At 42.0% G+C, this 109,677-nt stretch overlaps 2 protein-coding genes and 1 long non-coding RNA gene across 7 annotated transcripts; 1 reads left to right on the top strand and 2 right to left on the bottom strand.

Moving 5' to 3' along the window:
* Positions 1-2,259: 2,259 nt before the first annotated feature.
* Positions 2,260-77,504, bottom strand: ARHGAP18 (Rho GTPase activating protein 18). 5 transcript variants are annotated; one of them, XM_082216124.1, is made up of 15 exons: positions 77,028-77,504; positions 30,801-31,000; positions 28,425-28,660; positions 24,951-25,014; positions 22,403-22,563; positions 21,200-21,365; positions 16,796-16,887; positions 16,497-16,574; positions 14,792-14,951; positions 13,362-13,444; positions 11,964-12,170; positions 10,489-10,653; positions 6,306-6,430; positions 5,713-5,774; positions 2,260-4,750 (listed from the first exon to the last, which is right to left on the bottom strand). In XM_082216124.1, exons 1-15 carry the CDS (start codon positions 77,069-77,071, stop codon positions 4,659-4,661), a joined length of 1,935 nt encoding a protein of 644 aa, XP_082072250.1. In that variant the 5' UTR covers positions 77,072-77,504; the 3' UTR covers positions 2,260-4,658. The 5 variants fall into 5 exon arrangements, with proteins under 5 accessions (XP_082072250.1, XP_082072251.1, XP_082072247.1 ...); XM_082216125.1 differs by having other exon boundaries at positions 30,801-30,997; XM_082216121.1 differs by lacking the exon at positions 77,028-77,504 and adding an exon at positions 59,527-59,719.
* A 7,705-nt stretch (positions 77,505-85,209) lies between these two features.
* Positions 85,210-107,938, bottom strand: TMEM244 (transmembrane protein 244). Its single transcript, XM_082216194.1, has 6 exons — positions 106,938-107,938; positions 94,648-94,733; positions 94,196-94,269; positions 87,411-87,536; positions 86,387-86,431; positions 85,210-85,413 (listed from the first exon to the last, which is right to left on the bottom strand). The coding sequence occupies exons 1-6, from the start codon at positions 106,962-106,964 to the stop codon at positions 85,319-85,321; spliced, it is 453 nt and encodes a 150-aa protein (XP_082072320.1). The 5' UTR covers positions 106,965-107,938; the 3' UTR covers positions 85,210-85,318.
* LOC309528615 lies at positions 94,890-97,522 on the top strand. The gene is made up of 2 exons (XR_014217845.1): positions 94,890-94,999; positions 97,437-97,522. It is a non-coding gene; the product is annotated as an uncharacterized lncRNA (long non-coding RNA).
* Positions 107,939-109,677: the final 1,739 nt, after the last annotated feature.

Raw genomic sequence — 109,677 nt, 5'->3', positions numbered from 1 at the left:
CTATTGCATGTACACAGCAACACATCTGGATAACCTACAAGCTCCTAAGGTACCTTCCTTGTTTCTGTAAACTAAATGTGGGTTAAAAAAAAGAAATTGTAAGCACAAAACTCTTTTAAGATAGTTCAGGAGTGTGACATGAGGCACTGGGTAAGATACAAACTAGTGCAAGTGGGTGTCTGCTTATGCAGTGGGGATACACCCATAGCACTTTTTGAGGGCATGTGGAAGGTTCTGGGAGGCAGAGAGAAGAGAAACGGGAATTGTTGCAGGATCAAATTTCCATTGTGCAATCAGGCAGATATCACTGGATGTCGCCCACTGCTATGCTGTTAACATTTTGACACCACTAACGTCTCTGGTGTATAGGTTTTTCAGTGTGTTTCAGAAACACTGAGTAAGTGATATTTGTAGTAATGCTTAATCATCAACCCTCTAAGGAAGAGGGAAAAGACCCTTGTTATTTTTTCCCACTCAAACCCCTTTCTGTTGAATAACATAACTGTACCCTGCTTTTCTGTACACTGCTTAGGAATTCTTTAACCAATTTATACACATATAAAATTCTAAATAAAATACAATATGTAGTTTGTAGAAGGCAGGTACTAAATTCCATTACACCTTTTTTGGGTCTATATTTGAGAACAAGGCAATAATGTTCTTCTTTAAAATGGTACCACCAAATTGTTAGGTCTCCCAATGAGTGTGCAATATTAAATTACTACTGCTCTCCAAGGCTACTTTTTAAAAAATACTTACATTGTCAGATAAAGCAGACTAATGGCTAACTGAACAGCACAAACAGATGCTGCAGGTAACTGGAATAAATAAACCGTATGAAATGAATGATGCTTCTCACTGTTACTGACAGGTTTAAAAGGCGAAGTCTGCCACAGTTAGGTGGACCTTGCAAAAATGAGATGCAAGTGTCAGCAATGCTGAAGCAAGATTACAATTTCCATCACCGATTCAAGCCATGCCAATTTGTATTTTGATGCATACCTCTTACATTTTCTACTTAAGGGATATCAAGCAACCACATGTTAAGATGTTGTATCTTTAATACATTTGCCTCCTGCGTCCAGGCATTATTGAAGGAGAGCCACTTTATCAATAAATGCCAGGGTTTCCATACAAACTTTAAGAATATTTCAACCATTTCACATTTCTGGGTGTTTGCTTTTTCACCTTTGAGTTCAGTTGTGGAGCAATACTGCCACCTATGGAGGCTGTAAAGAAAAGCCCACAAATAAAAATGGAGAAAGTTCAAGACAATTGTTCGGACCAGAAACAAATGAGAAGATGGAGTATACCAAAAACAAATCAGAAACTGAGCATTTTGGTAGCTGGATTTAAAAACAATCAAACAGACGTGTCATCATTTAGACCTGAGCATAGACTTCTGCTATTCACTGTGACTATTTTCCCAAATGTACCAAGGAAGGGGAAGGAACGTGTCAATGTGAGACTCAAATACTAAAGGCATAGCAAAAACATGGAAACCAAGTGCTGTAAATTAATAGCTTGCATATAGTGTGTGTGAAATCTTTTTTGCCTGAGGGACAGTTCTCCTCCCCTTCCCCCATCTCATAGGGCCACCCACCTTTCAATCATCTGGGGCAATGATTGAACTTTTTGCTCAGCAACTGATGAATGTGCAGTCCAATTCTGCTCTCTGCAGGGGTCTGTTTTGCCAGCAGGATTGAACCCCAGTGACCTCAGCTGACTGACAGGTGGATGTGGCTCGGAGTAAATGCCCTCGTGGGCCAAATTAGATCTACTGGTGAGCAAAGACCAGTCTACAAACCAGAAGTTCCTCACTCCTGTTGAATTCACTAGGCAAAACACTCCCACACAGCCCCAAAACGAATAAAATACAGCCAAAAAAACACACACAAAACACCCCTCATGCAAACAAAAAAGAAGCAATTTCAATTTAAATTGTAACATTGGGAGGGGCAAGCAGCTCTGACTGGCTCCAAGGGAGCTGTCTGAGGATGCAATAGTGACCACTGGGGCCCAGGTTTAAATATATATCATTAACTGTAAATACAGATCTAGGTAAATGTTACATTGTATTACATTAAATGGCATACAAGGACCTGACTGCATATGTGTGTCATTAGATTCAGTGCAGAGACAAGTCTTTGGACTGCTCCCCCCCCCCAAAAAAAAAAAACAACTTCTGCTTTCAAAGAGCTGGTGATGTGCCCTATGCAAGAACACACATACACAGAAAAGGAAAACACAGACTCACCATTTTTCATCTGAAACATTTTATGTACAAATCTACACAAGTGTGGTAACTCCCCACCCTTCCCCATTAACTAGTCAGTGTATCTGTTGTGTATACTCCACGTATACATCTCATAAATCAAATTAGATTATGAAAATTCATTTACATATATAAAAGAGCTGTTCAAATAGTAATAAAAATGGCACTAACCCTGCAACAAAAGTTATTTTTTTAAAAATCAAATCTACAGGCCATTTGTAGTTTAATGACCGCTACAGCTGTTCCCAGCAGCAGTAATTGTTTCTGATTCAAATACCTAAAATTTCCCTTGCAATTGAGTCTGATTTGCAGCAACTACAGACTGTAAAGTATTACAAAGGTTGCATTATGCATCTCGTATTACCTGTTAAACTAGGTTCTAGATTCATAAACTATTAGCCATCCTGGTAGCCATGTGGACTGTGGCAGGAGAGATAAGAGTTCCAGGAGTTTCCACCTTAAGGATGCAGGATTCACAGCCCTCCAGATGCTGTCAGACTACAACTCCCATCAGCCCCTGCCAGCATGACAAATGGCCAGGGATGATGGGAGTCCAAAAACACCAGGAGGGCCAGAGATTCCCTGTGCTAGCTAGTTCCTGCTTGGACAAGCTTTCTTCTCCCTACTTTACTGACCTGAAACAGTCAAATCCCACCAAAGTACCAGATCACGAAGGGTGAGGCTTCGAAAACCAATACAGTCATTTTATGGCAGGAGATTAGGTTGCAGTTCCCTGGGAATGTTGCAAGTGCAGATACCACTGAGGTTTGTGCCTCTGAACATCTGACTCTTCTGATAGCCTATTAATTGTGGAGCAAGAGAAGCTAGAATAATTTCAGTGACACGGGAGCACATGGTTTGTCGTGGTGCAAGAGCTCATAGCTACCGCCAAAAATGAATGTCAGTAATACTCCCTTGTTGAAAATAGGAAGGCATCTTAAGACTTGCATCCTAGCAGTAATACATTTCATCCTCTTTTTGTCATTATTTATACAAGCTTAATTTCTGTTGATTTTGTTTCTGAAGAACAAAATGCAAAGGTCAACATGTCCTTGCAGACATCTGCTGTGAGCCCCACCTACATAAGGTAAATGCTCATCTACATACAATTAGCCTCACCCCTTCCACTGTAGGGAGAAAAACACATCTTAATGTTCAACCACAAGTGAATCGCCTTTGATGACAACTTTGTTGTTAAGAGAATGCTTAAGCAAAGCCCAAAGCCATACCTTTCATTGTGAGACTTTCAGCCATGTTAATCTGCACAGAATGCACAACAGTGTGCTCAACGACTACACTGTAAGCTTCAACGTGAGTATGCTGGAATTAAAAGGTCATGAATATTATCTTTGGACTTCACTGACTTTAGACAATACTGAATTGAAAACATTATCTGTGCATATGTCTAAGACATTGGGGGGATATTTGACCCTTGAATGATAATTGATATGACTAGTCACATTAATACCATACATGGAGACACTATACATATTATGCTTTTCCCAACCTGCATAGATTTCCCAGTGTGAGTATTGCACTCATCACACAGAAGCATCTATATTCAAATTTTCACACTATTGTCAACATGGAATTATGAAGGAAATGCCTAATATGTTATGGAACTTAAGTTCCATATATATTTCCTTTCCCTAGAATGCTTATATTTGTAGCATCTCATTAAGAATTGAGAAGACGGTGGAATCTAGGGTGGTAATACAGAGATTTTCTTTGGTATACTGGCTTCATAGCAATACATTTTTCTTCACAATGATCACAGGAATTGTTTCCGGGTAAAGAATTGTTTCCGGGTAAAGCTTTCCCATATAAATGTGTTTCTGGGGACAGAAAGGGTAGGTACATGGTTTTGTGTGACTTAAACAAATGCATGTAGTAAGTTTGTGTGGCACTCTTTGTGCCACTATTGTCCTGATTACATAAGGAATACAAGCACCATTTATAATTTGGATGGCCCAATGAAGGAACATCTAATTTTTACAGATGTCTTCATTATAAAAAATTGACCCTTCATTGGAAAAATGAAGCCATAACAAGCAATCTGAAAGTAATGGGAATTAGATGGGACCATACCAAAGGCACAATGGTTCCCATAAGAAAAAAGTTCTGTACATACTGTTCCCGTGCAACAAAATCAGTTAAGATCACACAGCTACCCGCCCTGCCAGTTTTGCTACAGTAGTTTGCATTGACTTGGGAGAAAGGGAGAAGGCTTTCTGTAAGCCAACTGCAGCACTGACAATGCCCCTTAACAGTGCAATATTTGTGATGTATCCAATGAATACATCACGCTTTTATTTTGGTGCACGTGAACATTAGTTTTACAAAAATCTGTCACAGTTATCTCTTTGTAAATTAAAAAAAAAAGTCAGCAGTTTTTAGATTTTATAACCCACTCAGCATTTGGGTTTAGCTGATGCAAATCCTTCATGTAGGTATCATCATCCAGGCAGCGTTCACCTGTTAGGAAAACACATATATTATGTAAAACTACAGATTATTTTGAAAACGATTAAGACTGTATGCAAATAGGAATAAGTCCTATTGAGCTTAGCGGAAGTTGTTTCTGTGTCAACATGCATCGGATTATGGAAACAGAGGAAATGAGGACCAACCAAGGGATAAAACAAAACCACAACTTTATTAACTCTGATTGAGTTAATAAATGAAGCAAACCATAACACCTAATCACACGGTGATCTCAGCGGATCAGATGCTGAATTCTAAGTGAGTTCCACACTGGTTCAGAGACAGAAGCAGTAAAAACCACTGAGCGGTCAACTGCCACGCTTTGCGATACACTTAGGGAATCCATGCTAAATTCACCCTCCAAGCCAGTTACTTTTAGATGGGCAAGTCCAGCATGCCCCCAGCTTCCTCACCCCAACTGTCTTGAAAGGATGGTCACTTTATGCTTCACCTTAAGGAGCACACCAATCTTTACTGCTCTCTCTTTTACTTGTACTATTCCAGCAGTATAATGATAATCTAATTAATTAGGCCCTGTGCAATACATCTCCCCTGCTGAGAATCCTACTCACCTCTGAAGCTGGCCAGTTAATACCATACCATGGCTAAAGGGAGAGTGGGTGGGTACTGAGCTCCCTACAAACCTATTGCCTGTTTTTTGAGGCAGTGCTGATTAATACAGCCCTCAATCCCCATTGGCTGCCACTGCATGAGGACACACATTGCCAATAAATCCTCACCTCGCTCCTCCCCCTCCTGTACATTCAAACCTGCACATCAGGGGAAAGCTTCTAGCCTAATTCTTGACATACATCACTTCCAAAACAATAGGTATTGGGGGCATTTCCATACAAGAAATTACTCATACACCTGTATGAGGTCATTCCAGCTGCAACATGTGCTTTAAGCAAAGTTTGAAACCAGCACCAAGTCTACAGTGTAAAGAGCCTTACCAATGTTCCCTCCAACTTCGTATAAAAACACTTCTTCTTTCTTCAGAGACTGGACGGTCCCACTACAAAGGAATGCAATAAAATTATTCAGCAGAGTACCAAATAACTTGCAACCAAAAGCTACTAGATGTGCTTAGGAAAATGCTCTACAGCTCAGGAGATTTGCCAGTGCGCTAAAATTATCTTGCTATCTTTCTCCATCTGTTAACTTACTGAATAAACATCTCATATTGGGATGATTAGAAAAAGGAGCTACACGCTACAATGAATTGCATGGAAACAAAATTACTTGTAGAAACTCATATACTCAAAGGTCCACAAAGGTGATTTGCGGAATCCTATAGTCCCCAAGATGCCCTCACAGAGACCCACAGCACCGTGCCCTAAATATACACTGGTCCCTTGAGCTTAATTATGTCAGGGTGCATTTGTTTTTTTTCTTGCTGTAGAATCAAGTCAACACGAAGAAGAAGAAGAAGAAGAAGAAGAAGAAGAAGAAGAAGAAGAAGAAGGGGAGGAAGAGGTGGTGGAGGTGGAGGAGGAGGAGGAGGAGGAGGAGTTTGGGAGAAAATGAGAGACAGAAATGCTTGTACCTTTTTTGGCTGAGGAACCTGGCCACTACATCACAAGCTTTTAGTTCTTCCGTCAGCTGGATTGCCATGGAAACTTTGGAAAGATGAGGCGCTTGCACCCGTATTACTCCCTGAGGAACATCAGCCTGCAAAGCAATAATGGAATTGGAATGGAGCAGCTTGCAGCTGGCTTTGAGGAGTTTCTCCAACCATAGTGCAGAATAAATAGTTGGGACAGCTCACGTACTGAATACTCAAGTTAGGGATATTGTATGGCGAGCATGATGGCAGGGTGGGTGGGAATTACCAGTTATACAATTTTGCAAAATGCTTACAGATGCCTATATTTTACATTGTTACCACCACATTTGCACAGTCAGGGCACATTATGAAGCATGCTTTTGTGATATTACATTTGCACATTAATCGGATCCTGTTGTGCACCGGAAACTAACAAAATATTATTCTTAATTGTACCTTAGGTTATTATAAGAACATTTCTGAACCAATTAGATATTTTTTAACCAAATGTGAATTCTCTTTTTAGTTATACTACAGACCTAAAGAAAAGCTTTTATGCAACTCTTAATTGCACAATGTGAAGAAATGAGTTTAATTTCAAATTCTGAATGAACTATCTCATATCAAATTATAAAATGAAATTGCTTTTAAAATCTTAGGGTTCTTTCCTTCTTTAAAATCCAACACATCCTACATAAAATTTTATTAAAACCTATCTTATTAGTTGTAATCCTTGGATAACCTCTGGAAGGTTTTTGCTACTATAGCCTGGCTTCTCATATACTAGATTTAATAATGGGAAAGAAAGCATTAGGAGTGCCAGCAGAGCAGGTGGTATCCACTTCTCATCTTGCAAAAGAAAATAAAATAAAATACAAACTCTTTTTTTATTACAGAACAGAGGCCCAGATAATAAGGGATAGGTGAGTTGGGAAGCTATATGTAGAGGGTTACAAAGTCTTCCTATTAATGTGTAGGGCAAGAAACCAATAGCTTCCAACGCCTTCCGGAAACTGTAATAATAATAATAATTTATGCTGCCTGCAGTGCCTGCAGGCCTGATATGGGTCCCAATTTGGCCTACAAGGCCATTTTCCCCAAACTACGGCCACTTGCCCAACGACTGATGTTATATGTTGGTGCCAATTGTTGGTGGTTGCAAAGTGTTGTGCTTATCCAACAGCGAGATCCACAGAGTTCCCTTCATTGGAACTTCCCCAGTGTAGCTGAGGGGGACTTGCTGTCAGTGCCTATTAGCTGACTGGTGCTGGCAGCTGGGATCAGCTACACTGGGATCAGCTACACTGCAGAGCTACTGATCAGGAAGCTGAGGACGAACAGTCCTTTGCAAGCCCCCCCCCCATCAGATGATTCCCTTTCAAAGCACTGCCTTTACCCACAACAGTTTGATTTCAAGCCACATGGACAAGGAAAACAGGTCCAATGACACCACTATGATTGGTCCCAGGGGACTGACAGGTTGGTTGACACAGGGTGGAAGAGATAAGGATCCACCCCTACTTTACTGCAGCACTCTATATTCCTAATGACCAAGCTGACTTTTGCCATTTCTAGATAGGCCTAGACCAGCGTTGGCCAAAGTTGGGTCTCCAGCTCTTTTGGGACTACAATTCCCATCATCCCTGACTACAGGTCCTGTTAGCTAGGGATGATGGGGGTTGTAGTGCAAAAACAGCTGGAGACCCAAGTTTGGCCAACACTGGCCTTGAGAAATAATTTGTTCAGTATCAAGATGACCTGAAATGACTGACGCCAGCTATATCCAGTAGATGTTTACACTACACACTGAAGGCATGCTGTGTAATGAGCTCCACTTGCCTTCCTGTTACACCGTCAGGTGACAGCCTGAGTCACCTTGACTTGTACTGCGGTGATCAGGGACAAAGAGTGCAGGGCTCACACTCATTAAAAGACAATGGAAAAAGGGAATCGGAGAAGGTGCTAGATCTTCTTACTCTCCTGAGGTTCCCTCTTGTCTATACAGCTGCATACAAAGCGCATGGCATGCTGCACTATCCAAGCCCATAAACAATAACAACTTTGTATTTTCCAAGAGAGATCAGTTTTAAATTTTAGTTTTGAAATTGCTGCAATTAAGAGAGCTGACCAAATTTTGAAGATTCTGCATGCTGTGCCCTAGATACATATGAAGCAGTGAGCTATAGGGCCCAATTTTAACATCAAGAGGCCACAGTGGGGATAAGGGTAGGGGAACCCTTTGCTGCTTTATTGTCAGATGCTTTGTCCCCCAAACTCCCTCCCCCAGCCAGGTCAGAAACTGGAATGATGGAGCACAAGGAATTAAACTGGGGAAAGGTTTACCTCCTGCTCTTATTTTATATTTAAAAGTTAAATACAAAACACCCCAAAAATTTGTAACAAAAATGCCTATCATCACCACATCAAGTTTGGCCCTCAATATGCCAATAGATTATAATGAATAATCATTATTATAACGTGATGAGCCAGTGCAATTTTGCATTCTTCCACAAGATGTCTCTAATTCACTAAATTGTGAATATGACTTTAGTTAATGATGGGCTACACACATCCAAAGAGAATCTGCATTCAGAATACAGATCATGTATGTATTCTGATATTTGATCTTAACACAGGCTGGATATAATTAATTAGAGACAAAGTTATGTTTAACCAATCGAGAACAACAGAACAGCAAGTGTTTACCCCAAAACGCTAGTGACTGTGAATTGATTTGTACCTTTTTTAAACTATATATATATATATATATATATATATATATATATATATGCAGGTTTTGGTGTCTTCGGGTGTCTTCCCGTGTAAGAGTCGGGGTGTCTGTGCGACGTTTCGACGAGGTCTCACTCGTCATCTTCAGGCTGGTGCTTTCGGCTTCTAGTTACTGGAACAGAGCAGAATCTGGTGTTTGAGTTCCTATAAATACTGTTGAGGGGTGTGGTGTATAGCCTCCAACGTTCTGGGCAGAGAGGAAGTTCCTAGATTAGTGTGCCTTTTCTTCTTTTGTTCCTTAATTACTTAATTACCCTCAAGTAATTAAGGAACAAAAGAAGAAAAGGCACACTAATCTAGGAACTTCCTCTCTGCCCAGAACGTTGGAGGCTATACACCACACCCCTCAACAGTATTTATAGGAACTCAAACACCAGATTCTGCTCTGTTCCAGTAACAAGAAGCCGAAAGCACCAGCCTGAAGATGACGAGTGAGACCTCGTCGAAACGTCGCACAGACACCCCGACTCTTACACGGGAAGACACCCGAAGACACCAAAACCTGCATTCCTGTACCCATGAAAATCTACGAAAGCATATATATATATATATATATATATATATATATATATATATATATCTTCCATACTTTAAAAAGAGAATGGATTTGGTTTCTTCTGCTGCTGTTCTTACAGATACTTCCATGACTGTTTTTAGAGACTGTGTTCTAAAATCACTTTATTGTTTATTGGCATTTATTATGTGGTGCACTAATCTGGATGCCAAACTGAAAGAAGAAATAAACTTCAATCATTTCAGTTTACACCCTTGCTCAGGGCCATGAATCTTTACCTTTCACTTTGAAAGTGAAGCAAGAAAGCTAGGTACGACTGAACCATGACAGTTTCACAACAGTAAGCAAGCGCTTTGGGACGTTCAAGTGTTGCAAAATATAGGCCTTCCGAACTGGAACATCTAGCCATTTTGATTATCTTAGTAACTAAATACATGTTATAAACCTTTCTTTACTAATAGGCAAGGCAATGTTTAAATAAGATAATGTTTTTCAGATATTTACATTTATTCATCAAGAAAAGGCAAATTGTAAATATGGCAGCGCTGCTATTTTATCACTACTACTAGCTCTGGTAGTTCCAATTGGAGAACAGCCTTTACCAAAGGTGTCATGGGCTTTGAAGACACTCCAAATCAGGACGCAAGGGAGAAACATGCTAAGAGGAAGGCACCCTTGACAAATCCACACTGTGATAAACTCTGGCCCGGAAACCTATGTCCCCACTGTGGAAGGACGTGTGGATCCAAAATTGGCCTCCACAGTCACTTACGGACTCATTGTTAAAACTGTGTTTATGGAAGACAATCTTACTCGGCTACAAGCGATCGCCAAAGAAGACGATGACCTACTCTAATTTACTGAAAGTTACTTGCTTACCTCATTGACACTTTTTACATCATTGACATTTTTATCTTGCTTCTCGTGTTTTTCACGGTCATAAGCCATTTTCTTCAGCAATTTTTTCACAGCTTTGTCCTTTTTCTCCTTTTTCTGACTTTCAGTATTTTGCTTTCTTACTTGGTTCACAAGGAATGTAGGAATCTAAGCAGACATAAAATCTATTATTAACACCATTGATACAGTCGGCTCCTATAAACAAATGATTATATTCTTCTAATGACAAGACATATCAAATATGGAATATCAAACACCAATATTTACGTCAAGCGTTAAAAATGAGACTCAAATGATAGATGCAAAGAAACAGTATGAAATATAATTGCACAGAACCTCTTCATAGCAAAACCATATAAGGTTTTCATCTCAGGTCAGTTTTTGTACAAGTAACAGGTCTATATTGGTGTCGTGAAATCAGACTGCCCCGCAAGCAGTTTCTCATGAATGGTGCTCTGCCTTCCATACTGTTGTTTGCATGTGTGAATAAACCCACAGAAGGGCAAAACTAAGCTTTCAACACATATGGAAATAACCAAGATATAACAAAATATGGCACTAATGGTATAATTCATTCTTAGAATTTATTTTCTGTCTTTCTGTGTAATGCATACTCAAGGCAGCCTACAACCACTTAAACATGATTAATAATATAACAATTACATTTCTAGAAGAGAAAATCTATTTTCCTTCAGTGAAGCTTTAAAAAAAAAAAATCTGTTGGGTGTTTTTATTTGGTTTATTGTATTTTTATATTTTTAGCTTGTATATAGTTCCAAAACCAAATCTAGTGAAGGACAGCATATAAATACTTAAATATAATAAATAAGTTATTGTTTGTTCTGAAATACAAAATAACATTTACAAAGTAGGGGCTATTTACTCTCGTCATGAGTAAAATATGCAAACAATTTTCTAAAACACACGAGGATTCATTCTGTAAATATTCCTATGGGGAATTATGTACGCCATCCATATTTTGAACTACATTAAACAGGCATGTTTTATAGCTTACGCTGACCTTTTTTTTTTTTACACAAAACAGCTCAATATTATGATTATTATTATTTATTAAATTTGTATATCTATGTAGCTCTTACATCCAGCTGCTCAGAATGAATCGAGTCATCTGCATTGTGTGTGTTTTTGTGTGTATGTTCAGTAAAATTTGTAAAATGGTGGCCCTTCTATTTGAGACAATTCTCTAATGCAGAGCTTTCCAAACTGTGTGTCACGACACGTTAGTGTGTTGGCCGCAGTGTGTAGGTATGTTGCACGAACGCTTCCCCACACTCCTCCAGGGGCTGGAAAGGGGTTGCTGTAGTTTAACCTCCAGTTTGCTAGTAAAACTGAATTACTATGTTGTGAAATGATGCATGTCTAAAAATTGTGTCACCAACATGAAAAATTTGGAAAGCTCTTCTCTAATGACAATAAGCACTTTTAAACAAACTTACAGTCCATAAAAGGTTTTGGTTTCTAATCATAAAACGCATGACATTTGCTGTCCCAGCCGCCATAACGAACTCGCTTTGCTCTGTGTTCTTTGAGCCCAAACCATGAAACATGAAGATGTTTGGTGCCATAACCATGGCAACATTCTTTAGGGTCATTTTATTTTTATCTCGGTGATCAATTACCCTTTGAAGAAATTCAAGCAGTGCCTGAAAATGAGAACAGCATTGGCAAAGTAGGCATGTGCAAACAAACAAGAAACATGCTCAAATAGTGCGCTTTTAAAAAAGTTTATTCTAGTATGTACACAGCGTTAAATCAACTAGTAACTTCAGTGGTTAAACTAAACAAGTGATTTCTCCAAAAATCAGTCAACTTCCTTTTACCTTCAGTAAAAAGAAAGGTAGGCATCTGAAATCTTTATTCTGGATCAGAGATAGCCAACATGGTGTCCTATAATAATAATAATAATAATAATAATAATAATAATAATAATACCTTTATTGTCATTGTACAACCTGTGTACAATGAAATTAAATGAGCCTTGTTTAACTACAACTTCCATGAGCCCAAGCCAGCATGGCCAATGGTTAGGGTGATAGGAGTTGGATTCCACCAACATCTGTAGGAAACCACACTGGCTATCCTTCTTCTAATGAATATATGTTTGACTAGGTCAAGCATATATCACATATTCAAGGTTGCCCTAGATTTTGTTTAGCTGTACTCTGGTTCTTTGCAAGACCAGCAGTGACCCTATCTCTGGGCTGCCTCACTCCTTAAAGGTAAATTTGTGTTAGTGGTTGTGAGATTTATTATGGGCCTGGGAAGGGACCTTGTAGGCCATCTAGTCTAGCAGCAAATCCAGAGGTAGAGTATCCATCAGTGGCTGTCCAGACCCTAGCTGAAAACCTCCCGTCTGGAACAGTCCATCATCCCTCTAGTTAATTAGTTTTATTGCTAAATTGCTCTTATGGTCAAGTGATTTCTCTTAATGTTGAACTGATAGCTATCTTCTAAGCCCATTAGATCTGAGGCAGCAGAGAACAAGTGAGAGCTTTTCTGATATTTGAGGAGTGCTACCATATCAGTCCACTTATTCAGGGTAAACATACCCCATTCCCTTAACCTCTCCTCAAACGAAAGGTTTCCATACTCCCAACCATCCTTTCTGAAACCATTCTAATTTGTCCACATTCTCCTTTGAAGTGTTGTGCCAAGAATTAGGCCCCACACTTACACCTTTCCCGCAATCAAGATTCCAGGCCTATCCTTGTGGTAGAAGCATGGCTCTGGAACCCCAACTGGGGAGGAAGAGAAGTGGGGAGTAGCCCTAGTTGCTGTGGGTAGAAGAGTAATTGCAGAATTGTTTTTTTTAATGGTGAAGTCTCAAGTCTAACCTTAAGAGTATCTCTATTTCCGTCTGGGAGAAGGAGGACCAAAAGATTCAGTGCTTGCAGCTGATGCTTCTTCGTTGGAAGTTCTGTCAGTGAAACATGCAAATCTCAGTTTGTGAATAGGTTTTTGAATCATTTTGCATTTTCCTCAAAAATATTAATGTTTATGGATTTCTCTTGGTTATCTTCACAGGTAAAAAGCAACCAAGACATTTTGGCACCTCAGGCAAACCACAAAATGGCACCCCACTCCCCGTCAGGTAAGAAGGGGAGGTGAACATCAACATCAGGAACAAAGGAAGTATAAACATCTACAGTGGGATTGATAGCCCTGTGGATCCTGCCGCATGAGGCAGTCGCCTCACCTAGCATCTTGTTTTCAGATTCTGCTTCATGACTCAACTGCCACAAGATCCATTATTACCAATTTTGGGATTCAGGATTTCCCTGGTAATGCCTTACTTTTGCTACTTTGTTTCATAATGTAATGCTTATTAATACAATATTTAGTAGACCAAGAAAAATCCTTCACAGATGAAACATCCATTTATGCCCACGACTATGAAAGGAATTTATGACAGTCAGTAAAAAGAATGGCTTAGTGTCACATGCTAAAAAGCTCACTGAAGCACAATGCTCTTTGTTGACCATGCTTCTGGTATTGCTGCATTGCAAGTCATTTGTGGTGCTAAATGTAGTATGGGAGTCCCATATCTCTGGAGGATTTCTAAGGCAGCAATTACAACCAATAACAACATCATTAGGTGTTTTCAGCAAGCTTGAAAATCTCTATGTAGACATTTTCTTTAAAATGTTTACTGATAACCCAGCCATCATGGCAGACAGGGTTGCCAACTGGAATAAAATATTGGAGGAAGGTAAGCCCCGCCCTACATAATTATGATTTTTTTTCCACTATGAAAGACCATTTTATGAATTCATCTACTGTTTGCTGAATTGTTTGCTGAACAGTATGAGGCACTTGTGTATAGAAAACCATTCTGTGTATTTGTTTTCAGATGCAAGCAAGCTAATGGACTATTTGCAGAAAATTTCATGGACTCGCTTGCCAATGAAGAATAGCCATGCCCAGAAAAGATTAATGATGCAAGTGGTTGTTTGACTGTTCCACATCAAAGACTATGAGGGAGAACATTTTCCAGAACTGTAGGAACATAATTCTTGTATGTGCAACATGCGATTCTACAACATGGGTTATGAACCTGTAGCCTGTAAGGCCATACAGGTTTTTTCTCCCTGTGGCTCTCCAGAACTCCACAAAGTTTGTTATTTCTAGAAATGTTGGGGGGGGGGGTTAATTACTGAGTCCTCTCATAGGTTCCCTATAGGGATGTAAAAAGGCTGACCTGGGAAAAAAGGCCTGCTCTGCATAATGACTCCCCTAATTCTGAACCAGAAGGAGTTATGCTTACTTTGCACATCCTGGAAGGCCTTGAGATACTCCACAGTGAGCAGCGGTTGAGGCAGTTCTCGAATAAAGAGTTTCAGAAGACTTGCTGCATCGTGCTGTTTTACACTTTCCCAGTGGAAAGTCCCTTCATAAAACTTTGCTTCAAGCTCCTGGCAAAGATTCTAGAAGACAAGAGGCTGAAAAGTCTTTATGCACTTCACACATGCTTTTAAAAAAGGGGGATATGAAATCATCTTATTTATCCAAAACATCAACGGTAAAACTAGGCACACATTTTAATATAAAAAACTGAGCTAGGTTTTTGGGTGTATGTCAATTATATGTCAGGGCGTAGTGCTAAAAATGATGTTTTGTATTTCTTGTGTTTATATAATGCTACGTATGCAGTCAAAACAGATACTCCATTTGACAATGGATCTCCTTTGTGCTCCCTGGCCCATTAACAGCATTCAATAGAAAAGAGGATGTGCAAAGGTGCATTCAGTGTCATGTATCAAAATGCTCTCTATTTATACAACATCTATGGAAATATGATCAAGTGTTGCAGATGCTTGAATTCAAGTGTTTTGAATTCATTTATGGCTCTTCAGATGATTAACACATGATGCCAATCTTCCTAAGCCAGGCATGTCCAAAGTCCATTTTGGGGGCCTAATCCGGCCCGCCGTTCAATTCAATCCAGCCCCTGTGGTAGTTTATTTCCCAGGGTAAAATCCTAAAAAAATCTCAACAACTTCAACCCCCCCAAAAGGCTAACAACATTGGTTGACCCTATAGTCGGCCCTTACGGCCCTTCACTTCATCAAATCTGGCCCTCTTTTTAAAAAGTTTGGACACCACTGTCCTAAGTTAACAAGACACCTATCTGCAATTCAACATTCAGAGCAGGTTAAATGAATAGCTCCTGTGGTCTCCACACATTTCTCTCCAAAAAGAGCTTGCATGCATGCTTATTTGGTCATCTAAACAGAGGCTTGCAATCACTCTGCATGTTTGGACAACAGGGATTTGTATTGTATTTACCCTCCCCACTCCATTATTGCCTATTTCATCTCAATGGAGCTATGCTTTAATTCAGCCACTTTGCCAGGTCAAGAAGATTTCTACGCAAGCGTAATCCACAATTAGCAGGCCCAGAGTATGCACATGATGCTAAATATGAAAACTATCTGCTCTAGATTTAAAATTTGACATGCACAGTGGTAAAAATCAGGTATGAAGTAGAAGGAAAAAAGAGGATAAGTTTTTCTTAAAAAAAACAGTCCATACACAAATGCTCTCAGAGGGACTAAGAGCAAAGGCTTGTTTACCCAGGTGACTAACCACAATCCAGGATAACATCAGAGTAATGAAGGGTTAATCTGTAGGAAGAATAGAGTTAATTGTCCTTTCACCCTGTCCTTAATTCAATATAAGAATACCTACAAAAAGCCTACAAACCAGAACTCACAATGTAATAAAATAAGTTTTGGAAAGGAGGTTTCTATCACACACATTCCTGTTCAGTCACTCAGCTTTGGCAAAACCACAGTCAGTTGTCCAAGGATTAATATAAAATTGTTTTTAAGATACGATTCTTATAATTATAAAATGTCATAAGGATCTCATGATCTTGCCACTGAACACGTTACCAAATTATTATTAATAAAATACTGTATATGTAATTAATCTAACACACTCTTTCCAAAATTGAAAGATTAGTTTACCTTTACCCTTGCTGCCACACCCGGTATTCGAAGAAGCCCTTCTGTATCGAGCTTTCCTTCTTCTATATGGGAAATGAGCTGCAAATTAAAATAGAAAGTATCTCAACTCAAGTTGCTGGCAACTAAAATGCTAGTTGAAAAATAGAAAAATTGTTCTACTGAAAACCGGAATGCAGCTGTGGCTAAACAGTTACAAGCTTTTCTGTGCACTGATGTAACTATAGGTGTCATATATGTTTGCATTCTGCTGAAACCTAACTGGTATAGAAGAAACTGACTGGTCAGCCTACAGTACTCACTTTTTGAAAAATTAGTGGTATCCGGATGCCTGGCACCCTCTTCTGATCTTGTTCTAGCAAAACTGACAGTGGAACACCAAAAAGACCAGATTCTGTATGAAACAACAAAAGACAAACAATTGGCTTATGACGACATGAAAAATGGTTTCATAGACTCTTCTCCACTATGTTCAGATCAACACAGTTTATAATTAATAAATCCAGACAAACAATTTACAGTCCAATCCTATGTACACTTAGGAAGGAGTAAATCCCACCGAACAGAGTGGGATTGAATCATATGCATATTCACCCAGAAGTAAGTCCCACTGCATTCAATGGGAATTTACTGCCTGTAAACATGCACAGGGTTGAAGCATCAGCCAGCTCTGCATATTTGAATAATGCATGCTAGTTAAAAGCAAAAAGTTGCAGACGAACCCTACAAAGCTGACCCACTTCAGAATTCATTGTGAATTGAAGTGTCAATAGTATTTTCAAACAGACATTATTTCTTGCTGCATACATCCCTCTACTATGAATTAGGTACACTTCATCTTCTCAAATAGCAGGATTGAAATATTCTTCTGTTTTTACATTTCTGCAATCTGTCTTGGCATTAATTGGCTATTATCGTACCTACTTTTTAAGATTTTTCAAACATTTAAAGCAAGAAAGGGGCTCCAGCAAAAATAAATATACCACAAGTAAAGAAAAGGAGGCATACTTCCAAACATTTAACCTTCGGAATAGCTCACTGACACGTACAATATTGTAACCTCAGTCATTTCTGTTTCCTGCTGTATGAGTGGCCTGTGAACAGGGCCCATTCTCACTAGAGGGCATTTGTTGTTGTTGTTTAGTCATTTAGTCGTGTCCGACTCTTCGTGACTCCATGGACCAGAGCACGCCAGGCACTTCTGTCCTCCACTGCCTCCCGCAGTTTGATCAAACTCATGCTAGTAGCTTCAAGAACACCATCCAACCATCTCATTCTCTGTCGTCCCCTTCTCCTTGTGCCCTCCATCTTTCCCAACATCAGGGTCTTTTCCAGGGAGTCCTCTCTTCTCATGAGGTGGCCAAAGTATTGGAGCCTCAGCTTCACGATCTGTCCTTCCAGTGAGCACTCAGGGCTGATTTCCTTCAGAATGGAGAGGTTTGATCTTCTTGCAGTCCATGGGACTCTCAAGAGTCTCCTCCAGCACCATAATTCAAAAGCATCAATTCTTCGGCGATCAGCCTTCTTTATGGTCCAGCTCTCACTTCCATACATCACTACTGGGAAAACCATGGCTTTTACTATACGGACCTTTGTTGGCAAGGTGATGTCTCTGCTTTTTAAGATGTTGTCTAGGTTTGCCATCGCCTTTCTCCCAAGGAGCAGGCGTCTTTTAATTTCGTGACTGCTGTCACCATCTGCACTGATCATGGAGCCCAAGATCATTAGGCATTAGGCAAACTATTATTGCCTTTGCCTTAGCTGCTCATCTGCAATATAGGAACAAAAATGCTGGCCTTTCTTTAATAGGGCTGTTGTGAAGGTTGTCGAGATAAAAGATATGCAAGCCTTTGAGCATGTGAAGTACCCTCCATCAAGTCTAAGGATTGGGTTGTATCCAATGGTTGTGCAAGTGGAAGGCAGCTTGCACAACTGATGTTTCTCTTCCCTCCTCCTAATCTCCACAGCCCTGGTAGCACCACACCTCCCCACCGAAAAACCTCTCTAGAAGTGAACAGTGTGGACTGTGTTCTATGGGGAGAAACGGATTTGCTGAAAACTAAGCAAAGGGGACTTCATGCATGTGGAGCTCCCTTCGAGTCATGAAGCAAGTGGATACAGCCCTTATTATTCACAGTGATGCAGTCACCAACCATAGCTGGTGCTGAGGTAGGGATGGTAGAATAAACCATTTGATGGAACATCTATAGGAGGCTGCTGAGTCAGACCATTGGTCCATTTAGCTCAGTACTGTCCACACAGACCACCAGCAGAATTCTCCAGAATTTCAGACAGCCATCTCTATCAGATCTAACACAAGAAGCTGAGGATTGAACCTGGGAGCTTCCTGCATGCAAGGAAAATACTCTACCCTGAGCAATAGCCCCTTTTCCTATGGAAAGACAATGGGGTTTTCCCAAATCAGAATACCCTCAGGAAAAATCACATGGGGAAAAAAGTTGGACTGAATCAAGAGGGTCCCTCTGTAGCCCCTAAAAATGCAGGAGACCCTCTATTTCCCAGGGATGAAAGGAAAAAATGGCTATCCTAAAGCAATATTCCATATTCAAGAAGTATTTGGCATAGCTTTAGTATGTTTAACTGGACACAGCTTTTTTAAGAATATAAAAATGGAAGGTTGTGGAGGAGGGAAGGTTCCTTTACCCTGATGTGGCTGGAAGAAGTTATTTTCTGAGCTGTGAAATGAAGATTGTATTCAGAGAACTCAACTCTACCCAGCTGTATCTCCCTCATCACTCACAGTTGCTTTCAATTATTTAGCTACTGCACTGTCGTCTCTGCTGAACCCTGACTGCAAGTTTTTTGCCCAAGAAGATATTTGATTAACTGGTAACATGTTTCAGGTCCTTGTAAAACATTAAAGAGAAGGTCAGAAATACAGGCAGTTAACAAAATGGAAACGTTTCCTGTATTTCATAGGTGACTTTTAAATCTGTGCAGTGCTGCTGTTTCAAATTTAGCTCTGCATTATGTTTTATTATTTCTACACATTTTTAATTCGTATAAGCTGCACTGAACTTCAGACTGAAGGGAAAGCAAAGGGGGAATCCTCTTAATCAACCAATAAATAAATAAAATATTCCCAGTCCAGTGTGTTTAACCAGAGCTGTACTCACTAGAAGCTAATCTAGAAATATACAAAACTTTGGTTTAAAAATAAAACTTTTTAACTGTAAAAGTCGCATCTAAAACATACAATTGAAACTAAATAAAAACAATGAAAATGTTAATGGAGAATTTTCAAATATATACAGTCAAATACACATAAATTTGCAAGTCAACAATTTCAAAATCAGTCTTAGTGGTCAACTTGCCCCAATAAAAATTCTGTTCTTTTGTGAGTTTCCCCACACTAAACCAAGCCTATTTTACATGATGTTGACTTTACAGATATATGCATGCATTACCTATATACACGTTTGTATTTTCAATCAGAGGAGCAACGTTGCTTTTCCTCTTTTTTAATAGGAAAAGGACTTGATATTATGCCATATAACTTGGTGACCTCAAAATGTTCCCATTTGCCCATATCTATATTAAAGGTAAAAATATATATAAAAAACCAATATGGACTGTTGGTTGGGAAGTCCAAAAAGAATCCTTGTATAAGGAGTGGAGAATGATATGAGTGTATAACTGAAGACTTATAAACAAATAAAGAAAAAAAAGTTACTCATTTGGATTAAATTACATGCTTTGAAAATCTGACAGGCCGCCTTTGCTCTGATGAAGGATGCCATCACTCACTCACTCTCTCTCTCTCTCACACACACACACACACCCCAGAACTGGAACGAAATCTCATGCCAAAGTAGAAACCACAGGAAAAGGTCATAAAGCTGTAATTTTCATAAAGCGTTTGCCTAGAATAGGAACACTGCAATTATATTGTTATGTAACATAAATTACAATTTTGTTGAGAGCCTCCAAGTGCAGTCATGTTAAGTTATTTCATGCCGCCCTATAGATCATAATCAATATGGATGGTTCTCCACAAACAAAAATAAATCATGGTTGAGAGCACTTTTAGAGTTAAGCTTCTAAAGATAGGCAAAGGAAAGAAATGAAACGTTCAAGCAGTGAAACAAGCATGACAGCATTAAGGACTAGCTTAGTGAAACACTCCATCAGGTTTAAAGTAGGAAGAAGTGATATATTCCTAGAAGTAAGGGTGGTTGGAAACTACTACCTTTCTTTTCATGCTGCAGCCTCGTCAACCATTTGGCATGATTCATCCAGAGTTTGAATCTCTCTCTCTCATTACAGTCAATGCAACTTGAATCTAATTACGTTGCATTGACAGTAATTAGAGAGCTAAGATCATGCTTAACAGGTCGCCACTAACCCTGATGGAATGCAAAACTGCTTCATATGGCATGGATTGTACCCATCCTTCCCACCTGACTACATACGCCAAGCCACAACCCTTTAAAACAAATGCATTTGGTTTGCAGGTTCTGTTGACCCCCAGTGGATACCTGAGGCCCACTGCTTCATTTAGAATACAAGAATACACAATGCGATGCACGTATAGCACACGCCACCAAAGCAAATGGGAAATCACAACGACCTTACTTCATTTTTGCCCCTACAGTTTTCATGGGGAAACCAAAAAAGTGACCTCAAAGATTACACATATAGAAATGTACATCAACATAGTAGCACTGCAAATGGAAGAAACCGACCTTTGATTTTGATTTTTATTGCTTTTTGTGGCTTCAGTTCTGTTCCAAGTATATCAAAGAGAGCCGTCAGCTCAATTAGTGCCAGAGCATGGACCTTCTTCATATCCTGAGGGGCAAGGTCTCCAATCTTTGTTGTACCCGTTTTGTCTTTTGGCAGTCTGAAATTCTAATAGTTTAAAATAATAGCATTAAAGTCTACTCTCTAACAAGCAACAAAAGGAAGCGGGAGCTTGTGCTGCATTTCAGCGGTGCATATTATTGGGGAAGGTATTTTTTGCTATAATAAATTCACTTTTGCACTCCTAGATTAAAAATTTCCTCCCCTCCCAGGCATATTATTAAAATTACAGCTTCATTGGGGACTTGTACACAGGTACATGAGGTATATGTGGGGCTGCGGTCTCTGTAGGTAACAAAATAAGGGGTGGAGGAGTTACCGATGCCTTAGAAGTGTTTGAAAGTGGGTTACCCATACCTTGAAAGTGGATTTGGCTTTTGCCTGTTTGAAAACTGAATACATGCCAAGAGCACTGTGTATCTTTCTTTAAGCAATCAACGATGGACAAATAAATTCAGACTAAAGCAATGAGCACCTGATCATCAAGTGAAAGTGTTTTAATCCCGAGAAAAGGACCTAAAGCCTGGTCTAAACAGCTGAAGTAGTAAAATAGTTCCTAGAACTATAAATCTTCAAACTGCAGGTGGTAATAGTGAAGGTTGCATATGTGAACACTTCCCATCCCATTACTGAACACAGAAAACTAGATTAAGACTCTGCAGTTTCACACTTCGTTTTCCATGAATGCCCCATTACCAACAATGCAATCAAGCATACTGTTCCTGGGCTGTACCATTTAGCCACATCTTCTACTATTTTTGCATGCACAAATAACAACATGTATTTATTTATTTCACAATATTTATACACCACTTGTAATAAAACCTCAAAGCAGTTTACAAAAATATTATCAGTTAAAATTAGTGAAAAACAACTATCTAAAAACAGTCAAAAGTTAAAATCAACAATAAGCTTAAAAACCAGATTAAAACACGTCAACATTCTACATGTCTGAATATGTAGTACTCTCTATTTCTTTGAACTTGAAGTTCTCAAGTGTAATTTTGGAGGTGCTGCAGAAGATAAATAAATAAGAAACCCCCACAGAATGAAAGATATTAAAGCAAGACCACAAAAGCACCTACAGGAAGGAGTGTGTCATCCTCTTTGCCCTTCAAGACTTTGCCTGCTGGGTCATCTTTGAGCGTAGCTGCCTGCTCCGAAAATGATATTTCCAAGTTAATGTCCGTTTCAATCACGGGAACATCTTCTCTTTGATGATCATAATCAATATGTTGACAAGATGCTAGATGTGGTGAAAATGAAATGGGTGAAATGGTCATTAAAGTTTAAATGCAACTTTCCCCCCTCTTCCATAACCATATTTGAGGGGGGTGCTGAATTAATCATGGATTGGCTCCAGAGATTCATGAACAGAAAATCTGCTCACAGAATGCTTCCACCTTCTGATAGGTTATGGGAGCCTTTATGAACCTCATCTGGATCACAGTCCCCTTACCCGAGCATATAACTGCTTTGCAATCAAGGCACATTATGAAGATCACAAATTTTTAGAATCCTCCCTCCCCCTAATAATCTTAATGTTGTGCTGTTAAAAAAAAAAAACTATACTTCCTAGCATGTAAACCTCCCTGATGGCAAACCTCTATTATGTTACTGTCTCTAGCTTAACAAAGATAATACCATAACTAATGTGCAGCATTGCTCAGTTTCAAAGTTAATAAATTATCATCATTTTTCAATCATGAGGCAAGTGTGATGACTACTGCAGCTTTAAAGTTTTTGTTAAACACCACCTAATTATCAGAGATTATTATCAAAGATGAGAAAATTACTTCGCTCCCCTACTTTGCTCACTGCCCCAAACCCTAAACACACTCCCAACTTTTACTAACAAGCTTTTAGTTTTGAATTTCACTTCAAGAATATTTGGTGCCTTTGAAATGCCAGGCAATTCCTATTGCCGTTGGAAAAACAACTGCCCCCCACTATGCTCTGCTAAAACAACACTGACTATTAGCTCCTTATTACTGACGAGCCTCTGGCACAGCCCAGAAACAGGTGCTGAAGGTTGCACCCAGAAAAACTGGGGCAATTCTGCAAATGGAACAGATTTCTCTCCCATTCCAATCCTGGCAGCAGAGCTGCACTTTACAACAAGGTTCCCAACAGCTGTAACATATCAGAATATACACAAGCTGATTTAGCTTTTCCCTTTTCATTCAGTGCTATGAGAGCGTTAGCATATGGAAATTGCCTTTCAGAACTTCTCCATTTGTAAAGGCTCATAAAGAGGCACTGGAGAAAAAAGAACCAGATGTTATGAAATTCTTAAATAAAATGCTTGGTAATTTTCCAGACCAAGATTCTACAGCAGTTTACTGGCATAAGCCCTGTGCTTTTCTGTCTGCCTCTCTGCCTTGTGCTGACCCAGCAGTTTGGCAGCAATCCCATCTTTGAAACTGTTCTTGCTAGTGAATGGCTGCCTGGTGGCTGAAGCAAACAGAGAAAAGGCTCATTAATGCTCCTCTAAGCACATATTATTCAGCTGACGGTATCTTCCTGTTTCACAAGATTTTGTATTTCCAACTTGGCTCCTGCTTATTGAACATGTATTCAGAGTTCTGAAATATATTGATAATTAGTAATATATCCCATTTTTAATACCAAACTTCATGGGTATCATCCTTATCATTAGTGATAAAAGCAGGGCTCTTGTTTTTCTGCTTATTTGGAAGCATACTTTTCTCCTATCCCCACCCCCCAGTCAATTACATATATACAGGTATTTATGGCTATTGTACACAAATCCCTGTTTTGTAATTAGTCATTTTTCTAACCATGCTTCCTTATCCTACTTTTAAGATTTCCTTGACTTGGACCTAGCTGCCTTTGTATATGCTTCAAAATACAGTAAGGTTGCCAAGTCATTACTCTAGTGTCTTGAGATTTCCATAAATACATCCAAGAGTTGAGGAACTCTAGTTCCATTATGAGAGTACAATTCAGTTCAATGTGCTTTAGTTTTATTTATTATGAATTCCCAACAGCCAGATTTATATACCCATCTTAATCCAATGACTAGATTTCACAGAGCTAGTCAAATGTAATTGTTGCAATTGTTTTATTAACTTAACAATTGGGTGCAATTGTTTTATTAACTTGTTTAATCTGCTCCTTTACAGTTTTTGGAAAGACAAATTGGTTAAAGCTTGCCATTAGGGTGGTGCAACTGGGGTCCCAACACCAGGCACATAATCTGGAGAGGAAGGCACTGGCACACAGGACTGGCTGCTCCCATTGACATTAAACAAATGTTACAACTTTCATTGTGCAAATTGTTAAGAGTTTATGGATATTATGATTACCAAATAATTATTATTTTGGTCTGGTTGCTGTTTATAGAAATAGCAATGGTATTCGATCCACACTGGGAACAGTTATGGTTAACTAGGGCATTGGAGCCACAAGACTAAATCCTTGCATCTGATGAGGTTTTTTGACTTGGCAGAGATTCTGACACATGTGTTTGGATTGTCTAAAAGACTTCTCCAGAATATGGTCCATATCCTAGAAAAAGCTTTCTTTTTTAAAAAAACAAACTTGTTCAGCAATATATCTTGTTAAGACATTTCAAAATAGAAACAATACATAAAATTTGTTAAGATTTACCCTCTTTTGTGTCCTCCTCTTTGTCTTCTTTTGTTCTTACAGACTGGTGTTCATTGCCAATTTCCTAAAATGCAGAAAATAAAATATTCTGAATATTTATTCAGAAAATAAAATGATAGACAAGAAGCTTTGCTCCCACCTGATCTTAAGACAGACATCAGAAAAAAATTGCTCTTGCATGGACGTTTTCATGTTTGAATTTCATGTACAGTGGTACCTCGGGTTAAGTACTTAATTCGTTCCGGAGGTCTGTTCTTAACCTGAAACTGTTCTTATCCTGAAGCATCACTTTAGCTAATGGGGCCTCCTGCTGCTGCCACGCCGCTGGAGCACGATTTCTGTTCTCATCCTGAAGCAAAGTACTTAACCTGAGGCACTATTTCTGGGTTAGCGGAATCTGTAACCTGAAGCGTATGTAACCCAAGGTACCACTGTACAGAATTTATAGAAAATATTGCCAAGATTTAAAAAATATTTTTTAACACAGTCAGTACTTGAAAACTTTCAAAACTTGAAAGGCCAGAGGTTTGGGGATATATGGAGAATCCCTGCTTCAGAAGCAAGGAGCCTGTTGTCCTCCAGATGTTGCTGAATTACAACTCCCCCTGTTCCTGACCACTGGGCTGGGGCTGATGGAAGCCGAGAGCCCAACAACATCTGGGAGACAAAGGATTCCCCGCAACAGCCTGCAGGAAGAACAGCTTTTAAGCATATTGTGATGGCCAACTGTGAAGGACGTTTGGAATTTGGAAACTATGAATGAACTTGCAGTATATAACCAAAGGTATAACCGAGTTGTTATTCTGTCTGAACATGTGAAAGTTTGAAGAGCCTAAAGGGGATAGGGAAATTATTAATATTCATGTTAACAGCTGCTTAATGTACAATCATCTACATATGGAAACCAAAAGGCCCCGTGCCCTAAAAAAATGTATGATGAGGTTATGAGACCTGGTGCTCATGCTGAAACTCATAAATATTAACAGAATTGGAGGGGGCAGACTGGGAAATAAGATTTGTTTGAGAAATGGACCGTTTTTGTTATGCATGGGAAACACACACACAAGCAAGTATATAAATATATAATGAAACAGTTTGAATAAGAGCACATTGTTTATAAAAAACAGTTTTGTTGACTATACATTTCTGATTTAATTTCTTTGTGCATCCATTTTTTTAAAAAAGAATACATTGATACACACAAATATTATGCTTGGTCTTTTTAGTTCCAATTACTAGAGATGTCAGTGAGGTTTGCTGGGCTCAGGCTCAGAATTGAGACTCTGGGATCCTGTAAGGCTCAACCCAAAGGGAGAGGTGAACATTAGAAGGTTAATTCCCCCCCCCCACCAGTTCAGGTTAACATATTGGGCTTGAAAAGGCTTCCCAGTGCATTCCTTCTTTGCAGAGCAGCCCCAGAGGAAACTGGTGTTGAGGGCAAAAGCTTAACCCCAGATGGGATCATCTTCCCTCGTAGTAGGGATGGGCTTTTGCTCAGAAGCCCCAGTTTTCCACAGTCCCAATCCCAGCTTCTCATTTTATCTGGGCCTCAGAAAGTCAGCCAAGTTCTTCTTCCTCCCCACAAAAAGCTGGGGGCGGGGGGGGGGGACTCCGACTATTTCTGAGGCAAGTAGCAGAGAACTTCCCCTTTCCCTGCGGTTATATGCTTCTGCTAATACTTGAACAGGTTCTTCCAGTGCAGGGAAGTTTGCATATTAATCCAAGGTCAGGTTAGCCAGAACAGGTGCAACTACTTCTTGCTCTTGACACTACTCCACATTCCCCGTGAATAATGATATTGATAGCCTTTTAATTCAGTATGAGAGCAATCTTTCTCATAGATTTCCAAACCCTAAACTGGGAAGGGTAAATACAAGCACACTAGCGACCTTCCCCAACCTTCCCAACAATCTCCAGATGTTTGGTACTACCACTCCTATTGGACCTTATCAGCACAGCCAAGATGGAGTTGATGGGAGTTGCAGTCCAAAACATCTAGAGGGCACTGAATTGGAAAAGGCTGCTCAACAGAGAAAAGAGGAATCAGTGAAACCTTCTATATACATGATGGCTTCTTTCTGCCATCCATTACTGACAGTAGTTCAGACAACACTTTAAGAACGTATTTGCCACCCAACCCTACGTTTGGAATTCCATCAAATTTAGGTACATATTAAAAAATTGTCTGAAGCAGTGTCTGACCACTCAGGGTTCTCTATGTTGACTAGCAATGACACTCCAGGGTTTCAGACAAGTGCCATGCCTATAGTCCTACCCAGAAATGCCAGGATTAAAGCTGGCATCTTCTGCATGCAATTCAGATGTTCTACAACTGAACAAGTGGCCCTTCTGTACACATTTTGATGGGGCACATTCCCAAGTAAAGGTACACAGGACTGGAGTCCAGGGAAGTGTTTCAGATCTTTTCATTACTAGCCTTCTCTCTAGTTGTTGCTCCTTATTTGGTTTCATGCTGCAACATTTTAGCACAAAATTGCTCCAGAGGGAAACAGGAACCTTTAATCCTTGCAAGTATAAACATAATAGTGCAATTGCTGTGTGTAGCAGTTATTTATGATTTTGAATACAGAACAGCAGCATGTGGCTAAAGGACAAACATTTAAATGAGCCTAATATGTGGCTGATGTCACCACAGCTTGAGAATGCAATTACATTGCTCTAAAAAGGAATGCACAGCACTTTTTGATTCAGTAAAAAAATACCACAAAAACACCTCTGGATAAATATTCACTTCAAAAGGGAACTGAAGCACTAGCTAGATCATCTGACAGATTATAGCATCCATAATAAATGGAGCATCAGCTGTACCAAACTTAATTTCATAGTTTAATAGAACACCCCTATGTCTGGCTCTCAGGCACATAAATGAGTAAAGTCTGACATTCCCAAAATGGGAAAAGGTGTCTCCTGAACCTGTGCATCTTTCCACTCCAAGTTTTCTATACAGGAAATTATTTTTGCAGATTTGTAAAATAGGGAGTCTAGCAGACAAATGGATTTCTCCATTTTCAGAACTGGAGAAAGCATCAGGATATTGAAAGTCATCCCACAGCTGAACAATCTACATGCCAGCAAATAAACCCTATGGCTTGATTGGTACTTAAAGTCAGGAAAAAGGAGCTCCACCTCACCTGAGTCTGCTGCCTGAACAAACTGCTTCCCTTTGTTTCATGTGAAGACCTGTTTCACAAACTAAAGCTAGACTTCGCAAAATATATGCAAGGCCCCCATGTCAGTAAAACACAAAACTTCATCTTCTTCCTAGCAAATTTAAACCCAGCAGCATGGCCATATCCTCTAAGCAGCATGCAACAAGCAAAGAAGCCTTTAGAAAATGCCCTCTTGTTGAGATTTGTGAAACAGTGTCTCCTCCAACTTAACCCTAATAGCCTGCATTCCTATACAGGTTTTTTTAAGTGAGGCTAAACCAAAAGCCACAAACCAGGAACTCACTTTTTCCTTTGACTCATTTTGCTGCTTGAAGATATCTCTCACATCAGGAACTTGGTACTGCTTGTTTTTCTTCCTCATTGTCTGTGTGACTGTCTCCACTCGTTTCTGCACGGCTGCTGCCTGTGTACGCGTCAGCGTAGCCAAAACCACCATGCTTTCTTGAGAGTCAGCAGCTGCCTCACCAAAGAGGTTTGACAAACCGGCTTCTTTTAACCACTCTTCTTCCAATTCCCCCTCTGGTCCGGACAAAAGAAGATAAAAATTAATTTGATGACATTTGCATGACCGCAATTTTGATGACATTTGCATGACCATGGGTTTGCGTTATACCCAAAGTCAGCCATAGATTTCTGCAGGAAAGTGAGAGGTATATAAAAAAACCAAACTGCAAGCAGTTCCATGGAAGCTGTTCCTTATACAATCTGCACAGAAACCTTTGGTTCTTCTCCCATACATATTCCATGTAAAATAGGATTGTGGCAGGGTTGGGGGGGGAATCTGTTTCCTACATGGAATTAGAAAGCCCAGCACCAGAATTTATATACAATTGCCACATTCAATGGATTTGTACACCATTTCTGTTAGTTCGGCCTTCGCTCCCAGCTGTAACAGTGCCTTGTTTTCTTAGTACAACTCTTCATCAGTTTAATTTAATCAGAGGTTATCAAGGCTAATGGGTGATCTTACTGCAAATGGGTGATTGTATTGCAGCATCCAATTATGCTTGCTGCTGCGTTCTCTACTCCTTAGTGATTTTCAGTAAGGTGATCATTTCCTCATTGTTTCTAGATGGCAACACATTGTTTACTAAAAACAAAACGGTCCCAGCAAACAAAAAACACAGGCCATTTGCTATATATAGAAACAACTAGCAAGGTGTTTTTTTTTCATGTTAGGAATATAAGAAGCTACTCATACAAAAGAGAGGATTGCAGAAGTGTGCTTTAATGTCAGAGAAATGGCATCGACTTAGAACATTTCCTAGGAAACGTTTACCTGAACCTCAGCATTTGTTCGCTAAAATTAGTATAGAAAACAGAAGTGCATTCTCAGTAAAAGGGTTCTAAGGTATTATCTTTTTTTCCCCATAGCTTCAGAGTCCTTGCCAAGAAAACATGATTATATATTCTCTCTCTCTCTCTCTCTCTCTCTCACACACACACACACACACACACACCTCCAATCAGAATTTATTTTGCATAATTTTAAACATTAATTACGCTCTATTGCGGAGTGGGGAGGGTATTTTACTCAAATGTAATATTATTTGAGAGTACGATCTTGTTCCTCCATTGTTGATAGTGGTGGTGGCAATATGTAACTGCCTCTCCACTGTCTTTGGGCAGTAGAGGCATGCTGCTAGTGTTCCAAAGTGGCGGAGGTCCCATCATAGCGCAGTAAGTGAAGACATACCACTCACTGGCTGTTCTCCTGCCACCAGCAGTGGCAAGTGGATGGAAAGCACTGAAATGGGGAGTTGCAGGGTGGCAGCAAGTTTAGAATCACAGGATCCAAAATCCCCTGAATCCCTCAGACCCAAAGTCTTGTGGATTCCTCAAGGGGCCCATTCCTTGGGCCTCTCAACGACGCCAGCCTGGAGCAGGTGTGGTGAAACATTATGAGGAAACCCCCACATTTCAGCTTGGCTGACAATTGTGCTTTTTAAGAACAGTCCCCACCACACCCACTATAAATAGGTCTGAGATATCATGTACCTATTAACCTATTGACTACCATATAGTCAAATGCATTTGGCAACTGAAAGGGCTGTTTATTTGCACTAGGGTGTTTAGTTGCTTTCTCTTTTTTCCAAATATACTGCATTTTACTACTGTAGGTAGAAGCTGTTTTATCGTTGTTGTTTTTACTATATAATTCTGACTTTCTACAGGAATTATTGCTCTTTGTGTGATTCCGGGTACTATGGTAACCAGAATAGATATGACTTCTGAAGAAGCAAAAGAACTTCCCATTACCCTTACCAAAGCAGTGGTCAAAATCCAGTGACAGTTTATTGCAAAACAGCAGAAATGTAAACGAAGAAAAGAGGAAATTCTCTCTTGCTGCAAAAGCTTTAAAAGCACATCTTGGGGCAATAATATGCATAAGTTATGAATTCAAGCAAGGACTTTCTTAAAGTATCATGGTTTTCCTCCAGTTCAGGATAGTCTAGTCCACAACAGCAATTCCAGGTCCTTGAAAATAATTGCCATTACACAGTCAATGTGTTGCCAGATTTACAGAGGCATGCGTCAATTCCAACTGACCAAATCTTAAATCTATCTTGGTATTGTGGTTTCAAGCACAATAAATGAAAGATCTAAAACAGAGTCTTCAAAACAGAGGAACGGTTTTCTTAATTCCAGTTATAATTACCATCAGGCTCCTTCACCAGAACCACTGCTTGTTCTTCAGAGTTATTGCCTCTGGTTTCATTGATGTTTTCAAGTTCTTTCCAGTAGTCGTCCATGGATAATTCATCGAGTGAATCTTGAGAACCTGAACGGTTATAAGGGGGCTTCCCTGAGGGCTTCTTAGAGTTGTCATGGTTCATATTATATTGACCAGATCTCCTGCTAGAAAACACAGAGAGAGAGAGAGACTTAATAATGTGGTGCATAGTTTACAGTGACATCAGCAAAGCCAATTAGAAGCATACCACTGGTCTTCATACAACTTTTAACATTTCAAAATGTGACATTCTAAGCAGCAATTTGTCTTTTATCAATATTTCTAGACTTTGAAGACCAATGCATATTTTATAAAGTGTGGAGTGGAGAGGAGGGTTTCCACTTTCTCAAAGTATGAATTACAGTAAGTCTGAAACTTATATGCTTTCAGCTTCACGTGTGTAGCATAAAATTAAAAAAATTAAAAGGGGACAAGGGTGGGTTTCTGGGGGAAATGATGTTGGCAACCCTACCCACCATTGAACCCAATGTGTTTTGACTACACATGATTTTGGTTTTAGTCACAATCCCTGGAACATAACTCCCATGTTAAGTTACAGGCTTACTGTACTTTTAAAACATCTCATCAATACTGAGGAGTCCATTGCTCTCCCAGAAGGAGGAAGAATTAGCTTTTTTCCCAGAGTAGGGCAATAGCTAATTGAATTGTTTATCACTTTGCAGCTGTATTTAGATATAAACACTTCAAATATGAATCAGCTCTCCTGGGACAGCTTGTGCTGAACTGAAGAAAACAAAATAAAAAAATTCCTTCCAGTAGCACCTTAAAGACCAACTAAATTAGTTCTTGGTATGAGCTTTCGTGTGCATGCACACTTCTTCAGATACTTCTTTGGTATCTGAAGAAGTGTGCATGCACATGAAAGCTCATACCAAGAACTAACTTAGTTGGTCTTTAAGGTGCTACTGGAAGGAATTTTTTTATTTTGACTATGGCAGACCAACACGGCTACCTATCTGTGTTGAAGAAAACAAGTTCAATATTCTGAAGTTCACCCTGGCATTCAGATTGAGGCAGGACTTTAGTTTCTGTAGTTCCTACTTTTTAAAGAAATGTAGCTTTCTATGTGAACCTCAGTGGCAAAGGCAAGACATTTTGCCACACAACGTGCACCTAATCATTGAGCTATATGGAGCTAACTCCTATAAAAGCAAGTCTAAAGGTCACAGCCTAGTGTGTGTGTGTGTAAGAAAACATGTTTCCTCTTTTACATCATTTATAAATACATTCCTCCCTCTTAATTTCCTGCTCCAACAAATCTATATGGAGTTTCAACAGTGTCTTGTACTTTGCTTGCTTGATGTTTGCCAGTGCTTTTTTTCCTGGGGGGACGCAGGGGGACACATACCCCTAAAATTTTTGTGTATCTAAGTTTGGCCTTATTGAGGGGCAGTATTTCAGTATGAATAGAAAACATTTGTACTTGTAAACATTTTTTAGGGGGGGGGAGCACTGGGTATAGCAATGAAAAAGGGATTACTCTGTAGAATCATTTCCACAAATTCAAAATGACATAGCAACTCCTGACCATGAATGGCCATCCATGACAATCCTTTAGGTAGGCACACCAGGAAGAGAAAAAATAAACAAACCCTGAACTTTCCATGACTTCTGAGTCTACTCATGCCCATTCTCCCTAGGAGGTTAGAACCAATCAGTATCACAGAGGAAAGGTGCACGGAAACCCATTCACAAAAGGTTTGCGCCAACAGGGTTTTCTATGTCCTGTGCAGATTAATGTAACAGTAGCTCAAGGGATACTAATTATCTTCACAGCAATTCCTGGTAGTTAAAGGCAACAGGGTAACAATAAGTTAGCAGGATATAATGGCTGGGGTAGAGAAGGAAGTTTCTCACTGATCACACACAAAAAATTAAAAATACACATGCGTACTGTATAAACTAAATTGCTGGAAACCTAAAACCAACTGCATTGCTACTATGGCCACAGTTCCTGTGGAATCTAGACCCAAGAGAAAATGGAAACGGTTTAACTTAAGAAATGATAGCTAATACTGGCCTAGCTCATGACATAGGACCCTAAAACATTAAATATACCTTTTCTAATTTTAATCCAGTAGAACTAAAAGGGATAGCAGTGCACTTGTGACAGACCTATTTTCCAGTTGCAAAACAACTCATTGTAGGCTGGTTTGCTTATGGAAGTCAAGAGTGTTGAGCTACCATTTATATCATGTTGGAAGATAGAAGAAAATCTGCATTCATGCAAAGCGCAATGCCTATATAATTGCAGGTCTAGAATCTGGGCTTTACTATGGCAGACAGAAGAAACAATATTCTGAAATAATTTATTGAGAAATTAAACTAGTTGATGTCTGAAGAAAAATCTGGGGGAAATCAGCAACTAGTGAATGAACGACTTGTGGGAAATTTTTTTTTACAAAAAATAATTTACAGAAGTTGTGTCTTCTTAAACACAGATGTTCTAATGCTATTTTTAAATAGCTGCACCCTGTATCACTAGTGTCTTCTTAAAATCATTGCTATTAACAAAAATGCATCTTGAAAATTACTCAAAGGCTGATGGTGGATAATGCAGCTGTTCATAGACCAAAACAATCTGAATCTATCACAATACATATTAACACATCTCAAAACAGTTTCACAGACTTCCTTCGCTGTTCCTGCTATTTAGATGTAATGTATTACAGCAAACATTTCTAAACAAACAAAAGACCCCTCTTTTCTGTTTCTCTGCTCCTGACTGCAGACTTACATGCTGTGTCTCAGTTCACAGCAAAGCACTGGAAAACTATTCACAAGTTTCACACACAGCATCTAATTTGGCCCTTTCTGGTACAGCATTATCAGCTGGGTAGAGATCCAGCAATCTGCACACAGAACTAACTTTCAAAAGTGCAGTAGTGAACATCAAGGGGAGTATTCTTGTATTATCTTCTCCTTCCCACTACTCAAACATTTTTCCAGTTTGCAGAAGAAGTATTAGTGGACACAGCATGACCCAGGAAGCACCCAAGTGTCTGCTTGACTCACAAAAGCACAAGCGTCAGTTTCAGGGTAAATTGTCATAAAAACTATTCACACTCCAACTGCTAAGCAGTTAAAGATTGATGGAATGTACATAAATACTCTCTGGGGCTTTCCTTTGGCATGTAACCCTCAGCGGTTGCTTGCATAGTTGCAAGATAAACAGAATCCTTCACAGAGTCACAACTGATTGTTACAGTCATGATAAGAAGTTACTATTGTTCCTTTCTGATATTGGGGCTTCAGTCAGATGTTACAAAATCACTCCACAGCTGTGCCAGCAGAGTTTTAAAACAGGTTTACTCACAGTTCTTAACAGAGTTATTCGCCCATCTATTGGCTTTAATACAAACACACAAAAACAGTGTAATATTCCTGTCAAAGGCTTTCATCTGCTACAGAAGATATACCATAAATCCCTTAAAGTACTAGTCCTATGCTATCTCCAGTAGAACTTATGCCATCGTAGCCCCACTAAGGTGAGTGAGGGTTGTTGCTTTTATAAATACTCCTGAGGGTTACTTTCATCCAAAATACATTGAGTATTTTAAAAGAATTATGTTTGATATAAAAAATTATTTCTTTGCACCATTTTGAGGCTCTATTATTCTTCGATTTCAGTTCTGTCATCTTGGGCACTCACTTAGCTGGGCCCTGGCCACTGGCCTTCTTTGGAGAATCCTATCTAGCTCGTGGAAAGTTTCAATGATTCCTAAGTTATTCTAGAGTCTATTCAAATATTAAATACAGATAGGTGGATATTCCTGCATGTGTTTAGTTAAGATACGAAGGTGAAGGCCAAGCTGGAAACCACCTCTCCAACGCTCGCTTTCCACGCAGCAAGATTTCTATGTGAGGCTGATTCAAGCAGTACATACATAAATACATACATATATAATTAAGAACTGTACCATACCCTAATCATGTGAGACTTGCCTCAAAGGGCCAAATCAGAAAGGATGTTAAATTTCCAGTTTCCACCAAAACCAGCAAGTTAGATGGTTAATACAACCTTTAAAGGAAGTCTGTAATGAAATACTGGAAGGGAAAAGGGCACCAGAGCCGTGGAAGGAAGCTTATATCACACTTATACCGAAAACAGAGACTGAAAAGACAAAAATTGAGAAAGATGGAAAGGATTTGCTGAAATAGCTAATTGAACTAGAATACAAAAAAGGGAGGTGTGAGGAGGTCGATGAAACAAGTAAATGAAAGGTAAAGATACGGAAATATTGGATGTGTTTTTAAATGTTTTTGGTTTTTTTGTTGTTTTGCTGTATTGTTTTTTGTTTTTATTTCTGGTGTATTGTAAGGTATTGTTTTGTTGTGTTTAACTTTTTATTGTTTCTTTCTTCTTTTTTTCTGTAACTTTCAAACCTCTAATAAATATCATTAAAAAACAACAACCAGCAAGTTAGTTTCCCTTCAAGTGTCTGGTAAACCTCACTGCAATGGTGCTACCACAATACTGCTTTTCACTTACACTCGCTTGACATCATTGGTTGCTGCCAGATGAGAATAGGCAAATGCATGATATAATGATGGCAAGTAGTAAAGTAGCATATAGACATGAAATATGGCACATGTAGCACCCAGTCTAGAGCCCTAAGAGTGAGAAAATGAAACTTGCAATCTAAGAAAGAAGATGCTGAAATGCAAATCATTGTGGTAAACAATGTTTTTTTTTTATAATTTTTATTGCATTTTTTCCAAATTACAGAAAAAACAAAAGGAAAAGCAGAATAGAAGAAAAAAAGAAAAAAGAACAGAAAATCCCAACCATTTCAACAACTTATTTCAAATTTCCATTGGACTTCCCCACATCTCCCACACAATGCATTCCTGATAATAAAGTTATCAGCAAATTATACCCTTATTTCGTGTGTTTCTTTATATTTTCAGTTGCAATTTAAGTTTAAATCTCTTATTCTCCATTTACTCTAAAGATATAACATAATGTCATTTTTACCCATTTAAACTTTGATTCTTTCATGGATGTTATCAATTTCATAGATAATTAAATTTCATTGCTGGGGCTAACGTTCCAAATCATACGGCATCTTATGTTTCATACAACTTATAATACTTTTGCAAATAGTCTTTAAATTTTTTCCAGTCCTCCTCCATTGCCTCTTCTCCCAAGTAAACAATGTTTTAGCTTATAATTTAACAGTTTTAGCTTTTAGTGTTTCCAAAAGTTACTATATGGTAACTAAGTCATATCCAAGGTTTCTGGTTTTCTCTATTCTTCCCTTCACATGATGCTCCCTTGTCATTATGGCAATGTTCCAGATTTTACACAAGCACTCCTCAGCAGACTAGGGTGAGTCGTCTAGGGACAATAAGATTCTGGGATTCCAAAAATAATGTATTATGTTATTTTCTTACACAATTGTTTTGATATTTCAACAAAACATGAACTGGATGGGAAAGAACCAATAGTTTGCTTTCATCTTTTCAAAATCCATGGAGTTTAGAACCATCTAAAATGTTTGTTTTAAAAAAAGCCTCCTTTGTTTCTGCTACAGTCCTAACATTTATCACTGTGTTTTTCTGCAAATCTTGTTTACTTTCTAGGGAAAGAACACAATGGTTTTTGTACAAGGAAAATCTGCTAGACTCTTGGAAGAAGTCTACCACACTGTCAAATGTTTTTTCTCCTATATAGGAATAACTTCTGTATACAAAAATGCTATTTTCTAGAACTATTGCTACAAGTTATTAAACAAATCTGGTTAACTCAAGTGTACTGTGGAAATTGCTAAATTCCTTAGAGATAAGATGCCCTTTAACATGTTATACACCTGAATCTGGCATTTCTCCACCTTCCAAACCAAGCATTGGTTTGAAGAAAAGATGTTGAAGAGCACTGTGTAGAAAACACAGTATATAACATTGCATTATCTAGTTATGCATGCATCAAATTTGCATCACCTCTTGCAAATCAGCAGTACCAGTTGAATATGCAAATAATGTGTGCTGCTCAGGTACAGGAACATAGGAAGCTGCCTCATGCCAAGCCAGACGATTGGCTCATTTAGCTCAGTATTGTTGACACTGGCTGGCAGCTGCTCTCCAAAGTTTCAGTCAGTCAGGGGATACTTCAAGACCTAATTGGAGATGTTATATACTCTATGTCACTGAGCTCCAGCCCCTCTCCAACTTGTACAGCTTTAAATTGTGATTGACAGCTATCATGCATATTAACATTGATACAATAAAGAAACAAAAGTATTCCTTTCTACAAGTCTTCTTTCACTTACAGTGGTGCCTTGGTTTTCAAACTTAATCCATTCCAGAAGTCCGTTCCAAAACCAAAGCGTTCCAAAACCAAGGCACGCTTTCCCACAGAAAGTAATGGAAAATGGATTAATCCGTTCCAGGTTTTTAATAACAATCCCAAAAAAAGCAATTTAACATGAATTTTACTATCTAATGAGACCATTGATCCATAAAATGAAAGCAATAAACAATGTACTGCAGTCACACAATCAATCAATCGGTAGCTGAATTGGGTTCCACGCAGTCACACACACACAAAGAGCCACACTAACGCAAAAAATAGCAAAAAAAGCAAAAAACGTTAAGTGTAACACTCCACACGGAAGTGTGGCACTCAAAATGGAAGTGTAACACTCATATCGGAAACGTAACCCTCAAATTGTCAGTGTAACACTCCAAACAGAAATGGAAATGTGGCACTCCAAACGGAAGGGTGGCACTCAAATTGGAAGCGTAACACTCAAAGCAGAGCACATTCAACTTCCAAAAAAAGCTTGCAAACTGGAACACTTACTTCTGGGTTTGCTGTGTTTGGGTTTCAAGTTGTTTCAGAAGCAAGGCGTTTGAGAACCAAGATACCACTGTATTTTATTTCCTGAATGAAAAAACTGATTCCAAAGCTTCGGGTCCTCCTAGGAGATGGATGCTATTTTGCCTGCATCCTCCCAAATCAACAGTTGAAAATGGTTAAATTCTCCCACCTCACTTGTCTCCACTAAAAGAAAACACTGGGCAGGAGGAAAGAGTACATACAGATTTGTGACTGACCATTTCAGTCTCCAGCCAGAAAAATAACTTTACCAGAGACTTCCTTTGCACTTTCATTCACAGTGCTTTTTCAGAGGGAAGGAACTGGTATCAACTGAACAGAAAAAACAAAGCCTCAGATAGTTTATCACTTATCATACTTCCCTAATCCCTGCACCTATCCTTCTAAAATTCTGCAGAGTAACGGAGTAGAATGCCCTGCTTGGTGGAAATGGCTGCCTCTGGAACCCTTGCTAGGAGGAAGGATGCTCTTAAACATTTTGCCGAACTGTACTGGCCAGTAAATTTGTGGAAAGGGGCTGTTTAAATTTTTACTCTGTCGCCGGAAATCGCCCCCCCCCCCACACTAACACATGTTCGCACAAGCACCACACTCACACGTACACGCATCTTCCCTCCTTAGCCCAGAGATGTCCCTCTAGAGGGCCATCTCTTAAAAAAGCCTTCCGTAAATAAGGAAGCGCTAGCTTGACAGTTTCACGCCACAGCACTCCGCATAGGCCTATCTTTATTACGAGTAGACTGGACGACCAAGATTTGCTGTCAACCGGCGGCCGCCTCAGCCAATCAGCGTTATCGAACAGCGCCCCTTGCGGCAGCCACGCTGGTACTGCAGGCTACTGCCGCACTTTCCCCTTACCTTTGACAGTTCTCAATACAAAGTTTCCGAGTTCAATTGACCGTGACTGATCTAATCAAAATGTAGCAAGCCGCTTCCTGAAGGGAAAGTGCTTTGAACTTCAAGGACAATATTCTCTATAAATTCGCTAAAAATCAGCCGTACTTTGGATTTTCACCGGACCGCTTTTGTTCAGCAGGATATTACAAGGACTTTCAAAGGGGGGTGGTCTGATACCGAGCGGCCATAATCCCTTGACCGAGCAGTCACGTACCCTGTGCTCCCTCCAAGCGGACGTGACAACCTTGATAGCCACAGGTGATGGGCTCAGACAGAAGGCTATCAGGGACACAATGAGCTGCATATCTCAGTGTATTCTGCACAGACTCTCACAAAGAACTATGACTGGATTCCCCTCAGGGGGCAGGAAACTTCACCCTTCTTCTTTGTTCTTAAGCGTGACTCATATGGGGAGGGGGAAGGAGATTCCGGCCAGGTGTCAGGACACTCAGATTACCTGTGTAACCCCTCCCCAGCTCCTCCTATTTTTAATATAATCATGATGTAAATGTGATGTAATTCTGAGGGTGTAGCTTAGGGGATTAGTAACAAATAAAAGTTGGGGTCTCCCTTTGTTCGGAGCTTCCATCTTGCTTCACCTCGTGGGCGGTGGGAGTCCTGTCGCGACAGTCTTTTCTTTAATAAAGACCGAGCCTACTGGCTGCTGTTTTGCTCTGATTGCTCTAGTCGGTGTCTTCATTTGTCCAAGAGAACCCTCGGATTTTCCGGTAACAGTTTTTGGCGACCACGAAGGGACACTTGGTTCTCCTGCAAAGGTGAGAGGGGAGATAGAGGGGATCGGGCGCCACCGGGCAACCTTAGCCCGGGGATCCTTTTTTCCTCTCCCTGCCTCCTCTTTGCGGGCGGTAATCAACCGTCACCAGAAGCCCGACCAGGGAGAGCAAAGGCGAGGTATAGCCGGCTAAGGGGAAGGATCCCGGGATCCGCGAGGGACACCTTCGAACGTGAGTATGGTTTGAAGTAAAACACATTGGGAGGGGGTGGAAAAGTTAAACGTCCCACGACAGCCAGACTTTCCTTCCTTCGCTTCTGACGTTTCCCTTTCTCTCCCCACAAATTCTTACGCGGTGTTGGGCCGGGGAAATTGTGGCACCTTTTACTGTTTTCCGGCGTTACCTTTCGGAGTCGTCCAGGAACGCCTTGATCTCTCTATCCCCTTTTCTCCCCCGTTTTCCGTCTTGGAGTTGAGTCCGGGAAAGCGTGGCTCTTTACTGTTTTCTCTGACGTCCCTCTCTCGGAGTCGTCCAGAGGCGTCCTTCAAAGCATTTTCACCCTCACTCTCTCCTGACTATGCAAACGAAGCCGCCCCTCCTGCTCGGCGACCTTTGTTAGGGATGACCCGAGTATGTGAGAACGCAAGGTCGTTTGTTTTCCTTTCTAAGCTTTCATTTTCTCGGACCTTGATCTGGCATTGCATTGCGCAAGCGTCCAGTAGGGAGTTCCGAACTTAGTCTCAAAGGCTAGGCAGGAGGCTGTCGTGGAGGGTAGAAGGGGCGGTTCACGAAGTGGGGCCCCACACTAGGACCAGTTGCGTGAGTAGTACTGCAGTAAAAAAAAAAAATCAGGATCCGTGGTTGTGTATCGGGTGAAAAGAGAGACCCGTAGGATTGAGGCAAAGGTTTGGGATAAATTGAACATAGTTCAGTGGTAGGCAAAGCTACGTTAAAAAAAAAGGAAAGGAAAATAGAGATAAACAAAGGTACCTTAAGAAAATTACTGAAAGAATACTATTTTTCTCTACCCCCCTCCTTTTCTGTATCGTATTCCTTGTCTCCTTTTCTTTGTCTACCCCATCTTTACACTCTAGTTCGCATCGCTTGCGGACCACCCTTTAAATTCACAGAGTAATGGGAGCCCACGCTTCCCGACACTCTGATTGGACTCCTCCTGGCGATAAAGCTTCCATGAAGCTTTCCCGCCCCGGAGAGGACTCCGATACCCCTCTGCAGTTCGTTCTTCAGAGCTGGAAGGAATTGAGAGGGAGGAAGGGACTCTCTAAGTCTAAGCTGAGAGATCTCTGCAATACCTCGTGGGTCGCCTTCACTCACCATCTAGACCCGGCCCAGAGATGGCCACCTCATGGCTCTTTTAACGTCACAAGGATGCAAGCACTTAAGTCTTATCTAGCCGACGAGAAGCCCCGCCAACTTTACTATCTGAATGCCTTTGCCGAGGCCCGTGAATTGTTCCAACAACAACAAGCTAGAATAGTCCGGCAGATGGCTGTCTTAAAATCAACTAGACCCCCTCCATATGACGAGATCAGGGCTCAAGAGGAACAGCTGAATAGGACCCTCGTCCCTTTCTACTACCCAGAACCGCGAGCCCCCCCTTCACCGGGACCTGGAGCAGGGGCTGGAGGGGGAGGCGCGGGACCCAGGGAAGGCACCACGAGCGCCACCCCGGCCCCTTCTTCGAACGCATCAGATACACAGCCGATAGCTACCCAACCGACTAAGCCCCCTCCAAGTATGCCCAACTTAACCGAAGACCAGGCAAATCTAGACGTGGGACCTTTACTTAATGGACAACTTCTAAACGGGGAAAGAGAGGGACCCGTCGCCAGCAGAACACGAAACAAAGATAATCTGCCAAATGGAGAAGCAGAGGACATTTTCCCCCTGCGAGCGTTACCCATACCTCCGGAAAGGGCAGGGGGTCCACCCCGTATGGTCTTCACACACCAACCCTTTCTTACATCGGACTTAATGAATTGGTCCGACAAAATGCCGTCCTTGCGGGACGACCCTGACAAATGCCACCGCCAGGTGGCCACCATTTTCTCAACCCACAACCCCACGTGGGCAGATGTACACATGCTCCTGGGGGCTCTCTTTAATGAGGCAGAGAAAAGAGAAATCTTAGCCAAGGCAGGGGAAGCCCTGACTCGAGAGGGCTACCAACCAAATCGACCGACATCTATGACCCCTCTAACTACTCAGACGATCCTTAACGACCCAGAATGGGACTATAATACAACGGACGGGCTATGGGGTTTAAAGATCTTCAAAAAAGCCATCCTAGATGGAATAAAAGCTGCTGGTCAGCGAACTGTAAACTGGACAAAAGTCCAAGCTGTCCTTCAAGGACCTGAAGAACACCCATCCGACTATTACTCCCGCCTAGTTTCTGCCATCAAAACCTGGGGCGGAATAGACCCAGAGAGTCCGCAGCATGAAGTAATAGTTAAAGGTTTTTTTAAGGACCAAGCGTCAGCCGACATCAGGAAAGCTCTAAATGCACACCTCGGCTACGACGGAAAGACTATAACCGAAATTCTTTCCATTGCTAAGTCAGTCTTTAATTCAAGAGACGAGCGGAGAAAGAAAGACCAAAAACCCGATTCTCCGCGAGTTTTAGCCTATGCGGGGGCAGCCCCCCCTTACAAGGACAAGGGCAAATCAAGGGGACCCGACTACCGAGACCCGCGCATTTGCTACAACTGTGAAGGGGTAGGGCACATAAAGAGATTCTGCCCCCTCCTGACTGAAAATGTAAGATCCGAATTCAGAGACTTAGACCCCTATAGACCGGATTACCGGGAATCTACTCAAACTAGACCCAGGGAACCTAATCCCTCATACGGACCCATCAAACCTACAACTCAAGCGCCATATCGTGCAGGTCCTCCCCCGCAACCGAAACCCAGAAACCCCACTCAAGACCGCCTAAACCCCTTTAACCCGATCGCCCATGCTGCAACCCCTGCTCATGAAATGGTAATGGACGAATACCCACAACATTGACAACCAGAAGCAGATCCCGCCTCCTTCTCTTTTCTTTGTCCTGTCTTGCAATTATCACCCTCTGATCCGATTTGCACAATGCAAATCGACGGGCAGTCCTACGACTGCCTTCTGGATACAGGAGCCACCTATTCAACTCTCACTAACAGCCACTTGAACCCCGGGGAAGAAACCAGAACCGTAATGGGACTGGATGGGATTCCTCGAAACTGCCCTCTCTCCAAACCAGCAAAGGTCTCGGTTGGACCTCTATCCATCAAACATACCTTCCTACTGACATCTAGTCCTGTAAACCTCCTGGGGAGGGATCTGCTTTGTAAATTGAATGCAACTATACAATGTGGCCAAGAAGGAATCTATTTGCATATGCCAGACGAATCCATCTTTAGATTTCAAGGAGTCCTGCAAGAAGCCCATAATACTGTCATCGATCTCCCATCAGAATTGCTCAATAGTGTTTCCCCTTCCCTATGGGGAACTGAATCTACTTCTGTGGGGCTCTTGAAGTCCGCAACGCCAGTAAAGATCAACTACAGAAGGGACCTACCTTTCCCTTGCACAAAGCAATACCCCCTCCCTCCGGACGCAATAGACGGACTAACCCCGATGATTGATGAATTCCTGAGAATGGGAGTCTTAGTCCCGTGTGCCTCTCCATGCAATACCCCTCTTCTTCCTGTCAAAAAGCCCAATACAAACCCCGTGAAATGGCGTCTGGTCCAAGATCTCAGGCTCGTTAACTCTTTTGTCATCCCCAGACACGCGGTAGTTGCCAACCCTCACCACCTCCTAAGCACTATACCAGAAGGAACCGTAGTCTATTCTGTTATAGATTTATGCTCCGCTTTCTTCAGCATCCCTGTAGACCCAGAAAGCCAATTCCTCTTCGCTTTCACTTGGCAGACGGGGCAGTTAACGTGGACCCGATTGCCCCAAGGATACGTAGAATCCCCGGCAATCTTCTCATCTATAATCTATACTACACCAAGATCTATCAGACGTGGATCTGCCAAGGGGCTCAGCCCTGAGGCTTTACGTTGACGACATCTTACTTTGTGCGAGGGACGTAGAATCCTGCAAAGAGGACACCATAGCCCTCTTAAACATACTAGCACAGAAGGGACATAAAGTGTCCCCAAAAAAGATCCAATATTGCAGACAGGAAGTTAAATATCTTGGTCACATCTTAGGAAAAGGCACCCGCGCACTAACAACAGACAGGATTGAAGCAATAACCAAATTGCCCCTACCAAAAACTAAAAGACAGCTCCGTGGCTTCATTGGAATGAGCGGATTCTGCCGAGCCTGGATCCCGCGCTACGGGGAATTCACCCGTCCCCTCACAGCTATGACCCACGACAAAGCCCCTGACCAATTGCAATGGTCTGCAGAGGCGCTGGAAGCCTTCGAATCTATTAAGAGAGAGTTAAGGACTTCACCCGCCCTCGGACTTCCGGACTATAGATTACCCTTTTCCCTATACGTACACGAAAACAAAGGAGTAGCTTCTGGCGTCCTCACTCAGCCATTTCAAGGGAAAAACAGACCTATCGCCTATTACAGCCTCCAGCTAGACACTACCGTACTCGGGAATGTGGGGTGTCTCAGGGCTGTAGCGGCGGCAGCCCTCCTTTTAGAGAAGGCGCAAGAAACTGTCCTAGGACATGACCTGACCGTTAACGTTCCTCACGCTGTCGCAACTCTTCTTAGTTTGCAAGGGTGCCAACGGTTCACAATACAACGCTTAAACAGATACGAGGCCATTCTCCTAAGTCCATCAAACGTAACCATAAGAAGGGTGAACTCTCTTAATCCTGCAACACTCCTACCCCTCCCCGAAGACGGCACCCCACATCATGACTGCTCTCAAATAGTCCGCCATGTAGAAAAACCACGCGAGGACCTTGACTACCTACCTTTAGTGAACCCGGACCTAATCCTGTATACTGATGGGAGTTCTAAAGTTGTGGAAGGGGAACGTAAAAGCGGATACGCCATAGTTTCCGATGCCGATACCTTAGAGGCACGACCCGTCCACCCAAAATACAGTGCACAAGCAGCAGAACTCATCGCCCTCATCAGAGCCTGTGAACTAGGGGCAGGACGGAAAGTCACTATCTATACGGACTCTAAATATTGCTTCGGGTTAGTGCATGCAACCGGACAACTCTGGTTACAGAGGGGTTTCTTGACAGCAGCAGGTACCCAGGTAGCACATGCTCCCCTAGTACGGCGCCTCATGGACTCTATACACCTTCCCGAAGCCATTGCCGTAGTACATTGCAAAGCACATACGAAAGGAAGGGACGCAGTCTCAATAGGGAACCGACGTGCTGACCGCGCAGCTCAAGAGGCAGCCCTTCAGCCCCTTACCACAGACAGCGAATTCCAAGGACCACAAATCTTATCAGATGTAGATTTCACAGAGATGTATAAAACAGCGACCCCAGAAGAGATAAAAGGATGGGAGGAACAAGGGGCACAATTAGACCATGGCATTTGGTATTTTCCAGACAAACGACTCATAATGCCCAGGCTATGGGTACCCAAGCATCTGAGAGTCCTACACCAATGTACTCATTGGGGGAGAGACAAACTAATTGACACAATTCAACGCTGTTGGTATGCCCCAGGCCTTGCCCTTGCCGCTAAGGCTGCCGTTAAGAACTGTCATACTTGTCAAAGCTTCAACCCAAAACATACCGCCAGATGCCCACCAGGGGCCAGGCCATGGGCTTTCGTTCCATTCGAAAGTCTTCAGATAGACTTCATAGATCTACCACCCTGCCAAGGATACAAGCATGCCCTAGTGATTATTGACCAGTTGACCGGGTGGGTGGAATGCTTCCCAACACGTAAAGCGACCGCACACATCGTTGCAAAGATCCTATTACAAGAGATTATACCCCGCTTCGGAATCCCACGACACATAGACAGCGACAGAGGCTCACACTTCACTTCGGATGTAATACAACAAGTAGCTGCTGCCCTTGGCATTAAATGGAAACTACATACCCCATATCACCCCCCTTCCTCGGGACAGGTTGAGAGAATGAATCAGCAACTGAAATCGCAACTTGGGAAACTTTGTAAAGACTCTGACATCAAATGGGTTAATGCTCTTCCATTAGTCCTTCATAACCTTAGAGCATGCCCCCGCGGCAATCTCAAACTGTCTCCCTATGAACTATTGTTTGGGCGACCCTCTCCAGTGTATAATACCCAATACCCAACATCAGAACTAGAGGTGGGCGAGTCAGAATTAACAAAATATGTAATACAACTCCAGAGGCAACTAATTCTTCTCCACAAATACGCTGCCTCAAGCCCAACAGACCGGACCAGATCGGGGCACGAATCGAGCCCAACAGACCGGACCAGATCGGGGCACGAATCGAGCCCAACAGACCGGACCAGATCGGGGCACGAATCGAGCCCAACAGACCGGACCAGATCGGGGCACATATCGGGCCCAACAGACCGGACCCAACCAACCGTCTTCATCAACCCATTGGACCTCCGAAATCATCCCAGCACCCGACCACAACAACCAACCCCCAATTCGCCTCAAACTCCGCAAAACACACGCCGTTTGACAGCACCACCGCTCCCCATTTGACAGCTCTTCGTTTGACAGCTCTCCATTTGACAGCTCCACCGCTCCCCATTTGACAGCTCTCCGTTTGACAGCACCACCGCTCCCCATTTGACAGCTCTTCGTTTGACAGCTCCACTACCTCTCCTACGATGCCGACCATCACCATACTCACCCTGCCAATCCTTCTTCTCACCACCGTTTCTTCTCAAAACACCAAGATCACACATGCTTCCTGCCCTGGATTACAAACTGAACACAAATATCTTGACTTTGGAATAGTTGATATGGTAAAAAGAGGAACATTAGACCGCCTTGGAGATTTCGAGTTCTGTTTGCCTGAGACTCGTGTCCTCCTTCGACACTCCATATCACCGATCCTTGCAGCGCACCAGGCATGGGAACTTTTTATTCGCTCACCCTCTTACAGGCCTCTCGGCAAACTCATTCTCACCAGAGACGGCCACTGGAACCGTGCACATTGCCTCAACGGTTCCTACGTACTCTTCTCTGATGGTACACCGCAACAAACACTTAACTGGACTCTCCTTAACAATGGTGGTGGCGAGTCAGTTTATACTGATCAGAACCACCAAACGGACCGCCTAATCCACGGATTCTACTGTCAAAGAGTAGATTCCGCCCCCCGCCAAACCATTTTACAAGGAGTCTGCCTCCGAAGATACTGCTGCGTTTGGGATATTGGACTAGCCTCCAACTGGGACGGCAAGGCGTATCTGGAAGGCTGGCATTATTCCGCTACAACCCCAACAGAATGGGATACCACTGGACCTCAACGTTGCGGCGGTATCACTACAAACCTCACCTATCTACTCCGTCAAGATCCACTACACCCCGCAGGCACCGCACCTCGACAAAGGGGGGAACTGTCAATATCCGAAAACCCCACAAATAATGACGTTTTGTCCACATGGCACTCCAACACCTATGTGAAACTAATCTCTCAGATCGCTAAGCAAACAGCCGCCAGTGAATGCTGGATCTGTGCCAATGCTCCTGCTCATCTCCACAGCGGCCTGCCTTTCCTCGGAGTGCCCCTTACCCTTCAACAACATCTCTCCGCTGATGTACAGTCCTGGAACCTGACTGCCGTCAATTTCACTCACCAGTACATCTACCTAACTGGACCTACAACAGGTGATCTTTGCCGGAAGTTCAGCGGCACTGACAAAGTCATCGGCGAGAGCACCTGTAAGTACACTATTGACATTACCTTGACCGGAAAAATTACCCTATGGCACCAAGGCAACCCCTCCTCCCATCCCAATCTACTGTCTGCATGGAAGCGTGTAATGGGCTTGCCCGAACCCTGGGACCCGTCCCCAACCTCCCAATGTGTTTTCCGCACCTTCCTCACTGGCCGTATAGACCCGTGCCTGCAAGGGTTGTTCTGGATTTGCGGCCACCGCGGCTATGTATGGGCCAGCCCCCACTCCTGGGGCACCTGCTACCTTGGACTAATTCTTCCGGGGATCCGGGTAACCCAAAAACTCCCCCCCGGAAGGATGCGAAATAAGAGGGCAAAAGATTTATCAGAACTCTCCGATGTTGCAGCAAACGGAGAAACCTACGGGCGAGCCCTTTTCCCCGCGTACGGAGCAGGCTCCAACCATGTCGACATCCTCAAATTAACAGACATATTACTGAACTTTATGGAAGAATCCAACGCAGCCACCCAATCCATTCTGACGGAACTGACAGAGGTCAGGCAAAATTCGATACAAAACCGCCTTGCTTTGGACTACGTCCTTGCGTCGACTGGAGGCGTATGTGCTCTTATCGGAACCGAGTGCTGCACACACGTCTCTGACCAGACCCTGAACATCACGGGTCATCTCAATAACATCCATAAACTAACGGAAGGGCTTCGGGGCATCCAGCATGAGGGCTTGTCGGACACACAGTTCTGGAGCTGGCTACCCGGGTCCGCTTGGATAAAACAACTATTAGGAAACGGCCTTTTAATACTGATCGCTGTCGCCATCTGCATTGCTTTCTTCTGCTGCGCGATCCACTGCTTCCCGATGTGCTGTCAAACTTGCGGCTCTTGTCTTCCTACCCTCCACCCGCGATCGACCGCCACCTACAGATCACCGACTCCAGGAATTTCGTCGACTCCCATCGAGATGGGACCCTTGCAGGACTTCCGGAACCAGGACTCTAGGTACTGCATGTCAGATTTCTATTGATTTGTGCGGAGAGAAGGATTGCGCGGTTTTCCTACCTTCGCAATCTTATCTCCGAAGGGGGGACCTGTCGCCGGAAATCGCCCCCCCCCACACTAACACATGTTCGCACAAGCACCACACTCACACGTACACGCATCTTCCCTCCTTAGCCCAGAGGTGTCCCTCTAGAGGGCCATCTCTTAAAAAAGCCTTCCGTAAATAAGGAAGCGCTAGCTTGACAGTTTCACGCCACAGCACTCCGCATAGGCCTATCTTTATTACGAGTAGACCGGACGACCAAGATTTGCTGTCAACCGGCGGCCGCCTCAGCCAATCAGCGTTATCGAACAGCGCCCCTTGCGGCAGCCACGCTGGTACTGCAGGCTACTGCCGCACTTTCCCCTTACCTTTGACAGTTCTCAATACAAAGTTTCCGAGTTCAATTGACCGTGACTGATCTAATCAAAATGTAGCAAGCCGCTTCCTGAAGGGAAAGTGCTTTGAACTTCAAGGACAATATTCTCTATAAATTCGCTAAAAATCAGCCGTACTTTGGATTTTCACCGGACCGCTTTTGTTCAGCAGGATATTACAAGGACTTTCAAAGGGGGGTGGTCTGATACCGAGCGGCCATAATCCCTTGACCGAGCAGTCACGTACCCTGTGCTCCCTCCAAGCGGACGTGACAACCTTGATAGCCACAGGTGATGGGCTCAGACAGAAGGCTATCAGGGACACAATGAGCTGCATATCTCAGTGTATTCTGCACAGACTCTCACAAAGAACTATGACTGGATTCCCCTCAGGGGGCAGGAAACTTCACCCTTCTTCTTTGTTCTTAAGCGTGACTCATATGGGGAGGGGGAAGGAGATTCCGGCCAGGTGTCAGGACACTCAGATTACCTGTGTAACCCCTCCCCAGCTCCTCCTATTTTTAATATAATCATGATGTAAATGTGATGTAATTCTGAGGGTGTAGCTTAGGGGATTAGTAACAAATAAAAGTTGGGGTCTCCCTTTGTTCGGAGCTTCCATCTTGCTTCACCTCGTGGGCGGTGGGAGTCCTGTCGCGACAGTCTTTTCTTTAATAAAGACCGAGCCTACTGGCTGCTGTTTTGCTCTGATTGCTCTAGTCGGTGTCTTCATTTGTCCAAGAGAACCCTCGGATTTTCCGGTAACAACTGCAGTTTATAAATGGTATTAAAATGTCTATCACCTACACTGATTAACCTACTACCATATGAAAATATATCCCCAATTGCAATCGCTTGGGAATATATATTTTATCTACATACAAGTGGAGCCCAGAACCTTATGCGGAAAACCTGATGTAAATTTTAATTTACAATAACAACAACAACAACAACAACAACAACAAAACATTTGTAGTTGGTTAAAAACAGTGAAGGCAGTGGCTTGTGAAACTGAACAAAATCCAAGCAGAGTTAAATAAAGGAGTACAGTGCCTGCCAGTTTTTTGCTACTTCTCTTGTTCCCAGTCTTCCACACACAATGTCCTTCAACTTGCATATTGTGATAAGGAGTAAAATTTCTTTCCCCAACCCCATTTTATCCTCACAAGAAGACTGCAAGGTAGCTTGGCTGAAAGGAAATGACTCACCCAATAGGCTTCATGGCTGAGTGGGAATTTGAACTCGAGTCTCCCAAGGACTCGTCTGACATTCTAACAACTACACTAGTCCTTACTAGTTCACCAACATCTTCCATAGTATTTGAAAACCTAAGAAAGGGAATGGATCATGCAGAACCAAAGCACAGGAAGGGGTTTTGAAGGCGAAATACATTCACTTGTGAAGGAATCACATAGGCATAGATTGGTGTCAATGCCTCATGTATGCATATACAGTGGTACCTCGGGTTACATAAGTTTCAGGTTACATATGCTTCAGGTTACAGAGTCCACTAACCCAGAAATAGTACCTCGGGTTAAGAACTTTGCTTCAGGATGAGAACAGAAATTGTGCTCCGGCAGCGCGGTGGCAGAAGGCCCCATTAGCTAGAGTGGTGCTTCAGGTTAAGAACAGTTTCAGGTTAAGAACGGACCTCCGGAACGAATTAAGTACTTAACCCGAGGTACCACTGTACAATCAGACACACTGAAAGATGTTATCACTTCAAATCAGTAACCTCTGGGGATTAGCTGAATGCTTTGGCGCTATCAACAGGCATTTTTTTAAGTACATATATAGAATGACAAGGCATGTAACACAAGAACATAAATCTTTCTTTTCACTTCTCCTCCTCCTCCCCCCCCCCCTTCACACACAAAAATTCTCAATAGCTTTCCATTTGCATATCAATGCTTACTCAGGTTTGAAGTCTATATTCATATCTCATGCCATTTGATGACAAGGACAGAAATGCAAGAAATAATCTATCAGGAGATCTCCTTAGTTTGCCAGAAATCACTTCATTAAAAGCAGCAATCCCTGTCAGTCCCACAAAGTGTTGTATAGGAAACCAAATCTTATTAATCACACCTCTTTCAACATTGCTTCTTCAAATACTTTTACTGCAGGGTCATGTATCAAAGGTTAAATAAGCGCAAAACTCAAACTCCTCCCCTGCACATAGAGGCCAGATTTATGATTTGCCTTGCTAACAGGTATTCCTTCAGTAGCTAAAGAATTTATAACTCCAATACAGTATTTATGGCAAGTGCCAATGCAAACAAGTGAAAACAATTTTGCGTCTACTCATTGACTCTTGTAAATAATGGTAATTGTTCAAATATTTGCTTTTTGACAGAAAAAGTTGTTTTTACAATGAAGATTTCAGGTATCAGAAAGGCATTAAAGATCCTGAGTGTCACTCAAAACTAAAGCAAATGTTCCATTCTGCACTAAAATAAACAAACACGATGAATATATTTAAACATTTTGGTTCTCTTCCAAATAAATACAAGCCCAACAAAAAGTCTGACCACCTATTACTGAGCTTACAATGCTCAGGGTTTAAGAACTGAAGCATCCCAAGGTGTCAATAGCTGGACAAAGCCATCACCTATTTCCAAATCTGTCTGAAAATTCTCATTTCCGCTGCACTTTTCCACTGAAGATCTACCAATGCATTCACAAAAGGGTATATGGAGGAACCCATCTGCCACAGGACACATGCTCCAATATCGAATTGCAATGATGTGTGGATTCCTACACTAAATGGTTATGAAGCATCAAGCATGCAATCTTTACCCTCTTCTTGTAAACATAAGAGAAGACCTTGCTGGATCAGACTAAAGTCCTATCTAATCCAGCATCCTGTACTCTCAGTGGTCAACCAGACTCTTCTGGGGAACCCGACTGCAACAGCATTCTCCTCCCTTGTGATTTCCAGAAACTGATAGTCCAACACATACTGCCTCAACTGGAGGCAGTACACAGCCATAATGGCCAATAGCCTTATTGTCAATTAATTTGCCTAATCCCCTTTTAATGCCATCCACATTAGCAGCCATCGCTATATCTTTTGGTAGCAAATTCCAAAACTTTAATTATGTGCTGTGTACCACTCCCTTTTCTCCATCCTGAAACTTCCAATATTCAGCTTCAACAGAATGTCTCGTTTCTAGAATTATGAGCAAGAAAATCTTTTCTCTATCCACTTGCTGCACACCACATACAATTTTCTAAACTAAAAAGGCTGAAAAGTTGCAACCTTTTGTCACGGTGGAGTTGCTCCAGCCCCTTGATCATTTTGGTTACTCTTTTCAGAACCTTTTCCAACTCTACAATATCCTTTTAGGACATGAGGTAACCAGAATTTTACACATATTTACTCTTGGCTTTTGAAGGTGCAATCTTTGTTTTAGGCCAACAGGGGCAGAAACCTTTACACAAAATGCATTTTGAGGTCACATACAGTGGTACCTCAGGTTAAGTACTTAATTCGTTCTGGAGGTCCATTCTTAACCTGAAATTGTTCTTAACCTGAAGCACCACTTTAGCTAATGGGGCCTCCTACTGCCACCGCACCGCCGGAGCACGATTTCTGTTCTCATCCTGAAGCAAAGTTCTTAACCCGAGGTACTATTTCTGGGTTAGCGGGGTCTGTAAACTGAAGCGTATGTAACCTGAAGCGTATGTAACCTGAGGTACCACTGTATATTGGAGAGTGCACTGATCAAGCCAGGATCTTGCTCTTACCAGCGGCTCTCAAATTTCAGCGGTGCCCTGTGTGATGCTAAAATTCAGCGCTCCCTTACCTATCAAGCTCCTTTCTACATCACTGCTGTGGGTCCCAATGGCACTGGTACCCAGTCCTGCCAAACCAATCACACTACCCTAAAACCACCTTTGCTCTTACACAAGTTCAGCATACACACTTTTAAGATCATGGAGCACAGGGCTTGTATCAAGTTCCATACAATCTTTCTCCTGTGGTGTAAATCAACCTCACCTAATGCATTTTGCTTAAATCATTAAAATTTGAAGTGAAGGAAGAGGCTATAATTTTTTTAAAAAATGATAGCCTCTTCCTCCACTTCATATTTTATGAACATGTGTTTATTTATCTGTGGGATCTGTGGGACAGATGCTTGTAACAAAATCCACCTTATTTCCTGCAGATGAGAAAGCCATTGTTAATTTTAAAGGAAACAGGAAAACTTGATCTGAACAATGCCTTAAAAGGAAAAAAATCAAATACATTTATTTTTGAGTAACAATGCCAAGGTATGTTTATGATAAAACCAGTTGTGTGCCCTTACAGAACAGATTTATTACACCAAACAATTACTGTTGTTTTTTCAGCAGTTGGAAACAATGTATTTTAAGATGATGCATCAATAGCTGGGCAGAAATAATTATGGATACAGTGGAAGTAAAAGACTTATCTAGCTGGCATTATTTTTCTGCTACAAAATTGGAGGGCAGGAGTGGCGTAAAACCAACTGAAATCTAAGGTTTGGAGAACACTGGCAATTCAGAGCTGAACATCAGGCTACACTGGAAATGTACACCTGTGCCCTCTGACACCAGGCTCCATCTTACAATACACTCATGTTCAAAAGCACAGCCAGGTATAAGACAAGAAATTTTGGTATCTACAACTGATTATAGCAGGAGGCTGCAAACTGTTGGCAAATCTAGGTAGAGAAAGCATTAGCTGATTAGTTGGTGAGTGAGTGAGTGAAAAACATGGTGCACATGTTAAAAATACACCAACAACCTGAGGGAAAATTTACAAATTGTCAATGAGAGAAGGCTGTCCAGAAGTTTGAAGAGGCACAAGAAAACGTTTCATCAAGGATGCAGTAGCTTGGTGATCATTCAAATGTCAGTAGTTCAGAAATTCAGCCCTTCATTTTCATAGCATCTGTCTCTGTGTTAAGACAGCCTAGACAGCAGTTTTTGTCCATGCCATTATCCTATTGGCTCCAGCTTCTATTGTTAAAAGGTTGCTTAGCATAATTTGGCTATCAAATGAACAGAGTTCAAGCACGCAAGGCCAACAGGTTACTCATTGTATCTTCACATACACTGTCCCTTCTCACGAAGCATTACAAGAGTGCAATACTATGCACATCTCAGATACAAGTCCTGCAGAGATCAAGGGGGCTTACTCTTAAATAAGTTTCCAGGCCCAACTAAATGTGCTCACATTAGTGTTTAACCCCTAAACGATTTAGGTCCCAAATATCTGAAGGACTGCCTCCTACCCTATAGACTCTCTGAGGTGTTAAGGTGGCAGTTTAACCACCCCTGGAAGCACAGAGCACTACATTCTATGTGGCAGCTTCCAAAATGCAGAAATCCATTCCAATGGAGGTGCCTCAATATTAATCTTCATAGTTTATGTCAGTTGCTGAAGTCACAACTCTTTACCCCTAGACCTTTGATAGTTAAGGTATTTTGTTTGTTGTGACCCACCTCTATTGTTTGATGCACATTCTTTGGTTTGTTTTCAGTTGCTTTATTGGATTTTAATGTTATGTGATTATATTGTTGTAATGCACTCTGAGACCTTATGCTGAAAAGTGGGTAAGAAATATTTTATAAATAAATGGGAACAGGCTTGCAGCATAATAGTTTCTTAGCATCATTAAATATTGCACTAGCCATTGGCCTTGACATTATTGAGACAAACTATCCACATAAAATTTCTATTAGAAAAGGCTGCCATAAAATCTTTCATACTAAATCTATTCATCTCAAAAATACTATTAAAACATTTCCCCTCAGAACGGATCCTAAGAGGTCTGTTATCTAAGATCATAAGAGGTCTATTATCTATCATATCCTCTAGTTCTTTCTGTTTATTCTGCCTGAATTTTCCTTGCTGGCAAAAAAAGGGGTGGTGAACCTTTTTCAGCCCAAGCCCACGTTCCTTCATAGGAATGCCAGCGGTGGGGGCCAGACAGTACAAGAAGGTTGACAAGAAGTCTAGTCTTGGGCACACACAAAAAGAGAGCATCCAAACAGAAATAACAGAGAGGCAGCTGGAGATGTGAGACCCGAGTTCTGGAGAAGCAGTTCTGGGGTAGAGGAAGCTTGGCATTATCTGCATTTAGATGACACTGTAATGCATGGGATTTGATGAGGTCACCCACGGACAACATGGAAAGAGGATAGAACCAACAACAGATCCTTTTTGGGCCCCAAAAGAAACTGGACAAGCCAATGTAGCATTTTCATATATGAATAGGTAGGAAAATATGTTTCTCCCGGCCCACTGCCATAATCCTCTGCCTAGTTGTGCTCCACAAACTTTTGCCTCCTCTATGCAAGAGACATATTTAGTCAGAAATAAGTCCCCTGACTACAGAGGATCACATGCATCACATGTACTTTTGTCCTGGGAATAAAACCATGACAAACTATCATTTGTCAGAGCACACACGGCTCTTACATATCCAGCTGCACAGCAAAAGGGCAGCTCGTATCATGATGTACCAATATAACCATTTACTTCAGAATAATGTCGTGGAATTCAAAAGCATTTCAGAACCATCAGCTATCATTCTTTTTATCCTAAGAGCACATATATACAACAGTATAGCAGCAAAAAACATTTCTTTACAAGTGAAGATGTGGTTCTATACATCTCGCATTGCTACTTTATCAATGAGCAACACTTGTTAGCACATTTTTAATCTTATCACTTTACTGCAGGTCTAAGTATCACTGTAACCACTGACATATCAGATAAGACACATGATTCATTCTCACCAAATCTGTTTCACTTGTTCTCCTGGAGACCAAGTAGCTGGCACAATCCACATGGCAATGTGAAACAGCCATACCAAACGAAATGTGGCAGCAAGAGATCTATGATTGGAACTCCCAATGGGTTTTCAAAAAATTTTTAGGGCAAATACAAGGGTAGAGGTGGGTGCCAGATGAAAAGGGATAACCCTGTGTCATTTTCCCACTCCAAATCACTTCCTGGAGGTGCCATTCCCAAATAGGGAAAAACATACAACTCTGATCTCAGATTGCACTTTTCCAGAGTATCTGCAGAACTCTATTATGCTGCAGTACACAGCTGTTTTTCCTATATTGGAATTCTAATTGGACGACACTTAAGTTTACAGTTGCTAGCGTAACGGATTCCATACACACAAGCCGCATTTTCATTTTCCATTGCTCAGGTTTTATGAATGGGATTAGAACCTGATTAACCATGTTAAAGCAACAGAAAACCCAGCTGGGCTTCTGGGGGGGGGGGGGGCCAGGAAACCCTTGCATCTTGCTTCGCACAATAAATCCCACGCAAATTATCAAAAAAAGTGTATTCCAAATATTCAAGCAGCCTAACAACATTTCTTCATGTCACATCAAAATAACCTCATGTTGCATCTAGACATAACTTTGGGCTCGTGAGGAAAGCGGTGTAAAACTAAGCGCTCAAATTCTTCCTTCGAACGAAGCCTTATTAAGCACATCTGGTGTGGGGGAGGATTAGAAAAAGCAGCCGCTGAAGAGGAAGTGACTTCCTTCCCATCCCAGAGAAGGAGTGCTTAGTGACAATGTAACAATGCTGGCAGGCTCATGGGATTCAGATGCTCAACTCCAAATTTCAATTTAGCAACACAGGCGCTGATCTCATCAAGATTATTTGCAGCGACAGCTGTAGCAATAGCTGGTCACTATATCTGCAGAGACAGGGACTCCCACCACTATAAGTTTCTTCTCAAGAGGGATGGATGCAACATGAAACCCAAAAGCACCTGAAGGGGCCTCATTTGAATGTCCACCAGATCCTGCCGTGATCCACCTTAAAACTCACAGGCTGCAGGTGTAGGTGGCTTGATTACCACCAGGAGGCTGGTCTCCCCCTCCCCAGATGTTGTTGTTTTTTTTAACAACTAGCCTGATTAGGTAAAGGTACGCGGGTGGCGCTGTGGGCTAAAGCCTCAACGCCTAGGGCTTGCCGATCGAAAGGTCGGCGGTTCGAATCCCCGCGGCGGGGTGCGCTCCCGCTGCTCGGTCCCAGCGCCTGCCCACCTAGCAGTTCGAAAGCACCCCCGGGGGCAAGTAGATAAATAGGTACCGCTTACCAGCGGGAAGGTAAACGGCGTTCCGTGTGCAGCTCTGGCTCGCCAGAGCAGCGATGTCACGCTGGCCACGTGACCCGGAAGTGTCCCCGGACAGCGCTGGCCCCCGGCCAATAGATGTGAGATGGGCGCACAAACCCCACAGTCTGTCAAGACTGGCCCGTTCGGGCAGGGGTACCTTTACCTTTACCTTACCCCTGACCGTTAGGTCCATTCGGGACGACTCTGGGGTTGCGGTGCTCATCTCACTCTATAGGCCGAGGGAGCCGGCGTTTGTCCACAGACAGCTTCTGGATCATGTGGCCAGCATGACTAAGCCGCTTCTGGTGAACCAGAGCAGCACACAGAAATGCCGTTTACCTTCCCGCCGGAGCAGTACCTATTTCTCTACTTGCACATTGACATGCTATCAAACTGCTAGGTTGGCAGGAGCAGGGACTGAGCAACGGGAGCTCACCCCGTCGCGGGGATTTGAACCGCCAACCTTCTGATCGGCAAGCCCAAGGCTCTGTGGTTTAACCCACAGCGCCACCCGCATCCTGATTAAGGGGGATTCAAAAGCTGGCACACTGCTTTGTGACTTTTCGGTTTGTGTAATAAAGGTTCTTGCTTTAATAAATCTGGGTTTATTTATTTACAGGCCAACAACATGCAAGGAGTAGAGGCAAAAGTGAATGGAGCCTGCTGGATCAGGCCAAAGGCCTATCTGGTCCAACACTCTGTTCTCACAGTGGCCAACCAGATGCCTATGGGAAGACCCAAAGCAGGCTCTGAGCACAACACTCTTCCCACCTGTGATTCTCGGCACCTAGTATTCAGATGCATACTGGCTCCAACAGTGGAAGCAGAACATAGCCATTGTGGTTAGCAGCCGCTGAAAGCCTTATTCTCCATGAATTTGTTTAATTCGCTTGTATAGCCATTTAAGCCAGGTGAAAAAGTACTTCCTTGTGTCTGCCATGCAACTTCCAACATTCAGCTTCTTTGCACTGCCCCAGGTTCTAGTACTGAGAGGGTGGGAGAAAAATATTTCTCTGTACACTTTATCCACACCATGTATAATTCTGTATTGCTCTATCATAACCCTTTCCCCTACTTGCCTTTTCTCTAAACTCATAGGGCAATTCTTCCAATCCAATAATCATTTTGGTTGTTCTTTTACACACCTTTTCCAGCTCTAATATCCTTTTTGAGGTGAGGTGACCAGACATGTACACAGGATTCCAAGTACAGTCAAACCATTTATTTGTATTAATACTATTGCCATTCCAGCCACACAAGTCAGGCATTTCCACACACACACACACACACACACAGAGAGAGAGAGAGAGAGAGAGAGAGAGAGAGTCCATCTAGGAAGAGGTATTAGATCAGTTTGAAGACACATTCTAGGGAGGCAGAAGGAACAGAGTAGAGTGCAGAGGAGTACCAGTGAGGAATGTAGCCTGAGGCAGGTCACGGCCCAGGAAGAGTCCTGGGTCAGACAAATAGGCCCTCTTCAGTATTGAGGTCCCCCACCCTGGAATAAGAATCATTACTACAAAACTAAAACCTGATATTGTAAGAAAAGCCGCTTTCCTTGAAACACACACCTATATCAGGACACAGTGAACGGAGGTTGAATACGCCCCAATCCTGTTGAAAGTGTTCTACTTCACACTTGTCTTTCCTCCCAAACCCCACATAGGTGCCTTCAGGAGCAAAAGACTCCACTCCAAGAGTATCCATTCTATTTTCAAGCAAGCTTTCTTGTCTGTGATGGCCTCTAGTTTATGCAGTCAGTATTTTGACGCACACCTCAGAGTAATAAAAATGTGTTGAGCTCATTGGGGGAAAATGATGGGGAGGGGGAACCAAAGTGCACATTGCAGGAAATACTGTTTGCACCAAGACAAGCAATGGGAAAGGGGCTATTTGTACTTGTAAAATAGCCTAATAATTTACTCTTGCTATTCTTACAAATAATTATTGAAATAATTATTAAATGTGTGTGTTCTTCCTTTTAACAATACAAAATGCTATTTCTTTTTTCCATAGGCAGTCCCAGAAGAGAATGAACAGAAAGCTAGTGCCTCCCTCTGCCATAAGGTAGCTCAGCTTTTCCCCCACCAACACCTTCCATTCATTGCTGGATCCTTGTAGTTACTTGGAAGGGAAATCCCTTTTCACACATAAGTTTTTATAACTACATTTATAAGAGAAATTGAAAGAAGACTAATTCTAGGTAAACCTCTTAGACATTTAATGTTTCCTCAAGTAGCATTCTAATAATAATAAATAAGAAATAAATAATGCCTACATCAAAGTTAACTCAAAATCGGCATGACGCATTTAGAGGAAAATATGCTTAGGATCGGAGTGTAAGGGCAAGACGATGTTATTTCTCCTCCAGAAATCGAACATGCAGGTGCCGCTGGCTGAATTTCAGGACTTTTGCTTTGGGTGCGCTACCCTCCAGTATTTAGTACACTGTCTTATTCCTCCTCTCCCAGACACACAAAATTTATACGCCGCTTGCTCGTTCAGAACAAAGCAAAACAAGCCCTCCAAGCGGTTTACAAACCCCAGCCGGCATTAGCTTTTACTTTCCACCTGTCGCACGCTCGGCGGCCGCGCCCCAGGGTGGTGGAGCTGCTGGCATTCCTCCTGACCGTCCTTTAAACTTTGGTCACATGGCCTGACGCAGCCCTTCGAGAGAGGCAGCCTTTTGTACCTGGCTCCAGCCACCCTGCCTACGTCAACAGGTAAGCAGGCAGGCAGGCAGCCCTCCCTTGTCCTCCTCCACGAGCACCACCCGCGCAGTTGCCGCGGGCGCCCCTTCCTTACCTTACGGGGGACGCGCCCGCCGCCTCCTTGGCGCTGCTTCCCGGCGCCTCGGCATCGGCGCTGCTGGGGTGATAGGCTGTGAGCACCACCCCCTGGGAAGCAGACCAGCGGCTCATGATGCGGGCGAGGGCATCGTTGTTCCTGGACTGAGCGCAGCGCCGGCGAAGTTCCTGCCTCGCCCGGCCGCGGGGCGTATTAGCTGGCCGCGGGCCCGCCCCCTCGGAGGCGAGGCTGCGCTTCGCGCTGGGCGTCGCGGGCGAGGGGAGGACCAGCCTCCGTCCGGACCGCCTCCAATGAGATCTTCGCAGCCTGGGCCGAGTACCCCGGCCGCCTTTTTTCCAAGCGAGTCTTGCTCTCGGGCGACCTTTGCATGAGTCAGCCGCATGTTTACGCTCGTATATTCTTCGCGCGGAGGGATTTTACGCCGGCCTTTCCCCACTCCAGCCGGGAGCGTCGCTTTGCCTCTTCTTTTTTCTCCCTTTAGTTTCATCCACCTCCTCCTTCCCAGCTGATTGTGTCTTCCGTGCAACGCTTCTTAACCCCTTGCTCGCAGGTTTCCTTCTCTCAGCGAAGGGATCTCAGGATGCCGTGGCACAAGCCAATCTATGATTGGCACGCATGGCCATCTCAGCGTTTCCTCGCCGCTTTAGCGGGACGTTCCGTGCTCGCTACATGGAAACCAGTATTGATCCCGCTACTGTGCTAAGTCAGGTGCACTCAGCTCACGGGCTTGCTAAGGTTCGGACATTTGTAAAGAATCGTTTATATACGAGAGGAGCCAAACTAAAACTTGGAGTTTCTGCATTCCTCAAAGAAGTTGCTGCAACAAAGGAATTTTGGAGGCACATTTTAAGAACGTAAGATGAGCCCTACAGGTTGAGGCCAGAGGCGCATCTAATCCACTACCCTATTCTGCGGAATTTAGTTTGGGTTTGGGTTTTGATAGGAATGTGCTGTGTGTAATTATGCAAGCCATTGTTATTATCCTTTGTTGTTCTCCCTCTCTTTAGGAAAAAGGGTCTTCGCTTGGCAGGTCACTTCAGGTATGAGAAAAAGGCATTCATGGAATCATAGCCTGTAGAGTTGGGAGAGATCGAGAAGATCATCTAGTCAAACCTCCTGCAAAATCTCTTTCATTCCCTCCTTGTTGCTACGCAGGCCAAGCCCTTACATTAAAAATAGATTCAGAGTTGCTCGCTAGTGGTCATCCATTACACTTTTGGCAGGGTTAAAAGATGCCTACTGCAATTATGGCTATTTGAGAATAGGTCTGGGATTTCCTGAATTCGCTCTTGTACAATCTGTCTTGGAGCAGAGTGCATCATTTGTGAATCAAGACACAAACAGCAGCTGGGACAATTTGCTCCTATGCAACCAGCTGAATGATGGGTTGTTTTTTGATTCAGCTTACCATAAGGCATGTGTAATAGGAGGTGGCTCCCAATTTATTGTTGGGCCTCAACTCCAATCGTCCCTGAAAATTGACCATAGTGGCTGGGGCCAGGTCCTGCCCACCCAAGAGGCAAGCTGAGGTGATTGCCTCAGGCGGCAGGATCACAGGAGTGGCAGTTGCTAATGGTGCAATTCCTGCCCCCGGCCCCCATCCTGTACCTATCAAATGAATATTCATATAGAAAATGAGAAGGGATTAGATATGAACCTGCCCTTAGACTTGATTGGATTGCTCAGTACTGGATATATATATATATATATATATATATATATATATATTCCTTTCACTCCTGTGAGATATGGATTTTTAAAAAGTAAAATAAATATGTATTTGCCTATTTATGTAAAAAGTAGGAAAGGTAACACAACTTGCCAGAGCCAAACACAGCAATTGCAGTGAAGCAGGCATTAACATCTCAGTCAAAACCATGGGCTGGCAGAACAATCCTATCTGTTATTCAAAAGTGAGCCTCAAAAAGTTCAGTGAGACCTGCAGCCTAAATTGACCTGCTGCCCACCGGGCATACCTCAATGTGATCATTGTCATTAAGTGTTACAAACTTTTAAAAATTATCTTTCCTGTTACCTGAGCTCCTGGAGGATAGACACCTGTGTAAGTGAAGTAAGGAAATCATAGACATGGTACAGCACAGTCCTTACCTTGTCTACTCAGAAGTAAGTCCTATTGGATTCTGTGGGACTGAACTTCCAAGTAAGTGGGAGTTAGAATTTCAGCCTTAATAGAACATTGTCTTGCCATAACTCTTCTTTGAACATGTGCTGTACAACACTGAAAGGATTTACAACTTTGATACCATAGAAGTATTCATTGTTTTAACTGCATACCAAAAGCTATCCTCTGCTACTAAACATCCTACAGTGAATAAGGGGGAAAACTTGAGGGAGGAAAGAACATAGACTCAAATGTATATAATTTACAATAAATATGCAATACAGACACGATGTACAAACAATACAAGCCTTTGTTGTACAAAACCTTTGAACACAATACAATTCTATAAACTAAAACAGGATACAGATTGGGCATTCTAAAAATAAATATGCAAAAGCTGTCTTTCATTTAATAGGAATCTGAAAAGATTCCACAGCTAAGGTTGAACAAAGCAAAGTTTTTACATGTTGGAGTATGCAAAAGCAGCTTGATCCAGCTGAGCTGTCATTAGGGACTGCTGAAAGAGACAGAATTGAAAATGGTAAAGGAGGAACCACCTAACCGCATGCTGATGGCACAGTGGGACTCAGGAAGGATTAGAATGACATCTAAAGAGAATCAGTAAATATTTGCCACTTTCAGAATTACAAACTCCTGTCTGCAGATACTGAACAGATTTATTTGAGAATATTGGGAAGATAAAAGCATGATTGTTCATTACTCTCAAATTTAAAACATAGTTTTTAACTGAAACTCTCCCTGAGTGAAAAAAATGTTCAGTGCTGAACCAAGCATTTGCATACAATTCACTAAGAAGAGAGTAACAGGAATGCTGAAATATATTCAAGAACTTTTTCTCATTGGTGGATTCATTAACTCTTTAAAGTGTGCTTGAAAAGCAAGGATGAAATGTGTCTTATAAGACAGAATGTGTTTTATTACCATTAAAAAATACGACTGAGGTTAGTGCACCTTTCAGAATGGATCTATGGCTACAATTTTATGCACAGTGCACTGAACTCACAGGGCCGTGCTTCCAAGTAAACATGCATGGAATAAGCCTGTAAACATCTTTGCCCTAACACACCCAATGTCGCTGCTGCTGAAACACTATGATTCTTTGTCAAGTAGCAGTTAGCTATTGTCTGTGCCATCTCAAATGTAGTGATGTGGTCCCAGAACGCCTAACGATGCTGTGAGGTTGCTGGTGATGCACAACACAAATCCGTGTCCAAGCCAGCTGCAGTCTATGACCCATTCATATTTTAAACCTTTAAAAAAAAACTTTCAAAGCTGAGTGCTTTTACTTTCTGTAACCATAATGGATTAGAAATATGTCTTTGTGCACTTCCTCCCTTCCCAAGTTTTGAGCATTAACATAAGTACCCTCCTCCTCTTTCAATTTATTCTGAGGAAATTTCCATTTCCCTGTCTTTATCAGCAGGTTATGAAGATAAGGCACCAGAGGTAAACAATTTTGTCTCCAACTTGCAGGAGTTTCCCAAACTTCTCAGTTTCCCAAGAATTAGGGGGCCATGTAAAGTCTGGTGGGATGCAAAGATCTGCAACCTAAACAGAAAGCTGTGCCATGCACACAAATTGGGAGTTCTAATGGAATGAACAGCTGTAAGAGCTCACACTAACACCAACAACCGCAAAGACTTATCAAGGGCCAAGTCTCTCTTTTAAAAGATCTTCGGGTCACAAAGAATATCACAGTAGACGTAGCTCATAAAATCGGCTAATTAAACTACACTTAGTGCAAAGGTACGTAATATCAGCACAAACTAGGCCATGTAACCTTGTAAAGAGGTGCCTGGGTTTAACAGTACTATAACATGATTTTGCTTCCTGCACTACTGCTCAAGGCCACTTGCCTCATTTTCTTTAATTGTGTTATGTGCACACTTGAGCATTTGTTTCTTTCATCTGGTTGTATTACGCACAGCGTTTTGTTGGATATTAAAAGAATTCAATAAAAATTGTGATATTTATATTGGTTAATACTCTTTCCACAGGCATGCGGGGACAGATAGCGATCTCTCTGTAGTGCAAATTCAATATTTATTTAAGAAGCAAATTTACTCTGGTGCTTTTACAAGCTAAATCTGGCACCTCCTGGCAATTAAACAGAGGCATATCAGCAACGTGACATGGGAGGAAGCGTCACTGAATTTCACTGAGGTTATACAGGTCTGAATGTTCAGCATTTTAAACTTCTGTCCAATCTTTGCTCTCTTAAATAAAAGATTAATGGTGAAATGTGGCAGGAATGTACAGCTGTAAAGTACAGTCATAAGAGCACCCCTATAATACAGGGGAATTTAGGGGAGGGGAAGTATAATCCATGTTTCTACGTTTCTTAAAATTTGATATCTTAGTACTCATGAGCTATTTCTGTTTGCAGATTAATAAACCAATAAATTAGAAAAAGGTCGACTTGCAGTTAGTTAAGGCTACCAATCAATTGAGGTACCAATCAATCTTCCTTTATGTGACCAAAATAAATCCTGTAGTTTAGACAGTTGTTTCTGCATGGCTTAGCTGTAGATGCATTGTAATTAACTGTATTTAGTACTGGTACATGACTTACTTCACATTCAAAGCTAATGCAATATTAAAGTTCTGTCCACACGTTAAAGAACATACATAAAGAAATGGAGCTTGACCCTTTTGTCCTACAGATAATTTTAAAAGGGTATGTTAGTGCACTCTGGTGGTTGCTTTTGTAACTATTTTTAAGAAACAAGTGGGATGAGAGGAAACAAATAGTAGAAATGTAGAGGATACCACTCTTCACCAAGTAGTCACTTCATTGTGCAATGAATGACTATCCTACATATATGGAAATCAATGGAATTTCCTACCAAGATGTATTAACATTGATCCAGGAACTGTGCTAGATTGTATGACATTTGTATGTAAATATCCCAATATGCAACAGACTGCTTTGCACTGCCTCTGCCATAACCTGAAAAAGAGTAACCAATATTTATTCTTGGCTTATTGCTTGTGGTTTGTTTGTGGGAGATAAATCAAAAACTTGGGTTCAGACATACTGCTATGCCATACTGTGGCTTAGCTCTCAGTAGCATGGCAACTACAGGAGGGGTGGGGAGAGAAGCAAAGCAGCCATGATTTTATCATTGCATGCACTTGCTCATCAAGCTATAGTTTGACTCAGTATTACATGCAAATGAGACCACAGGCTGCTTTACATCACAGGCTTACAAATAGCTTTTTTGAACTGTTTTATATGCCACGCTGCCCCTTTTTTCTCTTATAAATTCAATGTGTCTGATGGTTTGCAGGTCCGCCTTGTCTGACAGAGCACCCCATAAAGAAAGAAAAGCTCTTTTTCAAGTGCATTTGGCCCTTTTCTATGAGGATGCTCTTGAAATCAGTTCATCCTCCTTGAATTCATCTTCTAAGTGCATCAACGCTTTATATTTTCTATGCTATACTCCTTGTTATGTTTTTGCCACTAGAGCTGATCTATATGCCTCTTTATTACTACAGTACACCCATTCACTTCTGCCAAATTGGTCATTACACCCAATACTCTTCTTACAACCCTTTGTTCTCATTTGTTTCTGCCCCTATAGTTTCAAACTGGAACCTGTTAAACAACGGGGGAAATAGCCCTCTCTCTGTGGACTAGAATTCTAAACACTGTCATTTAAGTCACTTTCCAAATCAAGTGTAGGGGGTGGACCCTGCATGAATTTTCTGAGTTCTGGCATGTGCTGTGGATCCATAAGATATCTAACCATTTGCAATGAAATGTCGCAAAACAACAACAACAACAAGCCTAGAGTTGTACAGTGTACAGACAGCAACCATTTTAGGCGTGTCCAGTTTCTCTCTCACACACACACACACCACATGCCTCTTTGTCAAGCTGAAAGTTGGTATTCTCAAAATTTTCACTCATATCTATAGTAAATTAGACAATGGGCAATTTGTCCCCCATTAATGGTATGCTTCATCTTGCCTAAAGGTAGGGCCAAGCCTGTATTTGCCTAGCACTCTGCCAGCTCTCATTCTGCAGACACGGAGCCCCTACAATCTGCTCATCATGAGTGAAGCACAATGTCTACAACACTTTCTCTGTGACAATGAGAGGCAGAAACACGGCTCCACCACCAGCACCCCACGTGGTGGAGCAAATGCTGGGCTCTGGCACAGAGGCCCCAAAGGCCTTGTTGATGCTGATGCCAGCCTCCCTTTTAATTTAAAACCAAAAATAAGTACAGGTAAGTGATTTTACATACCAGCACTCTAAAAGGAAACTTCTGATGAGGTAGCTGCAACCACAACCATAATAACTTTCTCCGAATGCTTTTTGGCCACAACATTCAGTTCAGAGGCATTCTGAGAAATTAAGATGGCGTTGCTGCAATGGAGTCTTCACCTGGCACTTCACTTTTCAGAGCTGGACTGCCTGTCGCTACCACCTTTCCCACTACTGCCTGCTATTCGCAATGAGGGAACTGCCAGAAGGCCCTCGGTTGTAGACCTCAGTGTCTCGGCTGAACAATAGGTACAGAGACACTCCTTCAAGTATACAGGGCTGAATCCGTTAAGGGCTTTAAAGGTCAACACCAACACTTTGAATTGTGCTTGGAAATGTACAGGGAGCCAATGAGTTTTAGGACCGGTGTTATATGGTCCTGGCTGCCATTCCCAATCACCAATCTGGCAGCTGCATTCTGGATTAATTGTAGTTTCTGGGTCACCTTCAAAGGTAGTCCCACGTAGAGCACATTGCAGTAGTCCAAGCAGGAGATAACCAGAGCATGTGCCACTCTGGCGAGACAGTGCATAGGCAGGTAGGGTCTCTGCCGGCATACCAAATGGAGCTGGTAGACAGACAAACTGGACACTAGAATTGACCTGTGCCTCCATGGACAGCTGTGAGTCCTAAATGACCCCAAGGCTGTGCACCTGGTCCTTTAGGGGGACAGTTATCCCATTCAGGACCAGGGAGCCCCCCCCCACCCCACCCCTGCTCACTCCCTATCCCTCAGTTCTTCTGACTTGTTGGGATTCAACCTCAATCCATTAACTGCCATCCACCCTGCCAACCGCCTCCAGACACTCACTGACTCTCTGTATGATAAACTCACAACGTATAATCATAACTCAGAAATCCTAGAGCTTTTGAAAAATATCCATTCCTGTATTCCAGCCAGAAATGTAATGAGGAACAAATTACTAGAACTAATTTTAGAATACTTTTCAGATGTTTCCAGGTGGAAAGAGTTTGCAGTTGCACTGAATTGGTTGCTTGCCATCTGCTGGCTGAAATATAATGCTGCTGCAACGCAAAAGCACTTTCAGGAGTTTGTTAAATTCAAATGAGAGAAGACTTGGAGTATCAGTTAGCAAACCATTTCAGAGAGTAATGAAGTTCTCGTCCTGTATCACCTGCACCTTAATACTGGCAGATGGTAGGTGGGCATTTTGACCACCTGCTGTATTTTACATGACTCATGACTTAATTTGATTTCTGAGGCAGCCTAATTTTTAAAGGAGAAATGGGCAAGGTTTTCTCTCTCTTTACAACTCCGTCTCTCTCAAACCCCAAACCAAAATTCTGCTAATCTGTTCAGGAGGAACAAGGAAAGATGTTCCTATTCCAGCAAGCATTCAGAGAGTAATGGCAATGGTCATTTTGGCCAGGCAGGATATTATTATTATTTATTAAATTTATTGGGGGGGCTACTAAGGCAACACCAAGCAACTTATAATACACAAACAAACGTCAGTGCCTGCACACAGTGTGTGCAGCCCCAGGCACCCACAGTCCTGGGGCCAAGCCGGAGGGCCTGCATTCCTCTGTCTCTCTCCCATCAAAGGTCATCAGAAAAGGCAACCCAAAAAGTTTCCAAAACAAAATCGAGCCTAAACCCCAATGAAAATGGATCTAGAAAATCAGTTTAATCCAAGATAGCCTGTATCTGGCATGCAACTACTTACAAGAACCTTGCCCAAGAAGGGGAGATTAGCATTACAGTAATAACTCTGGTTACGAACCATCCTCCTTGCGAATGCTTCAGGTTATGAGCTCTGCTAAGCCAGAAGTAGGCGCGCCTGGTTGCGAACTTTGCCCCAGGGTGCGAATGGAAATCACATGCCGGAGGCATGCACGCAGCAGGAGGCCCCATTAGCAAAAGCGCACCTCAGGTTAAGAACGGTTTCGTGTTGAGAACGGACCTCCAGAACAAATTAAGTTCATACCCAGAGGTACCACTGTACTGACCAAATTATTGACCAAATCCAGGTAGGGTTTCTTAAGGAATGGCCATACTTATCACTGTTTCCTTTCAGCAGACAGAGACCAACCCCTCTTGCAGCTGGCTGTCCCCTCCCCACTAGTTTTTCTCAACTATGATTGGCAAGAGACATGGGCACAAGTCATGTGACCCAGATTGAACCAAGCACCTTGTCCACATCCTTGAGCCTTACAAATTTAAACTCATCCCACATAACAGAACCAGACAGTGTTCTGGACACCTCTAGAGATTCATCTGCTATAACAGCAGTCAAGATCCTGGCAGATACAAGCATTTTTATCCCCAAAATGCTTTGCAAATGAGCCACAGCAAGCCACCGTTGGTTCTACCACCTCCTTCAGCCCACTCTGTAAAAGGCCCCATGCTACCTGGAAAAGCTCTGCCAGAGGGCACCATGAAGATGCAATGGAGGAAGCAAAGTATCCATTGGTTGTCACTTTCACTGCCACTGAGTAGGCTTGATAGCGACCAATTGTATTCAATTGTGTTCAATTGTATTAGTCTGTAGCTTTCTTCCACTTGCGTTGAAGCTGTTTCTCAGCTTGTTTCATTGCCCTGAGCTCTGGTGTACACAAAGGTACCAAGCGGGATATACAAAGTGGGAGAGGACACAAGGGATTATTGTGTCAATGGCCTGAGCCATTCTCATGTTCAACAGAAACACCAGTCATATTAGCCAGAACATTTGTTAAGAGTGCTGGGAATAGTAGCTCTGTGGGAGTAAACTACAGCTCCCCGGATTATTTGGGGGAGAGCCATGTGTTTTAAATGTATGGTGTGGGTGTCACCTTGTTCCATCTAGCTTTATACAGTATTGTCCACTGGATGGAAGCGGCTCTAGAGGATTTCAGATAGGTCCTATCAAGAGATACCAAGGGTTGAACTTGGGCTTTCTGCTTGAGCTAGTGCCCTCTTGTGTCTCTTGTGAAGAATGCCCATGCATATCAAATCTCATGCTACAACAAATGAGCATGCTTGTTTGGGATATATCACAGAGCTCTTTTCTGCTGATCAAGCCATGCCTTGCTTTGTGAGGCAGTCTGGAGTGCCTGTGGAATTCCAAATCAGAATGGCTAGGGGATTACAAATATTACTTGTAAACTATTGATACAATCAGTATTAATTACTATTCATTATGAATCTTTATTTATTTAAAAGGGAAGTGCTTACTATTTTAGAAAATGAGCGTTATATATATGCACATATTGCAAACATGTAAATTTCAATTTGTTTTCATAAGGCACACAGGGAAAGGCAGTCTTTTCTGTGCTGTATAGTCTTATCTGTTTTGAAGAGATTATAAATATATTTGTAATTTTTTTTTGTTTAGTTTAGACACCATATATCTAATCAAGATTTAACACTGTTTGAACACTTATCTGAAGTCCACAGACCTCCTTTAAATTTGAATATGAGAGTTTTTTCTGATTCTGGTGAGTTTTGTGTTATCTAAATTTCAGTGAATTTGCTATTACCATAGTAAACATCTCTTGAATTTGGATGCAAATGAAAGAAATGTTAATGTAGACAAGATGTCCTGTGATCTAAAACCTAATTCTTTTCCAACAATGGTAGGACAGATTTGATAACCAGAGCATAATGGTCTGCTCTGTTAGTCAAACCAACAATTAAATGTGGTCAGAAAGGGGAGGGGGATGTTTACTCTGGTTGCTAAGCAGTGATTCATCATTTGTGTTATAATAATTTGTAATATTTGCTCTACATACTCAATAGATAAGAAACCAAGTTACATCTATCTATCTGGCGTCCTTTAAAAAATCATCATGTGTGTCATAAAGTTCAGGAATTTTCATTTTTTAAAAATAAATGCATACTTGGACAATCCAAAGATAAGCACTTGGCCATCCTTCACCACAAGTTCCCAGGGCAGGTTGCAATAACATAATATACAAACCAATAAAATAGCTGCAATTATAAAAACAAGTAAAACCATTCAAACTAGAACAAAACAGCCCTTTGCTTTTAATAAGAGAAATGTAAGTGTGTCCTTAATTTTCTCACTGAAGTTTCATTTTGCAGGTTCTCCAATTATTTTAAAAATATTTTATTTGCCACTCATTTGTAAGCTTTTTAATTGGTGTGCTGTGTGTGGAAGAGAAAGAAATATTTTAAATTTCTAACTTTGTTAGCTCCCTTGAGTGGTTCAGCCCTGAGCTAGTCAGTGGGGGGGGGAGAGAATATACTTAAGAATCCATTAATTAATTAAATCAATGGCGCCCAAAAGTGGATTATGCCCCCAGTGGGTGTTATTTGGTCTGTGATATACCATATTTTACCATGTATAAGACTTGGGCTCCTCCCCCCCAAAAAAAGGTTTAAAATTGGGGCTCGTCTTATACACAGGTAGTGCTGAGGGGTGTTTTCTTAATTTGGAGTACCCAAAAATAAGGGGCATCTTATACATGGGGGCATCTTATCCATGGAAAAATATGTTACATAGTATGTTTTATGAGAGTTACAAATGGAAAATACAAGTAACAATTCAATAGTCTTTAAAATATCTTTCAGTGCAGATGTTCATTCAAAAGAGCCTTTAACTCTCCCACTTAGAATGGAGGCTCATATGGGCTCCATGCACCCAGGATACCCTACGAGAGAATAAGTACATGTGGTTCACCACTCTCCAGTTTATCTCAGAATCAGTGTAATAAGAGAGCTGGGGGGGGGGTGTCCAACCCTTCACTAATACACTTTCAGGGTGGCTAACAGCCATGCGACTATTAACACAATAAACAAAATAAACAACACAACATAATAATGTCAACCAACAGGGGTAATAAGAAATACTGAATTCAGTAACATTTACTTCCTGGTAAGTGGATTTAGTTATAGATCACAGTCCAGTGCTGCACAAGTGCTGCACAAAACAAACAAGATGAATTTTAACAGGGAGAAATGTAAAGTATTGCATTTGGACAAAAAAAAATGAGAGGCACAAATACAAGATGGGGGACACCTGGCTTGAGAGCAGTACATGTGAAAAGGATCTAGGAGTCTTGGTTGACCACAAACTTGACATGAGCCAACAGTGTGACGCGGCAGCTAAAAAAGCCAATTCAATTCTGGGCTGCATCAATAGGAGTATAGCATCTAGATCAAGGGAAGTAATAGTGCCACTGTATTCTGCTCTGGTCAGACCTCACCTGGAGTACTGTGTCCAGTTCTGGGCACCACAATTGAAGAAGGACCCTGACAAACTGGAACGTGTCCAGAGGAGGGCAACCAAAATGGTCAAAGGCCTGGAAACGATGCCTTATGAGGAACGACTAAGGGAGCTGGGCATGTTTAGCCTGGAGAAGAGGAGGTTAAGGGGTGATATGATAGCCATGTTCAAATATATAAAAGGATGTCACATAGAGGAGGGAGAAAGGTTGTTTTCTACTGCTCCAGAGAAACGGACACGGAGCAATGGATCCAAACTACAAGAAAGAAGATTCCACCTAAACATTAGGAAGAACTTCTTGACAGTAAGAGCTGTTCGACAGTGGAATTTGCTGCCAAGGAGTGTGGTGGAGTCTCCTACTTTGGAGGTCTTTAAGCAGAGGCTTGACAACCATATGTCAAGAGTGCTCTGATGGTGTTTCTTGCTTGGCAGGGGGTTGGACTCGATGGCCCTTGTGGTCTCTTCCAACTCTATGATTCTATGATTCTAAGTCTGCTTCCCATTGATTTCAATGAGCCATATTCACATATTTGTGTGTAGAGGATTGCAGCCTTCAAAATCCACCCCTCTGCTATTATTGACACCGTCTTTATGTAATGTGCTATACAAGTATCTTTTGTAACATCAGTGACCGCTTTGCTTATGAATACTGTCTTGTTTTTTATTGGTCTGCCCATTCTTTGTCTTGCTTTGTTTGTTCAGTGTTTTTCATATTAGTCATTTGAGCCTGTTCTACCCATTTCTGTCTCCTTTGTTCGTTGTTCTAAAGTATTATTTCACATTGGCGGTGAATTTATTTAATTATATATAAACATATTTTAATTGTGTACAGCATTTTTATCAACAGGGAAGCGTCCTAAAAATAGAAGGAAATACTTTTGGTGTACTATTTTTATATTTTGACTTACACCCAATTTGCATAGCAATATTAGTAGTGGAATCGTGGAAGCTACATAATTAATTTGTTAACAGAACAAGAATGCTTAACGCAAATCAGAATATAAATACTTTTTTTTACAATTAAAGCAGTGTATTAGCACACCTATTTCAGAAACTATAGCAGCCCAAATCTAGTATGTTAGTTAATCAGTGCACAAATGAAACAGTTTAATTTGCTGCAACTAAGTAAAGTTGTTTCTGGGCCACCCAGAGTCGCCACAGTTTTTAGAAGGGAATTGAGAAGAGACACATTAGGAGACAAATTAGGAGAAATCAGGCTCAGCCCTCAAAAACCTTTCAAGCTGAATGTTTGATAACCTAAAATCTTTGATAGCCCGTAGTTTTCTACTATTCCTAGTAAGGTAGCCTAGTAAGGCAGCCTAGTAAAATGTTAGTCTGCTGCAGAAATGATAATGTAGAGAGAGTAGAGAGGTTACAGTGAGGAGTTATATGAAATGAAGCAGCAGGCTGAGCACAATGTTTGATTCCTGTTTGAATCCAAGGCTGCAGCTATGGGAGAAGCAAGACCCTCTGGGGTATTAATACTGTGAATGCCTCCATTATAAGCTCAGGTTGTGTGTCTGTGTGTGAGTACACACACACACACACCATATGTCATAAAGACACCACAATCTCTGTTGTGCCTCATTTCCAAAAGGAAACACAAACCCTGGAACTCATGGAATCTCACACCACTCTGAGATTGGGGTGCCATGCAACATTATGTTCACACACATATGGTGATCTTCCTCCTCTCACAAGACTGGGCTTCCTTCAGCTGACTATGACATCAGCATCATCATCACCATCAGCATCATCATGCTGATCAACTGCTCTCACAATTCAAAAGGAAAGTTTTATCATGTTAGAAATGCAAAATTCAAGTATTCTTCCATTCCCCTTGCATATCCAAATGTTTACCATGAATATCTCTCTAATGAGTAGCAAGAACATACTTGCTACCTGTTAGTTGCATTGATATCCTTCTTGTCACCCATCCATTATTAAGATTTGCCTCTGTATTTAACTATTCTATCAGTGTCTGAAGATTGTTAAACGTTGCTGCATTAGTCTGCTCAGCCTTGGAAAAACATTATGCCTTCCAGTTCTATGCCGAATAAGCATTAAAAACATAAATACTGTGTTCTACTCTTGTTTTTTTATTTCCCATCGGTACTGCTGATTCTCTAACTACCAGGTCAGCTCATAATGATTTCAGATAAGCAAGCACCATCATAGTAATTTATTGCTTAACTGTAGGTCATAACAACAGTAAATAGAAGAGGATAAATAATTAAAGTCAACAAGCACAGATGCATAACAGTAAATAGGCATTGCACTGCATAAAATCTGGGTAAGGGATAAATTTTAGCCTCACAAAAAAAGTTAATCCACAGTAGCATAATACATTTGCATAGGCCACCTCCACCATAATGTTTAATTAAATCAGACTTGTCTTCCCCATTTAGGTATATCAGTGTCTAGACCCGAATTCCCAGCCAGCTTTTTCCCTTTTTGAAGTGTGGCTGATTCAGTTCAGTAACTGTGTTCAAGACTCAGCTTACAAAGTCCTTACATTCTGAGTGTAATCAATCGAGTGTCTTTGATGATGCCAGGATAGCCAAAGCTTGTCTAATTAATTAACTGAGAGTGATTAATGACTCAGGCATTTATCAATCAGTATTTTTTACACATTCTCAATATTATGCATATAATATGAACCCAAGCAAAACTATCTCAGCACAGAGAAGTTCCTCCTGCATTCCATATGTAGCAGCCATATGCTCCAGGCAAAATTTCTCCATCCTTATTTCTTCATTGCAAATGATTCAACATATAACCATGTCATTAAAGTAAGTTTAAAATGTATAAGATAATCCTTTTAACAAATGTAAAATGAGATGCAGTCTTTTGCAAATCTATGCATTTAGCAAAATATGGGAAAGGAAGGATTTTTAAAGCATATACCGGTATTTACAACAAACATACCGTGCATACTACAGTTCAAGAATACAGTGATCCTTTTTTAAAAGTGATAATTCAAGTGCTTCTAGCTTAGCAAACATGGAAAGACACCTGGCCCTCACAGCCTGACTCACTGAGGTATCTATTATTTGCTAGGACACTTCCAAATCATAAAGAAATTTGGAATACAGAAAAGTAAGTATCCAAACAACTGATTCTGAATGTTCAGTAGGGCTTTTAACTTTAGTTTCTCCAACAGTAGCTACCCATGTTACATCGCAAGTTATGTTTGAACCTAAGGAGACTTTCCAGAGCAGTTTAGAACATGGTAAGGGAGTCTTCCAGTGAGAACATAAGAGCTATGCTGGTCCATCTAGTCTAGCATTCTGTTCTTACATTGGCCAATCTGATGCCAATTGGAAAACCCCATGCAGAATCTGAGTGCAAAAGCACCTTTCCCAACTGATTCCCAGCAACTGATACACAGAGGCATACTGCCTCAGAGACAGTGGAGACTGTATATGTAAAAAAAAAATCCTGCTAGTTATGGTCTTTAGATTCGAGCAATATTCAAGGTACTCTCATGACTATTCAAGTTTGAAAAACACATTTTTTAACAACAGTTGATAAGCATACTGCAAAATTTTCCTCCAAAGCACACTATCAGAAAACAAGCCTGATTTGCACAAGGCACAGAAAAACTTCAGGTACTGCTGAGTTTCTATTTTACTGACTTAATCCATAATCAGAGTAAGTGAGGGATAAGAATACGAGTAGCCCAGAATCAATCTACCTTGCTGTCTATAATATGCAGTTGGGAACATATGCATATGTACAGTTGGAGAAATAACAGAGTTCCATCGTCACTCAGAAACACATTTTTTGCTTACAGAATGCACGCTATGTTAACCACTGCCTTGTAAGAATTTACTTGTAAAGAAATCAGAGCTACCACTTCATGCAGTTGTGCAAATATCAATGCTTAAAGGCTGAAATGGGTCCTCTCTAAGGATATGCATATAATGATCGTTTGTATTCCAGGAAAATCAATTTCCACTAACGTACCCCCAAGTATTATTATTCTTATTTGATTAAGAGAAAAGCAAACAGGCTTGAAACATCAAAATGAACAGAGTGGAGGGAGGATTACACTGAAAACATTTTCTAGAAATCAGAATGAAAAAGTTTAAAATCATAAATAAAATAAATAAAATATGTGCCAAGATAGTTTGCTAGTGTAGAATCTACCTCACTCCCATGAGTCTATGTGAAGATACCCTCATTTAATGGTTCTACACTAGAACCACCTGCAACAATTATATTTATATGAAAACATATAAATTGTGTTATATAAACATATTGTAACTTCCACTAATAACGTTATTGCACTCTTCCTCATTACAAGTTATATTTATAAAACAAAATCAATACAAAATATCAGTTCTCCCATTTAAGGGCAGCAGTCATCCTAGAACGGACTTACCGACTGACAAGGCATTTGAAAACCTATTGCTCCCCAGAGGATCTGCCGCAACTGACTATGTGTGTATAGTTTGGTATCTGTATGTTTTCTCCAAGGAGCGGTTTGTGTGAATATGCAAGAAGTGGTTTGAATTTAATCCAGAAATTTCTTGCACAGGAAAAGGGGTCCCTATCCTATATCTTTTCCAGCTACCCAACCCCACAGGCACTCTCAGCTTGCTTTTGCTTTGTGTTTTCTCTGTCCCTTTCCAAGGGCCGGCAGTCCTGACCCCCATTCCCCAATGGCATGTCCAGTTTGGGATGGAACTGTCAATTTAGTCTGACGAGAGACATGCCTGATAGTGACAATGGGCATATCCCTAAAAGAGAGGAGGGTGGGTGTGTTGCAAGTGTGTTGGGTGAATTGCTAGGCGGGGGGGGGGTGCATTTAGATGTCAAGGAAATAAACAACTCTCTGACTTTTAGAAGACATTTGAAGGCAGCCCTGTTTAGGGAAGTTTTTAATGCTGGATATTTTATCTCTTTTTATTATTAATATCCTGTTACGAGCCACCCAGAGTGACTGGGGAAACCCAGCCAGATGGGCAGGGTATACCGGTAAATAATAAATTATTATCCTTAAAGGTAAAGGTAAAGGTACCCCTGCCCGTACGGGCCAGTCTTGCAAGACTCTAGGGTTGTGCGCTCATCTCATTCTAGAGGCCGGGAGCCAGCGCTGTCCGCAGACACTTCCGGGTCACGTGGCCAGCGTGACAAGCTGCATCTGGCGAGCCAGCGCAGCACACGGAAATGCCGTTTACCTTCCCGCTAGTAAGTGGTCCCTATTTATCTACTTGCACCCGGGGGTGCTTTCGAACTGCTAGGTTGGCAGGCGCTGGGACCGAATGACGGGAGCGCACCCCGCCATGGGGATTCGAACCGCCAACCATGCGATCAGCAAGTCCTAGGCGCTGAGGTTTTACCCACAGCGCCACCCGCGTCCCTATTATCATCCTTAAATTAGTATAAATTTTTATTATTGTGCATTTAAGTGTTAAAGAAACAATATACTGAGATTGAGTACACACTAAACACAAGAGAAGCACAAATATTTCCTTCAAAGAATTCAGCCATTTGTTAAGGGTTGTTGGGCATAGTGAATCTGAGAGGGGTAAACTACAGTGCCCAGAATTCTTTGAGGGAAAGAATGGGCTTTCAAGGTGCCCAATGCCTCAGAGAAAGAATGTGAATTGGGGCGATGGGGTGGGGGAGTGTATAGAGAAAGTGTAATAACTATATTTGTGGATTTTTGTAAAAGAGGAGTTAAACAGGCTTGTGTGTGAAGAGCCTGAAAGCTCTTCGCGTGTGAAATTGCTGGAGCGCGGTGCGTGCGCCCAGTCAACGGAGCGCTCCAAAGGGGCGCGCGCCAGAGGGAGCCGCGGAGAGTCTCCCGCCTCCGAGGCTGCGAGGCTTCTGGTTGGAGGAGCCGGCGTGGAGCGCGCGCGCGAGCAGGCGCCGGCCGCCTTACCTGAGGTGCAGGTAGTGCACCAGCTTGGTCACCACAGTAACCATCTTGGCGAGGTCCACCTTCTCAGAGACTCAGTCCGAGACGAGCAGGAAAGGGCGGGAGGTGGTGGTCTCCGGCTGCGCTTTCCTGAGGGAAGGATGTCTCCAGACCCGCCGGGGCCACTTCTTCCCTTGCCTTCTTTGTGCGCGCGGCTGCTCGTGTCCCTGGGGCGACTTTCCTCAGCTGAGGCTTCCGCCTGCTCGGCATGAGGGTGGGCGCCGTCTGTCGCCCTCGCTCCTGCCTCTGCTGCTGCTGCTTGCTTGCTGTTCGCGGGAGGCGACGGGCAGAGGGAGGAGCAGGCAGGCGCACAGCTATGTGGGCAACAGGCTGCCTCTTGGGCGAGCTGTGGCTTCTTCCCTCCTCTTCGTCCTCTTCCTGCTGCTGCTACCAAGGAGCCGCGTTCCCACCCCGCCGCTGCCCCTACCGACCCCTCTCGCCGCCCCAGAGCTTAAGCGCGCGCCGAGCAGCGATAGGAAGAGATTGCGGGTCGCGCCAGCTGTCATTTAATCACCTCCCTGGAGTGATTTCAAGCAACCTATCGCAAAGCGCGCCACTGTTTCTGGCGGAGTGCGCCTGTCACCAGGGTGGCGGGCGGAAATTCAACAGGTGGTGCTTCCTGGCATAGGAGCAAACTCCTAGGGGTCGAAGTGCCGGGTGTATAAGCTAAACAAGCTATAGCTATAGCTTAGGGCCCCACTCTTGGGGGCCCCCCGAAAATATAAAGGGGGAAAAACTTGATGTACATTTCCAAAATATAAGATAAATAAAATAAAACCTACATACAGCAACAGTGTTTTGTGTTGTGTAGACTCTTATGATGTAAGTAATTGGCCCTGCCTACTAGCCTGCTCCCTAAAATATCACTGGTTTGCTCATATCTATATACAGTGGTACACAAAAAACAGCAACAATTTGTTGTTGACAAAGGACAGCTGGACAAAAAAAGTGGTACCTCGGGATGCAAACGGGATCCGTTCCGGAGCCCCGTCCGCATCCTGAACAGAACGTAAGACGCAACTGTGCGTATGTGCGGGTCACGTTTCGCCGCTTCCGCACATGCGCGTGACGTCATTTTGACTGTCTGTGCATACGCGAGCGAAGAAACCCAGAAGTAACACACTCCGTTACTTACGGGTCGTCGTGGAGCGCTACCCAAAAATACTTGACCTGAAGCGTATTTATCCCGAGGTATGACTGTAAAGGGCCCCGTTACCTTCAGTAGCTTAGGGCCTCATCAAACCTAAATCCCGCCCTGGACACCCCGCCTCCCGCCATGAAATATTTGAGGAGTCCGGAGCCTGTCAAAGTTAATGGGTGTTCAAATAGTTTCCGTGTGCCATGCCATGTGATAGATTGTGTGGGGCAGGTTGGCACCCCTGCTACCTGGTGTTTATTCCTTCTGCCCCAGTGTTGGTTTAAAGGTATGGGTGTGCATCTGGTGCACCTTCCACATGTGCCTGTGAGGCACAGTCCTATGTATTTAGCAGCTGACGTTCATGTGGCATACTTTCGCCTGACATAGACAGCATTCAGTTCATATAGTGCTATCTTGACCCAGTTTGCAGGCATCTGTGAGCCCCAAGTAGAAGCACATGGCATCAGTTGCTACATGTGTCAATCACTTTTCACATAGCTCTTCTCCATTCTCTGGATTTCGAATGAAGTGGAAGCTCAACAGTGAAATTCAGCTCAGGGCTATATCATAAGGAAAGATTCTAGAATTCACAAAACGTTGAGCCTCAAAAAAAAAAAAGGCTCTACCTGTACTGTCACACTTCCTTATCCAGTGTTAAGGGTTTTATCCTCTGCCACACAATGGAAGGATATAGTGCAGAGAGACAAGTGTGCACATTGTCTAAAGCTGTGATTAACTAACAAAAAGAAAGGGAGGGAGAGAGAGAGATTAAAGTCTTAGTCATTACCTGACCAGATGGGTAATAATTATATAGGCGCTTAATCAGAAAAGTAAATGCTCTAATTAAATCACATTTGGAAATATATATTTAAAAAACAAAGATTAATCTTTAGACACTGATACCAGTTAATGAGGATTTAATGTTTATGGTCGTAATTTGGTGTACATTGGATTATACTCAGCGAGTGTAATGTGTGATTAAAGATTTCCTAAACACCTAAACAGAAATTGCTCATTCAAAATGGGAATTTCTGAAAGCATACATTGACTCATTGGTATATTTTCTAGATACATCCCAGAAAAAAGCTGGACTTGTGCCAGATGGGTGGGGGGTATGTATTATTATTATTATTATTATTATTATTATTATTATTATTATTATTAATATTCTGTCAGCACAAATAAGCTGATATTCAAAGTTTTGTGTTTTGGTGTTTGATTGCAGTAATGCTCCACAACCATGGATTCTTTTCAGTCTGGTTTTCAACCCATGTTTAAGATTGAAATTGCCTCAGTTGCCCTAGTGCAGGGTTGCGGACCTGTAGGCTATAATTTCAATCATTCTTGATCATTGGCCATGCTGGCTGGAGTTGATGGGAAATGCAGTCCACCAATATCTGGAGTGCCATAGGTTACCCATTCATTGGATGACATATACCTGGAGATAAATAAGGGAATGTTGTTTTGGATCTCTTGCCTGCCTTCAGGACCATGATAGTATCTGACCTGGATTGTGCTGCTGAGATGCAACTTGGGGATACTTCTTTCCTGGTGGTAAACCTCAGGATGTGGTACTACACCTTTCAGAATGAATTTTAATATTTACGTAAAAGTGCTGAGAAGAATTGAGTATAGTGTTATTATTGGTATGTTGGTGATACTCAGTGAGTTGTCTCTGTTTCCCATCTAATCCTAGGGGAGCAGATGAAATTCTGAATAGCTGTCTTAAATCATTGATTGATTGACATATTTCTATACCAGCAAATCATAAAATATCAAGTAGGTTTACATGGGTAAAACATAAAACATCATTTATATAATAGCTAAAGTAGGCTGGTTTAGATTGTGGCAGTCGTGAAGAGGGAAAGGCTTAGATTTCATTTCTGCTTTTAGCAAAAAGAATGAGATAGTGGAAGATCAATCCACAGACTTCCAAATCATATCTATTTTAGCCCTTGGTCTTCTTAAATGTGTCTCTGACTTCAAAGACAATATTTTCACAAAGAAAACTCTCTCTAGTTAATAGCTCCTGGAGATGCAGACAGCTCCAGTTTTTGTTACATTATAGTGCAAAAATTACCAAAAACTTGGTGATTCAGAATTCTCTGTGATTCAGAATTCACTATGGATCAGATCCACATAAGATGCAACAATGTGGGTTTGCTGGCTCTACATTCACACTATGCCCCTTTATGGTCCCCCAGAACGTTTCCTGAAGGTCAAAGAACTCTCTGGAATGGGGTGGGATGAGGCACAATGGGCTGCAGCAGCATGGGATAATTGCCAGAATTTGGTGTGGCTACTTATGCAAGAAAGCTTGGAATCTAAGCCTATATGAGAGCCCCACCTGATGCCCTCCAGATGTTTTGGACGAGTTCTAGCTAGGGCTGATGGGAGTTGTAGTCCAAAACATCTGGAGGGCACTAGGTAGGCAGAAGCTGCTTTGTGTCCCTTTATGTAGTTTTTCATTATAACTATATGTAAGCTAAATTCTACAATTAGAATAAAGATTACAATCTAAATAACGGGTTACATCTGCTTATTTAGTGTTATTGATTCTGCTTCTATGATAGAGACTTGTTTCAAAGTACACAGCTGCAAGTTCGAGAAGAAGAAAACAGAAGAAGGTATGGAGAATGGAGGCAGGTGAACTCTTGAACTAGACCAAGAAGTAATGGGACATGAAATTGTGGATGTGAGAGCATCTAAGGTCCCTAAGCTCAGCTGTTCCCTGCCCACGGAGATTTCATAAGGCAGTGCCCACCTTGGTGCTTAGAAAGCCTGAATTTTCTGCTAGAAACCAAATCCATGATTGTACCACATTCCTTACTTAACCAATGCAATGGCAGAAGCTTAAATATTAACTTTAAATAATGTACATAAGCACATTTGAAAATAATAATAATATGAATTAGAACATTCTATTACACTTCATATTGCTGGCTTTGGCTTACTTTTTTTCCTAGAGCTGAAAAGTGGTATATGAGCCCATGCCAACATTAAAGAGAGATCTATCTTTTTATTGTTTTCTGCTTGGAATGTTGGCCACTCAGAAATATATTTCCTAAAGCAGTGAAAACCCTTAAATCCTTTGTAGTCTTCATATTTGAATACTCACTGAGCTCTGGTTTTTGGCTTGTTGATTGTATAAAACGTTATAAGACTAGACCATTTGTCATTTCAAAACTTGGGAGTTGGTAAAAGAGTCAGAATGATAATAAAAATTAAATAAACTTACCCTGTAGAGCAACATTACTGAAGCTGTTGCTTAAAATAAGAAAGACTCTGTTAAAAATAGATACCTGTTTCACCCATGGATTAACTTGAGTCATAATCCACTAAAGCTCTGTGCCTAGGTACATTTTCAAACCATGCCCCAAATAGTTTACAACGAATGCAGTTACAGTACATACATTGCTGTACCATTTTATTTTCATCTGGTCATGCTCAACATTAAGTTCTAATGCAAACAACCCAAGAACACATCCTACAAAAGGCATTGGCTATCCGTTATCATAGATCCAACATTTATTGACTCTGAAGCCATGAATCACTGGGTTGTATTAAATGTATTACCCAGGAAAGTGCTCCCCGCAAGGATTTCTCCTTGTGCAAGTGAACATTCTCCCCCTCTCCTCTCCTTCCAAAGCCCCTAAATCTGTTTTGGTGTTCAGATTGGCAGAGGAACTCTTCTGGATTGTTCCATCACCCTCAAATGCTTGGGGTGCTGGTGGCCTAGAAGAGGGCATACTCTTTGGAAGCCCCTAAATTGTGGAACTCACTCCCCATAGAGGTGTGATTAGTATCTTCACAGCTGTCAATGAATGCTGAAAACACACCTGCTTACCCTGGCTTTTGACACCTGAGATGTATATATATCTAGGACCCACCTTATTTTCTTATTTTAAGTTATTTTAAACTGTTTTTAAGATTGCGTTTCAATTGTTGCAACTTGCTCTGGAACCTTAGGGTGAAGGGTAGGTAAAAAATTAAAATCATCATCACCACCACAATAATATTATGCTTGGATATATTTGACCCATTTGTTAGTATGAAGTCATTCAGCTGCTTCACATGCAAATAAGCCTGAGATGAGGAAGGACATTGGTATAATGTCTATTGATGTCACAAAGGCACTGACATCCATCTAAAGCAAGGAAAAGTGCAATTCCACTATGCAGTTCTAAAGGGCCATTTGGGAACTGTCTCCCGGATTAAAAGTTTCGTTTTCATTAAGCAATTGCTTGTGTTTCCTTCCTTTCCTATAGTACAGTGTTTGAATTACCGGTTTGGGGGAGAACACCTTTCTGCTGGCTTCCTTATCTACTGCTTGTAGACAGCTAAGGGGAGCATGACTTGTTTAGAATTGGAGGGATTCAGTAAATGGGGATAAGGGATTTCACAAAATTTCATAATTTGAGCACTGTGGTGTACCTCACTTGCCCATGGTGGGAAAATGCTTCAGAATAAGAAGGTGGATAGATAAAAAGTAGTGTGTTTGTATATGTGTCAAATCTCACAGGAGATAAACAAATCAGGGTAATTATACAACATGTGCTATTTAATTCAAGGGACCACTTCACTGCAGACAAATGTGCCCTCCAAGTCACATACTGAAGACTAGGTTCATTGCTCTTTCTGCTTTCTGGGGGATGAGTTTTTACTAATTAAACTGGTGAACTCCACACCATCCTCTTATACTTTCAGTGATATATGGGTAAGACTTAATGTTGTCCTATAACTTTCTATTTGCATTAAGAATAGCTGTAATTTTGGACCTGGGTTCACTTCCACATTTTCTTGTGCATTAAACACACAAACATTATTATACTGCAATGGAAGCAGCTCTGTGGCTAAGACAAGTGGCTTTCTTGATCGTTATATTCATAATAAAATCAAGTCAATTTTTTATCCCAGTAGAAAATTTAGCATAGAAATTTTACCTTAATTGAACCAAATTTCAGAAATTTCTGACAAATCTTAAATTTCAGCAAGGCAATCCAACAAGACTATGAGATTCTGGGTAGGAAGGGCCTTGGGGCACAAAGACCCAGAATGGGTTTCTCAAAAACAAGTCAGGCCAGATGAATCTCATTTCTTTTTTTAGATAGAGTTACAAGGTTGGTAGATCAGGGGAATGCAGTGGACTTAAGTGCATCTTGATCTCTGTAAGACTTTTGACCAAGTCCCGTGATATTCTTGCAGAGAAGTTGGTAAAATGTGGGCTGGACATGGTAACTATTAGGTGGATTTGTAGCTGGTTGACTGACCAAACCCAAAGAATGCTCACTAATGGTTCCTCATCACCCAGGAAAAAAGTGACAAGTGGGGTACCACATGGTTCTGTCCCAGGTCTGTTGTTGTTCTATGTCTTTATAAGTGACTTGGATGAAGGAATGCCACAGAAGATAGAGTTGGGATTCAAGATTACCTTAACAGATTGGAGAACTGGGCCCAAACAAAATTAATTTCAATAGGGACAAATGTAAGGTTCTGCACTTAGGCAGGAATATAAGATGGCTTGCCAGTAGTACATGCAAAAAGCATACAGGGGTCTTAATAGACCACAAGCTGAACGCGAGTCCATAGTGTGATACAGCAACAACAAAAGGCTAGTGCTATTCTAGGCTGCATCAACAGAAGTACAGTGGTGCCTCGCAAGACGAAATTAATTCGTTCCGCAAGTTTTTTCTTCTTGCGAGTTTTTCGTCTTGCGAAGCACGGTTTCCCATAGGAATGCATTGAAAATCAATTAATGCGTTCCTAGGGAAACCGCCTTCAGACCAGGTCCAGGGACAGTCTGTCCCCCGACCTCTTCTGAAGGCTGGGGGGGGGACAAGGGCTTTTCTTCCCACTGCCAGCCTTCAGAAGGCTGTTCTGAAGGCTGGCGGTGGGAAGAAAAGCCCTTCTTCCCACCTCCCGCCCCACAAGCTCCGGGGACAGGAGGGCTTTGCTGCCGACCGCCAGCATTTTAAAAGCACCTGCTGTCCCGGGGCGATTTTAAAATGCTGGCGGGCGGGAGCGAAGCCTCCGCTGTCCCGGGGAGATTTTAAAATGCTGGGGGTCGGCAGCGAACGCTTCGCTCCCGCCCGCCAGCATTTTAAGATCGCCCGGGGCAGCGGAGACTTCTCTGCTGTCCCGGGGAGATTTTAAAATGCTGGGGGTCGGCAGCGAACGCTTCGCTCCCGCCCGCCAGCATTTTAAGATCGCCCGGGGCAGCGGAGACTTCTCTGCTGTCCCGGGGAGATTTTAAAATGCTGGGGGTCGGCAGCGAACGCTTCACTCCTGCCCGCCAGCATTTTAAGATCACCCGGGGCAGCGGAGAAGTCTCCGTTGTCCCGGGAAGGCAGGCGGGGGGGAGCAAAGACTTTTGCCCCCCGCCGGCCTTCAGAAGAGGTCCAAGGCCGGCTGTGGGCGAAAGTCTTTGCTCCCGACCACCAGCAATTTAAAACAGGTCCCCAGAGATTTCCCTATGGGTTTTCGTCTTGCGAAGCAAGCCCATAGGGAAATTCGTCTTGCGAAGCGCCTCCAAAACAGAAAACCCTTTCGTCTTGCGAGTTTTCCGTCTTGCGAGGCATTCGTCTTGCGGGGTACCACTGTATTGTGTCTAGCTCAAGGTAAGTAATAGTACTGCCCTATTCTGGGCACCACAATTTAAGAAGGACACCGTATTGACAATCTGGAACATGTGCAGATGAGGGTGACCAAGATAATGAAGGGTCTGGTAACCAAGCCTTATGAGGAATGGTTGAGAGAGTTGGGTACATTTGGCCTGAATAAAAGGAGACTGAGAGGAGATATGATAACCACCTTCAAAAATCCAAAGGGCTGTCACATGGAAGATGAATCAAGCTTGTTTTCTTCTCTTCTGGAGGGTAGAACCCGAACTAATGGATTCAAGTTGCAACAAAGGAGAATCTGACTAAACATCGGAAAGAGCTTTCTGGTGATAAGAGCAGTTTTATTGACTAAAAATAGTTATTCTTGTACAAAACAAGCAAACACCTGGGTTGTGACAGTGTATAGAATTCTGATCTACTTAAAACTGCATGCTAGCGTTGGCCCACACATCCATGTGCATTTTCAAAAAGCAACATAGGCACTGAAAAAATGCATTTCAGAAATTATCTAGAACTGGATAAATAAAGTTGTCTTTGAACAGGTAGTAAGCCAAACTTTGTCCAACACCAACCATCAAAATTAGGCCTGAACCTGTAAATAATACAAGAATATGTTAGATTAGTATTAGGAGCGGCTAGCAAGAATTTTAAAATACCTGTTTTGCCATGGAAAACAGCGATGTTTTGAGAGGCATATATTTGGTTGGGCTGTGTTTCAGGGGGTTTTTGTTTACAGAGCAGACAAGTAAGGGGGGGATATGATAGAGGGGTACAGAATTATGCAGTGTGGATAAAGTGACATGGGAAAATGTTTTCTCCCTCTTTCTCAATACTAGAATTTAGGGCAATCCAAAGAAGCTGAATGTTGGAAGGAAGTACTTTTTCACACAGTGATGACCACCGGCTTAGATGGCTTTCAAAGAAGATTGGACAAATTCATAAAGAATAAGGCTGTCCGTGGCTACCAGCCACATTAACAATGTTCTGCCTCCACTGCTAGAGGCAGTATGTCTCTGAATACTGGCTGCTGGCTCTCACAGGTGGGGAGAATGTTCTGATTTTGCTTCAGGGGTTCCCATAAGCATCTGGTTAGTCACTGTGAGGACAGAGTGCTGAGTTAGATGGGCTTTTGGCCTGATCTGACAGGGTCTTTTTTATTTCCTATGCTTTATAAAGATAAAAGGTAAAGGGACCCCTGACCATTAGGTCCAGTCGTGGCCGACTCTGGGGTTGCGGCACTCATCTCGCTTTACTGGCCGAGGGAGCCGGTGTACAGCTTCCGGGTCATGTGGCCAGCATTACTAAGCCACTTCTGGCAAACCAGAGCAGCACATGGAAACGCCGTTTACCTTCCCGCCAGAGTGGTACCTATTTATCTACTTGCACTTTGAGGTGCTTTTGAACTGCTAGGTTGGCAGGAGCAGGGACCGAGCAACGGGAGCTCACCCCGTCGCGGGGATTCAAACCACCGACCTTCTGATCAGCAAGTCCTAGGTTCTGTTGTTTAACCCACAGTTATAGCTGTGCTATTTTGGATAATTAAATCATAACCATTTAACTCATACCTAAAGCTGCCCACCAGTGCAATGTCAGCGGGAATTCAGACATAACTGCAAAACAAAAAGTTACATTTTAGGATTAATGTCAACATGACAAAAATTACAATATTATATCAAACAACACCATAAAACCACAGTCACTCACACCCCAGTGCTAGAAACTGAGATATGAAAGCCAGGAGCTAAATGGCACCTTAAGCCTAGGTTATGGGCACAACAACGGAATGTCTAGGTCGCTTTTTTATAAGAATACAAAGCTGAAAATGAATGAACTGCAGCTAAAATATTATGTTCATTTTTCACATGGGGAAGCTGAAAAAGGTCCTCCTTTCCTTCCACTCTGAAGTTTTAATCTGAAATCTTAGGCGCAATACTGCACCCAGAGCTCAGAAACTGCTCATGCTAGTGAAATTCCATCGCAAAATGCACCTAGAACAATGGGAGTTTCGAACACTGCCACACCCCACTAGACATATGTAAAATCAGCTGTGCAGCAGGTAAAGGAATAAAGGAAAAATCAGAAGGTTAAAATGGGCTCCTGGTAGTTCATTTACAAGTGTGGGTCACTGCCCAGCAGTGCAAAATCAGCAGGAATTGGCTTGTTCACACTAGGAAGTTCCCATCAGGAATTTCCAAATGCAACAGAGGGGTCACATCATCAGAGTTGATCCGCTTATCAATGCTGTCAGTGTGAGCCTGTTGGAAGTCAATTTGCAGCGCTGTCTTGAATTCAAACTACATCTGAAAACAGAATTTTCCCTCTGCAGATAGCGCCAGGCTCAGGGTTGCTTGCAATGAGCATCCCCAGAACAATCCTGCAAAGAAGGCTAAGCAGGGAGAACCTAATGGCTGACCAAGTGAAACTTCGGCAAGAGCTCAAGAGCTCAAGACACAGAAGCAAGGACAAGCTAATAATCCAAGGAGTCCTTGTAAAGCCAAAAGCATCGCTTTAAAAAAACTGGGGTAGTTGTTGTTTTAAATCAACAATACTTCTTTTTCTGTGGATTTATTAACTAAACAGCATACGTACCAGCCGCAGTTATGGTGATGTGAATGACTGTAACAGTCACTGCATAATCCCAAACCCATTCTTCTACAACCAAGACAAAGAGCAGTCCAGAGACGAGATAGGTTATTTCCAGTGACACTAGAAGAACTAAACAAACAGAAAATGAGTTACAGTAGTGGATGGGAAGTTGTATCCTATGGCTGCTGCTAAATTATCCACTGCTTGGCAGTTGTATTTATCCTCAGCTCCAGGCTCAGTTTGCTAAGCATTCTTTGCAATTAAGGAGGCATACAAAGTTGCTATGGGAGACACGTATCTCTTTCATTCAAGGCCAGCTCTATCATTAGGGAGAAGTAAGCAGACGTTCCAGGCAGTAGACAGCAGAAGGCAGGGAAATGGAGCTGCATTTACCCTGTGGCCCCCTAAGCCAGGCTGCTGTCCTTAGGTTTGGTGGAAGATGCTGTTCCAGAGCCAGTATCGAAGTAACATCTGGCTACCTGTCTTGACTTTTGTACATGGTCTAGGGGGAGACGCCATCTTGTCCTTTGCCTCAGGTAGAAAAAAAGTCTTGCACTAGCCCTGCTTTAATTTATGTGTATGCTTTGATTTGGGGAGTCTGAATTCTAGCCACATGCTAGCACAATGAAATAATTCCCATGTGCTGCCTGTATCGATCTGGAAGTGGAAATCCATAGCAACATTTTTAAAGGGATTTTGGATTTCCTCTGGTGATCCTCTTAACACCTTACACACCATGCCACATGTCTGCAAGACTGCCTTTTCAGCCCCACCATCTAAGATAATAGCAAAGTAAATACTACCAGGAGGTCACCTTTACTTTCAATCCAAAAGTTTGGAAGATGATGCTTTTCAAGGAAGGAGGTATGGTACAAAACAAAACAATCCTGAGGCAGCAGGACATCTTGAATTGTCTATGGATGCTGTACCCCTCAAAGGGGAGCAGAAAGATACACTACACACCACATGACTTCTCAATAACTTAGGATGGCTGACAGTTTGCATATGAACAAATTTTTGCAGACAGATTTCATTGTGACATTTTAAACACCATTAATATGTTTTTAAAGTACATATTGTTCTGAATGTGGCAGGTTTTCATAATTGCCGCTGTAATTTCCCCCGCAAAAGTATTTACTGTAGTCTCCTGCCTGCCATGAACAAGATCCCATTATGCACTAAATTAAAGTAGTTTATGGGTACTTATTGTTGCTTACACCAGCAGTAACCTCGTGAAGGAAATGAACTTAAAAATTTACACAGTTAAATGTTGCCTTGAGCAGTTGGTTCTCTATCAAGACCGAAAGACAATCCACCTTATCCTTCAAGGAGCTGATCCTTCATCAGCCAAAATTAATAGTAAACATCCACTGACTTTAACAAAGACAAAGAGGTTTTTGAGTGATTAAATAAGATCCATAGTCTTTTTATATCCATTCTTTTACTCTCTGCCATAACTGCAATAAGATCTATGAAAAGGTAAGCAATAATACTTTCCTGATATTAATTCAGAAGTGTCCCTCTAATTTATTACTCAGACCTTCAGCAGCTGCTCTGGTCATTACTGTAATTAATCTACTGCTCTCCCGGAGATAACCCTGGACTTAACTGGCTTCCTTTACCCGCACCAGCATTCAGGAAACCCTAGAGACTAGGAGAAGGGAAGGAATCGAGGGCTCAGTGCTTAGTTTCACAATCTAGTCATTTCACCTCTCTTTCCTCCTCCTCCTTTAGTCTCTAGGATTTGGGGGAAGAAGGAGAAGCAAGAAAACCTGCCATCCCACAATCCCATCCAACTAATTTTACTGAAGCTGGCTCACATGATTTACATGAAGGATGAGACAACGCATGGTCAGAAGAAAGAGCTCTTCTACAGTGGAACAGACTACCTCAAAAAGTGGTGGGCTGTCTGTCATCGGAGGTTTATAAGCAGAGGTTGAATGGCTGTATGTCAGGGATTCTTTAGCTGTGATTCCTGCAATGCAGGGAGTTGGGACCCTTGGGGTCTCTTCCAACGCTACAATTCTAGGATTAAGACAGGTAAGGCCACCAACTTGCTGAAGCTAAAGCACGGCAGGGTCTGGTCAGCATGTGGATAGGGAGCTTCTAGGGTTCCATGAGGAAACAAAGGAGGGATATAAATGTAAGACAATAAGTAGGAAGTGTTAAAGTCTCAAAAGTGGACTTGTGGTTCTGCTTCTGTGAATGGGAAAAGCCCTAGCTTCCAAGCCAGTAACATTTGCAGGCAATACCAGATGGCCCCACTCGAACTCGCTCCAGCTGAGTCGCTGCTACATGCTAAGATGGAGACAGGGAGGCTGGCGTGGCACAAATCCAATCCAGTGCTCCAGTGGAAACAATCCAGTTCATTCACCTCACTGTCCTCTCGCCCTTCCTCTTCTCTCTGCCGTGGCGTGCTGTAACAACTCAACTGGATAGAGGTCAGATAAGCAGTGCAGCCCCACCATGCCATTCACTACTTTCTGCAGCGTACCAGCTCCCCTTTGTGTAATATATGTTGAATCAAGGACAGACTAGGCAGTATGAGGAATTCATGACTGCTGCTAGTAAACAAAGCCCTGACTGCCATCATGCACAAAGTCCCTCACTCCTTAGCTCAATTTCATTGGCTGCCATGTGGTGATGGTGGGGACCAGGACTCTGAGTTCAATGAAGGCACATGTTTACACCAGGTGTTACATGGGACACACAATGTCTTATCTTGACCTTGAGGTAAAAATAAACCCATTTAAATCAAACCATTTCCTCAAAAACCTTAAACTTTTTTTACTTTTTTTAAAAAAATAGGATATACTCATAAAAATCTTGAATGGCTTAAAATCATAAAAGGTTTTTTTAAAAGCACTTTCTATTATATGCTTCTGCTCTGAGACATAGATAAAATTATATTATCTGGTTTTGGCTACACAACTATGAAAGGTAAAAAACAACAACCTGCTCTTCAAAAACAAGTTTATATCAAAGTGGAATTTGTCTATAATAATCACCATTTTCCTGAGTTGCACGTGGTCAACCCTATTTGCATTATGACGAGATTGGCAATCCTAAAATGATTAGCTGCTTTATTCAGAAATCCACAACAACTTAGTGAAGTTGCTTTAAAACTTGGCACAAATCTAGAAAGCGGTGCTGTTGGTTATTGGAAAAGTGTGGCATGGGCGCAGTAAAAGACCTGTGGACTGGAGAGAGGATCTATAGACTACAATGCTATAATAACCTAGAGAATACAAGTGGGTAAGCAGAGGTCAAGAGTGATGGAATGGTCATATTAGTGCAGTATGTGAGCAACTAGCACACAGAGGTAAATGAAGAGAATGAAGCTGCACATTTGTGAATTCTGTATTAACACAGATGCGGGTAGAAGCTGACAAAAGACCTTAGGGCCACTATTGATGCTGCACTGGTTAATTTTGCCATGAAGCACTAATTGGGGAGCTGACACGCCAATTAAGAGGGCTACGACTACTTTAACATTTATCTCTGTTCTGTGATCTGCCAAGACAGATGACTCGAGTACTAAAGCACAACATATGTAGATGCAAGCTCAGTTACTCCCCCATTAACTGCTGGCTTCATCATCTTCATAATGGGGTCCTGCTCCAATCCCTTGGCATCTTTTCTGTCTAGACACATTTCCCTCAGTGGAACACCCATTTGAAATGAGGCCCTGAGGGACCAAGTAGGGCGCAGTGTTTGCCCCAGTGACTCCATCTGAGGATAACCACCTCAGAGAGAGGAGAAAGAGGGAGGGTGCTCTGAATTCCACAGCCTCCTAGTACAGGAAAAAAACAATCTAACTGGTTCCAATATGCCTCAGAATATTTAAAAGGTACAGGACCATGACCTTTGGTTGGGAGGTAGAAAACCTAATTTAGGATGGACCACAAAAACCACTTCCCCCACATTTTGAGGTGAGACCCATAAGAAGAGTGGTCTTGGGACTGCTCAATAGCTGTCGATCTGTCAGGTCTAAAAGAGCCAGAAATCTACAGCTCTCTGTGTTGCAGCCCTGTTTGGTGAGTTACAAGGGCTTTAGCAGGGTGGTGAAGTCTTTCTACCTGGCTCTTGGGACACTCTCCAGGCCAGCTACACACTCTCTTTCTAGGTTAAACCTCTCACGACTTGTGCTTCATATCCTCTCTGGGTTTTTTGCCTGGCTGGAATGTGTCCTTGTTACAATTATTCTTGCCTGCCTGGATAGAGAGGGGTGTGAGAGTGTGTTTAGAAACTAGCCCACTGTACAAACTTAAAATGTGCAGTTTTTTTCTGGCCTAACCAGAGGACTGCCCAAAAGGCAATGTGACCTTTAGACTGAGAAAGGTTGCCACACGTAGCCCAGACCCTCTAAGTGTCCTTATTTTCCAGGGATGTCCCTAATTTAGAGAAGCCATCCCGGTTTCTGATTTGATCCCACTTTTCCTTAGCATGTCCCTATTTTCATTGGAGAAATGTTGGAGAGTAGGGAGTTATCCAACCTATGAGCTATCTGAAGGCAATCCTGTATAGGGAAGTTTTTTAAAAAATGCTTAATGTTTTCTTTTGTGTTTATATATGTTGGAAGCTGGCCAGAGTGGCTGGGGCAACCCAATAAGATGTGTGGGATATAAATATTAAAATTATCATTATGGAATGGGGCATCTCTATTTTCATCAGAGAAATGTTGGGGGGGGTATGGTAGCCTACAGATGTTGCAGTCTTCCCTAGACACTACAAGCTGTGGTGCTCTTACGCTCCAGAGTAACTCTGCCAGCCAGGAGGGCCATTGGCACCTCCTGACATGCAGGGATTGTAAAGGCTTCAGAATCAGATTGACAAAGTGCTGATTCTATTATCCAGCTACCAGCTTGTGATCTCCTGGCCTTGGACTCCTGGTTTCCAACTTTCCTCCAGTGCTATTTTCAGTTCCTTTTACCCAAGCCTATAAAAAATGGTCTCAACAAGTGTTTGGAGGCAGGAGGGCCTCAGAAAAAGATGCTTGCCCAAAGCCATCATGCAAATTCATATTTAAATCTCTGTTACTGCTTGCCGGGGGCAGGGAGGACCCAGTGTATGCTAGAACATCATATCAATAAGACTGAGATGAGATTTGTATGCAATAAGTCACTTATTGCAATTACACATGGCTTTGCGGCCAGCCCCCACCCCAAGTAACTAAATCACCTCCCTGAATGTTATTTTAATCTAAAAACAAATCAGTAGCATATCTGCTCACATTTTCTGTTTCCGTAAGTGTTTGAGATGTTTCTCAAAACAATTTACATTTTAAAAGGTTTCATTCATAGCGATTTAGCTTTCGTTTAAGGAAAAAAGACCATAAAATAACTAAAATGTATGTATTTAATGTAAATCGCTCTCTTTTAGCACAGAATGGGAGCCATAATAGCTTTATAAAGAATCACAGCCAAGACGATTCACAGCTTATACAGCAACAGGAATCCACAACCAATCCTAGCTATTTGATTAGTATATCTGAATGATACATGTGCTTTCATATACCTGCTTAACATTTCATGCTTAACAAGTTCAGGTGTGAGGAACTTGTGGCCTTCCATATGTTGCTGCACTTCAACTCCCATCATGCCTGGCATTCGGCCATACTGGTTGGGGCTGACAGGACTTGGAGTCCAGAAACATCTGGAGGACTGCTGGTTCCCCATCCCTGGTGTGTATGAATGAAATCTTGGGTGTATGCCTTCATAAATGGGAACCTCCAGACCCACAATGTTCAGAACCCTATTTCCTTTATTCATCTTTTTGTGGGCCTGAACCCCTTGCTTTGGGATATGTTCTTTTGTTTTACATGACAGGAATATTTCCATATGAACTAGGAATGCTGAGTAATTGTGAGATGTGTTAACAATATTATCAGGGCTAGCTCTGGGTGGGCATCTCAAGTAGGGTCTCAAATGTGAATGCCCCCAACTGAAAAGTCATACATACAGACCTCTGGAATCACATTGCTGGAGAAGGCATTGTAGGTCATCAAGAAATCTGCAGCTTAGGAATCCCCAACATGTGGCTTTGCAGCCTCTGCTTGAAGAACTCTCCATTCTCCACCTCAGTAACTGGTTCCACTGTCAAACTGCTATGTACTTTAGTCTTCACTAATTTTTTTTTAAAATGATTTCAGCTGTTTTAGTTGTTGTTTTGATGTTTTATTGTTGCTGCGTCTGCCACCCAGGGCTCCTTCAGGAGGGTGGGATATAAACTGAATAAATAAATAAATACCATTGACTTGAAATTAGTAATGCCATACAATATAAAATTATGAAACCATGAAGCAGATATGGGGAAACCTCGGGTTCAGGAGTCAAATGCAGGCCTGATGGTCTTACTGCGTGGCCCTCACAATTTCCCCCAGACTACACAATCCCAAGCCAAACCTCTCACGAGCCCTGCTTTACACCTTCCTTGAGTGTTTTTGCCAGGCTGAAATGTGCCCTTGAGCTCTCATAATGTCTCTTCCTTGCATGTGTGAAGGATAGAGGGCTGTGTGTACAAACTACTCTACTGTACAGAGGTAAAATTCACTTTGTTTCTTTCCTCACTTTTGCCTATGGCCCACAGAAGGATTACCTGAAGGGAATTTGGCCCTCAGTCAGGCTGAAAAGGTTTCCCCAATCCTGCTAACCCTGCTATAAGATGATACGATCTGTATAATACTTAAACTTCATTTTAAAAATTCAAGTGTTTGAAGTATTTCAATAGAGAAACCATCTAAGAATAAGACCATCTTAAGAATAAGGACTTCAAGGAAGAACATTTACCTAAATAATATGAGTGAATCCATGATGGGCTGGTCTTGAAATCAAATGGTGCCAGTCCATCCAACATCTGCAGCCTGTGAAGAGTTGGACAATTTTAAAGTTTATCCCAGTACAAGAAACTTATGATACTAAATCAGGCAAATCATTGTGCATGTGTGCTGATTTCCTAAATTCTTTTAATGTCTTGCTAAAGCAATTTTAGCTAATTGTTCTACTTTTCACAGAAGATGTTTTAAAAGCCATTATGTATTTTACAGTGAATTCAAGAATCCACTCTGTATGCTTATATGGACACATTTAGCTACCATACTATCTTTTATTATGCTAAAGAATTCCACCCAAAGTATCTGAGGCCATGTTTGAGCAAAATGTTGTCAGCATTGCACTACATCTGTAGTCACATAGTCATTCATTCATTCATTCATTCATGATTATTGCCAAAGTATTCCTACCTGAACGCTGTGAAACAAAAGCATAGGACCACATAATACACAGAGTAGAATATGATCACACATAGTAGGAGATTGAGCAAAACAATCTGTAAAGGAAAAATGACATGAAGCTCACTTTCAAATTATCCAGAAAACAATAACTCAGCAGTAAGACACCTTACCCTAAACTATTATTATTTATTATTATTATTACTTTAGTACATTTATGTCCCTCTTTTTTCCTATAATGCAGCTCAAGGCCATCTGCATAGAATTTCTAAGCAACCTCATATCCAAGCACTGACCAGACCTAAACCTGCTTAGCTCTCAGATCTTTCCCTAGATTCTATGATCTTGCAAGCAACACTATGAGGTAAATCCCCATTAGTGCCATTTTCCGTAAGGGTATTGAGGCTGTGAGAAATTGTGCGATTACAGATGTCAGTTTACTAAATGTCAATTTACTACAATAAACTCTTGATAAGCTTGTCCATTTTGAACATTTGAATATTACCTTCTCCTGCTTGCCTGGATTTCTGATGAAGCAAAAACGTGTGCTGGATTTTCATCCCTGTTTGCTAGGGCAACATAAGCTGATGGGAAACCCTGTGCACAGCTTGTTAAGCTACCACTTTGTAGGACCCAATGACTCATTCTTGTGTTCATGGCTGAACAGAGTCTTGAGCCAAGGCCCAAATCCCACAACAACAATTTGTTCTCCATCCACCTCATCTCATGTCTGCAAACTTCATGCAGCAGACCAAATAAAACTCTAGTTGTCACCACACTAGAAACGTTACAGTTACTTGGAGAGAATCCTGTAAATGATAATAAAACGTATGTGAAAGATTTAAAGAATGAACTCTCTATAACCGGATGCCAAAAGGCTATTTTAGCTTAAGGTTACCAGTTGTCCCCGGTTCCCAGGGACAGTCCCCGGATTTACAAATCAGTCCCCTGACAAAACACATCTATTTAGTAGGAAGTTGAAAAGTGTCGCCGGATTCATTGGGGGAAAAAATCTGGTAACCTTATTTTAGCTGGTGGCCAAATGCTCTGGTCCTGATCCAAGACATCACTTAATCACAGAGTGACTAGTAAGCCTATATGTCAGGCACAGGCAAACTCAGCCCTCCAGATGTTTTGTGACTACAATTCCCATCATCCCTGACCACTGGTCCTGTTAGCTAGGGATCATGGGAGTTGTAGGCCAAAAACATCTGGAGCGCCGAGTTTGCCTATGCCTGCTATATGTCTTGGTATTCTACGTGCCTCCCATCCCTGCTGCCATATCTGGTGGATTTCAAAAACTTGGTTCTGTTTAGAAATAATAATAAAATAATCCAGCATACTTCAGTGATTTGTTAGTCACAATTTGGCTTGAAGCCAGTGCTTTTCTTCTGGGGGGTACACATACCCCTAAACATTTTTCAAATCTAAGTTTGACCTCATTGAAGGGCAGTATTTCAATATGAGTAGGAAAATGAGAGTACCCCTAAACCTATATATAAATATATATAATAGAGAGAGAGAGAAAGAAAGAAAGAGAAAGCACTGTTTGAAGCTATTCTATTGAAACTTTTAGAACTACACCAGATCATGAGGACTGGTGGCATTTTATAACAGTTTCTGTACAAAGAGCAAATAATTATGTTTCAGGAGCTCCAGACAATGTTAGAAAACACTTTCAAACTTTACATATATATTTTTTTAAATCCTCTTTATGTCCCAGCAGTTGTTATCAATGCTTTAAATTATTTCCCACCTGCATCACTAATTTTTTTAATGTTTTTTTTTTTCAAGAGTCAAAGAATGACAAAAGTATACAAGACAGCTTATTGGAGTAAAGGCAATGGTTCTTCCAAATACCTGCCATATGTCACATATAGCAAATTCTACGCAATGACCTTGAGTTCAATGCCAACTTGATTTTTGTTACCTTAGTCTCAGCAATTTTTATCTTGAGAGCCATGTACACATGATGAGCAAAAGAGCAGTGATGCAGTTACATTTCTCATACCAATATCAGCTGGAAGAAGCCTCAATTTTTCACTCACAAAGCACTACTGGGTGTGCAGTGTGAGACGGAGCAGAATAGCATTATTGGATTAAAGTGAACTGGGGCAAAAGCCATCTGTGAGCCAACTCTAAGCTGCTGAAGTCCAACCAGACAATCCTTAGCAGCTCATTAAAAGTCCAAACTGCTTTTCGACATGCTCAGCTAAAAAAAAACCCCACCACATCTTGCACACTTTGCTATTAAGAAACTGCATGTAGCTAGTATTTTCATTTTTTCCATTTTCTTTCTATTGTGGGTCTTTGATATCAGTTCACAGAGGAGGCACGACTGTCCTGTTTTTGATTTCTTTTGCAAATCATAACATACATTTACTATAACCATTTACAATGAACATGTATGTGTATATATGTGTCTGTACAGACACACACACACACACACACACACACACACACAAAGCTGCCTTGTGTTGAGGCCATTGATTGATCTCACCTGGTCCTGTCTTATGCTGACTGGCAATGTAATTCTGAAAACCTCCTGATCTGATACAGGAGCTTATTTTCAAATGGGAAATAGCAGGGACTGAACAAGGGACCATCTGCATATCAAGTATCATATTCTCTGAGCTATGGCCCCTCCCTGAGGCCATAACTGGAAGTAAACAATAATCAGCTGTAATTGAATTCTTTTTTATCTAAAAGCAAATACTTTTTTATCATATTTAGATCAGAAGTACTTAAATGTGTAAATATTGTTTTGCCAAGGTATTTTGACCCACTGTTGTTTTCTTTAGAAAGAATGGTACGTCCCCCCCCCGTCAACTGATGAAATATCACTTATCTGTGAAAGCTTATGCTACAATAAATTTGTTTAAAGATGTTACAAGACACTGCTGATTTAGCTTAACAAAACTAACCTTCTAAATTTGGATTTGGTGTTATTTTTTTATTTACAAAAGATGCCATAAATAACAACATAAACCAGTCAGCATGACTAAACCGCTTCTGGCGCAACGGAACACCGTGACAGAAACCAGAGCGCACGGAAATGTTGTTTACCTTCCTACCACAGCGGTACCTATTTATCTACTTGCACTTTGACATGCTTTCAAACTGCTAGGTGGGCAAGAGCTGGGACAGAGTAACGGAAGTTCACCCCGTCACGGGGATTCGAACCATCGACCCTTTGATTGGCAAGCCCAAGAGACTCAGTGGTTTAGACTACAGCATCACTCGCATTCCCAGTAAACATGACCAATGGCTAGGGATGATGGGAGTTGTAGTTCAGCAACATCAATGGGTCCAAAGGTTTCCAACAACTGCTCTATAGCCATTTGTCCTTTGAATTGTGCCAGTTAATTTATGCACAAAAATTTATGCCATTATAAATTGGTTGGTCTTTAAGGAGCCACTAGACTTGTTAATTAATTAATTGTTTCAATCAGTTCATATACCACTTAACAGCATTGTTTCTAAGCAGTGTACAATGAGGATACAAAAGAGATACAGTAGAAATAATATCAGAGGAGAAGGAGAAGGAGAAGGAGAAGGAGAAGGAGAAGGAGAAGGAGAAGAAGAAGAAGAAGAAGAAGAAGAAGAAGAAGAAGAAGAAGAAGAAGAACAAACAACAACAACAACAACAACAACAACAACAGCAGCAGCAGCAGCAGCAGCAGCAGAAAGGTTTTCTTAACATGTCTGCTGAAGTAAAAACAACAACAACACAAAGCTGTTCACCAAGCACCTGAATTTCCACGGGAGTGAGATGGGGGCTGTCTGATCTCAGCCGGAAAGAGATCCACAGAATTAGGCCCACAATACTGAACCCATGGCTCCTGGTGGATTTGAACTGTGTGCCTGAGCATTTATCCATACACACACAGTAGCTTTGATCTTAAATGGGCATAATTTAGTTCACAGAAAGAACATTTACCACTTCTCTTCCCTAAGACCACCCATCCGCATCTCCAAGCCTCTCTGGAGTATTGGAGAGTCCTTCTGAACAGAGGGCTGCTGGAGAAGTCAATAATTTAAAATCAGGTGGGAGTCCACCTGAGTTTGGGCTCCCTTTCTGCACCCCACATGCTGGGTGGGGGTGGGGGCTGATGTTCCCTCCCTGTTTGCATTTCACAAAATGTACCTTCTCCTGCCCACCTGCACTTCAAGCATGTGAAAATAATTCTGTTCCTTTTTGACCTTTGTCAGCTTTTGTTCATAGGTGCTGGGTTCGCTGCTGCCTGCTGTTTGCAATGCTTTCCATATTGATTGAAATCAATTGCCTTTTCAAGTCTTTGCTATTAATGATTACGGTACAAACTCCAGGGAAAGCTTAGACAGGCAGAACAGCTGTTTTAGGCTATAATCCAAAACTTGAGTATTTTGAAGTAACTCTATTGATTTTGGAGGAACAACTTCAAGAGTAAATGACTGAGGATTATGCTCTTTCTGTTTCTGAATTTGAATGAAAGAGCCTGAGTGCTTATTGTTGTTGCTTTTTTGATAGCTTTTAAATCACTTTGAAATGCTTTAGGATGCATAGTGAAGTCTGCTGTACAAAAAAAAACCCCTTGGTTTGTGATATTACAATCATATGAAGAATACCCATAGGCTGTTACTGTTAAGTTGTGGGTGAACATATCAGACGACACAGCAATTCTTCAAACAGCTCTCTTTTATTCACAGGCCAGAACAGAACTGAACTGAAGGGTTCAGTCAGCCTGCTTATATAGAGCTCCAGTACAACATAACTGTAACGATTTTCTAAAACTATCCAATCACTGAACGTCACTTTCGATCCCTTATTTGCATAACTATCTACAGTATCCCCTTGCTGGCCCAGGGGGAGAACTTCAGTACATAACAGTTACTAATATTAAAAGCTTAACATAATCTGCAGGTATGATGGATCTGTGCATGGGGCTGTAGCTCAGCAGTAGAGCCTCTGCTTTGCATGCAGAGAGTCTCAGGTTCAATCCTTAGCATTTCCAAGTCGGACTCGAAATAACTTCAGCAAGCCTGAAACCCTGGAGAGCCACTGCCAGTCAATGTAGACAGTACTGAGCAAGATAGACCAATGGGTCTGACAAGATGGACCAATAAGACAGCTTTGTTCCAGCAAGAAGGTGTTCCTTCTCATAATTCTTAAGCTTTCTTTATATCCTGTCATCACTTGAGGGCACAAAGCAACCAATTTATTGTGTAGATATGCTGAGCCAGTGGTGCTTTTACTTCTCAGAAACTTTCTGGATAATCGAGCAGAAGAAAAAGAGTATGAGCAATCCTTAGAAACATTTGTTTCATAATTTGGTCTCTATTATTGGCATTACTCAGCACACTATAGTTTGTAATAAACTATTTCCATTTTGTTATCCCGTAAGATCAATTGCTTTAGAAAACCCTTGACTAGACCAGAACTAACTCACTGCAGATGATATCAAAATAAAAGTCTAGGTTAGGTTGAATAAATGGTTTGAGTGGCATAGTATTAATTGAGATGGTGTTGAGGCATTGCCAGAAGCTGAACTCTAGGTCCATATTATTAAGAGTCTAGGACGGGCTTCCTCAACCTCGGCCCAACCTCCAGATGTTTTGAGACTACAGTTCCCATCATCCCTGACCACTGGTCCTGCTAGCTAGGGATCATGGGAGTTGTAGGCCAAAATATCTGGAGGGCTGGGTTTGAGGAAGCTTGGCCTAGGATTTGGAAGATGGAAGAGGAGACAATTTAAATCCAGGAAGTGTTGAAACTTTTAAGCAGGAAAACCCAGAAGAGTAGCCTACAGGAGTTTCTGAGTGATACCCAGCATCAGCCATACTAAGAGTAAACCCAATGGACTTAAGTGGATTGAAATTAATGGGTTTACTCTAAGTACAAGTAATTTTGGATATCATCAGGGCTGGCCCAATACCTTTTGGCACCTGAGGCGAACCACAAAATGGTGCCTTCCTTCCCGCCAGGGAAGAAGGAATGAGTGAAGATCTACATCAGGAACAAGAGGGAAATAAAGACTTACATTGGGCCCTGATGCCCCTATGGAAGTACTGTCTATGGAAGTTGCCTCACAGGTGGGCTGGCCTTTGACCAGCAAGACTTCAGGCACTTATTATACCTAGCCAATCCAGAAGCAGTTTTCTGCTAACGTATTAATGTCAGGAATCCTGGAGGTGCCATACCAACATATTTTCTGTAGAAAATGGTTGCATTGAGTTATAGTCTATTCTCTCTCTCTAAGGTCTGGTGAAGTTATTAGCATAGTCTTTTAATAACAGTATATCGCAAAGGCAAAGCTGGGAGACTACAGAGCAAATATGTTTGTAAAAGAACAGCATGATTAAGAAAAAAAGCCCTATAAGAATATAAGTTTATGAAGTGGGAAAGTTGTGTAGACAAATGAAGTTAAACCTAACGGGCAGTATTCAACTAAGTTTAACTCAGAATGGACCCACTGAAATTAATGATCATAAATGAAATCCATTAATATCAGTCTCCTCAGATTAAAACTTAGTAAAATACCACCCTTCTCTATGATGTCATGTGAAATGCTAAGAATCAAATGGAAAGGTCATTTGAATACGGTACGTTATTGCATACCATGATCGCAGCAGACCTGCAAGTCAAAATTGTCTTGCTTGTGTTCAAAAGAGCTACCACTAGAGGGCAAACATAACTGATCAGGTTAAATATCCAAGTGACTTAAGGCAGCAGTACTTCCCACAACTAGGCCACGCTAGACATATTGCATCACCATTCCCCTAGGTGTATTTCCACAAAATGATGTCAAGGCAGGAAAGAATTTGTTCATTTAAAACAATCTTTCACTGTCAGCGTATACATATGAAAAAACTGTTACGTTCATATATATGTTGTTGCTTCTCTCTCTGACCTCTTCATTGGAGTGACTTCAGTTGCATTCACACAAATATTTTAGGCCAGGACTAGGGAATCCATGCCTCTCCAGATGTTGGGCTACAGCTTCCATTATCCCTGACCATTCGCCATGCTGGCTAAGGCTGATGGGAGTTGAAGTCTGACACTATCTGGGGAGCCGCAGGTTCCCCACGCCTGATTTAGCCTGATATAGTACTGTTCTAAGGGATCTTATCATTTGTGAGCTAGTGTAATGTTGTAAGCACCTTTAGTCATGCTATTTTTTCTTTTCTCCTCTAAATTTATTCAAAGTGTCTCTGTGCTGAACTTGCAACTGCTCACCTTTCAAAAAGAAAATTTTATTATTGCAGTTTTGGAGAGGCTATATAAAGATTTGCATTGCTGAAGGAGTGAGAGCAATATCCAGAAATATTTTGTCAGTGATTCCTACCCCTAATAGTTTTGTATTTTGGGACTATTGCTCATATCTTCCTGAATATAATAAATTCTTAATGTGATGTTCCATAGATTGCACGTGCTATACCTTTAAAGGCTCATTCTCCCTCTGAAAGAATTCTAGGCACTATAATTTACCCCTCACAGAGTCACAATTTCCAGCAACCTTTTATAAACTACAGTGCCCAGAATTCTTTGAGGGGGTGGGGGAAATGTGCTTTGAATGTACTTTAAAGGCAAAGTGCACACACACAGCCTTAAGGTAGCACTCTGAGCCAACTGCAGAGAAAAGCAACATTTCTGTATGGAACATTTAAGGCTAATATTGTGGTGATGGCTTGCCTTTTACAGATTAGTGATCTGGTCCATGAAAGTTTCTGCCACAATTCATTTGTTAGTCTTTAAGGTGCTACAGAATCTTTGCTGTTTGTTCTTATACGAAATGAATCACAAGATTATTGCTTAAAACTGCCAAAAGCTTTTTTGGAATTAGCTAGAACAAGGCAATCTTTGTAGGTTTTGCATGAATAATATGGTTATTTACTGACAACCGAAACAGGGAAAAGTGCTGCTGTTTTCAATAAAACTTACTCCTAGGAAAGTGTGCATAGGAATGCAGCCAGTGCAGTTTTAAATGGTTGTGCTTTTCATTTTAAATTTGCTTTGGATTTCAAATTTCACTTTAGAATCCGCTGAAAACAATTTGTAAAAAGCCCAGGACTGTACAGATGTTTCAAATTTTGCTACAGCATCTTCAGTAAAAATTTCATTTCATTTATTAAATTTCTATCCCACTCTCCCTAAGGAAACACCAAGCAAACACCAAGGAGGTAGAACAATACTACTAAAAATAAAGCAAAGTATATTTAAAAGATTTTAAAACATCTAAAAGCATATAAGGCAGTCACATTCCCTCACAGCTAATAATGTCAAGGTTGCCAGGAACAGAATCTTTCAGCCATCAAATGCCTGGGTAAACAGGAATATTATTAAGTTCCTCCTGAAAGTTCATAGTGAGGGAGACAGATGCACCTTTACAGGGAAGGCATTCCATAAGTGAGGTAGTTCCACTTAGGATCTTCTCACAGGTCAGTGCCAACTGGGCAGCCTCTAGTACCACCAATAGCCCCACCCCCATGCCAATTATATGGCCCAGGATATTTGATATTAGGAGAGGTGCTCTTTTCGGCATTTGGGTCCCAAGCCATTTAGGACTGTATGCTTGTCCTGGGGACACGGGTGGCGCTGTGGGTTAAACCACAGAGCCTAGGACTTGCCGATCAGAAGGTCAGCAGTTTGAATGCCCCCGACGGGGTGAGCTCCCGTTGCTCGGTCCCTGCTCCTGTCAACCTAGTAGTTTGAAAGCATGCATGTCAAAGTACAAGTAGATTATTAGGTACCTCTCCAGCGGGAAGGTACAGTGGTGCCTCGCAAGACAAAATTAATCCGTTCCGCGAGTCTCTTCATCTTGCGGTTTTTTCGTCTTGCGAAGCACGGTTATTAGCGGCTTAGCGGCTATTAGCGGCTTAGCGGCTATTAACGGCTTAGCGGCTTTAAGAAAAAGGAAACAAACTCACAAGAACTCGCAAGACATTTTGTCTTGCGAAGCAAGCCCATAGGGAAATTCGTCTTGCGGAACGACTCAAAAAACGGAAAACTCTTTCGTCTTGCGTGTTTTTCGTCTTGCGAGGCATTCGTCTTGCGAGGTACCACTGTAAACGGTGTTTCCGTGCGCTGCTCTGGTTTGCCAGAAGCAGCTTAGTCATGCTGGCCACATGACCCAGAAGCTGTATGCCAGCTCCCTCGGCCAATAAAGCAAGATGAGCACCGTAATCCCAGAGTCGGCCATGACTGGACCTAATGGTCAGGGGTTCCCTTACCTTTATGCTTGTCCTGACATTGTCCTGAATTGGCTTCAGTAGGTCACCAGCAGCCAATGCTGTCCTTTCTGGACTGGTAACATATGGTTCCATTGGGCTTCCTCACTTAACAACCTAGCAGTCGCATTTTGCACTAGTTGTAGCCTCCAAAAAGACACGAATGGTCTACCTCCCGTCTCCCATTACATACTTTCCTCTTCCCAATACCTTGGCAACAGGGACTCCCTGAACCTGTCCCACCTGCTTCCTCTGGTCCAAGCGCATGGTGCTGTTGTGATTTAAAAATCACATCCACAAAATATCCAGAGCAAATTTTCTCCATGTCTCCTCCCAAAGTGAACTTCCTAACACATTGGTTGTCTGATGATTGGTGAATGACCATGGCAAATACTTCAAACTATGGAAAAAGTATGCAAACAGGATCCTTAGAACCAAGGGCACCATCTCTAGGGGCCCTGGGGGCCTGAGCACCCACAAAACATTTCATCGCAGGGCCCCCGATGCAACTTCTGATGCCTCACAAACCACCGGAAGTCATGAGACCTCAGAGATGCTGTCCAAGGCCACCGGAAGTCAGGTTCTGAGGCCATGGGACATGTGACATCATGACATCATGCTGCAATGTAATGTCATGACATCACATTGTGCATGCTGGGTACCCATAACCTAGGGCCGAAGTCGGCACCCCTGCTTAGAGTCCAGCGATTCTCATACTCTGGGCTTTTTTCAGCTGGAACTTGCTGGAATTCAGTTCTCAGGTGGGCACCATTGCTAAGAGAATGAGGGAGGTGTTCGTGGTGAGTTCCGGCACCCTTTTTTTAGGGTGGCCTAAACACTGAAGGCCACAATATTACACGAGTCCACTCACAGAGGGAAGTAAATCAAAGATGTACAGCTTAATTTGGTCCTACATCTTTTACGGAAAAAATAAAAGAAAGATTGTGAGGAAAGAACCATGTTGATAAGCCCTCTGCAATACAGAACAACACGAACTCAATGTGTCAGAGTGATATCAGGATAGGAGATAGGTTGGTCATGCTCTGTACAAGAACTGATGCTGTTTAAAACATTTAGATAGAATTTACTCACGGGGGGGGGGAGTTGGAGTAATATCTCAGTGTAGAAGAAAAACCTGAATAGGTTGTTTTTCTGGTATGTGGAGTTTGACTAAAAAGTTATCAGAAAACAGAAAGCTGCGTCTTTGGAAATGGCAGATGGAGCTAATTTGGCAGATGGAGCTAATTTTGTCACATTGCAAAACTGAGTGACTCTGAGTTGGTCAACCTGACATACCTTTCAAGGTTGTTGTTATGAGGATAATAGGGGGAATGAGATTATTTATGTTACCTTGAGGAATAAAAAGAATGAATAATCTAACACAGAGCTAAGCTTTCTTGATTAGATGGTGATTTCTTTCTTTTAACCAATCAAAACCAAGGTTATGAAAACAGTTACATTATCACTATCAACTGAAGTCAATTCATGTTAATGATAAATAATTAATATTGAATAAAACAGGCTTCACTGTATGTACATGAAAAGCATGATGTACATACTAATATAATAAACTATCTCAGAAAGTATGGGGAAACTGCAAGATCAGCAGTTAAGTACTTGCAAGGAGTCCACACATTTATGCACACACTAATTAAAGTGCTTTGAGCCTTTCTTACACTATTTGTGTGCATGTGAGTACGAGCTTAATGAAAATTTTTGAATGCTCAGAAATCCTATTGTTAATGCAATGGAGGATGAAGCAAGATGGTAGATTACAAGCCTATTTTAACTTTCATATGCTGCTGTTGTCACTTGTGATGCTTTACCTAAAGCAGGTGACTGGCCCTCCATCAAATTTGAGCTGTAGAGATTTAGTTCTAAGCAAGTAATAGAGCATTTCCCCTTTTTTAGCTGGAGGGGTCAAGAGAATCTTTACTACAGGAGAAATCTTTACTTATGGAGGAAGGGAATGTAATGAGCTAGAGCTGATAATTCAAGCAATTTTCAAACTATATGTGAAAAGGCCCTTAGGGTATATCTGCATTACAGACTTAAATTGGTTTTGAATAAGAATGGTTTCCTCTGTGGAATTATAAGAACTATAGGGGCTAAATTCCTATAGATTGGGGTAACCAATGCAGAGCTCTCCAAATGTTGTTGGACAGCTCCCATAATCCTTTACCATTGAGCATTACAGCTAATGGGAGTTGGAGTCCAACAACATTTGGAGGTTACCAGGTTGGCTATGCCTGCTTGACACCCTCACAGTGCAGGGAACAGCTGGTACTGCAGTGACATGGGGGGGGGCATCTATCAGCTATGCTGCCTATAATCACAAAAGATTGCTCCAGATTATTAACTGCGTAGGGTTACACCAATATATTTGAGGTGGTCAAAAATACTTTAGAACAACACAGAGTAAACCTTAGCAACTGCTCCCCCCATTCCAGTAAAAATGCCACATAACCTTCTCTGTCCAATAATGAGCCAATGCTACTCTGCTTTATTTGTTTATTTGTTCATAGATGGCATTACTTATAGCCCCATCATACAAAGTTCTCTAGAAGGCTTACAATACATAAGGTGGCCTCAATATGTCTGGTACTAGTAGATGTTACTGGTGTGGCAAGAGCAACCCTAAGCCAGTATTAACATACAACCATCTTGCATTAGATTGGGACACGGGTGGCGCTGGGGGTTAAACCACAGAGCCTAGGACTTGCCAATCAGAAGGTTGGCGGTTCAAATCCCCCAACGGAGTGAGCTCCTGTTGCTCGGTCCCTGCTCCTGCCAACCTAGCAGTTCGAAAGCACGTCAAAGTGCAAGTAGATAAATAGGTACCACTCTGGCGGGAATGTAAACGCCGTTTCCGTGCTCTGCTCTGGTTCACCAGAAGCAGCTTAGTTATGCTGGCCACATGACCCAGAAGCTGTACGCCGGCTCCCTCGGCCAATAAAGCGAGATGAGCGCCGCAACGCCAGAGTCGGTCACAACTGGACCTAACGGTCAGGGGTCCCTTTACCTTTATCTTGCATTAGGGTATTTCTGCTTCTGCACCAATTTCCTCCTGGAATTGCCACTCTTTGTTAATTCACTCTTATGGAGAATCCACATGTTGTCATTCTTGGCTTCCTGAATGTGTTCTCAAACTTTCTACTTGCAGGGCCCACTTGAGGCTGCTGAAAGTTACTAAGGCCCACCAGTCACAAAATAGTAGTGCAGGGGTAGAACAAGTCACAAAATGGTGACGGATGCAAGAAGACTTTGGTATAACTACAACTGGTAATCACCTTCTAACAATATCTAATCCATCTTTGGAAATTGCTAAATTATTAGCCACAGAGGCAGTTCCATAGGCTAGCTTTCCGCTAAGTACAGACATTTATCTGAGGTATTGTGGCTCAATCTATCTGTTTTTGTCAGCATTTGCTTATCCAGAGGCTCTGAGTGGAGAAGGCCTTTTCTTTCATATTTTTCGCTTCTCACCCCCACATGCCCTTTACAGTATTGTTTAACTGTTTCCTGTAATTTCTTTACCCATTCTCCTTCTACACTAAACTTGTACCTTCTTGTACCTTCTCCTCCCTCTCCCCCCCCCCCGCAATTTCTTTCATTCCTCCACCCTTTTACATCCGCATCTTCCTCCTATATAGCAATAATAACTTTCCTGTCTTGTCCCTTTTCTTCCTATTCCCAGTTTAAGTAATCAACGTCATCATCAGAAGCCACTTTTCCACTGTCCTTCAAGGCCTTCTCTGACTCTTTCCCTCAGGGGAAGGAAACTTCCTTCCTCACCCTCTGCTTGCCACTAAACCTCTAGGTCATGGGTAGGCAAGCTAAGGCCCGGGGGCTGGATCCGGCCCAATCGCCTTCTAAATCTGGCCTGTGGATGGTCCAGGAATCAGCGTGTTTTTACATGAGTGTGTCCTTTTATTTAAAATGCATCTCTGGGTTATTTGTGGGGCCTGCCTGGTGTTTTTATATGAGTAGAATGTGTGCTTTTATTTCAAATGCATCTCTGGGTTATTTGTGGGGCATAGGAATTTGTTCATTTTTTTCTTCAAAATATAGTCTGGCCCCCCACATGGTCTGAGGGACGGTGAAAAAGTTTGCTGATCCCTGCTCTAGGTCTCCTGGGCATCTTTACTCAGCATGCAAGGAGTTGCTGGTGCTGGCGCTTGTTAAATCCAAAGGCTATGAGATGACTAGAGGGTGGAATCAACAATTGAGGCAGCACAAGGCAGGCTGTGGCACTGAGACCCACTTGAAAGCAAAGCCCACAGCTCTGTCCTGGTCCACTGCTTGAGAAGCACTGCCCCACTGCATTCTAGAGCTGTCCCAGGAACTGTTCCCAGTGTTCCCCAGACATGTTTTGTGGTGATTATTTTAAGAGAAAACTTTATTGCGACGCTGATCTATGCAGTGTGGATAGCTAAAACGCTATTAAGGCTTTCCATGGCTTCTGTGCCTTTAAATTGAACTCTTCCATTTTGCACGTTCACAACTTGCCTTATTGCTTCCTGTTGATCCAGGCTGAGCTGTTAGTGATGAACAGCTCCTGCTTTTCTCCTTTCTAAAGTGCTCCAAAGCCAGTGGTTATGGGGGTGGCAGCTTCAATTACTTATTGCTGCAGTATATGCTTTGTGCATATATGTTTATATTTTAATGTAACTTTTTTAAAAAATCAACTTAAGTCTATGCCTCAAACATTTGGGCATTTGGAGACCTTTTCGGCAACAAGCAACTAACAAATTTAGTAAACAAACAAACATTCCTTAAAAAGGGGGTAAAACAGTGCCATAAAAACCACTATTTCTCCATTAGTGAAAAGAATAAAAAGGGGAAAGGAGTAATAAGAGGAAATTAGTAATTAAATCATCTTTCCTGTCCCACCTCCAAAGGAAAACTGGGACTGGGGCAATTTAGAGAAGCTATTAAAGGGGCAAAGGAGGCTATTAATCATTAATTCTACAACCCTCAACAATAGGAAGAAACAAAAAGGGTTGGGGTTGCAAAATGGAAGCCTTTGTTTAAGAAAGACCTTTGCTGAATGGAACTTCCTTGTGACCAGACAGTACAAAACGGCATTGCTGCATAATACAGCAATAGATTTTAATTCCACTTCAAGGTAAAATTACTACTTCAAGGCAATTGGGGAAAAGCAGTGCTGCAGCTGTGCTGAAGTGCTCTAGTGTGGCTGAAGGACCTTAGTTTGTGCTGTTCAGTCAGCATCACAGGTAGTCATGTTACACAGGTAACCTATTAAGAACCTAAAAAGATGGACCACTGGTCTGCTTGACTAGGCCATTGACTCATCTAGTCCAGCATCTGAAACTCACAGTGGCCAACAAAATACCTGAGGGAAGCCTAAAAGCAGGGCTTGAGCTCAACAGCACCCTCCACACTTGTGATTACTAGCAACTGACATTGAGAGAGTGTAGAAGCAGAACATAGCCATTGTAGCTAGTAGACATTGATAACTAGTGACGTGATAGTTATTTCCTTTCCTAATGGCTTATTCTCTGGTGCTGCAGCAGATAGGATAGAGATTCCCCCCTACCTTAGCTTTTAAGATGCACTGTTATGTGTTTAAACCGCTCTCCATGAGGACCTCAAACTGATGATGCTCAAGTTAAAACAAATGCTGAAATGTCCACTTACTCATTGCGTGCCTCGTGAGTTTAATTTTTAAGGAAGCAAAACTTACGGAGAAAAGTCATGACTATTCAAAAAAGGAGCTGCCTTTCTCAAGACATTTTCCTGCCTGAGGCGCCCCCTCATGCCATTCCCTGTAAATAAGTTACAGAATCTGACTTCAGCTGTGGCAATAGAAAA

Source organism: Podarcis vaucheri (genome assembly GCF_965113315.1).
Source record: "Podarcis vaucheri genome assembly, chromosome: 3".
NCBI lineage: Eukaryota > Metazoa > Chordata > Lepidosauria > Squamata > Lacertidae > Podarcis > Podarcis vaucheri.
This window is presented reverse-complemented; position numbering and strand designations above follow the sequence as displayed.

Excerpts from the sequence above, each read along its gene's own strand:
- ARHGAP18 (XM_082216121.1), bottom strand. The coding sequence starts at position 59,642 with ATGAGCCGCTGGTCTGCTTCCCAGGGGGTGGTGCTCACAGCCTATCAC. Across the intron at positions 31,001-59,526 it reads GCGGGCGCGTCCCCCGTAAG|CAGGAGATCTGGTCAATATA; the intron begins GTAAGGAAGGGG and ends TGTGTTTTCTAG. Across the intron at positions 25,015-28,424 it reads AAAATGAGTCAAAGGAAAAA|GAAATTGGCAATGAACACCA; the intron begins GTGAGTTCCTGG and ends TCTGCATTTTAG.
- TMEM244 (XM_082216194.1), bottom strand. The coding sequence starts at position 106,964 with ATGACAACATGTGGATTCTCCATAAGA. Across the intron at positions 94,270-94,647 it reads TTTTGTTTCACAGCGTTCAG|GCTGCAGATGTTGGATGGAC; the intron begins GTAGGAATACTT and ends AACTCTTCACAG. Across the intron at positions 87,537-94,195 it reads GATTCACTCATATTATTTAG|TTCTTCTAGTGTCACTGGAA; the intron begins GTAAATGTTCTT and ends CTGTTTGTTTAG.